The following is a 144,179-nucleotide window of genomic DNA, read 5'->3' on the forward strand; positions in this document are numbered from 1 at the left end:
GTGTTAGAATAAGTGTATCTACCGCCCTGCTTTTTAAAGGAGGGTGACACCCCTGACTTTCCGACTGTTAGGACAGGGTCTTCTCTCCTCCTTTCCTGGAATGTCTTTTTCCACCACAATGAGAAGAATTTCGCTCTAGGTGGGTGGCTGGGAGAATGGTATAGTCCTCTTTAGGAGTCGTTTCGTACCTTACCCATGGTGGAATGGCGTGGCACATCACTATGAATGATTCTCTCAGATGGGGGGCGGGACCCGATGACCTTCCTTTGAACTATAGGTATGGGTTGTCCTCAGTGATCCACTTATCCCCATGTGATTCTTTCGGAGAAGCGAGCGGGATCCAGGAAGGAGGACGGAGAAATTTCAGTGTGCCAGAAATGTAGAAATGATGCTCTTTTGTGGGGGGTGGGGTGGGGCTGGGAAGGTGATAGATGGCCTCACCTACATGCAGAATGTGAATGGAAGCAGGAACGCTGTCTTGAGCAAATGCCGTTTCCTTCTGCCCGTCTGAATGTGCAGATCAGTGTTTGTAGATCTTACCGTATTTCCCTCTGCAGGCAACTCAGAGGTCTCTTTCTGGACAAAAACATTTGTCTAGACTTAACATTATGATCGGCACCTGGGCGTACCGACTCCCTGGCCTAGTAGAAATGTCACAGTTTGTGGTGAGCACTCATGCCCACCCAGGTACTGTGTACAATCGTGCACGCCTGGCTGAGACAGAAGAGACTGGAGACTAGCCTTCGCTCAGAACCCGTTTTGCAACCCCTCTGTAGATACAGGAAGAGGAAGTGCCGCCATCTTGAAACTGGGAGCGCTGGGCTGCTCCAAGCTTGTGGCTGCCTGAGGACTCTCTCTCTCTTTGAAGAAACCGTTCCCTCTTGTTCGCCTCCTTCTAATAACTTTTCTCCACAAAGAGGGAAGCTCCCCCTCAGTTTATGAACACAGATGCAGTGAGCGAGAGACAAGGAAGGTTCCATCCTTGCAAATCTGCTCCCAGTGCAGTTGCAGGGCAAGCATTTCACTTCCAATAAATTGGCCTCTTTGCTGCCCACTCTCTGGGACTTTCCTTCTTGCCCTCATGCCCAGGGCCATCCTGGGTGCCAACCAGATATGGCCAGGCGCCCCAGCATCATGCCTCTGATGAACGGAGTGGGGATTATTTGAACTCTTAGCAAGACTCCGTTCCTTCTCCACCTGAGCTTTGGCACCCAATTTCATCCTTTATCATTGGCTGGTGGGCCTCTTTCTAGAAAGACAGCATATCTGAAACCAGACTCACACTGCCATTGGACAACATTGCCGTCCAATCATACTTGGTCTTAGAGGTTGTCTAGCTTTAAAAACATGCACATTTGGCAGGTGATGGGTGTCAATGACTGGCTGAAGAGTGGAAGACCAGAAGAATCAGAAGACACAAGTTTTACTGGTCAAACTGGAAACATGCTAGCCGGTTGGAAATGGCCATCTCAGCCCATCCCTATGCGCATCGCAAAGCTTCCTGCAGAAATCCCAGAAATTCCACGCTGTACAATTCTGTTTCAACCCACTATTTTGAATAGAGGCGGCCCTACCATTAGGCAGTATGAGGAGGCTGCCTCAGGCGGCAGTTGCTGATGGGCAGGGAGCAGTGTTGTAAGACAGGGCTGTGTTTGCTTTGGGACCTGCCCGGCTACCGTCAGGTGTGGTGTGGTGTGTGGGATGCTCTGGTATTACCAGTGTTGAAAGTACGACCCTCTCTAGGCAGATGGTTTCTTTCCAAGTGTCTTCTGCAACATGCCATCGATGCAACAGTACTCTATTGGTGGTAGGTTTATAATGGACGCACCATTCCGCAGTTGCTCTGCAACGCTTCCTCAATGTTGCTGCATTATTGCCACCTGGAGGGGAAATATAGCACAATGAAAGCAGGACAAAGACAAATAAAAAGTTACAGGATTTCAGCAGGAAGTTACGGGAGATGCACGAATGGGAAATGAAACAGTATGCCTGCTCCAAAGGTTTTGCAGGCACAAACAGTATTGAAATTTGGCTTGCATATAACAGCCCAGATACCATCCTGAGGACAAGCCATCATGAACGCACAATAAACAGGATTTCTGGAGGGGCCCTCATTTTCAACTACCAGCCTGGCCCATTTTTTTACATGGAATGTAGTCGTGCTGGTGGAAGGGAGCCATATTGCCCTTGCTTGTCCCAGACAGCAAAATACGTTGGGCCGGCCCTACCATTGGTTCATCTACTTATGAGAGCAATGGCCAGTGGGAGGCCTTTGGATGAGGGCGAGGAATCCTGCAGCCCATCAAATGGAGTTGGGATTCCAGCTCCCATCATCCTTGGCTGTTGGTGATGCTGACTTGGGCTGGAGGGGGTTGGAGTCCAGTGCAGCAAAAAAGAAAAGAAAAAGCTAATGCTATTCTAGGCTGCATCCACAGAAGTCTAGTGTCCCCAATAAAGGGAAGACATAGCCCTGCTCTATTCTGCCTTGGTCCCAGTTCTGGGCAGCACAATTTAAGAAGGATGTTGACAAGCTGGAAGGTGGGCAAAGGAGGGCAACCAAGATGATCAAGGGTCTGGAAACCAAGCCTTATGAGGAACAGTTGAAGGAGTTGGGTGTGTTTAGTCTGGAAAAGAGGAAGCGGAGAGAAGATATGATAGCCATCTTCAAATATCTTAAGGGCTGTCACATGGAAGATGGAGCAAGATTTAAGACTGGTGACTGGGAGTGGCTGCTGATACCATATAGCACCAGTCCTAAAGGATCTTCACTGGCTCCCGGTACGTTTCCGAGCACAATTCAAAGTGTTGGTGTTGACCTTTAAAGCCCTAAACGGCCTCAAAGGCCCAGTATACCTGAAGGAACGTCACTACCCCCATCGTCCAGCCCGGACACTGAGGTCCATTTCCAAGGGTTTTCTGGTGGTTCCCTCACTGCGAGAAATAAAGTTACAAGGAACCAGGCCTTCTCGGCAGTGGCGCCCTCCCTGTGGAACACCCTCCTGTCAGATGTCAGGGAGTTAAAGAATTACACAACTTTTAGAAAAGGCAGCCCTGTTTAGGGAAGTTTTGAATGTCTGGCATTTGATTTTATTTTTATATTTTGCTGGAAGCCGCCCAGAATGGCTGGGTGGGGTGGGGGGGACCCAGCCAGATGCACAGGGTATAAACAGTAAAACTATTATTATCATCATTATTTTTTCCTCTTGCTCTGGAGGGTTAGGACCTGAACCAATGGATTCAGGTTACAAGGAAAGAGATTCCGACTAAACATCAAAAAGAACTTTCTGACAATTAAGAGCTGTTTGACTGGGGACTCCCTCGGGGAGGCGGTGGACTCTCCTTCCTTGGAGGTTTTTAAGCAGAAGTTGCATGACCATCTATCACAGATGCTTTAGTTGAGAATCCTGCACTGCAGGGGGCTGGACTAGATGACCCTCGGGGTCCCTTCGAACTCTACAATTCTATGATTCTATGAGCACATACAGGGCCACAGGTTTCTTGACTTGGTGTGATTAGGTTTAGGGGTGGCTGTGCCCCTATAAGTGGGTCTAAGAAGAAGGGCCATAGCGCAGCGGTAGAACATCTGCTTTGCATGTAGAAGGTCTTGGGTCCAGTCTCCGGCATCTCTAGCTAGGGCTGGCAGAGCACAGTCTGAAATCCCGGAGAGCCGCTGCTGCCAGCCAGTGTAGACAGTACTGAACTTAATGGATCAATGGTCTGACTCAGTATAAGGTACCTTCCTATGTCCCTCTGGCACTTGCCTTGGTTACTAACTAAACAGTGCCACTTGACAGCGTAACACAGTGAAGAAAGAGGGAGGGGGGAAAGAGAGGGAGGTCTCTGCCTGCAAGGAGCTTCCAATCTGAATGTCAGCAGCAAAGAAGAGAATTTAAGGAGCAGAGGAAGCATTGTATCAGGGGTTTAAAAGCATTGCTTCATCTGGGGATGAGGGACTGAGCAACAATATTCTGGAAAGGGAGGGAACAGATGAAAGATTTTGCCCCTGCTCAGGTGAGTCTAGGAAGTGTAATCCAACCTCTGCTACTTTGATTGTTGAATTTATATTTTTACCTTGGCTCAGGCCGTCCACTTTCACCTGACCTAGGAAAGGGGGCAGAGCAGAAAAATGACCTGTTTTCACTATTCTGAACCCAGGGGGTTTAAAAGTAGCAGGGTGGGAGGGAGGGCAGAAGCAGGGAGAAACCATCAGTTGTATGGAGTACCATACCTTTCGAGTGCCCCGGAAAGAAACAGGTCATTCCATTTTTTCTCGCAAGATCTCGGCAGCCGTTTCAGGTGCTGTGCTCTGGGACTGCATTCTCTCCCTGAAAAGCCACTTTTTCAGGGCCGCGATCTCACCCTGCGCCCCCAAATGCACATTTTTGGGTGCCGTGTGAGATCTCGTCCCCCCCCCCAAAAAAACACTTTTTCAGGGTGAGAGCGAGGTGCAAGTCACATGTCCTGAAGGACACACGCCCCAGTTTTGCATTGGAATAAGTTGCAAAGTATTGAGTACTGCCCAGAGGTCGTTTTGTGAAAGCCCCCTTCACTGGCGGAGGAACGGGGGTGCAGAGGGAGCGGACCGCCCCCGGCACCACTATTCCGGTAGGGTGCCATCACGGTGGGGCCCACGGGCATACGCCACACACCTTACCCCATGCGCTGGGCGCCATGCCCCCACAGACGGAACGTCACGCCCCCAGAATGTGCGACACACCCCTGCAGGCAGTGCGCCATGCCCTCGTGGATGGCGTACTATGCCCCCGGGATGCGTGTCACACACCCCAGGGATGCCAGCCACGCCCATGCCTGCTCGCCGCCCCCGGTAGCGGAGCATGCGGCTTCGCCAACCGGCTTCCTTCAACCCCAGTCGGTGTGGCCAGGGGCGGTGGGTTTGAGCCCATCAACTTCTGAAAGGCCACAGATTAGCCATCCTGGGAGTACGAAGCTCCTGCTTGCCTCTAGATGTCGTGGGAGTTCTCAGGAGTCGATTGCTCCCCTTGCGGAAAAATTCACCTGGGACAAACGTCCCATTCGTCCAATAGCTGGGCCGATCCGAAGCGGGAAGTCACCAATTTCCCAAATCCTCTCTTTCCTGCCCACATCTTTGACATGACTCCAGCTCTTGGGGGGGGGGGGCCTTCCCTCCCTCGCTTTCCAAGCATGGGGTGGGGGGCTTTATGAACTTGACGCCGGGTGGGAGCCCTTCTTGCCCTAGAAGACGGGTGCACGCGTTTCGATTTTTAAAAAATAAAAAACCTTTACCAAATCCCCACCTGACTTTCGTAGCCCAAAGTATGGGTACAGTTTTCTAATGCATTTGTGGGAAACGGGGGGGAAGAGGGAGAAATGTTATTGCATTGGTGGGAGGGGAATAAAATGTGGTGTTTATATCTGGTTTTCTAACCACTTCTTCCCTTTCGGCATACGGCGGAAGATACTTTTCAGACTAAGAGACTTTGAAGTTTCTTTCTGCTTTGCAGTACTGGGGAGGCGGGGAATCTTAATTCAGCAGCCCTCACTTTTCTAGTTCGCTGGCTCCTACTTTTGCTCTTAACTTTTTAATTTTTTTAAACTCTGCATTGTACTCTCTCTCTCTCTCTCTCCTCTCTCCCTGTTGCCATAAGATATTGAATCTTGCCTGTTAATTCATTTTGCAAAGAAAAAAACACAAAATCAACAACCTTGTTTAGCAGAACTTGCATGACGCTCTCCAGAGACAAATGAACAATTTATGAATACATGTTATTTTGAAGGGGGGAAAACAGCGACACCTGGATCCTAATTGTGTGTGGTTATTTTCAAGACGTGTCTCTCTCTGACTTTTCAGATCTGGGTACCCCTGTTGGGTGGTGTCCTTTGGGGTCTATCGCAAGACTATTCGCACCAGACTTTGGGAAATGGGAACCCATTTATGCTAAATTGACACAAATAACTACCAACTGCTTAAAAAAAAAAGCTTACAGAAAGGAAGAAGCAACATAATTGTTAAGACCGACAGGGGGTGGAAAGGCAGATGGACTGCTGCTAGATCTGGAGGTTCCTCAGGCAAAACAGTGGAGGAATTTTGAGAGCGCTGAAAAGAGGATTTATTTTATTATTTCCTTCGTAAAATGTATAGACCGTTTGATTGTAAACAACAACACAACAACAAAAACACCCTCAGGGCTGTTTACAAAAAAAAAACCCAAACCAATGTAATCATTAGTAAAAAGAAAAGTTAAGAATAACTATTTTATTTTATTTTATTTTAAAACCCAATTAAAATCAATGATAAGATAGAAACCAGATTAAAACACATGCCAACATTCTACCTAGCTGGACAGGATTGACTAGACAATTTTTTTAAAAAAATCATTTATTTATATTATTATTATTATATTCTGACAAAGTAATAATCATAAATAAATAAGAATTAAAATGTGCACCCCTCCACCGAGAGCATTCCATTGCAGCTACCCAACCCCCCAAAATTTCAACACCTCTTGCGATGGTTTGACCCCTTTCCGTTTTAACAGTACAAATTCTACAAACACCCTCCATATCTCCTCAAAATCATTTCTCCTGCATATTCCCCGTCTCACCTTAATGGCACATGTCAGTTTATCATTAATAGTTAAATGCCACACCTTCTTAATGCCATTCTTCCATTTTATATTCCACTTCCAACTATCATAATTTGTGCAGCTGTCAATAAATTTGTGAGCAAGTCCTTCGTAGCCTGCGAACCTTCCACCCCATTTGTAAATTGATAATTATGATACCTCTGGACTTTTGGTCAGCTTTAACCCAGCGATTTCTGTTATCTCCTTAAACACCCTTTGCCAGAAAATATGTGCATTTTTACACACACCCCACACATGAAGACAAAAATGTTTTTAGCAGGTGCTGAAAGGAGTGCCTGCCTGGTGTCAATCGCCAGGGAGTTCCGAAGTGCAGGTGCTGCCATACCAAAAGATCAATTCCTTACACATGCAGAATGTGTATTATGAAGAGGGCCCCGTTCCACAGGTGGAAGTGGTTGGGTTGGCACACATTCGATAAGGTTTTGATAAGATGAAAACAATTCCACAGGGAGGGAGTTCTGCACCCCCTAAGTGTGGTGAGTTGGCACAGGGGGGTATCTCGGGCCTGGATCTCGGGCAGACCCGTGGCACACAATTCCTTATAACAGGGTGTGGAGAAAGCGAGCAGGGAGACGTTGTGAAACCTCTCTCCTCACAATAGAACCCAACAGGGGTCATCCAATGAAGCAAAAAAAAAAAAAAAGGACAGTCGAAAGGAAGTACTTCTTCACACAGTTAAAACTACAGAATTCGCCGCATAAAAAGGGGTTTGGGCAAATTCACGGAGGACGTTCAGCCTATCAATGGCTGCTAGTACTAATCTCCAGTTCCAAGGCAGGGAATGCCTCTAAATCAAGGTTTCTCAAACTTGGGTCTCCAGCTGTTTAGAGCAGGCATCCCCAACCTTTGGCCCTCCAGATGTTTTGGACTACAATTCCCATCATCCCTGACCACTAGTCCTGTTAGCTCATGGGAGTTAGATCATGGGAGTTGTAGGCCAAAACATCTGGAGGGCCGCAGGTTGGGGATGCCTGGTTTAGAGGCTACAAATCCCATCATCCCTAGCTAGCAAGACCAGTGGTCAGGGAAGATGGTAAATGTAGTCCGGCCGGAGACCCAAGTTTGGGAAACACTGATTGAAATACTACTGGAGAGCAAGATCACTCAGATCCTGCTTGTAGTCTTCCCAGGGGCTTCTGGTATGCGAACAGGATTCTGGGACAGATGAACATTTGGTCAGATGAAGCAGGTCTCTTCCTTGAGAGGAAGCTCCATAGCTCAATGGCAGAGCACCTGACTTAAATGCAAAAGGTCCCAGGTTCAATCCCCAGCATCTCCAGGTAGGGCCGGCAGAGAGCGCTCTCTGAAATCCTGGAGGAGCAGCTGCCAGCCAGTGTAGCCAGTACTGAGCTAGACGAAGCAATGATCCATATATAAGGCAACTTCTTAAGGGGGTACCGAGCCTATATATATATTTATTGGGTGCAGAGAGTCTTCAAAGAAAGAGTGTGGCATGCGAACACCTAGGTGGCGCAGTAGGGACGCGGGTGGCACTGTGGTCTAAACCATAGAGCCTAGGGCTTGCTGATCGGAAGGTCAGCGGTTTGAATCCCCACGACGGGGTGAGCTCCCGTTGCTCAGTCCCAGCTCCTGCCCACCGAGCAGTTCGAAAGCATGTCAAGTGCAAGTAGATAAATAGGAACTGCTCCGGCGGGAAGGTAAACGGTGTTTCCGTGTGCTGCTCTGGTTCGCCAGAAGCGGCTTAGTCATGCTGGCCACATGATCCGGAAGCTGTCTGCGGACAAACACTGGCTCCCTCGGCCTATAGAGTGAGATGACCACGCAACCCCAGAGTAGTTCGCGACCGGACCTACTGGTCAGGGCAACCTTTACCTGTAGGTTGTAGGCTGTTTCTCTACAAATGTATTTTATCCATAAAAAGGTAAAGGGACCCCTGACCATTAGGTCCAGTCGTGACCGACTCTGGGGTTGCGCGCTCATCTCGCATTATTGGCCGAGGGAGCCGGCGTATAGCTTCCAGGTCATGTGGCCAGCATGACAAAGCCGCTTCTGGCAAACCAGAGCAGCACATGGAAACGCCGTTTACCTTCCCGCTGTAGTGGTTCCTATTTATCTACTTGCACTTTGACATGCTTTCGAACTGCTAGGTTGGCAGGAGCTGGGACCAAGCAATGGGAGCTCACCCCGTCACAGGGATTCGAACCGCAGACCTTCTGATCAGCAAGCCCTAGGCTCAGTGGTTTAGCCCACCGCACCACCTGGGTCCCTATTTTATCCATAGAAATGTATTAATGGTTAAGAAAGCCTGCTCTTGCTACAGAGGCTTTGCTTTCCCGCAGTTAGCTGAGAACAAAACTGAATTGGAGTAGCCACACAAGCACTTAATTAATACAGCCTTGATAGTAACATTATTAATTAATAATGATAAATTTTATTTATACCCCGCCCTCCCCAGCCAAGACCAGGCTCAGGGTGGCTAACACTGGATATAAAACAATGGATTAAAATACAGCTTAAAAGCAAGATTAAATACAACAGTAAAATGCAGCCTCATTTCCATAGGAACTCAAATCAAAAACTGGGGAGGAGTAATGTCAAATCTTCACCAGGCCTACTATCCAGACTGGTCCTATGTGGGCCAGAAAAAGCCAGCGAAGTCCCCAAACAATTGCATTTATTTCCCACCTTTTCCTCCAAAGAGCTTGAGGTGGCATACACGAGTCTTCCCCTCCTCAATCCCCAACAAAAACCCTCCAAGGTAGGTCAGGCTGAGAGGCAGTGAGAGGAGAGAGGATTTGGACTCTAAGCACTGCACCATGCTGGCTCCCCCCTCCCGCCAAGCAATGGTTTTCCCCAAGGTCAAGAGCCTTCCCATGTTTACTCACGAGTAAGCCTCATTCAGCAAAAGGTCCCAACAAGGTTAATTAATTTACAAGTTTGCTGCTTCATGTTCAGCCTCCTATGCTCACTGCTGTTGGTTCTTGTTGATGGGGGATTAGTGATTAACAGCCTATTAACTGCTGCTTTCGCTGCCTCTATTAATTGCCTTGCTTAGTCTCTGTTCCCAGTTTTCTATGGTAGTATTTGTTTCCATTTTGAAAGAAAAATAGCCACATGTTGCTCTTTGAAAAATCAAAAGGGGGGGGGATGAGAGGAAACCTCTGCCCACGGGAACAGAAACTGACATTGTAGCAATTAAGAGATGCTACTTGAGAACAATGGAAGGTGCAGTCCTATCCATAATTGCACACTTGCCTGGAAGTCAATTCCATTGAACTCAATGGGACTCACTTATGAATTGATATGTATAGGATGGCTTTAGCAATAATCCTCCAGCCACATTCAGCAGGGATCTATGCAATAGGCTGAACCTGTAAACAGGCAAAGGAGCCCTTACAGAGGTTACTGGGCATGATTAGGCAGCAACTGCATTTTCTTGCTAGACGTTAAAGTGCTGCAATTGCATTTTACAACCAAAAAGGAGAAGCGATTGTGACTAATCGAGTCTGAAAAAATACAAAGGGGCAACACAGAAAACCAGTGGGCTTCAACAATTTGACAGTTACACGATCTTGCTAAACTATAAGGAGTGGGTAACAAAAAAACAACAACCCAATGAATTTGAATTCTGCAAATTAATAACAAATGATACCTGAAAGTCAAGGAAGACCAAACTCCACGATGAGTGGCAGCACTACGATGAGCCTGGCATGCAGAAAGTAAATTGGTGAAGAACATTCCAGAACCTTCCAGAATGAGGGGAGACTTTGTGTCAGAGGGTTGGCAGACCCTCTTGCGACACCGATCTCTGGGCAGTGGCGTAGCATGGGGTGGGCACAGGGGCGGTTGTCCTGGGCACAAATTTGTTAGGGTTGCAATACTTCAGCACGCAACGTAGCTGTGTGCTTCTGTCGCTGGGCTCCATTAAAAGCAGTTTCTCCATACAAACCAGGAAGTGACCTCTCCAGACAATGGAATGAATCTTCTTATCTCCGTGGCTGTAATCTCCTGGGTCATGCGGATGTTGTTAGGCAGTTGAATGACATGCATACTCTGTCCGTTTCCCTCCCTCCCCCCCTCCATATGGCCCTGGGTACTGGCAACCTACAATACACCACTGTTTCTGGGTAAAACAAATCTAGAAGTGGGGCATCCACTAAGAGGCCAACACCCCAAAATCTCCAGCTTTCCACCTGTTCTGTTTTCTCACCAGTGCAAGATGCTTACTCACCTTGCTGGACCAGACAAGAGGGCAAGGGGGCATGCCCATGGACCCTCCAAAACCTCGATCTGACCATCACACACACACACACACACCGCTTGCCTGTGTTGTGAGCCCTGCTTATTCCGAGTTTCACTAAGCAAATGGGATGCTAGCAAACTTGCAGGCCCCAGGACAGGTTGCAGCAATTTAGGAATCAACATAAAAAAACAGTTAAAATTGCAATCACGGGAAATGGATGGGCCCTGGAAAAAAACACAGCCAGCTTGTGCTGCAAATTTTGCACGGCATTTCTATGCCTGCAACCCAGAGTTCAACCTCAGAAAGGAATAAACAGGTGTGTTTGAAATGAACGTCGTGAGATAGATACCTTCCAGCCTGGCTGCTGTGCTCAATGTGTGTGACACCTGTCTCTTCCTCTGTTCCTATTCCTCATCTTCCGGGAAAACTGGTCCAGTTTTTAAAGTTGGAGGGGTCTTGGAATGGTGCAGACTACCAAATCCAGATATACTCAAACAGGAGAAAGTGGTGCTTTTGATTACATCAGCTAAGATCACAGCTACCAGGTGGCGCTATTGCTCTAAAGTTTGCACTGGTTTGTGAGATATAATCTCTCTCTCTCTCTCTCTCTCTCTCTCTCTCTCTCTCTCTCTCTCTCTCTCTCTCTCTCTCTCTCTCTCTCTCTCACACACACACACACACACACACACACACACAAACACGGTGGGGGAGAAATTTGATTCAATTCACATTTAAAGAAGGCCCCGTGCAGGGGTGCCAACTTGAATAAAATATTGGGATAGGCCAGGTAAGCCCCACCCCACAAAATCAACCACAAGACGCTGTGCACACACACCACTTCGAATGGCAATGTCCATTAACCTGGGGTGTTGGTGGTGGCCATCATCCCCCAGGCAGAAGAGGACTGGAGTTGTAGTCAAAAAATTCAGGAAGGTCTACCTGGACAGGCATAGGCAACCTTGGCTCTCCAGATGTTTTGGAACTACAACTCCCATGATCCCTGACCACTGGCCCTGTTAGCTAGGGATCATGGGAGTTGTAGTTCCACAACATCTGGAGAGCCAAGCTTGCCTATGCCTAGTCTACCAGGTGTGCAAAGGATGCCCTAGTCATCAGAATCAGCGGAGGAATATGGAACGAGCAAAGAGACTCTGGGGAACTGAACCAGGTTCACTATCCTGGGGAAGAAAGGTATTGCTGACGTTAAAAAGGACCTGCTCAGTGCAGATCAGAGCAGGTCGGCAAGTGGGGGCTGGCTGAGGGGAGGTGGAGGCTGGTGGGGCAGGGCCCCCCTCATTCTAATGGATCGTCGTGACAGATGCAAAGGTTAGGGCGGTCAAAATGATCAAGAGGTTGCCGAGTTTGGGACTTTTTATATTAGAGAACAGGAGAGCGAGAGGTGGCATGGAAGAAGTTTATAACTCCTCTCCCCAGGAGTAAGGGAGTCCTTACTTGGGTGACTTTAAACGAGAATTGGACAAATTCATGGAGCAGGAGAGGCCTATCGTTGGCCCCAGCAGAATGCACATTAAAGGCTGTGGTGCCTTCCCCAAGGGTCCTGATCCTTTAATAGCTAGATTCTCACACCTTGAACACTTCAGCTAAGTGGGAACAAAATAAAAAAATTCCTTCCAGTAGCACCTTAGAGACCAACTAAGTTTGTCACCTACCTGTAACTCAGCTAAGTGGGGTCGGTCTCTAACTAGGGGCAGTGGTTATTGTGGATTAATTGAAGGGGTGTGTTCCATGGTGAATGACGCCCATTTGGACTGGTGATGCTGGAGGTCAACAGCAGGTGGCAACGCAGCCAATGGCAGGCAAAGCCATGTACAGTGGTGCCTCGCTAGACGAATTTAATTCGTTCCACGGGTCTTTTCTTATAACGAAAAATTCATCTAGCGAATCCCATAGGAATGCATTGAATTTGTTTTGAATTTTTTTTTTTTTGCCCATAGGAACGCATTAATTGAATTTCAATGCATTCCTATGGGAAACCGCGATTCGCTAGACGAATTTTTCATAAAACGAATTCGTCTAGCGAGGCAACCTCCACTAGAAAAAACGTTTCGTTAAGCGGAAATTTCGTTAAGCAGGGCATTCGTTAAGCGAGGCACCACTGTAATGCTTTTTAGATTAGACTTTTTAGATTAGAGAACAGGCGAGCGAGAGGCGGCATGGAAGAAGTTTATAACTCCTCTCCCCAGGAGGCAGGGAGCCCTGACGTGGGTGGCTTTAAAAGAGAATTGGACAAATTCATGGAGAAGGAGAGGCCTATCATTGACCCCAGCAGAAGCCTGATCCCCCCACCCCCACCCTGCTGGGCCCTGATGGCTCTGACTCCACAGCCGGAGGCAGCAAAAATCCCCTCCCTTTCCACAAGAGGGGAGAGTTGCTCTCATGCTCGAATCCTTCTTGTGGGTTTCCTACAGAAATCCGGTTGGCCAGTGTGAGAACAGGATGCTGGACAAGACGGACCTTTGGCCTGATCCACTGGGATCTTCTTATGGTCTTTAGGTCTTTAGGCAGGTGCAGTTTGCCCCGCAGTGGTGAGTAGCGGGTTGCCCACTTTTGACAGCTCCCCCCCCCCAATTTCTGCACATCAGATTTCTGTTAATGGCACAGGAACTGCCTGGGTGGGTTTTGTCTGACCCGTTGGCAATATTAGGAGAGGAGGTAAAGGTAAAGGACCCCTGGACAGTTACATCCAGTCAAAGGTGACTGTGAGGTTGTGGCGCTCATCTCCCTTTCAGGCCAAGGGAGACAGCGTTTGTCCACAGGCAGCTTTCTGGGTCATGTAGCCAGCAGGACTAAACTGCTTCTGGTGCAACGGAACACCGTGACGGAAACCAGAGCGCACAGAAACATCGTTTACCTTCCCACCGCAATGGTACCTATTTATCTGCTTGCACTGGCGTGCTTTCGAACTGCTAGGTTGGCAGGAGCTGGGACAGAGCAACAAGAGCTCACTCCATCATGGGGATTCAAACCGCCGACCTTCCGATCAGCAAGCCCAAGAGGTTCAATGGTTTAGACCAGGGGTCGGCAACGTGCGGCCCATGGGCCGGATGCAGCCCACGAAGACTGTTTTACTGGCCCACAAGCTGCCCCTGAACTGAGCCACCCGCTCGGCAAGTCCCCCGCATGCTGCGCTAAGCTGAGCGGCGCCAGAAATTACGTCTGCACACCTGTAGATACTGGAAATCGCATCTGCGCATGTCCAGACGCTGAAAATTGCACCGCGGACATGCGCAGACGCAATTTCTGGCGTCAAGCTGCGCCAGTCCAGCCCACGGACAATCTCTGTGGGAGTGATCCGGCCCATGGCCGGTAAACCTTGCCGACCCCTGGTTTAGACTGCAGCGCCACCCGCGTCCCTACCTAGGAGAGGAAAGGATTTTCTGACACCATAATTGCTTCTTCTGCCCGACGTGATGAGTACAGAACCCCTGGTTTGCACCTTTTGATAATTTCCATGTTTGATCTTCATGGAACGACCCCATTGAGTATTATGAGAGAGAGAGAGAACAATCTTCATTTGGCCTTCACTTATGGCTGCCTTGATCTAAACAGCACCCTTGTATCAGATAAAGTGCTATGTATCCACTCACCCACTTTCCTTCTTTGCATTCATTGCAGGCTCCCTCCCCCCTGCCCCCCCTCCAGCCGTCCATGAAACACACACAAACATTGATATCAAAGTCTATTCATCATTTTGTCTAAGAACTTCCCATTTCTTTTTAATTTAATTTTGTGTTCTTGAAAAATGTGGCGCAATCAAGTTGGGTATTCCATCTAATCGAGGTGGCATAACTATTTCGCCTTCCCTCCCGTCCAAGTTCTAGATAAAGAATGGATCTGCGGCTTGATAGATTTGAAAAGAGGATATTTATGACTTCTCGGCGATTAGACGTGATTTCAACCAAGGCGGGAGGAATGTTGTTGCAAAGGTGGACATTGCCTGGTTTTTCCTGTTTTGTGTTTTTATCCACGAGGCGAGACGGCCGTAAGGGTGGTAGCTATGTTTTTCCCCCTCCCCCTTCTCTGCCCCTGATCCTGTGGCATTAAGAGATGCAGAAAGCAAAGCAGACTGTCTCCTGCTTGGCATAAAGTGATTTCATTCCTCTGTGTTCAGGTGCTATCAAATTTGGCTCCTCTCAGTTCCTCACCTTCCTGGTCTTCAGTATTTCGATCATCACTTTGCAATATTGGTTTTTCGAAGTCCTTGTGAAAATTCACCAGCATTTTAGTTTGAATTCTCTCTCCTCCTCCTCCACCCCCCTCTTTCTATAATATATATTTTCCTCTTCCCTCCTTTTCCCTTTTCCCTTGTGTGTTGTGTGCTTTTCAGACTGTAAGCCTGCCTTATTTTGATTGCATGTAAGATACTCCGGGAGCCTTTTTCGGCTGGAGAACTGGGCGCCAAATGCTCTAAATTAAGAAACAAGCATACATACAATTGTTTGTGCAGTTTTGCCTAACGTATGCCTTTCCCTGCCAAAGCAATCTCTCTTGGTGCAATGCGTTTATATATGCTATTTTCATGAACGAATCCATTCATATGCACGCTTTATTTTATTTTATTCGTACAAATATTTATTTACTGCTGTGCCATGTGTGCTTGTGTGTAAATATCTAATTAGTTTACAGCAATAAAACATATGATAAAAAATATACTTTAACAGTTTAAAAAACAGACATCAATTAAGCATTCTGGAAGGCTATGATCTTAGTTGCCAGAATAGAAAAGTTTTCAGCAAGTGTTTAAAAGTCAGCACAGAAGGAGCCTGCTGGGTTTCTCTAGGGGCTGGGAGTTGCACAGCACTGGGCTGGCGACACTAAAAGTCTTGGTTTCTTAAAGTTGCCAAACAAGCCTCACCTATTCGGAGAACAACCAGCGACGCTCCTGCAGGTGATCTGTTTGTCCAGCCTATGCACTTCTTGTACACACGACTTTGCATTGTAAAATTCAGGGGGGAAAGTGCACATTTTCAAGGATGTGCAGCTCACACTCGTTTTGAAAGTGCATGTTTGGTCTGCTCACCTTAGAATGTGGACGGAATTTGAACAGAAGACCCTGGGCGGCGGCGGGTGGGGGGGAGGTGGCAACCTTGTGATAGCATGAGATTTACCTCCGAAACTGAAGAGGCAGTGTTGTCTAGTGGGTAGGGGTTCCTTCTCTGTCCAGAGTGAATGATTTCACAATTATTGGTCTGGGGGGGCACTGAGACTCCCCACTTTCCCCTTTGGTCCTGCTTCTCCTGGGGTTTTAATAGCAGCCTGCATGACACATCATTTTGGAAGTTTAAAACACTCAAAACATTCCCCATGGTTCTATCTCCATGCCAGGGGGGAAAAAAACCTTTGCTGCTCTTCTGCATATCAGCTTGCTGTTAAAGGTGGAAGAGTGAGGGCAGTTAAAAAAAAAGTTAGCAACCTAAACTCTAAGGATAAGGGTAGAAGTCCATTTTTGTTTGCATTTTGTGAGCAACATAAAATTTGCGCTTCTCAAACCAGTACGGAAACTGAAAAGAAGCCAACCTTTGAACTTCTCTGAATATTTGCAATGCGGTTCTCAACTAAACCATGGTTACAAAACTGCATACGTTCGCCGAATGTGTACCTAGAGGAGGAAATCTTCGTGAGGACGGCGTGCAGAAATGCATTGTATTACGATTTATACAAGGCAGAGAGCCAAATTAATAATTAATAATAATTTAACGGAAGAATTAAACATCTCTAAAGGAACAAGGCAGGGGTGTCCTTTATCACCCCTGTTATTTATCTTGGTTCTGGAAGTCCTATTGGACAGGATTAGGAACAACAAAGAGATAAAGGGGATAAGAGTTGGTCGTAGGGAATATAAACAGAAGGCCTTTGCCGACGACTTGGTCCTAACATTGGAAGATCCAGATACGAGTCTAGAGGAATTACTGAAAGAAATGAACAAATTTGGAACTCTAGCAGGATTCAGGCTGAACAAGAAAAAGACCAAAATGATTATTAAAAATATGACAAAAAAGGAAAGGGAAGAGCTTCAGGAGAAATACGGGATTGAAATGGTAAAGAGGGTAAAGTATCTTGGAATTTGGCTGTCAGAAAGGAATATAAACTTATATAATGATAACTATATCAAAACCTGGAACGATATAAGAAAAGACCTAGAAACATGGAAAAAACTATATCTTTCACTGTGGGGGAGGATAGCCACAGTGAAAATGAATATACTTCCTAGACTCTTATTTTTGTTCCAAATGATACCAGTACTAAAAGGTGTTGGTATATTTGAGGAGTGGAGGAAGGTAATCTCGAGATATATATGGCAGAGAAAAACACCACGGATCAGGTTTAAGATACTAACTGACAAAAAGGAAAGAGGGGGCTTTGCGTTGCCAGACCTCAAATTGTATTATGAGGCCTCCTGTATGGTATGGCTAAAAGAGTGGATCTCGCTAAAAGACCCGGACCTTCTAAAAGACCCGGACCTTAAATCTTGAAGGATTTAACAATAGATTCACCTGGCATAGTTATCTGTGGCAAGACAAAGTTAAATCACACAGAGGCTTCCTATCCCATGTGATTAGGAAACCACTGTACGAAGTGTGGACCAGAAATAAAAGTATACTTGAAAGAAAAACTCCAAGGTGGTTGTCACCAACAGAAGTTTTGACCATAAAAAAACTAATATGGAATTGAATTGGCTAACTTATGAGGATATCCTTGTCGAATCGGAAGAGGGGTGGAAGATTAAAACATATGAGCAATTGAAAGAGAGGGGAATAGGCTGGCTCCAATATTATCAAATTCAGGACATGTTCAAAAAAGATAATAAAAATCACGGATTCGAGACCAACAAATCTAAATTCCAATTGGAAATTGTGGAAGGTAAAGACAAACTATTAACAAAGATGTACGACCTCCTGTTGGAATGGAACACAAAGGACGAAATCACCAAAGAATGTATGATTAAATGGGCAATAGACTTGGGCCATGATATTAATATCGATCAATGGCAAAATCTATGGAAACATCAGATTAAATTTACGGCCTGTACCCTTCTAAAAGAAAACATCATGAAAATGATGTTTAGATGGCATTTAACGCCTGTTAAATTAGCCAAAATTAATAAATCCAACAACAAAAAATGTTGGAAGTGTAATGCTAAAGAGGGGGACTACTACCATCAATGGTGGCTTTGCGAAAAGGTTAAAGTTTATTGGGAGCAAATATATAATGAATTGAAAAGAGTATTAAGATATACTTTCCCAAAAAGAGCGGAGGAAATGTTACTAGGGATATTGAGCAGGAATATAAAAAAAGAGGATCATAAACTCTTCATGTATGCTACCACCGCCGAGAGAGTTATCTTGGCCCAGAGGTGGAGAACGACTGAAATACCAACTATAGAGGACTGGAGAGAAAAAATGCTAGAATATCTGCAATTGGCGAGGCTGATGGGAAGAATAAGGGATCAAAAGGAGCAAAAGTTCCAAAAGGAATGGGAAAAATTTATAGAGTACTTGAAGGAGCATGGTAAGACATGAAACGCCGGTAGGCTAACATTACAAAATGCAACAGCTGTAAAGTAACCTAAGTCAAAAATTTTATGTTTAATTTGTAAGATAATTTGTGACGGGTTTAATTTTAGGGAGCGCAAAACTGATTAAATGAAAGAATAAGTCTGAAAGAGAGAGAGGTGGAAGTCGATCACAAGAGGAGCAGAAGGAAAACATTTATAGAAACAAGAAAGGGAACAGAAACAAATAAGTCACAAGATGAAGTTGATAAATTGTAGCAATTCTCAGTTTAGCCAAAAAACACGATAAGACATATTTTGGAATTTGTATACTTTTTATTTAACTTTTTTTTTGTATTGAAATGTTACTTTCCGATTTCTGATGATGTATGCAAAGATAAAACAATAAAAATGATTATCAAAAAAAAGAAAAGAAATGCATTGTATTAAAGGAAACAGCGCTTGCAGAGATGGCTGGGTACAAAACAATTAGTGTTTCTTATGAGAGAAAGTCAGGGACCCAGGTGGCGCTGTGGTTAAACCACTGAGCCTAGGGCTTGCCGATCAGAAGGTCGGCAGTTCGAATCCCTGTAACGGGGTGAGCTCCCGTTGCTTGGTCCCAGCTCCTGCCAACCTAGCAGTTCGAAAGCACGTCAAAATGCAAGTAGATAAATAGGAACCGCTACAGCGGGAAGGTAAACGGCGTTTCCATGTGCTGCTCTGGTTTGCCAGAAGCGGCTTTGTCATGCTGGCCACATGACCTGGAAGCTATACGCCGGCTCCCTCGGCCAATAATGCGAGATGAGCGCGCAACCCCAGAGTCGGTCACGACTGGACCTAATGGTCAGGGGTCCCTATGAGAGAAAGTCATGTTAAAACGCTGGCGAATTTTCACGAGGATTTTCAACATGCACGCACGCTGCAAATGGTTGCAGAAACCCAGGGAACTAAATTAAAGATTTGGGGGGAATGAGAAACCAGCAGGACTGAAATGGGCTGAGACCATCCATCCTCACCTAACACTAATTCCTCCGCTCGTATGTCCCAGTGTCTTCCAGGTGGCGCTTGGTGCAACCCTGGTTTATTTCTGAAAGCCCAACTGCTCCCCTTTTTTGCTTATTGTTGCTTCCGCCTGCCCTTGCTTACAGTTCGGTTAACTGTTGGGTGATGGGATGCTCCAGCAATTGGCAGCGACTTCTATGCCTGGAGTCCAGAGCTGGGATTTTGAGTTGGGTGCCCATGCCCCCCTTTTTATCTAGACACAAAACTCCCCATGAGTTTAGCCCCTTTGCGCCCCCCCCCGCCCAGTTCACCCCTCCTCCTCCTGCTCCGGGGTCCTCTCTGTTTTGCTTCCTATTGTCTCCCTGGGATTTGTTTTTGCCTGGGGGGCCCCTCTGAGCTCCGATGCCTCCAGCCTCATTCAGCTCGCCCTGCGCCATTGTTCCCAGCCTGACAGGTGTATAATTGGATGATTAATGTGGCTTCATTAGCCTGTGATTGAACCAGAGATGGCCACGCATGGCGTTTAAGCCTTCCCAGGGACCATGGCGGGGAGAGCAGAGGCAGAGATCAGGGAGCGCAAGGGGTTGCGCTACACCCATCTGTTTAAACCTTTTGTCATTGCGGCAACGGAAACCTTCCCAAGCCGATGTTGCAAAACGCGGCACGCTCTGGTCATCCTTGCCCAGGGTGCGAGGTTTGAGCAACGATCAAATGGTCCTGGGATGTGGCTTTGGCCTCGAGGGGCATGAAAATTAACAAGGTTGCCAACTGCTCTGTGGGGGGAAACAAGCCCCACTCGCCCCTGGGCCTTTTCCAGCAGCTCGGAAGGAAGAAGAGCCCCGCATTGGATCAAATCAGAGGGCCACTGAGTCCGTGGCTCGTCTGCTTTGCATGCAGAAAGTCCCAGGTTCAAATCCTAGGATCTCCAGGTACATCTGGGGAGACCCTTGCCTGAAAGCCCAGAGAGCTACTGCCGGACAGTGTTGGCAATGCTAAGCTAGGCAGGCCTAGGTACAAGGCCTGTGTTCCTGTATCACACTGTGGGCAACCAGATGCCCTCAGGAGACCCAGAAGCAGGGCATGGGGGCAACACCCCCTACTTCCCCACAAGTGGCATCTTGATTCTTGATCCAGATGTGGCCAACTAGCTACCAACAGGTGAAGCCTTTCACAGCATATCTAGAGGATGCGCTGCTCTGAAAAGCACAGGAGCCAATTAAAAAAGAAGTTGGCAGCCTCATCAGATGAAAAAGCATCAGGGCAACCCGGATCATGTTCAGCATATGCTCAGTGCGTCATATGCATGTCACTCAATGCACCAAACTGGCTCTCAGTGTTGGCTGGGGAACCCATGAAAAGAATTTTTCAGCTTTATAAGTAACAATCTTCCTAGATCCAATGTGTGTGTTCACGCTTGTCTTTTTTCTCTCTGGCGCTCTGTTCTTTTTCCGACTCCTTCAACACCCTGATTTCTCCCCTTGGTCATTCTTTTTCTCCCCCCACCCATCTTTCAGCCTCCTCCCTTCCCCTTCCCCACAGTCTCCCCCCTCTCTGCTCAGCTGCTCCAACGCCAATCTGGAAAAGCACATAGAGTGGTAAGAGGAAGTAGGAAAGAATGTCTCTCTTCCAACTTCCTCCTTCAGCTCTATGTACTCTTCAGGGGAGGAAGGTAACTGTCCTCAGGATAAAGGGGGCAGGAGCAGAGAGGATCGGTAGGTGCCTGGGGGTGTTCACAAGGCTGCCAGGGCACCCACAAGCACTGTGTTGGCAACCCTACATCTACAAGCATGTACTTCAGTATACCTGAAGAAGCGTCTCCACCCCCATCGTTCTGTCCGGGCACTGAGGTCCAGTGCCGAGGGCCTTCTGGCGGTTCCCGCACTGCAAGAAGCAAAGCTACAGGGAACCAGGCAGAGGGCCTTCTCGGTAGTGGCGCCTGGCCCTGTGGAACGCCCTTCCATCAGAGGTCAAGGAGATAAACAACTACCTGACATTTAGAAGACATCTGAAGGCAGCCCTGTTCAGGGAAGTTTTTAATGTGTGACACTTTAATGTATTTTAAATCTTTGTTGGAAGCCACCCAGAGTGGCTGGAGAAACCCAGCCAGATGGGCGGGGTACAAATAATAAATTATTATTATTATTATTATTATTATTATTATTATTATTATTTTCCAGGTAGCAGCTTCTGCTGCTTTCTCCACAAGCTGACGCCAAACAGGGGTGCAAAACCGCACCCGTTCCTGACTCCCGGAGCTGCCTGTTGTCCCCAGAGAACCCCCAAAAGCATCTATACCCACTGCCAAGACCCATAAAGGAAAAGGTCACAGCTGTACTACACGTTTAAAGCCATATGATACCCCTGGGAATAGTGGCTTGTTAAGGGATCTGAGAGTTGTTAGGAGTTCCCCTGCTCCTCTCACAGAGCTACGAATCCCAGAGTGGGATCACAACCAATCCTTCTTCTGGGAATTGTAGTTCCCTGACGGGGCTAAGGGTCTTCTAAGAGCTCTCGGCACAAGCTCCAGTTCCCACAATGCTTTGGGAGAAGCCACAGCTGTTTGAAGTGGCATCCTAGTGCTTTGGAATGCAAGGTGCGGATGCGGCCACAAGCAAAACAAATGGGGTGATGGCGGTTAGCCTCTCCCTCGGCGCAACGAAAAAGGGGGATGGATCTAAGCCCATGAGCTGGGAGTGTTCCCAGAAAGCCCCAGCTGATTCCTGCCACTTCCTCCTCTTCCACAGACTCATTGCTGCCATACTGATGGTTCCATGATCGCTCTAACTCAGAGGTCGGCAACCTAAGGCCCATGGCCAGTAGTGGCCCACAGGGCTCATCTTATCGGCCCATGGTGACCCCTGCCATGCCCAGCGCGACACAGGAACCGACTATTATTATTATTATTATTAGTTATTATTATAGGACATCCCTCTTTTCATCCAATAAATGTTAGAGGGTATGCTCCTGGGAGATGGTAGACCCCCCAAAAACCCAGGTACCCTGTGGCCTATTGCAGGGAGGGGATGGACAGACCCCCCTGTGCCCACATGGAAGTAATTTCTCCTCTGTATAGGACTTGGACCACAGACTAGGTGCTCTTTCGGGTGAGGCAAATGTAGGCCGGAGCTTGTGGAAATGAACCATGGGTCTCTTTCCCCAGCCTCTTCTTTAAAAAAGCTCTTATATGGAACCACTGATAGCATAACCCTTGGCCACATTTGGCAAGCCGAAAGAACGGGGGTCCCCACTCCTTATTCCCCACCCGCGCCGTTCCACTAGCAAGCAACAACAGTGCTTAAAAACCAGTGGCTCAGAAACACGCGCTCAGTCCGGCTCGCTCCCCCCTTGCTGCCCCCCTCTCCTCCCCCCGCCCTGTTCCCCAGAGATTGCCGGCTTGACTGGCGAGCATCGCCCGGTGATAAATGACTTTATTATGATTCTTATTTCCCCAGCTCCCACCCCTTCCTATTTTTTCTCCTGGAAAGCCAGGGTCCTCGACACCTAATTCTACCTCTTTGGCACGGCCCATCCATCATTCCTCCCCCCTCTCTCCCCCCCCCACAACCACGGCAGCATCAAACCTCTCAGTGACATTACCCACCAATTGGCGTGCCTGCTGGCATGAATCACGCTGCCAGAGACGGGATGCAGATACCCCGTAAATTAGCATGGCCTAGATCGGAACCCGGCCCCCTTGTTTGCTGTTAATCTGTCCGTGGCAAAAAACTGGAAATGGTTGGCTGTGTGTGTGTGTGTGTGTGTGTGTGTGTGTGTGTGTGTGTGTGAAAGAGGGTGTATATGTGCCTGTAATCTTCACGGAAATGAGAAAGGGGTAAGATTATGGTTTCCGAAAGCCTGGAGGATAGGCATGGGCAGAAAGAGGGGGAGACGTGTCCAGTTCGATTTGCCTTTAATTGAGCTTCTACCCCTAATTCACCTTTCCAGAAACAATATGCAAACCAAAACCCAGCTCTCGTTCGAAATTCGCTTTTCGCCGATTGCAGTTTGCAAGAATGTCTGTGTTCGGCAAAATCGCTTGCAGAAATGTGTGTATCAGGAGAAAGCAACGCTGAGGTGCTGGTGAATTTTCGCCATGGCTTCCTTTAAAAAAAAAAAAAGATGCACCCTGGTGTGGAAATTTGATGAGCTGAAGTTGAGACTGGAGAAAACGAGATAGGGAGGGGGAAGAAAGCTGAAAGATTCATCCGTCCTGAATCTCTGGGTGCATCTCTAGGTGATTTGCCACAGGTCAGCCCATATTTCGGATTCCCCATTGTCTAGCAACAGCAACGACCAAAAAAGCTGTCCGCTCAGACACCTCTAAATTAAGTTACCGCGGGCTGGGTGGGGGGGAGAGATGCCTTGAGGTGTGTTGGGGGGGGGAAGTGGGTTGGGTGTGAAGGAACTTGCCCGCTTGATTCTGCTCCTGATCACAAACCACCCCCATGCATGACAGACGCTCAAAAGCACCCTTTCCCCTAATTGTTGGCGTATGTCAGCCTGCCTGAGCCACTGAAAAGCAGATCACACAAACCTGAAGCCTGCTCACTCTTGACATAGGAAAACAACAGACGTTCCACATTGTGCACAGCTCTCGGCGCACATCTGTACAGCACAGGGTGATCTCGATTTAAGAACAAAACGAACGGTCCGTCCAGCTCAGTGTTCTGCTTCTTATCAGCTCTGAGCCAGGTGGCTCCAGGAGGCGGCCTCACCCTGTTTCTTGTCTCCAGCATGCAGGGTAGACTGCTTTGGTACAGGGAAGCTCCACTCAGCTATCATGGCTGTTAACGGACCACTCCTCTCCCACCAGTGTGTCTGTGTGGTGTGGTGTGGTGTGGTGTAGTGGTTAAGAGTGGTAGACTCATAATCTGGGGAACTGGGTCCGCATCCCCGCTCCTCCACATGCAGCTGCTGGGTGAACTTGGGCTAGTCACACTTCTCTGAAGTCTCTCAGCCTCACTCACCTCACAGAGTGTTTGTTGTGGGGGAGGAAGGGAAAGGAGAATGTTAGCTGCTTTGAGACTCCTTAGGGTAGTGATAAAGCGGGATATCAAATCCAAACTCTTCTTCTTCTGTCGATGGCGGAGCCAGCCGGACACCCTCCTCTTCTTCTTCTTCTTCTTCTTCTTCTTCTTCTTCTTCTTCTTCTTCTTCTTCTTCTTCTTCTTCTTCTTCTTCTTCTTCTTCTTCTTCTTCTTCTTCTTCTTCTTCTTCTTCTTCTTCTGTCCAAACCAGATCTTTAAGGAGCTGTCCATAGACCCAGGGGCCCACATGCCAGCAGTGGTGAGAGGCAAAGGGCGGGGGGGGGCAGAGCAAATGATGTGACTCTTACCCCACTGCCTTGTGGGACATCTCTGGGAGAAGAATAGGCTCGGGGGTAAACCCTACACAAATCCAGAGCGGAGTCCCTAAGGCAGTTGGGTGGCGCCTTGTACGCCTCCTTCCGGCAACTCCTGTAGCCAAGCTGGTGCCAAATGTATCGCTCCGCTTTCCTTTCGACCATCTCAGCCGGGCTGTGAAGAGTCTTTGTCTGGGCAGCCCAGGATCTCCACACACACTGGCTAGACTTGCACCCCGGGGAGGTCACTTTTAGGCTGCTAATGCAGCAAAAAAACAATGCAGAAGAAGGCAGGAGCTAAGAGTTAGCATCTCAACCTGATGGGTGTAAGGTAGAGCATTCTATACTGTGTGTCGTGACAGCTGCAGTGTGTAGATGTGATGTGCGAACAGGGCTGGAAAGGGGTTGGTTCAACCTCCGGTTTGCTAGTAAAACTGAATTACTGTGTCACGAAATGTTGCATGTATAAAAAGTGTGTCACTGACATGACAAGTTTGGAAAGCTCTGGCGTGAGGTATGGCTATTACAGGTTGCCTTAATTAGCCCCACCATGTGGGACAGATCCTGAAGCTGAGGCTCCAATACTTTGGCCACCTCATGAGAAGAGAAGACTCCCTTGAAAAGACCCTGATGTTGGGAAAGATTGAGGGCACAAGGAGAAGGGGATGACAGAGGACAAGATGGTTGGACAGTGTTCTTGAAGCTACCAATAGGAGTTTGACCAAACTGCGGGAGGCAGTGGAAGACAGGAGTGCCTGGCGTGCTATGGTCCATGGGGTCACGAAGAGTCGGACACGACTAAACGACTAAACAACAACAACATGTGGGAATCTCTTGCAGATGACTGCAGCACTTGGAGACAGTCAGGTTGTGCATCCATAGTGGTGACCAGAGGAGGAAGGACCACTGGGAGGAGGGCAGAGAAAAGAAATGCTGTGGTGCATCAGCAACAGCACAACCGGACTCCTTCCTCTGCCCCAGCTGCAACAAAACATGTCTCTCTTGTATTGGCCTCTACAGCCACAGCAGTTGCTGTATCTCTTCACCCCCAGCAGCACACTCCCCCATTGGCTCCCGAGACAGACAGATGCCAGCGACAACAACTTGTGTACAGAGGGACACATTCCAGCTATGCAAATGCCACATCTAAGAACCCACATCTCTCCGTTCTGCATCCATCTCAGTTCAAGGACACATTCCTGCTAAGCAAAAAGGCTCAATGATGCAAAGCAAGGCTGCTGGAGGGTGTCGTGTGGGGAGCGTCTCGAGGGGCCGGATGGAAAGGTCTCGAGGGCCACATTTAACCCCTTGGCCAAACCACCCCAGAACCCATGGCCTTTGGGCACATTCCTGCCGTCAATTCCGAAAGCGCACTTCCCTTTTTTCAGACTTGCACTTATTTATGCAAACCCAAGTTCTCGTATCCCGAGAGAAGCAAGCAAGCTGGGTGTGTGTACTGGGTGTGTGGGGAGATAATAATCTCTCTCCGCACATTGTGCCATTTTGTAAATCTTTCTCTAAACAAAAGCACCGCGTCTTTTAGGTTTGGCCTTTCCATCTGGAAAAAGAGGGGAAACCGAGGTATTAATATCCCAGGACAAAGGTCAAGCTGGCCAGCCCTGATGGATCTTAGATCTGCTCTCCGTCTTCCAGCTTGCTTTAATCCCCCTCCAGACCACCGGACCATCCATCAGGTTGTCCACCGGCAGGCCCGGCGAGGCCCATTATCCCCTTTCCCTAATCAAGAGGTTGTCGCACAGTGAGATATTGCCGCCAGCTTTCTCCCCATCACCTCAGCCGCATCAATTCTCCTTGGCGCACTGGCATCAGGTGAGGTGGTGCCGTGTTGCGACCTCTGTGTGGAAAAGGGGCTTGCACCTTTCAAATTCGGCATTGTCAGGGTTTGGGCTGCTGCAGCCAAGAGGGTTTTCTCTAGACCTTTTGCAACCCGGGGGCCACATCTCCACCTGGACAGTCTTCCAGGGGCCACACCAGTGATGGGAAGGGCGAAGAGCGAAGTGGGAGGAGCAATTAATTTCATTTTACCTTTGTGCAGTAGGCTAGTTTCTTCACGCACATGCAGGAGAGATAAGGTTTCCTTAGACATGAAATTGAGATTGATCCGGCAAGAATCAATATTTTGAGCGTTAATTGACCCTGTATAGGAAGGCACTGTCCAGCTCAGACAAATATTGGAGGTGTAACACAGAAAATGCCACGTTGAGGCATACAAGGTGGGCTTTTTGGTCCGAAGTTGTTATCCACATCAATTTTGTATTGGCAGTATCCCTGATATTTGCAGGTGTTTGTGTACTTTCAAATTATATTCCTGTGGCATGGCGATTAATGGCAGGATGGCAAAAGTGGATTTTGCAAGCACATATGGTTGCTAAGAGACTTCTACTTCGAGCCTGGAAGGATAAATACCCACTGTCTACTATGCAACGGTCTGAGGACCTCTCTGCCCTGACAACATTTAAAAAATATTTTATATGGAAATCAATTTCATGTGGACATTTTGAACATCTGGAGGGCTTATATTAATTTTAAGATGCATATTCTGATGATGACTGTTAGTCATATTCATATATTATTCCTTTTCCTTTATTTTATTTTATTTTAGTGTCTCTTTAATTCCCCCTTCCTTTCCTTTGTTAAATTTGCAAATAAAACATTAATACCGGTAAACACCCACACACCCCTCTCTGTTGTCTGTCCAGACAAGCAGGAGAGATGGTCAGAATTCAAGGACAAATTTCAGCTGAGTTTGGGGTGCAAAGTGGGGCAATTGAAGGGTGTGGCCTGTGAAGAAGGGGTGTGGCCAGCAGAGGGTTCATCGAAGGATGCACTCCTAGGTCCGAGATTACCCAGCCTCACTATAGACTTATTTAGTAAAAATAGTTCTGGGCTGTGCTTTTTCGGAATGGGAAGGGGATGAGGTGTCACATGACTGAATGCAAACCTTTCCCCAAAATCCCTGCACCTAGGTAGCTAGGACGTTGAGGACAAGCCTAGGTTGTAGACCCCTTCTCCCTGACAGGCTAGCGTTCCAGGGGCGGGGATGTTTTTCAAAGTCCACATGGCCAATTGTGAATCAAGGCCACGTTCAGGGTGGCTATAAAACTAACTATCAAATATAATCAATTCCAGGAAAAAAATATAGACTAATAAAAACTCGGAACAAAAACAACAGATAAACTACAGTCATACCTCGGTTTAAGTACGCTTTGGTTTGAGTACAGTGGTACCTCGACTTACGAATGTTTCGAGTTACGAACGGAGTTCCATCCGCCATTTTGGATGCGGTTTAGATAGGATTTTTTCGACTTATGATTTTTCAAAAAAAAAATTCCCCATTGGCTTTGACATACGAATTTTTCAACTTACGAAGGTCCGTTCGGAACGAATTAAATTCGTAAGTCGAGGTACCACTGTACTTTCAGTTTAAGTACTCCGCGGACCTGTCTGGAACGTATTAATCCACTTTCCATTACTTTCAATGGGAAAGTTTGCTTCAGGTTAAGTAAGCTTCAGGTTAAGTACGGATTTCCAGAGGCAATTACACTCATACTTTGGGTTAAGTACGCTTCAGGTTGAGTACTCCGTGGACCTGTCTGGAACAGATTATTTAATCCACTTTCCATTACTTTCAATGGGAAAGTTCGCTTCAGGTTAAGTATGCTTCAGGTTAAGTAAAGACTTCCGGAACCAATTGTTTACTTAAACCGAGGTACCACTGTAGAGTTATTCAATAAAACAGATTGTCTGTCCAGTAAACCAGCTTTTGTTAACCTGGTGCCCTCTAGTTGTTTTGAACATCTCCCATCTGCAGCTGAGGCGATGGGAATTATAGTTCAAAACAACCGGAGGAAACCAGTTTGGTGACATATTTTGTGGTTTCTTGTTTTTGTTGTCATCCTATGTACAAAAAATTATGGCTATTCATGAGGCTGTGTGCCTTGAATTTTTGTAGTGCTGGCAAGCGCTGGATCTATTATTTTTGCTGCGCTTTTTACCACTGTAATCCTAAATTGGATGGTGGCCATGGGCAAGCATGTAAAATCGTGCAAATTCAAGAGGATCCATTTCAGTTTTGTGTGGATCTGACTTTCCGCCCAACCCTGTGGAAAGAAAGACAATGCGTGCTTTTTCTGTCTGTGATTGGGAGGGAGCGGGGAAGTGACTGACCAGGGGAAGGTGGGGAGAAAAGCACCCTCATTGGTGGGGCCTATGACACCCCCTTAAAATTCTAGATGTCCCAGCAGTCGTCCAACATAGGAATCAAAAGATCAGGTTGAGGTATGAAATGGCTGGGCTGGAACCAACTAACGGGACACAACACAGCTTGATTCTATTTGGTCTGAACATAGACAGCAGTTTCTGGTCTTACTTCCACCATGTCAAACAACAACTCCCAGGATCCTTTGGAGGAAACCATGACAGTTAAATTTGTATAAAATTGGCATTGGCATCGGTTTATAGGTTGGAGATGGCACAAGACTCATCCAGACCTTTCAGAGAACTCTAATTTTCAGTTTTCCTAGGAGGATAAAATCATAGAATTGTAGAGTTGGAAGGAACAAGAGAGGGTCACCTTGTCCAACCGCCTGCAATGCAGGAATCTTTTGCCCAATGTGGGGCTTGACCCCAATGCCCGGAGATTCAGATGAGTCCAAACAGTTAATCTGGATTAAAAATCTATTTGTGTAGACACACCCTTAGACATTAGCACATTCAGGATCCTTAAATTCAGCCCGCCCAGAAATGGCAGCTTTAAGGATTATTCCTCCCCCCGCCCCATCCCACCAGCCATTTCTTATAAAGCAAGGAGGAGGCGAACGTCATTTTTTTCTCGGTAACTCAGAACAGCAACAAACCAACCCGGGCGAGAACAAACGACACCAGGCCACAGATGTAATTCGTTTTGGGTTTTTTTTCTTTTCTCTTTTTCTTGAATTATTTCTCAGTTTTAAAAAATAAACAAAACAAACGAAAAAAGCACGTTAAAAACAAGAACCCTAGAAAAAAGGAAAAGGAAAATAAAATGTACAATTTAATTTACTTCCCCATTCTGAGCATCGACACCAATAATTAATTAATAATTAAAACATCCAGAAGGAAGGAAGGTGGGGGAGGGGAAAGAAAGAAAGAAGAAAAAGGAAAGGTTTTGGAAAACGAAACAAAACCAACCCTCCTTGGAACATTCTCTTGTTTGGAAAAGAAGTCCGTGAAGAGACCACCGTGTCTGAAGCGTTGGCGGGGGGCAAGGGGGCGTGAGGTATGCGCATGGCAAGAAAAATGATGGATAAGACCCCCAAGCAATGAAAAAGTTAATACCTCGGCCTTCCCCCCTCTCCGCATCTTTGTTGAAAGACGGATGGCGTTCTCCACCTCTCCCTTGTTCTTTCTTGTTCTTTCTTTAAACGCCGGGAATGGGGGACCTCTTTCCATCAAAGTCCAGCTTGGTCTGGCTCCTCAACCCCGGCAGACGCGGGGCCCGCAGGATAATTTGGAGCCTTGTCATTTTGGCTACAGGTTGTCGGAATGGTCCTTCTTTATTTGGCAAAAGGAGTGAGGGAGAGAAGGAACTGGCGGAAGGGCAGGAAGAAGGAGGGCGGGGAGGGGGCGCTGTCCGTGTTTGGCCCGTCCCAAGTGGGGGTTTGGGTGTGCTGGGGGTGTTTCGCTTCCTCTGGTCGGGTGTTGCCGTGCGGACAGTGGCCGTGCATCGTGGCTGGAGGGGGAGAGGGAGAACGGTCTGTGGCACATTCTCACGGAGCGCAGGGGAAGCCAGGAGTTGCGGGCCTCAGTAGGTCCTGATGTGCCGGGAGTCTGGTGCCCGTAAAACCTGCTAGGGTTCATGTTGCCCAGCACATAGCCTAGTCTGGAAACCTGAAAGAGCCAAAGAAGGAGCAGACATTGAATGCCAGCCATGCTTTCGTCCCTCATCCGCCTGTACTTCAAATCTTCTTTTTCAATTTGTTGTCGTATTTCTATCTGAAGAGCCCCAGGTTACGTACACAGTTCTTCCCCTCTGCCTCTTGCCCACACAACAACCCGTGTGTGGTAGGGGAGGCTAGGAGATAGGGCCAAATGGGGATTTGAACCCTGGTATAAAGGTAAAGGACCCCTGGATGGTTAAGTCCAGTCAAAGGCGGCTATGGGGTGTGCCACTCATATTGCTTTCAGGATGATGGAGCCGGCATTTGTCCACAGACAGCTTTCCGGGTCATGTGGCCAGCATGACTAAACCACTTCTGGCGCAATGGAACACTGTGACAGAAACCAGAGTGCACAGAAACACTGTTTACCTTCCCACCGCAGCGGTACTTATATTATCTACTTGCACTGACATGCTTTTGAACTGCTAGGTTGGCAGGAGCCGGGACAGAGCAACGAGAGCTCACCCCGTCGCAGGGATTCAAACTGCCGACCTTCTGATTGGCAGGCCTAAGAGGCTCAGTGGTTTAGACCACAGCGCCAGCCGCGCCCCTTTTGAACCCCGGATTACCCAATTGGGAGACTAAACGTGTATTTAGGGCAGCAGCCAAGCAGACACTCTTCTCTTCTTATCCCTTAGGTAAAGGTAAAGGGACCCCTGACCATTAGGTCCAGTCGTGACCGACTCTGGGGTTGCGCGCTCATCTCGCATTATTGGCCGAGGGAGCCGGCGTACAGCTTCCAGGTCATGTGGCCAGCATGACAAAGCTGCTTCTGGCAAACCAGAGCAGCACATGGAAACACCGTTTACCTTCCCGCTGTAGCGGTTCCTATTTATCTACTTGCATTTTGACGTGCTTTCGAACTGCTAGGTTGGCAGGAGCTGGGACCAAGCAAGACACTCTTCTCTTCTTATCCCTTATCCCCACCTAAACCAGGAGCCGCCCTATTAAGGTAGATCAAAACCAGGCATCCCCAAACTTTGGCCCTCCAGATGTTTTGGACTACAATTCCCATCTTCCCCAGCCACTGGTCCTGTTAGCTAGGGATCATGGGAGTTGTAGGCCAAAACATCTGGAGGGCCACAGTTTGGGGATGCCTGATCAAAACAATGCAAAGAAACCAGATCCTTTCACGTTTTGCAATAAATTTGTTTTCTCACTATTTAAAAATGGTTTAGTATGGTTTTTATTTTACTTAGTGGGGGAGGGCATCATAATTTTTCCAGTGCTTAGGGCCTCTAAAGTAGAGCTGCATATGTCCAGGATTTCCTGAACATATCAGAAATAGTGTTTCTGCAGAATTTCTGGAAATTGGGAAATTGGGCAAACCTGGGCTTATGGCAGTGTAGATTTTATGCCAAATTTCCTTTAAAATAGCTCCCAAACTGTTGTTGTTGTTGGTCTTTTTTTTGGGGGGGGGAGCTCAACAACTTAGCCCCCTCCAAAAAAACCCAACAACTTTTGTGTCCTGATTTTCACTTTTTGAAATATGGCTCTGAACCCTGGTCTCCCCGGTCCTAGTCTGACACTCTGGCCACTATACCATGTTGAATGAGTGACCCAGACTCTGCCCAGAGAACCAGTTCTATGCTCACAAGGAACTCCCATTATGCTGCTTGCAGGCAGAGAAACGGGGGCAACAATTTCATAGGATTTCTCCAGGGAAAGAGAACTTCTCCAACAGTTTTCTGGGTGGCTTGGTGGGGAGCTCAGTATCAGCAGCGGCTGCAGCAGCCCACCTTTGTTTGTTTCTGCTAAATTGTTTGGCTTTCGTTTGTTTGCTCCTTTTTGTTTCACTGTAGAAATCGGAGTTCTTGGTGAAGTCCAGAAATAAACAGTAAATTGCCAGAACTCGGACCAGGAGGAAGATGAATTTCAAGTAAGTCTTCAAAAGGTTTTATTTATGTAATGATGAATTCAAATAGGAATCAATTCCAGTATGATAGTGAGGCAAATAAAAATAAATTCCAGTGAAAAAATCCCAGGACAAGGCCCTGTTTCGACAATTCTTCATCAGCTGGAATGTTGAAAAATGGAACATTAGAAATAAATCTTAGAGTAATTATCCTTATAACAAAAATATGTTTGGATTTCTAAACACAAAGTTTTATCGTTTGTAAAAGACAGAGATAACTATGTTTAAATGAACATTGAAGGTATATCTAAGAATAACTATCCTTACACCACTGGAATTTATTTTTATTTGCCTCACTATCATACTGGAATTGATTCCTTTTTGTTTCACAGCAGCTGTGTGGGCACCCTTGCATTTTGCACACACACTCCAAATACCCCTTTGCACCATTCCAGGGTATTGGGGGGAGCGGGAATTGCAGCTGCCACAACAACAACAACAACAACATCAACAACATCAAAACAACAACAGAATAATTTAAAATGGTGGATACTGTTTAGAGAAATTTAGCAGAGAGGAGAGAGAAAAGGATCTCGTGTGTGTGTGTGGAATGTCTCCCGCAAAGTATCAGCTCAGCACTATTGGCTGAAGTCCCGCCCCCCTCCCTGCCCCACAAATGGACCAGCCAGATGCTTCAGGGGCATCTCCCAAAATGCCCCAATCACAAAGCCTCAGTGCAGACCCAGGGCACCATGGGAAATTCCCAGCAGTGGTTTGAAGCAGGGCCGGCCCACCCCATGAGGCAAGGTGAGGTAACCACCTGGGGTGGGGTGGGAGGATCCACGGGGACAGCAGACCCCGATGTAGATCTTTATTCCCCCCTTGTTCCTGTTATCGATCTTCACTCATGCCCTTCTAACCTGGTGGGGCCTAGGCACCTTTTTGTGGTTTGCCTTAGGTGCCAAAATGTCTTGGGCCATTCAACGGGGGGCAGGGGCATACCCAGGATCAAAAGGGGGGCAAGAGAGGGGAAGAGAGAGGGAAGGAGGGAGGGAGGGGAAGGAAGGAAGGAAGGAAGGAAGGGGTGAGAGAGAGAGAAGGGAGGGAGGGAGAAAAAGGAAGAAAGAAAGAGGGGGGAAGGAAGAATGGAAGGAAGGATGGAGCTCCCGTCTGCCCCCCCCCCAGCTCAGGCTGCTTCTCCCCCCCCCATGTTCCTGTCGCTGGCTGCAGCCGTGGAGAGGGCGGAAACATCCCACAGCGACTTTTCCCCATCAGTTTTCGGAGGGAAAAAGTGTGGGGTATGGTCCGTAAAATATGGTAAAAAATTTTTGCTTCTGGGGGGGCAGCTGCCCCCCTGCCCCTCGCTGGGTACGCCCATGATAGGGGGGGACCCGGAGCTGGCGCCCGTGTGAGTGGGTCCTGTCAGCTGCTCAAGGGTGCGAGCACGGATGCCACACTTGGCTTCAACGAGCGCCCGTCATGCTGCTTCTGTTTCCTGGAGAAAGAGGCCAGATGAACCCACCAGCTACCGCAAAGTCCCATGAGATACTCACTTCCCCATCTCGTGTTGTCAGCGGGTTCAGGGCTTTACATGTAGTGCCATTGACCCTCCATGCCCATTGCCATCCCCATTGGTCCTGTAAACGGAGGACAAGACAGAGTTTGTAAGTCTCCCAGCACCCCACTTCTATTTCACACAGGGTTGTAGCCAACTAAGTTTGTAGCCAGCTTAGGAGACCCATTGAAATAACAGGCTTAAATTAGGCTGGGTTCACATAGCGGTTTAGAACTGTTCCCTAACTGTTGATTGCCAAGTTGTATTTGAGCTTTTCACACAATGTCAAAGCCGCTGCCAGAAATATAGCAGAATATATTGCAATTTAGCTCCTCTTTTTCTTGTTATTTGCAAACAGAAACGAGTGCTAAACTTGGGCTACAGTCCGCCACGTTTCCGGAAGTGTCTTTTATGTCATGGCAACACTCAAATATAATGCAGAAATTCACAGCTGGGGAAACACCGGGGGGAAACGGAATAAACTACTGTGTGAATGCATTACTTAAAATGCATTTCTTTCAAGCACTATACTTTGAGTAGAACTTGCACTGGAGACAACCCATTTATCAGGGCTCAGGGTGAACGAATCTGTCCCTTTTGGTTTCCCTCCGTTTCTCATTTTCCAGCCTTAAGCTCAGTTCTCCACATTTCTGTTAACGGTTTGCAAACCATTATTATTTCTAAAGTCCTCACATAAATTTGTCAGCATTTTAGCACAATTGCCTCCAAATGTGCACATGTTTGTAGGCAATGTTGCCTGGAACGCACACTTTTGCAAGCAATATACTGTAATACACTTCAAATGTTGTCTTTATCCGCTGCAACGAATTTTTCTCCACACTTTCCCTGAATGCACACATTCTTTGGTTGGAGAAGTGCGTGCGTCACAATATCCAGAGAAGAGTGAATTTCAAAGAATGCCTGCAATTCGGTTTGCCATATTGTTTCAGAAAGTGTGACTGACATAGGCCCACATTAAAAATCTGAACCGAACCGGACCTCAGGCGTTGGAATCAGAGTCTGCTATAGTACTGAGAGGTCCCTCGGCTAAGTCTGGTGGCAGAGGTAAGCAATGGGCAGATCTGTCCATTTCAGTTTCTCCAGTCTTCAGTTAAGCACTACCCTTTTCCACATCTGTTTGTGGGATTTTTTAAAAAAAAGTCCTCTTGGAAACTTGCCAGCCTTTTAGCGCTGAGAAACTGAGCACATAGATGGGAAGCTGAGAAACCAAAATCGACAGATCTGCCAATCCCTCTGATCTCCTAATCCCACTGTGCCCTCTCAGCCTCTCTACTTCCCTTGCTGCCTTGAGTTCAGTCTCCACTTACCTGGGGGGCGGATCGTCATATGCTGCTGCCCATCCATGACGTAGCCTCCCATTGGCTGCCCATCAGGGCTGTATGGTGCCCCTTGACCTGCTTGGAAGAAAGGAACATCATCTCAAAAACTTGCTTGCTTTCATGACCCACTGAGGATTTGTGTGAAAATCCGTTGGGAACTTTCTTAGAAGCTGACGCAAGGCACTGCACATTCTAGATGCCATTAATAAATTCCATACCAACTGCAAGGTCCTCCCTATTTCATCTTTTAGGTATAACAAGGTTTTTAGTTTAGGGTTTCTAGGTATCTGATAATCCTGTCAACTGCTGATTCATTGCTGTAATATTCCAGAGCGGGCTAATGTAAGGGAAGGCCCAAAATCCATCGGGCAGAAGATCAGGTTGATAAAGGCTTATATATTAGTCCCAGATAGAGCAGAGAGGGTGTCATGGGACTGGTTTGAAGTGGTAGGAGGAACCAGCTGGGGAACCCCCATGGGAAGAAGGCTCAGAGCCAGGGGATTGGTGGTGGGACATTGATGAGTGGTCGGAGGGAGAAGACTGTGAAGAGGAGGTTCGGAAGCTGAAGAGGCAACAGGGCTTAGTGAGCAGGGAGAGTCTGTGGCAGAGAGAAGTCCAGAATCAGAGACAGAAGCTGAAGCTGAAGCAAGCGAGTGGGAGGTGGGAGGCAAAGAGGCAGAGATGAGTCTGGCGAGGAGTTCCTCTTCAGCCGCTACTGGCTTAATCCCATTGGCCCCCCTTCCCGATCTCAAGGCATCAGAGGGGAGAGATCCGCTGTTTTAAAATCCTAAGCATACGGAGATCCAGCAATAATAAAAGTTAAAACTATTGTCCTTTTTTCCCCCAAATTCACGTTGTCCAGAATAAATAAGAGCTGCGTCACAGGCAGTTCACTCTTATGGGCTAATATCGGGCAGATCAAACTAAAACAGTTTCAGAATCACAGCAGGTCCGTTCCCCCAGCAGGGTAACAAAGTGCCTTTATGCAGGCTTCAAAGTAACTCTAAACAAAGACAGTCTGTTGCCTCGCTAACATAGCAGAGGTCTTCAGCATACCTTACTCAGCAGATAGTTTCAGTTTCCGACTCCATTCCTGCGATTCGCTACTGCGCCATTATCCACACCGCTGCTGGGACGGACTCCCTGTTTACGCCCTCAGCCATCCAAATTCGCCAAATTGCATCTCAATCTTCATTCTCTTTTATAATCCACGAATTATTTATTTTTGGAAGCTCACCGCTTTGCACTGGAAGCCAGAGACTGCGCTTGATGAGGCTAGTGGTCTTCTCCCCTTCGCGCCCGCAGCTCGATCCCTTCCCCAGTTCCCACGCTAATAGCGTCGAAATTTTGGGGTGCAGGAGAGCACGCTGGGCGCCGCTGGGTGCCACGACCCTCAGGGTAACCCCCCCTGAGGTTTTGGAGGTCCGCAGAGCCTTTGCAGGACCTCCGTGCGCCCCAAAAAGCTCGGGATTCCCCGAGAGGCTATCCCGCGCTTCCAACGAGTGTCCGCGGTGAACCGGAAGTCCGTTATTTTACCGTTTGACTTGGTCTCCTGATCTTCCCAGCAGGATCCAGGCTCTATCTGCATTGAGCTTTTTATATGGAAATTAGCATTACCCCTAAAAATTCTTGGATTAGGCCCTAGAAGAGGCTGAAGAGTCGCGGGACTTGGCTTTCTTTTTGTTGTTATTATTTTTAGGTACCGTGGTGGATTAAGCCAGCAAGTGGCTGAAGAGGAATCGAAACTAACTTTAGAACAATAGACTAAACTGCTATCATTGACTGATTAAACAGTGGAAAAGTACTGAGAAAAGGGAGGGGGAGCAGAAATTGGTGCCATCTGGTGGGGGAAATATAATACTGCATGTTGTTTTGAATTTGAGAGTTAAAACCTTAGAGCTCCGCCTAGAGGCCACTTGGGTATTGCAATTAAAATTTTTATTTTGAATTGAGAGCGCCCCCTAGAGGGTAAGATTAAAATTACAGGTATAAATTAAAGTTAAAGATGGCAGGAAAGGATGTAAAAGATGGGAAAAAAGGAACGGCTACACCGTCTGATAGGAGAGGTTCAAAACAGGAAGAAGTCAAAGACCTTGACGTTTTATGGCATAAAATCAAAGAAGAATTAAGACAAAATGAACAACGTATGGAGAAAAAATTAGGGGAAATGCAAGAAACATTAGATAAAAAATTTGAAAAAGTAGAAGGAGCAGTGGGGGAACTCACAACAAAAATAAAAGATTTATCGGTGAGATCTAAAGTAACAGAAGAAGCGGTGAAGAAAAATCAGAAAGAAATAAAGGAAGTAAAGAAAGATTCAGATAAGGTTAAAGAAAAAATGGATAAATTAGATGTGGCACATGAACAAATGTTGGATAATCTTGCGATGATGGAGATGAAGCAAAAACAATTGAATCTGAAATTTAGGGGGATTCCAGAAGAACAAGGGGAAGATATAAAGGCCAAAATCACCGCAGAATTGGCGAAATGGATGGAAAAGACGGATGAGGAAGTGAGTAGCTCCATTGTTACTGCATTTAGAATAAGAGTTAAATCAGCAAAAGCCAAGGCAAGGAGAGCCCCAGGAGACTGTCTGGTTATTTTCAACTCCATGGATTTGAAAAATGAAATATTGAGATTGAGTTTCACAAATAAATTGATTATAGGAGGAAGACCTATAATCATTTTTAAAGAGGTCCCAGGAAGGTTCTTACGCAAGAGGGATGCTTATAAATCGATGGTGTCATTGCTGAAGAAAAATGGGGTACAGCACAAATGGGAATATCCAGAAGGAATCATGTTTTATTACAAGGATAAAAAACACATCTTGACAAGTATGCCCGACATCGGGAAATTTCTGAGGAAGTACCAGAAGTTCCTTGGAACGTTGGAACCTAGCCTGGCATACTTAGCAGAAACAGCGGAAGATGAAGAGGAAGAACCTAAGCCGAGAAGAAAAAAGAAAAAGAAGGATGAAGAAGAGGAAGAAAAAGAAAAAGAAGAAGAAGAATCAGGAGACGACAGAAAATCGGAGGAGGAGGAAGAAGAGGAAGATAAAAATAGTAGTATAACTCCCATCCAAGACTAAAACAAAATTTGAAGAGATTTAAAGATGGCATTGAAGGTGCTATCATGGAATGTGAATGGATTGAATGATAAAAAGAAAAGAAATAAAATTGAATATGTTTTGAGGAAGAAAAAATTAGATGTAATTTGTTTGCAAGAAACACATGTAGCAAAGAAACATAGACATATTTTGATCAACAAAGGATTGGGAAAAGAATTTATCAATTCGGTGGTTAATAAAAAAAGAGGAGTAGTCTTGTATATAAAGGAGAAATTGGACCCGAAATTGATCTCGAGAGACGAAGAGGGAAGAGTAATCGTTGTACAGATAACATTTCAAGGAGAAAAAATGATTTTAGCTGGAATCTATGCACCAAATGAAAATAAGGCAGAATTTTTTAAGACGTTAGAGGAAAGACTGATAGGACACATGGACCAAAAGATCATCTTGATGGGAGATTTCAACGGAGTGGCGGTTCCGGATTTGGATAGAACAAGAAAGAGAAAACATGATGGAAAATTACCAAAATCCTTCTTTAATTTAGTGGAAAACCTGGGACTTGTGGATATCTGGAGAGCAAAACACCCGACGGTGAAACAATTCACATTCTTCTCTGAACCAAATCAAAGTTCAGGAAGAATTGATCATATGTGGATATCCAAAGAACTAGTACCCAGGACAATACGTACAGAAATTACGCCACGAACGTTGTCAGATCACAATTCAATATTTATGGAGATGAAAGGAAGAGAGCAAAATTCTTTCAGATGGAGAATGAATGAAGAACTGCTGGAAAATAAGGAAATAGCCGAAAAGGCCAAAGAAATTTTGAGGGACTATTTCCATTGGAATTTATATAAAGAAACAGGACTTGACATTGTATGGGATGCAAGCAAAGCGGTAATGAGAGGCTTTCTAATACAGAAAAATAGCTTTTTGAAGAAAAAACAGGAAAAGAAAAAGGAAGAAATCCTGAAATACCTCATGGAAAATGAGAAGAAGTTGATCGACAAACCAGACGATCATCAAATTAAGAATAATATTAAGATGCTACAGACGCAATTTTCCATGTTGGTAAATCAGGAGATAGAATGGAAGATAAAACAGATGAGACAAAAAAATTTTGAATCAGCAAACAAAACGGGGAAGTTATTGGCTTGGCAATTGAGGAAAAGACAAAACCAAAATACAATAAATAAAATTAAAATTCAAGATGATTTGATGGAAGAACCAAAGGAAATTAGAAAAGCTTTCCAAAAATATTATAAAAATTTGTATAGCAAAGAGAAAGAAGATGTTATAAAAATAAAAGAGTATTTGGAAAAATATAAATTAAAGCAGATCTCAGAGAGTGAAAAAAATAAATTAAATGCCTCCATCTCCGCCCAAGAAATTCAAAATGCAATAAAGAAGATGAAGATGGGGAAGTCACCAGGACCAGATGGACTTTCAGCGAAATATTATAAAGTATTGAATGAACAACTGGCACCTGTCTTGGGGGAATTAATGAATAGCATACTTAAAGGAGGGAAGATCCCAGATACTTGGAAAGAAGCGTACATAACATTGATACCGAAGCCAGGTTCAGATGGTATGGAAGTAAGGAATTATAGACCAATTTCGTTATTGAATAACGACTACAAGCTCTTTGCAGATATAATGGCTACAAGATTGAAAGAGATATTGAAAAGTTGGATTCATAAAGATCAAGCAGGCTTTCTACCTGGTCGGCAATTAAAGGATAATGTAAGACACATTATAGATGTGATAGAATATTTAGAAACCAGAATAGATAAACCTGCGGCGTTAATGTTTATTGATGCAGAGAAAGCTTTTGATAATATATCTTGGCAGTTTATGAAGATGAACCTGGAGCAGATGAAAATAGAGGGATCTTTCCTGAAAGGAATAGAAGCGATATACTCGGAACAAAGAGCTAAGTTGATAATAAACAATGTTTTAACAGACTACTTTGAGATTACGAAAGGGACAAGACAAGGATGCCCGTTATCACCGTTATTGTTCATTATGGTCTTGGAAGTGTTATTAAATAGAATTAGAGAATCTGAAAAAATAAAAGGAATAAAAATAGGTGCAAGAGAATTCAAGCTAAAAGCATTTGCGGATGATTTGGTATTGACCTTAGAAAACCCCAAAGAAAGCGTTGCAGAAGTATTAGAAGTAATAGAGGAATTTGGACGCTTGGCTGGTTTTAAATTAAATAAACAAAAAACGAAGATGATAATAAAAAATTTAGAGAAAGAGGAAAAAGAAGATTTGCAACAAAGATACGGTATTGCAATTGCAAAAAAAGTAAAATATTTAGGAATATGGATGACAGCAAAGAATATAAATTTATATAATGATAATTATGAACCAACGTGGAAAGAAATAAAGAAGGATTTAGAAATATGGAACAGGCTGAAGTTGTCGTTCCTAGGCAGAATTGCGGCAATAAAGATGAATGTGCTTCCCAAAATGTTATTCTTATTTCAAACGATACCTATTATAAAGGGGACAGGGCAATTCAAAGAGTGGCAAAAAGAACTGCAAAGATTTGTCTGGCAGGGGAAAAAACCAAGAATAAAATATAAAATTTTGATCGACAAGAAAGAAAGAGGTGGATTTTCCTTGCCGGACTTGAAAATGTATTTTGAAGCGTCCTGTCTATGCTGGATAAAAGATTGGATAACATTGGAAAACACAGACTTGTTAGATTTAGAAGGATTCAACAACAGAGCCGGTTGGCATGCATATTTGTGGTACGACAAGAAAAAAGCGCATAAAGGATTTACGAACCACGTGATAAGAAGATCATTATTTGAAGTCTGGGAAAGAAATAAAATGCTGTTAGAAACCAAGACCCCATGGTGGATTTCACCAATGGATGTATTTATTGTGAAAAAGGTGAATATGGAAGGAGAGAGGTTAACATATGAAAAAATTCTAAGAAAATCAGAACAAGGATGGAAATTGAAAACATATGAAGAAATCAAAGATTCATTAACCAGTTGGCTGCAATACCATCAAATAAATGATATATTTGTTAAAGATAAAAAGATTGGCTTTGAGGACAAGAAGTCCAAATTTCATATAGAATTGCTAGAAGGCAAAACAAAATTATTGTCTAGAATGTATGATTTGTTGTTAGATTGGGATACAAAAGATGAATTGACAAAAGAGGCCATGATTAAATGGGCAAAAGATTTTGGGCACAACATAGACTATGATTGTTGGTTGAAGCTGTGGAATCAATCGATGAAATTCACTGCATGTACCGCACTGAAAGAGAATATGTGGAAAATGATATATAGATGGTATTTAACTCCAGTAAAATTATCTAAAATGTATAGAATGAATGACAGATTGTGCTGGAAATGTAAGGAGAGGGATGGAGACTTTTATCATATGTGGTGGAAGTGCGATAAAGTTAAAGAATTTTGGGATATGATATATAATGAACTGAAGAAAATCTTTAAATATACTTTTCCAAAAAAACCCGAATTATTTCTGTTAGGAATTATAGGTCAAGAAATCAAAAGAGAGGACAATGTATTATTTTTATATGCAACAACAGCGGCCAGGACTTTACTAGCCCAAAAATGGAAGACACAGGACCTACCGACGATCGGAGAGTGGCAGACAAAAATGATGGACTATGCAGAATTAGCGAGACTCACTAGCGGGATCCGGAACCAGGGGGAAGCAAGGTTCCTAAAAGACTGGAGTAAATATGTGGATTATATGGAAAAAAACTGTAGAAGTTTAAAAACTCTTGCAGGGTTGAAGTAAATCCTGTGAATTGAATGTGAAGGGAAAAATTTAAGAAACTGCGAGACAAGCTTTGATTAGAAAACCTTATGAGGGGAGGGAGGGAAGTCATAGTAAAAGGTATGTAGAGGTGTTATGTTATAATTTGAATGTTTAAAAATGTAATAATTGGAAAATCTAATAAAATGTTATGGAAAAAAAAAAAAAAAAAAAGAGATGAGTCTGGCTGGTAAAGAGTCACTGTGGTCTCCCCCTCCTGTTGTGATAAGCTTCCCCCCCCCCGACTCCTGGAATCAGAAGAGGCATGAAAGGGGCGGAAGAGAGGTTGGCTGCAAGCAAGCACAGTCTCAGATTGCTTGGAAAAAGCCCTGGAGAGGAGGTGATTTAGAAGGCTGTTGGGAGACGGGGACGTTCAATCTTGGCAGCTGATTTTCATGGAGTAAGACCACTGGGAATGAACTCCAACTTTGTACTGTGTGATTACTGACTGGCTTCCTCCTGTGACAGAGGGAGAACCTGCAGCTGCCCAGATGTTGCTGCACCACAGCTCCCATCATCCTTAACCTCTGGCGTTGCTAGCTGGGACTGATGGGAACAGTAGTTCGAAACATCTGGAGGGCCCCATGTTGGAGGAGGTTGAGTTAAGAGAGTGCAGCCCCAGCATCCTGGATCACACAACCCAACAACCAAAAAACCCCACTTCCCCTCTCCCAGATGGAACCCCATACCTGTGCGATTTGATTGATCGATCATTGGTTGAACTATGCGCCGCCTGGCATTAATAAACCTGCAGGAGACAGAAGAAGCAGTGGAGGAGTCAGGCACCAACTGATAATAGGGTCAAAGTTTGGTTTGGGATTATGCTGCCCCTCTCCAAAACGCCGCTTGCTTATTTATTATTTTTTTATTGTAATATAGAGTTTATTGTATTGTATTACAAAGTTAATTTGAATGTTCAAGTTCCAGCGGGAACGTCTATCATTTGCTGGTTCGGGGTTCAGGATTTGGATCCTCTGCCGGATTGGTTTCTGCGGGAGGGAATCCGTGCCCTTGGTTCCCGCCAAAATGTATCTTTTCCCTGCTAGTCCTCTGTTATTTTATTTTTTAAATTTAAAAATCTTCATTTCAATTTCTTAAAAGCAATAACAAAACATGTAAAATCTTATCAAATAACTTGAGCCAATATTATAAACAAGAAAATAATCAAAATCATAATTTACAAATAAAAAGGGGGGAAGGAAAAAAAGAGAGAGAACAAATAATAATAATAATTAAAAAATTGACTCCCTACTGCTTATACACCGCTTCCCTTTTGATTAACTTTCACTTATCTTACATTATCTGGGTTGTCATATATCTTACATTATCAGAATTGTTATATACATATAGTTGTTATATACATACATGAATTCTTTAACTGTCTTGCATATCTTTCAGTTCAAACAGATCACAGAGTGGAAATATGTTGAGGATTATTTGATTAAAGAAAATATTAATACTGAACTGGTGAACGCCGCTTGCTTATTGCCAGCCCCACACCGGGTCTCAGAGCCACACTAAGAGCTTAGGGAGTTGCATTGTACAGAGTCAGGCTCTTGGTCCTTCTGGCTCAGTACTGTCTATGTGCTGGTCTTCAGCTGGTGAGTCAGGACCTGCTAGTGGGTCACGGCCTGATCCAAGGTGGGCCGCAGCAGGAGCGTTACCACCATGCAAATGGAGGGCACCTGGTTGGGGAAGTCTGATCAACACCAATTGGAAGTGCCACTCTGGGGTTTCAGATAAGGGAACCCTAGTTTGCGGTGTCAAAAACTGAACTCGAGGCTATCTGCATTCAAAGCAAGTGCTCTCCCTCTGAGCCACAGTCCTGCTGCAATAATCATACCAGCACTCTGCAGCCAGCAGGGACAGTCGGAGAACTTTGGCCACTGGTTTGCAAAGCATGGAGGGAATGGCAACCCCTAAAGTCTGGTTCCCAAAATCAGGCTCCCCCTGTAGTCAGAAATTCTGTTTAGCCAAATGATGCTCTGGAACAGCAGTTTCCCCAAACAAATTGGGAGAAATTAAAATAAATAAATAATAATAATAATATAATCTTTATAGCCAATTACATGTCAATGATTTTAAATTAGACTGAAAAACAAGCAGGGTAAGCATGAGTGCAAGACTGCCTTCCTTCCTGGCCAAAGGTCCACCTTCCCCAACGTTTTGGTCCGGCCACATGACTCAGGAAAGTCCACATGCAAGGGATGAAACGATGGGCTCTCTCCCCTGTTATCTGGCCCTATCGCCCGAGATTCAAGCTGATAGATGATATATCCTCTATGGCAGGCATAGGCAACCTTGGCTCTCCAGATATTTTGAAACTACAACTCCCATGATCCCTAGCTAACAGGGCCAGTGGTCAGGGATCATGGGAGTTGTAGTTCCAAAACATCTGGAGAGCCAAGGTTGCCTATGCCTGCTCTATGGGTATATCTAACTGAGTTGCTGAGTCTAGTGGCCAGCTCCCCTTTCTGTGGCACTGACTTCCATGTGCTAAATTAATCATCGTATTAAAAAACACTTGACCCTCCTGTCGTTGGGTGAGCCTAAGTTTGAGCTGCTAGGAATCACAAGTGGAGAGAGAGCGCTGTTCCACTTAGGTCCTCTTTGATTCCCATTGAAGCATCTAAGCGGCCACAGTGAGAAGAGGATGTTGAACTAGATGGGCCATTGGCCTGATCCAGGAAGCCCTCCTTCTGTCCTTAAAATGGCTTAGCAACATATTTTCAAACAGATTATTAATTAATTTAAAGCCTCTATCGTGTGCACCCCCTGCTTCATTTAAACACACACACACAGCTAAAAAGTCACCATTGCGTAAACCCAAAGGGCTGCATCCAGTGTGGGTCCTACTCAAAGTAGACCCATTGAAATTACTGATCATTGGCTGCAACCCAAATCAATGAAGAGAACCTCCGGACTGAGCGAAGACATGGATCTAAAGGAGCTAAGCGTTGAGATCCTTACCAGTTATTGACTTGCAATATGGTCAATCCCGTGTCCTGAGCTAGCTGCTTCTTCTGTTCTTCTGAGGGATAGGGGTGCTGTTCAGGGGAAAAGAAGAGAAGTTGGAGAGGGTGTCAGTGAAGCTGGCCCGATATTATCTGAAGGGTTTTGCAGAAGGTTTCTTAAACCAGATTTGAGCTTGGCCCCCGTACATAGCGACCATCCCATGTTAGCATCACAACCTTGTGCGTTGGTTAGGGAGAGAGAATTGATGGGGGGGAGTAGGGGGGCTCTAATGATGTGCCCTATGGTCTCCCAGGAATAGAGTGAGTACTGCAAAGTTTATGAGGATGTAACAAATCCTGGCCCCCAGCATAATTCGAGCACTGAACTATCCAGAGTGCTTTATAGACATGTGGGGATTTGAGTCCAGATGGTACAAGCAAAACTGTCCTAGAATTGTAGCACTGGAGGGTCACCTAGCCCAACCCCCTGCAATGCAGGAATCTTTTGCCCCACATGGGGTTAGAACTGGCGACCCTGAGATTAAGAGCCTCCTGCTCCACCAACTGAGCCATCAGCCAACTGTTCTGCACTAAGTTGGTTCTCTTTCCTGTGCCTTTGTAGTTCCACAACAACAGGCAGAAGCTCAACAGGCAAAGCTTCCCCTATCACTGCGATGCTTGGCATGGAACAGCTTCCCTGTTGATGTTCTTGCCTGTCCCCATAGCTGTTCAAGGCGCAGGGGCCCTGCCAGAAAATGACAAATCCTTTGACAGATCTAAGTACCCAAATGCCACAGCTATGGAAACGTTTGCAGATCCCTGATGGCAGTTCTCTGACTTTTCGTTTCAGGAGCAGAAAGCCTCTATGTCTATGGTCTTGCTCTGGTTCCACCTTCTACTCACTTCAACCCACAGGTGCCAATTTGCACAACTGCCTTCTGGGAACTTTTTTTGACCATTTTATGTCTTCTCTGGATAAGAACACCTGGCTGAAGAATTCCTTTTGTCCTCTCCTCTCTTGTCAACAGTGCAGCTTCCTCCCAGATCTGCCCCCACTTGCTCCAGCACGGGAGAGGAAACGGGGGGGGGGGATCCAATTGGAAGAACAATTGTGCACCCCATCAGGAAAGAAGAGCCAACTTCCCCCCGCCAGTGTCAGCTCCAGTTTTTTGGGGGAAGGGCATGGGCAAGACCCCACTTCCTCAGGGAGCCAACTTACTCACTGCAGCAGATTTTGCTCACTCTTGCCAGTGGGGTCTGATAATATGCAACCCATCAATTCAGAGGGATGTTTGGTCTTTCCAAATCTTGATGTTAGCCCAGCATCTTCCCCCCTCAAGCATCTTCCACAAATCAGGCATCCACATGATGCTCAGGTGAGAACATGTGGTTTATCTGCTTTATATAAACTTTCTGCTTTTATAGCTCACCTTTCCTCCAAGGAGCTCAAGGCGCCATACATAACTTTTGCCCTCTTTGTATCATCCTCACAACAACCCTGTGGGGGAGGTGAAGCTGAGAGACAGTGACCAGCCCAAGGCTTTACCCAACGAGCTTCCTGGCTGAGTGGAGATTTGAACCCTGGTCTCCCGGGTCCTGGTCCAACACCCTAACCCAGGCATCCCCAAACTGTGGTCCTCCAGATGTTTTGGCCTACAACTCCCCTGATCCCTAGCTAACAGGACCAGTGGTCGGGGAAGATGGGAATTGTAGTCCAAAACATCTGGAGGGCCGAAGTTTGGGGGTGCCTGAGCTAGATGATACTCAGGGTCCCTCCCAACTCTATTTCTGATTTCTCTATTTCTAATTTCCTTTGCAATTCTTCAGCCTTTGATGTGGACCAGAGCCTTTTGGCCAAAGATTTCGCTAGGGTTGCCATACATCTGGAATTCCCTGGACATAGCTGGTATTTGGCCCTTGTAAACAGCGTCCAGGTGGAAATCTCTGAAGTGTCTGGGGAAATCCGGACATATGGCAGCCTATGAGGGAAGTGTAGATTTTGGCGAATTTCATTAAAAATAGCTCTTTTTAAAAAAGATTTTGCAAAAAGAAGCAGCAGCTCCTGGCCACATGCATTCCCTTCTCTCTGCTAAACCGTGGCCCAATTTATATGATCAGCAGAAATCTAGTGGCAAAGCTTTTTTGTGGACCATACCACTTGAGGCTACAGGGGTGAGGGGTGATGTGGAGTATTTGAATACTGGGCCACAGGTAAAATTCCACGCGGGCCTGGGCCCTAGCCACTGCCTAAGGATGCCAGGTGCTAAGGCCAGCCCTGTCTGCAGAGTTTTTTTAAAAAAAAAGTGGGGGAGGAATGTACCAGGGGAATGTGAAACGGAGTCCTTCTTGAAGAGCTGGATTTCTACATGCAGGGAGATATACTGCCTCTCTCTCCCCAACCCCCAGGTGTGAAGTATCCACACAAACATGCAACCCCACCAGCACCCTCAAGAAGAGGCCCAGGGAAAAAGCCCTGCTTCTCAATTCTGCCAGCCCCGCACCAACTGAAGGTCACAATCTTTGCTTTCTTTTCAGGCTCCTTTCTTCGGCCCCAATCTCTTCGCCTTATGTTCCTAACAAATATGGGAACAGATCCCAGGAGGGCTTTGGGGAGCACCTTCCTTTTCCATGCCTGTCACAAAACCACGTCCCTTTCTTTCCCCCAATTCCCAAGCAGATGTTCCAAGACACCAAGTTCCCCTGTACCCGGTATCGGGGGACCTGGCAACTGTCCACCCCCCCCATCCTGCCCTCCGCCTGCTCTGGCCTTTTAGCTGTCACTCCAAATGATGGATGAGTTGGGTCCTTGCCCACGAGTCACAACCGGGCCTCCGTAGGGGCCCCGACTCTGACAGCCCGGTGACAGATGAGCAAAGGTCAGCCAGGTCACACGCAGAGTGGGGCAATTGCTGTGGAGGCAACTCTGAAGCCTCTCTCAGGTTTTGAACACAAGGTCACCACCTGCCTTTGGGGCTTTCTTCTGGAGCATCGTGGAGATCAGAACTTCCACAGATGCTCCCAGTTTCCCCTACTTACCAGGACAGGATGGACTGTCTGATAATTCACTGTTACTACTTTGCATTTTTTTAAAAAAAGCTTGGGGGTATCCTGATGCATAATTAAATGTACAGTATCTTCCTTGTGGGGGGACTCTTGAATGTAAAAGGGGGAGATGGAATTCAACTTTAAAATGTACATAGTTTCCCCCCCCCCAATATCTATGGTTTCTCCCAAAAAGGGAGACTAGGAAATATAGGTGTTCAGAGTTTCCCTAGGCTCCCGTTCACACAACTGTAGTTCCCAGGGATCCCTGTGAAGAGGAAATAGCTTCTACAGCAGTTCAAGCCTTCAGTGTCCTATTAAGGACAGATGACAGTCTTTCCTATCACAGCACATAAAGAAATCACTATCATCCTTGTTCACTCTGCACTAAGGACCGTGATCCTGTTCCCACTGCCATATAACCTTTCGGGAAGCGGTTGAGACAATGTAACCCAGTAGATCGGGGACAGCCCTAGGGATGTTGCGGACTACAATTCCCACCATTCTTGGCTAACAGCTGTACTGGCTGGGGCTGATGGGAGTTGCTGTCCAAAGCAGCGGAGAGGCACCAGGTTGGCAAAAGTTTCTATAACCAAGAGGGTTGTTATTTTTGAAGTTCCCTGTATCCCATCACACTTCTATATGGAAGTTTCATTATCAGCACCTGAAGTCAGGATGGGGGAAGTAGGCTTAGCTCCCAATCCGCATGAACTCACCATATATTCTCCCACATGAGTTGACAGGGCCTTTTCCCAGCATGGATGGCCCCATATCTGTGGAACTCTCTCCCTAGGGAGATTTGCATGCCCCCTACTTTGCTGGGCCCTGAAAATCCAGCACGGGGGAAACCTATGACCCTTCAGGTGTCGTTGGACTCCAACTCCCATCAGCCCTTGCCAGCACAGCCAATGGTCATGTATGATGGGATCGGTAATCCAACATCCTCTTGAAAGGCTAAAGCTTTTCTCATGAAAATCTCTTTTTTGTTTTTTAATTTAAAGCTGCTGTTCAAAACATGGCACCAACTATTGCCCCAATTTCAATTCGCTCACTCCCTAGCCCATTTGAGCCAGGCCGGGCCCAGCTTAGTCATAGCTGCTTAGCCTTGGAAGCCCCCTCCCACCTCACTCCCTGCCAATGCGTTCAGGGTAATTGGCTAGAATTGATTACCCTTCACCAGCCTCTAATAGCTTTATAGCTCCTTCAATTAGCCACTAATTGGCCAGTGCTCATTAACTCGCCTTTGTTTAACTAACCAGGGAGAGGCCCTGCCTAATTGCCTGGCAGCTTGGTGGCGAGCGAGGAGGGGAAGGGAAGGGAGCCTGGGTGGCGGGCATGGAAAGATGCCCACTGCTAGCAAGCCGCCCGCTTGCCAGTTCAAAGGGGGCCGCAAGCAGGGAGGCAGAAAATGGTAGAAAATGGCGCACGGGAAGAAATGAACAGCACCATGGCCTAAGAAGGGACCTTGAAACATTTTCCTTTATTAAGGCCAGCTTTGGGCCCATTCTAACAATGGATGGTTCGCATGCCTTATTGTTGAAGAAAACCCCTGGTTCAAGCACGTTGGCGTGAGGGATGGGCTCGCACTGCAGGGTTGCCCCAGAATTAATAGAGCTGCCTCTGCTGTTCCATACCCTCCAACATTTCTCCGATGAATATCGGGGACATCCTAAGCAAAAATGGGACGTTCTGGGATCAAATCAGAAACCGGGAAGGCTTCTGTGAATGCCGGGGCTGTCCCTGGAAAACAGGGACACTTGGAGGGTCTGCTGTTCAACTTGACCATTCAAAAACCCTCGCGGAGTTTGTCTTTCTAAAGTTTGCAGTGGAACGTCCGGAACAACCAGATTTAACCATCTCTACGTTAACTCTTGAACTATCCCCTGCCCAAAATCTTCAGGAAGGGGAAGGAGAGGTAGACACAGGTGATTGCAGGAGGTTCCTTTTATTTGCAGCCAGAGATGTTGGGGACTCAGCACGCTTCCTTCATCCCCAGATGCAAACTAGTTTGAGACTTGCGGCACAGGGGCCTCAATACACTCCCCATTCTCCAACTTCACTAGAAACAGTGTCTCAGCCCTCTTAATGCCAGCTAGGCATTTAAGTGGGGCCACTTTATTCAAGAGGGAACTGCCCAGTCTGAGCCTCCCTATCTTGGAAATTTGCAATGCCCCTGGTTGGAATTAATTTTTCCCACAGACCAAGAGAAATGAACCTCAGGCCTAGCGGTGGCACGAATGTGGCCCTCCAAGCCTTGCTATCCGGACCTCAGGACTCTGCAGGCCACGCCTCCTGCCCAAGCCCTGCCCCTCAAGGGCCTCGTATCCTCTCAAAGCACTTTGGTCTGTCTGGAGGGTTTCTTTGCACTGTGAAAATGCCTAGTGCTTGTTTGGTATGGTGTGAGCACGTAGAAGCATCTGCAGACACCCCCCCCCCCAAGTGCCCCTATTTTCCAGGAATGTCCCTTACTTAGAGAAGCCCTCCCAGTTTCTGTTTTGACCCCAGAATGTCCCGCTTTTCCTTAGGATGCCCCTATTTTCATTGGAGTTATCAAACCATCTGAAGGCAATCCTGTACAGGGAAGTTTTGTTTTTTTTAATGTTCAATGTTTTGTTATGTTTTTATATACAGTGGTGCCTCGACTTAGGAAGACGATCCGTTCCGCGGCCTTCTTCGTAAGTCGAAGTCTTCGGTTGTCGAAGCGCCGCTTCTGCGCAGGCGCCGACCGTGCGTGCCGCTTTGCGCAGGCGCAGAACGCGCACGCAGGGCGTGCGTGGCGAAAAGACTTCCGGGGTTGTCGACTTCGGAAGTCGAAACCTCCGGAAGTCGAATCGTTCGGTTGTCGAGGTACCACTGTATGTTGGAAGCTGAACTGCCTTGAGTGGCTGGGGAAACCCAATAAGATGTGTGGGGTAGAAATAGTAAAATTAGCATTGTGGATTGGGACGTCCCTATTTTCATTGGAGAAATATAGGAGGGGATACATCTGACTTGTGCGTGGTTGTTGGGATGTAGTCTGCCATGCAAAGGTAACAGTTGCATCCTCTGCTCAGCCCACACTTTGCCTCTATCCACCATTGACTTGTGGTCTTCAGAAAGCTGCCTATGGGGAAATCCACCCCATGGGATGGAAGGAAGAGGTCCCCCACACTTGCCACAGCGACTCCACTTCTCCTGTTAAAGGAAGAGGAGGTGGGGATCTTCTGGAGACGCCCATGCTACAAATCTCAAGCAAGTTTGAAGCCAGGGTCAAATTGTCATGGCCTCCAGCAGTTGTTCAACAAATGCCTTCCCACTCTACCGGTATACCTGAAGGAGCGTCTCCACCCTCATCGTTCAGCCCGGACACTGAGGTCCAGTGCTGAGGGCCTTCTGGCAGTTCCCTTGTTGCGAGAAGTGAAGCTACAGGGAACCAGGCAGAGGGCCTTCTCGATGGTGGCACCCACCCTGTGGAACACCCTCCCATCTGATGTCAAGGACAGTAGTACCTCATGTTGCGTACAGGATCCATTCCCGAGCCCCGTACGCAACACGAGCAGTATGCAAAATGAAGGGCCGCGTCTGCGCATGTGTGCGGCGCGATTCTGCACATGCACATGTTGTCATTTGTCGCGTCTGCACATGCGCAAACCGCCGAACCTGGAAGTAACCCGTTCCAGTACTTCTGGATTTGGCGCGTACGTATCCCGTGTCGTACGCAAACTGCAGCATTCGTAACAAGAGGTATGACTGTATCTGACTTTTAGAAGACATCTGAAGGCAGCCCTGTTTAGGGAAGTTTTTAATGTTTGATGTTTTATCGTGTTTTTAATATTCTGTTGGGAGCTGCCCAGAGTGGCTAGGGAAACCCAGCCAGATGGGTGGGGTAATAATAATAATAATAATAATAATAATAATAATAATAATAATAATACCAGGCCACTGCCCTGTGAAAAGCATCCTGATGATATAGATATTGATCCTGATGATATACAATATTGTTTGTACCTTGATACTGTATATTGTGGTGTGTTTGTTTGTTTGTGTGTGTATGTGTTTAAATGTAGTTCAATCTCACTTGTGTAAGCCAACTTGGAAGGGTTTGTATCCTGAGGGGCAGGATATGAATAACTGCAATAAATAAATAAATGCTCTCGTGATAAAAACCATTTAGAATATGAGCTCAACCCAGCCCTAGGAGGTGGAGGAGAAACAGCTAACCACTGGGGAGACAGAGGTAGCAGCAACCACCACAGAGCCTCTGCTTCTCCACTCCAAATTCTTGTGTTAAGATCACCTAGGTCTTTGCTGCTGCTCACCAAAAAGGCAAGGGGAGAAGTGATCAGGTAGAGAGGGTGTTGCGAAAAACAGAAGCCTCGTGCTAGGACCTTTCTGTTAAATGCTCCTTGCTGCTTCACAAAACAAGAGTCTGTGATCCCTTGAGCCAATGGAAGGGTTTGAAACTGGGTTAATTTGGGAGAGGGGGGGAACTGTGGCCGTCCACATCTTTGTTGGGCTACGACTCCCATCATTTGTGACTGTTGGCCATGCTGGCTGGGGCTGATGGGAGTTGGGGTCCATTTGGAGGGTCACAGGTTCCCCAGTCCTAGTTTTAGAGACAGAATATGCTGTTTTTGCGTATCTGATCTGTTCTGTACTCCAGGAAACTCCCATCAACCCTTGTTCGAATTGTCCCGTCCCCCCCCATTCCCAATTCTTCCCTGCGTAGCTGAGAATGGGATACAGGGACCCTTGTTTTTGAAGAGGTCCCGGGGTTCAAGTCCCAGCACTCTCATTTAAAACTAGGAATGACCCCCTGGCACAAAATACTGGGGACTCGGCCAGTAGGGGCACTGCTGAGCCAGATGGACCAGTGGTTTGATTCAGTATGATGATCCTGGCGCCTTCCCATCTCTCCCACCCTTTCCCCCACAAAGATCCAGGTTCTTACCGACAAGTGTTGGAATAGCCACGCACGCATAATGTTTGTGGCCACTTTGGGGAAGATCCCTCTTTTCTTGTTCCGTTTTTTGTCTCGGTCTAAGTCGTCATCATCTCCCGTGCTGGGGGAGGCCACACTGTTGTCTAGACAGTCCCCTGCGAGGAAAAAGAAGCAGAAATGGAGAGAGAAAACTCTTTGAAAAAGATGGTCGGAGAAAGAGGCCCACGATGTGTGGGAGTAAATCTGCTGTGGTTCAGTTAGAAAGAGGTTTTGGAGTCATACTATATGTGGTCACTAGGGGGAGACACAGTATCAAGCGTCAAACGTCAGTGGCCCTCTAGAGGCTGGTAGTGGAATTTCACCCTTGGGAGGACTGTTGTAAACTGAAATCAGGGTCTTTAAGAATAGTGAGCTGCTAGGTAGTTTTCCCTTCTCCCCCTACTCACTTTGACCCGCTCACACGCATAGCTGGCTGAACATTACAGACCCAGCTGCTGCATCACAGCTGTAAGAGCAGGAAGGAGGTTATGCATATGAATTGCTTTGATGGATCCATATGGTTTAGAATACTGCTACACAAAGCAACCAGACAGACACGATCGGGCATTCATGAACAGAATATAAAGGTAATATATGTCCTATATTTGTCCCTGCATCTGGCATGGAGGTTCTTTTGGGATATCTTGGCATACAGCCCTTGATTTCTAAACTAGCAGCTAAAAGCAAACTGTGCCGGAAACACATCTGAACTAGCCCTGTGGGGACTGTGTTATTGGGGGGCATTCATAGCCGTCGTGGCTGGTAGCCATTGATCACTTATCCCCTGTGAATTCATCTAATCCCCTTTTGAAGCCATCCATGTTGGTGACCACCCCAGCCGCTTGCAGCAGCGAGTTCCATAGTTTAACTGTGCGAAGGACTACTCTCTTTTGTTTGCAGTGTAGCAGGTGCTCCTCGGATCTGGCCACCATAGAGGACCAGCTAAGCCTGTCCATTAGGCAGGCATTAGCGGTCATGGTAGAGAACGTGTCTTGCATGCAAAAAGTGGCTGTTTCCACCTGTAGCATCTCTAGATGGTTCAACACTGGTCTGGAGAGGCCTCATCAGTCAGAGCAAACAGCAGTGAGTTAAGAGGGATAAAGCAGGCGGACGATCCGTCAATTTAAGATGGGCTGCCTGTGTCCTTGAGGCAGAGCTGGCTGTCACAGGGTGATCAGTCAGGGCTAGTAACACGTCCACTGGATCAACACAAAAGGAGAGAGAAATGGCGTACGCGATCAAGGGTCTAGAAGGCTAGCCTTATGGGGAACGGTTGAAGGAGCTGGGTATGTTTAGCCTCAAAAAGAGGAGGAGATATGGTAGCCATCTTCCAATAGCTAAAGGCTATCACATGGAAGATTCCAACTAAACACCAAGAAGTACAGTGGGGCCTCGATTTACGAATTTAATCCATTCCAAAGGCACACTCATAGGTCGAAAACTTTGTAAGTCGAGTTTCCCATAGGAAAAGCGCTTTCCCATAGGAATGCATTGGAAATGGGAAAATTCGCAAGTCGAGGAAACTGCATCTAAAAACTCGTAAGTCGAGGAAACCGCATCTAGCTGCGAATGGGTTTTCCGTTCGGATGTCGGAAAAATCGTAAGCACGCGGCCACTTTTTCCGCTCATAAGTCGAAAACGTCAGATGTCAAGGAGCTCATAAGTCGAGGTCCCACTGTACCTTCTGACCTCTCTTGGGAGGCTGTGGATTCTCCTTCCTTGGAGGTTTTTAAGCAGAGGTTGGATGGCCATCTTTCACGGATGCTTTAGCCAAGATTCCTGCATTGCAGGGGGTTGGACTGGATGACCCTTGGGGTTCCCTTCCAACTCTACGATTCTATACTTGGCCACAGGCATCTCCTCTGCTCGCAAGTAGACAAGACAGGGAAGGGAACCTAAGGCTCCTCCAGACATTGTTGGACTCCCAACTGCTCTAGCCAGCATGGCTAGTGGTTAGCGATATTGGGAGCCTGTGATCCAGCAATACCTGGGAGGCCAAAGGTTGGCCATCAGATGCCACAGGGAGGCACCAGATGCTCAGATAATGACCCACTCCAGATATCAGATAATTAACCAGCCTCAGAGGTGGCTAACCTGTGGCCTTGCAGATGCTGTTGTATCTCTCATCACCCCCGACCATTAGCCATGCTGGCTGGGAGATGGAATCCAGCAACGCCACTCTTGCAGTGCTGGGATGGGATATTTGAGTTGGCTACTGTGGTGGTTGGATTCCCCACCCCTGATTGTTTTATTTTATTCTATACTTTTTATGCTGTAACCCTGCCCTGGGATTTATCTTAGTGGAAAGAAAATTATGACGAATCGCCCTAAATCAGGCATCCCCAAACTTCGGCCCTCCAGATGTTTTGGACTACAATTCCCATCTTCCCTGACCACTGGTCCTGTTAGCTAGGGATCATGGGAGTTGTAGGCCAAAACATCTGGAGGGCCGCAGTTTGGGGATGCCTGCCCTAAATCAACAGCAAACATATTGGGGGAGGCACACCCCCCAGTGGAATGGGGAACAGCATACCTTTATTTGGGGGCAGAGGGGAGGGGGTGCCTTGTGTATTTCTTTCTTATGAACTGCGCGCAATTCTCTGTATATCTGTTTGTTTGTTTGTTTGTTTGTTTGATTAATTCATAGAATTCATATCCCGTTTGATTGAAAAGCCCCAAAACTCTCAAAGCAGTTTACAAGAAGAATAAATAAATGAAATTATTAAAGCCGGTGTTTTAAATAAATAGATAAATCAACAATAAGCTAAAAAACTAGATAAAAACACATGGCAACGTCCTACATATTTGTTTTATAATGTATGCTGTAAGGCATGTTATAACTTATGCTTACGTTTTTAAATAGGCTTGGAGACCTTTCTGTATAACATAACAAGTTTTAATATCATGCTTTTAATCTTTAAGAAATTAGTATATTCTAATATTTCTGTTGGAAGCCACCCAGAGTGGCTGGGGAAACCCAGCCAGATGGGTGGGGTATAAATAAATTATTATTATTATTATTATTATTATTATTATTTGGAGGCAGAGGACTTGGAAGCCCCACCCATTTTAAATCTCACCTCACTGAGTAGGCTTAGGCAAGGCACACTCTCTCTCTCTCTCTCTCTCTCTCTCTGGGATTACTAAGGAAGAACATGATGTGCTGTCTTTATTTGAAATACATCCCATAACTCAGTGGCAGACTTTGGGCTCTGAAATTTCAGTGGTGCTAAAATTCGGTGACCCCCCTGCCTCTCGCGCTCCGTTCTACAGCATTGTTTCGGCGGCACCCAATCGCACTTCCCTAAAACCGCCTATGCATAACCACAAAAGGTCCTGAAGATGAGGCAGTGTTGTGCAGTGGTTGGAGTGTTGGTTTAGGACCAGGAAGAACCAGGCAGAAGGGCCCTGCTCAGCCTTGATGTTGACTGAGTGAACATCAGTGTTCATCAGGCCAGTGGTTCTCAAAGGGTGTGGTGTGCCACACTCGTGTGGCAGGAGAGGGTGGCAAGTGTGGCAGGAAAGTTCAAGGACCATCAAAGAAACACTTAAACATTTCAGTGTAGTATAGAGGGGGGGGGGAATTATTTGCAGAATATGGATAGATGTGTTTTCAAAATGAGATCAAGACTGCGCATCAAGCACAACCTTGGGGAAAGCTGGAGAAAACTCATTTATAATTATATATTGGCAATGATTTGTGCTATTATGTAGCTGCATTTATACTTTTTGGGTGCCCCGTGATCATATTATAAAGTAGTTGTGTTCTGTGTTATAAATCAAGTGCGAGTAGGAGCTATTCCCTTTCGTTTTCCAATGTCATCAATAAGAAATTCTGTGTGGAGCGAGCCTTTCTTCTTCTTCTTCTGAAAACATGGCCCAGATAAAGAAGTTTGAGAAGCACTGCCTTAGGCCAACCAGTCACATTCTCAGCCTAGCCTAGCCTAGCCTACCTTACAGGGTGGCTGTTGTCAGGATTTTTTAAAAAAGGAAGGACAACCCTGTACGGCCACCTTGAGCTCTTTGGGGCGAAAGCCGAGATTTAAAAGCTAATAAAATAAGGTTTCTTATCCCACACAGTAGCATCCTTCCACTTACAAGGAAAAACCCCATTGACTTCTGCCCGTTTTGAGTCAACCTCCTCAGCTGAGGACAGAACTTCCTCCCTCCTATCAATGCCCAAGAAAAGGGGGGGGGGCTGCACTGTGGAACCCCCTGCTATCACACGCTCACCGCCTCCCTTTGCACACAAGCCTCGCCTAACAAACATAAAATCCCGTCTCTTTTCCCCCCACACCCGCCCAATCCTAGCCCAATGGAACAGCTGTCATGCTTTTATATCCTCCGGCTAAAAGGCAGCTTAAAAGCCCTGCCTGGAGGGGGACGTAAATTATGCATCAGAGAAAGCGCTGCTGTCGGGGGCTTCCAGCAGCCATCACCCGTGTCCCCACTTGATCACCAGCCCCACCCTGCTTCCCTCCCCTCTCCCACTTCCCCACCACCACACACACAAAATGCAAAAGTAAAATCCATTGCCCTCTGTTTCCAGTACTCTGCTTGCAGAGGGGTGCACAAGGACAATTCTTTGCCAAAGAACAAAACCAGAAGGGCGAGGTGCAGATGCAGCCGGAAGGTCGGGCTTTTCCAGGCAAGCCAAAAGGCCAAGATTAAAGAAAAGAAAAGAAAAAAAAGGCTGCAGCAACGTCACTGCAGTGAGATGTGCACAATGGCAACAGAGCCTCACCAAAAGAAATTTTGGCGAAGTGAGCACTGTCACCATTTTTTTATTATTATTATTTTGCAGAGCCCAGGATTCGAGACTTTGATAAGGTCAGGCAGTACCCTTCTACACCTTTCTTGTCTGCTTACCACATTATAGGTGGATTTATGGTTTATGACTAGACCAGGCAGAGCAGGCTGGGGGGGAAACAGTGTGCTTCAAGGAGGCTCTCACTTCTGTGTTCTGCCACAGAACAGACAGTGCACACTCTTCCTAAATGAAGAAACACAATATCTGAACCTAGAAAAAAACAAGCTTTTATACTGTATTCCGGGTGCTTATTTGATTAATTGTCTGTCTTTTATCTAATTAAGTTGAAATAAATGTGCACATTACCAAAAATAGATCCCATTTTGAAATGATTTGCTATTTAATAAATGAAAGCTCCTCCTCCTTGTTTCAGGAAAGAGAAGGCTTTGATATTTCTACTTTGCCATTCCCCGTTGTTAGTCACATATGGGAACTAGTTTCAAAACATAAACAAGCAGGTGTCTTAACGTCCTAACCCAGAATTAAAATGTGCCTTTACTCTTTTGCTTAGCCAGCACTAATCAAATTACAAAATGATTTTGTTGACTAACCTATTAGTGAAAGGTTGCAGTCCTAAGATAAAAATGCAGCTCTCTCATGTGTCCTCAATGCAGTATTCCCCCATTTCACAGACAGGGAAAACCGAGGCTTAGAAATGGCAGCTTTCCAGTGGAACCAGAGGTAGGACTTTAGCCCAGGCCTTCCCAGATGATCCAGAGTTTTCTTATCCACAAATACAAATGAGCAAAGTACCCTTTAGCACTGGCATCCCCAAACTGCGGCCCTCCAGATGTTTTGGCCTTACAACTCCCATGATCCCTAGCTAACAGGACCAGTGGTCAGGGATGATGGGAATTGTAGTCCAAAACATCTGGAGGGCCAAAGTTTGGGGGTGCCTGCTTTAGCACCACAGGGGCACAGATCCCAGCCTAAGCTAGTTGTGTAAACACATTATTATTATTATTATTATTATTATTATTATTATTATTATTATTATTATTATTGGAATAAAGGAGCCTGATCTCAGAGGAAAATCCCTCTAATTTCTCCCCTCATTCCTAATTTACATGTTGTTGTTGTTGTTGTTTAGTCATTTAGTCTTGTCCGACTCTTCGTGACCCCATGGACCATAGCACGCCAGGCACTCCTGTCTTCCACTGCCTCCCACAGTTTGGTCAGACTCTTGTTGGTGGCTTCGAAAACACTGTCCAACCATCCCGTCCTCTGTCATCCCCTTCTCCTTGTGCCCTCAATCTTTCCCAACATCAGGGTCTTTCCCAGGGAGTCTTCTCTTCTCATGAGGTGGCCAAAGTATTGGAGCCTCAGCTTCAGGATCTGTCCTTCCAGTGAGCACTCAGGGCTGATTTCCTTAAGAATGGATAGGTTTGATCTTCTTGCAGTCCATGGGACTCTCAAGAGTCTCCTCCAGCACCATAATTCAAAAGCATCAATTCTTTGGCGATCAGCCTTCTTTATGGTCCAGCTCTCACTTCCATACATCACTACTGGGAAAACCAATTTACATACCCTTTGAAGGACTAATTTACATACCCTCCAACATTTCTCTGACGAAAATAGGGACGTCCCATTCCATAATGACAATTTTACTATTTATACCCCACACATCTGACTGGGTTGCCCCAGCCGCTCTGGGCAGCTTTCAACAGGCATAAAAACATTTTTTTAAAAAAATAAATAAACAAAAAACCCTTCCCTGTACAGGATAACTCCATACCCTCCAACATTTCTCCATTGAAAATAGGGGAATCCTAAGGAAAAGCAGGACATTCCGGGATCAAATCAGAAACCAGGATGGCTTCTCTAAATCAGGGGAAATAGGGACACTTGGAGGGTCTGAATTTATTATCCCACTCTAAGAGTTGGCACCTGGAAGCCACTAGGCCATGGGTAGGCCAACTCAGGCCCAGGGGCCGGATCTGGCTCAATCGCCTTCTAAATCCGGCCCGCAGACGGTCCGGGAATCAGCGTGTTCTTACATGAGAAGAATGTGCCCTTTTATTTAAAATGCATCTCTGGGTTATTTGTGGGGCATAGGAATTGGTTCATCCCCTGCCCCCAAAATATAGTCTGCCCCCCCCCACAAGGTCTGAGGGACAGTGGACCGGACCCCTGCTGAAAAAGTTTGCTGACCCCTGCACTAGGCCCAAACCAACCCCACTGAGAGATGCTACCTGATCTCACATCTGTTGCCAACCTGGACACAAGAGTCTGGTTTGGAGAAGGGTAAAACCCAGGTCCCAGGGCCAGCCCAATATACCTGAGGCGGACCCCAAAATGCTGCCCCCCTCCCCGTCAAGGAAGAAGGGGGCAGGGAAGCTCTGCATCAGGAACAAGAAGAAAGATTGACACCAGAATCTGCTGCTCCAGTGGACCTGCCGCCTGAGGCAGTTGCCTCAGCTTGCCTCATGGGTGGGGCAGCCCAGACTGGCGTAACTCTCATCCCCTTTCTCACAGTTGTCCTTCAGAAAGTTAGTTTATCTGTCAAGATGCCAATCCTTTGCAATTCAGTGGAGTGCAGAAATTGACTAGACCAGATTTTGAGGCGCTTCTGGTCCAGTCAATTTGACTCCGGCCCTCTTCCTTTTCATGGTATATACATTGGCACGAGCACATACATGGATGCTCGGGTCATATTTGCACACACAATGCAATCAAGGCTGCACCGCTAGTACAAACTTACCTGGGGTTAAGTCCCATTGAATCCAGAGGAACATACCGTACTTCGGAGCTGCAAAACGGTTCCTAAATTTACCAAGCCTTTTATCCAGTACTCAGTAGCGCAATGTGCTTCAAATGTGCTTTAGAGGTGTACACAGTAAAGAGTTGGGTTAATGCACGGGAACGTTTTAGTGCTAAGTGCCCTGAGAGAGAAGCAGGGAAGCGAAGCTCACCTAGGGTGAGAGACTAGGAGAGGGAAGGAAAGCCCTCAGGTGAAGAGCTGGGAAACTCTGTCATTTTTCTATAGGTAGCCAGGATCAAGAGCTACCTTTGACAGAAGATTCTGCATCTGTGGGCTGCCTTTATAGTTTAGATACCCTGCTGCTGATTTTCTCTTCTATTTATGCTGTTGCTTTTATGAGAATTCGCGTTTCATTATGCATTCCTTAAAATGATTGCATTTGTATAATTATTTTGAGTTAGATGTTACATAGATGTTATGTTGTGAAATTTGTCTTGCATGCTGCAAGCCGCTCTGCAGTTTTCTGGCGAAAGGTGGCATATTATCATTATTATTACCTAACCCATTGCTACTTAAGCTGGGGCTGGTGTGTGTGTGTGTGTGTCTTTTGTTGCATGCATCTGTCCCCTGTAACTTCCCCAATCCACGGGCAGCCAGGGAAGCCGACTGACCCAGAGAAGGAATGGAATGTCGGGCAAAAATGTCGGCTTGATCAGCCGCTGGTGGGCAGCAAGAAACACCCAGCCCTCCCCCCTGCATTTCGCTTTGCAAAAAGCAAGCTGCCCCTCCCCTTCCCGTTTAGGCGCCGACCCCTTGACCCTTGGAACGTCACCATTCTGCTTGGAATGAGAGGAAAGGGGACACACACACACACACACACACACACACACACACACACACACGGGGCCGGCTTCTTTCTGTTCCTGCCATGAGTAACCAGGCCTGTCTCTGGAGGCCTGCAGACAGGTTTATGGATGTCGAGTCTCCAACCAAGCTGTGCTCAAAGTAGACCCATTGCAATGAATGGCCCAAGCCAGTGGTTCCCAACAGGTGGTCCGGGGACCCCCAGGGGTCCGCGAGCTATGCCAGAGGGGTCCGCAAGATGCTATTAGAATAAAAAATATATTAAATATATTTCGTATGATAACAGATTTTTTGTTTTGGCCGCTTCCTGCATGAGCAGAGTCTAGCGCAAAACTAGAATTAGATAGAGGCAGTAGTTCTGCTGTATGCCGTTAGGTGACGCTTTACAAACACTACTGATTTGCAAAGAGGCAGCGCGCGCATTCTACTAACGCTCACCTCCCCAAGATGCTTTGCGCGCGTCGGCTTCATTTGTGCGCTACTGCGCAGGTACCCTGTCTTCTCCATTCCCCTCCCTCCTCCCTGGCGCGCGCTGCCTCTTTGCAAAACAGTAGTGTTCGTAAACAAAGCGTTGTTTTTCGCGGAAGCTACAGTTCGCGTAGTTAAAAATGGACCGTTGGTTAAAAAGTGGTTCGTTAAAACGACAAAGGCCTACAGATGAAGAGGAAGAACTGTAAAAAACGTATAAATATAAAATATAAAAAGACTCTTAATTTGGCTCTCACTTTTTAATTTTAGGATTAGGAATTAATGGGGGTCCTTGTCACAATAGCGGCTCGATGAGGGGTCCTCGAGAAAATTTTGTTGGGAACCCCTGGCCCAAGCTCAGACTTGTTCATTTCAGTGGGTCTGCTCTGGGCAGGACTAACATTGGGGACAAGCCAATGCTTAGTGGTTAGAAGAGCAGGGTGGGGAACTGGGCCAAAAAAGAAGTGGGTTTCAGCTGGTGATGGTCTCTTGATGGGTGGGGCCTTCAAAGCTCTAGGCGAACCCCCATCCCCACTTCGGAACTCCCTGCCTATTGATCTCAAGCAGGGACCTTCACCAAAACCTTTGCAGCACCTGCTGAAAACATTTTTTTTTCTTTCGGCAAGCCTATCTAGGTACGAAGAATGCTGATGGGTGTTTTAATCTGGTTTTTAAAAAATAAAAATTAAATGGTTGTTTTGAACTTTCCCTGCCTGGAACAACTGATATAGCCACAGAAGGAGAGAGGTTGGGTAGACAGGGGTCAGCAAACTTTTTCAGCAGGGGGCTGGTCCACTGTCCCTCAGACCTTGTGGAGGGCCAGACTATATTTTTGGGCTGAGGGGAATGAACAAATTCCTAAGCCCCACAAATAACCCAGAGATACATTTTAAATAAAAGCACACATTCTACTCATGTCAAAACACCAGGCAGGCCCCACAAATAACCCAGAGATTGGTTTTAAATAAAAGGACACATTCTACTCATGTAAAAACACGCTGATTCCTGGACCATCCGTGGGCCGGATTTAGAAGGCGATTGGGCCTACCCATGGGGTAGAGCTTAATTCACACTCACCAGCACCATATTTGCTCCCAAGCTCTCCAAGCGGTCAAAGGAAGGCAAACCCTCCAGGCCGGAAGCATCTCAAAAACTGGCCCAGCCAATTTTACCACTCCTTGCTGATTTGCAAGGGATTAGCAACTGGGCTGATGGCTAACTTTCCTGAAGGGCACTGTGTGAAAGGAAGTGAGGGGGTAGTGGACGGAAATGTTAACCCTTCGTCCCTTAAAAGCCCTGCACGCCAGGTCTCCTAACACGGACGCATCCTTTTACCGCCCACATTGGTGAGAGGAGTGGGCCCAGCAGGCAAGGACCAGGATGGAGGCAAGAAGAAGACAGGACATTTTGGGGGGGGAGGGGGACGGGAAGTCAGCAGGCTAAATCTTCCTCCTTCCCCTAGGAGGCCTCGCTCACCCCATCGCCTCTAAAAAACCTGGATGCTGTTTCTCGATTTTTCCCAGGGCAGTCCACCCCTCCTCCCACGCTGGTCCTCCTTTCTCATCTCTCCCTCGCCTGCTCCCCCCTCACAAACCCCCCCATTGGAGGCTGACTTCTGCGCTTTGCAAGGTCGGAGGAGGAGGTTCCATGGGGCGGCTTGCAGCTCCGCCGCAGTGACTCCCAGGGCGACCCCCAGCTTTGAGGGCTGCCAGCACACACACGGCCCTCCTCTTTCCTCCTGCCTTTGCTTCCCCTTTCTTCAGTTCGATGCCCCCATTCTCAGGGTATTTGCTCAACAGATGGCGACTGCTGGAATGCAGAGGCCCGTGTGTGTGTGTGTGTGTGTGTGTGTGTGTGTGTGTGTGTGTAAACACTCACACTCTAATTAGCATAACTGCGATCCCCGGCTTTCTGCAGCACACGCTCACAGGTGTTGTAGGTGGGCACTCACGGCCTCTCCGCACATGCGCAGGGATTGCAAAACACAGATGGGAGGCCACGATGCATCTCCTTCCTGGCTTAAGGCACGGGGAGGGAAAGCAGAGCGTTGGCACGGCGGGGGGGGGGGCTGGATGAGAGAAGGCCCGGAACACTTAACACAAGCCAGTTTGTATCCCCCCCAAAAAATAAATAAAACACCCCACCTTAGGACAGGTTTGACTATATTGACCATAATTTCTTGCAATGGAGAAATCTGGTTTCACACATTTTTGTTCATAAGCCTGTTCTGTTTTTACAGTTGCCTCTGGGGTGTTGTTTTTAAAAAAATAAAAATCAGCGTGAAAATTCATCCTTAAATACTTGTTTTCAATTACTTATTCAAATACAGTGGTGCCTCACTTAACAAATGCCCTGCTTAACGAAATTTCCGCTTAACGAAATGATTTTTTGAGCGGAGGTTGCCTCGCTAGACAAATTCGTTTTATGAAAAATTTGTCTAGCGAATCGCGGTTTCCCATAGGAATGCATTGAAATTCAATTAATGAGTTCCTATGGGCAAAAAAAAATTCAAAAAAAATTCAATGCATTCCTATGGGATTCGCTAGACGAATTTTTCGTTATAAGAAAAGACCCGTGGAACGAATTAAATTCGTCTAGCGAGGCACCACTGTACTTGCTCTATCGCAAAACGAGCATTTCTGAGCACACCTCATCTGAAGGCCTGCCCTTCGAAATCCATTTTATTCTAAATGAGACAGTTCTTTCATACATCGCAAAATTCAAAGGACTGTGGAATCCAAAGAATAATTGCGTCCTGATCCATACGTTGGCCGATAAGACACAGATTACATCGTAAATTCACAGAACTCATAATCCTGAGGCACTGCTGATCATTTCTGCGCTAAGTTTGGGTGACCTTGGCTCCAGGAGTCTGGCACCCTGAGCGAGGCCAACATTTGCTGCCCGCAAATGGATCTTCTCAATTCTGAACCCCGTTGGCTCAGTGCCCTGTGCGGGGAAACAAACCACAGTGCTCTAAATCCAGCACTGCTTGGCACAGTTTAAGGGTATGCAGGTAAGCTGGGGTATGTTAAGAACCCAAAGGTATATCCCCCCCACACACCTTGTCTCTGGTGGAGACCACTATGCAAAGCCTGGTTTCACAGATGTGCCCCATCTTCTCATTTTCTGAGAGCCTTTGATCCTACAACTGGGGTCCCCAAAAGAAGTGGATGTAACTGGATGTGCTCACATTCCCCCCCTTTGCTCAGCCTTCCCTCTGCCCTCCTCTCCAACCTTTACTGACTTTCCCACATAATACACTGCTTAAATTCAGATGGAAAGCTCTGTAAGGCCCTCTTTGGCCATAGCTCTGCAAGCCGCTGAATACATTGTAGAAAAACAAGACAAGTAAGTCTAGACTCGACTGGCCCTCCTCACTTCATTAGAACCAGCATCTTAGTCCCAGAAGCATCTCATCGCTGGGTGAAAGTTTGCAGCTGCAACGTACAAATTACTCCAGTCTGTCATGGCTCTTGTGCCAAGGGACCGTGATTTTACAGAGGGACCCTCCCTCCATAGCCAGCTCCATGCAGCTCTCCAGTACAAATCCTGACTCAGTTATAATCTTACGAGGGGGCCTCAGCCGAGCCACCATTTTCTTTGCCTCAGCCTCCGTCCCTCATTATTATTACTTTGCAAGACGAGTCTCATAAATAATGGCCTGACACACAGGGCTGTGGCATAGATGGCTGAGTTAATATGAAAGCTGAAATTAGGAAGGGGAGCACTGTCTGCAAAGAAGCCTGCTACGAAAAGCATTGCTGGCTTCACAGATTTTGGAGAGGAGGGCTCAAAAGAGAAGAGAGTGCTCAAAAGAGAAGAGAGAATTCATATAGTTGGCACGCGTCATTCACAGTGAGGGCAATGTGATTCAGGAAGCATTCCCCTCACTCAGGACTGACTTTGCTTGCCTTGGTTAAGTCATTCTGCAATGCCACTCTTCCCGGACTGAAGGCAAATTAATTAAGCTGGATCTGATGGGAGTTATAGTCCAAAACATCTGGAAGACCCCAGGCTGAGCAAGGCTGCAATATTTAAATGCTAAGAACAACTATCATGATTATGGTGATCGTAACTGACTTTTTCAACTCAGTTTCTTAACTCTCGTTGCCGTGCAACAATTTTATTGTCAGGTTACCTGGTTCATTGTACCTTGTTTTTCGAACGTCTCCGTTGATGAACATTTTTGAACTCCGTAAACCCAGAAATAAATGCTTCGGTTTTCAAACTCGCCTCAGAAGTCGCACATGCCACCCAGCTTCCGCATTGAGCTTTCTGTATCGAGTCTTCCGTACTGAGTTTTTGGTTTTCAAACATTTCAGAACTCGGTCTTCCGGAATGGATAACGTTCGAAAACCGAGGTACCGCTGTATTTTGTTATACGTGGACCACTGCTAGTTATTTTTCTTGAGCTTCCCTATTTTGTTGACCCGTGTCAAATATTTTTAGTTGAGATGGATGTCTTTTCTTTTTCTACACTTGTTCTCTTAAATTATTTCTTCACTGTATTAGCGCTTTTGGTCAAAGACATCACTTTTCACACTTCCTTTAGATACTTAATTCCGCCTAAAGAGCTCTCTCTGCAATGCTCTCCTTGCCTTGTGCCCACACAAAAAATCCAGGACCACGGAAGCAGAGCCTTTCTCCTCCCTCCAGCATCCGCTAAACCTACCTTGTTCGCTGGAGTTATCACCGCTCTGCGATGCGATCCCACCACTGGAAGGTCCCGGCGTTCCCGAGTGCGTGGATCCCGTCTCATCGTGGTCCCGGATCCAAGAGTTGTTCTGCAGGCGAAGAGAGCACACATGGCAAGGCTAGCTGTGTGAGTGGGCACCAGGATATTACCCAGAACCACATTTCCCTTTCATCCCCAACCCAGGAAGAATGGTTATCAGCAGAAGGGTAGATTAGATATAGAGCCCTTCACCTGTCACCTGCAAGGCAATTCTTATTCCTGAGTGCCGTGAATGGCTTGGAAGAGAAGCTTTGCAAGAACTGAGCTGATCCTTGAAAGTGCTCGGCTGTCCCAAATGCCACGCAACCAGAGTCAAATCTATATTGTATTCTTAATTAAACTAATTAGCTAACTAAATCGCCTCCCTCGCCCATACCTCAGGGCAAGGTACAAAATGCAAGGAACGTGGCGTGGAAAACCAGTTAAACACGACACAGAAAATAAGAGCAGGTGAATGTAAAGGCAGTACAAAATAGACGCCCGTCAGCTAACAAAAACTTATAGACGGCCCATGTACATTCTGCAAACCAATTAGAACACCTTGCAATTAATTCTTTATTGACCTCGAAGCATCCCTCATCCCTGAGCATATGAGGAGGAGGAGAAAAATAGTTCTCTGGGAAAGTTTCTCTCTCTCCACCACTCCTGTTCCCCAGTCACTTTGGGTGCTCAGTATGGAAAGTTCCCCATGATGGGAACTGTAGTCCAATGATTTGGAGGGCACCAGACTGCCTGCACCCCCTTAAAAGTCCTCCCAATATCCCTGCAAGGTAGGCCGGTATTATTAGTACCCCATGCGTGTTTGTAAACAGGGACCATTGGAAGGCAAATTCTTCCCTACCCTGGCCCTGCGCCAACAGGAAGAAACAAACAGACAAAATAAAGCTCAGTTGATTAGAGCATGGTGCTGATAACGCCAAGGTTGCAAGTTTGATCCCCGTAAGGGACAGCTGCGTGCTCCTGCATTGCAGGGGGTTGGACTAGATGATCCTCAGGGTTCCTTCCAACTCTACGATTCTATGAAATTTGTTTTTCCTGGCAAGGGTATTCGGCAAGGGTGGCAGCTTTGCCGGTTCGACTTCCGCCTGTCCAGAGGCTGCTGCCAGCTCAGGGAATCCTTGCCATGGGGGAAAGGGGGGCAATTCCCTTATCCGCAGCTCCCAGTTCCTTCTCCCATGCAAGCCTTTCCACCCCTCCCCATAAATCCTTTAAGGAGGGGGCCAGGATTTAGCAGGGATTTCCACAACGCCTCCGCTGGGGCTGTAATTATTTTGACCCCCCCTTCCTTTCCTTCCCTTGCCCAATTGAACAGAGTTCAAAGGGGGACACCGGGCCTCTCGCACAGCTACCGAAGGGGCTCGGATAGACTTGCCGGGGGACTAAAACAAAGCCCTGGGTCCCCCGCGCCCCCACCCTGCCCTCTCATGCCCTGCCTGATTAACCTGGCAGAGCTGATCACAGGAGCCCCACAAGCGAGAGGCCTAGGGGGTTCAGGGGGTTAAGGAGCTGCGGATTTCGAAAGCGAACCTAACACTTGTAGACCACAATAAACGGGAAGGGAGGGGTCAGGGGGTCGCTGTTTCAAACTCTAGGAAGCGAAGGTAGCAACACTAGCGGTTAATTAAGTGCAGGCCCAGGAGCTTCTGCCCAAAGCGGATTTCACGAGAGCCGCTTAAGAGTCAAGTCCAGGGCTGAGATTTGGCTCCCCAGCCAAAGAACGGAGACTTAAGGGGCATAAGCAGAGAGAAGCATGTTAACGGGGGTGGGATTTGAATGTTTAATAATTATTATTTGGGATTTGGGATATTAACATTCCCCACGCCCAATCATGAAACCGACGGCCGCAGCAAAAGCCGCTACCTTTTTTTTCTATTTATTAAAAATCGCACTTCCCTACAAGAAGATAGTACACACGGAAGAAAAACACAGTGCTGCAATAAGAATGTCAAACGAAGAATCTCAGGTTCGAAAGGCATGTCTGAATAGTACCGTTATTAGAAGGCATTAAAAAATGGGTAGGGAATGGCTCCTGCCAAACTTCTATTGGCAAGGAGTTCCGCAGGGCTGCCCCAGTCAAGGCTTGGCCCCGGGTAAAAGCCAGGCAAAAGTTACACGGCATGTAGGCTCACCCAAAGTGCACTTCTTACCTGCCCTTCATAGGAAGGCCCCACTGCAGGTGTAAAAAAATGCAATATTAATATTAGCCCTAGCAATTTACAATTGGGAGGACCGAGGTTGGTCAAAATATCAGTGTCAAAGGGTAAAAATGGGAAATTCAGATGACTTGTTTTAAAAAAATAAAAATAAGGGGGAGGTTAGGCACATATTGAAAGCCCTGGAGCACAATAGCTAATCAGAACCTCCATGTAGAGACGCAGTGTACCTGTGATAAAGCAGGGCGTGGGGTGAAAAAACAGGGGCAGGCCACCAGGCCTTGCTTACAGGCTCCCTTAGGCAGTCTGTCGCTGGTGATGGGAGAAGACAGGGCTCCATCCGACAGCGCTTTCTTTCCCCTTCATGTTCAGCGTGGAAGGGGAGATGAACGGCTAAGAAAGGAGTCGGTCCTCAGATGCCGGGCTGCGGATGTTGCTAGAATGAGCCTCCTCCTCCTCCCCTCCATATCCCTGCGCCAACAACCCCCCCCAAAAAAACCCTCCACTCTGCGAAGCTTCCAGCCCGATAGCCCCGGGGCACATTAAAAATGCAAGGAAGTTGCTATAGGCAAATGAATGTGTTGACTGCATTAGCGGGGCTTGGGAAAAAATGAAAAAGTTGCCAGGGCGGGGAGGGGAGAGATCAGGGGCAGTGCAAGAGGCGACCACGTCTCCTTCATTACCAGCTAACTGTCAGGGGTAATTATTTTCCAAATGTCCGACCCTTTTCTTTCAAGCTCATGAATGTTGCAAGAAGAGCTGGGTTGCCCCCTCCCCCCCTTCCCTTACAGGGGAAGGGGTGAGAGTGACCATACGGGCTGGGAGAGAAGGGGTTATATTTATTTTACACCATTATTAATCACTCTTCCCCCCCCTCCAATTAAGGTAGACCAAAAAGAGTGGAAAGTGGCTCGAGAGATAAGGTTGGCTTTGTATGATGCAAACACACCACTCCTTTCTCCCCCTTGCCACTGCCGATCAAAAGGCTTTTTGAAGCAAACAGAAGCCTGCTAAACCTGTTGGGGGGCGGGACAAGGGGTACCGGGGGCGGGGGGGGGAGATCCCAAAGTCAGCTATATTTCAAAATGCTTTATGTGAGAAGTAGGGTAGCCCGAGGATATCCAATGTTATTTCTGCGCCTCGGTCCGCCTCGACAAAAAGTATCATCGCATGGCAAAACGCTACTTGAAGGCAAAAGATTCGCACCCTTGGAACTCCAGCTAGGACTGGGGAAAGCCTCTGTTCCTAAACATTGGGGAGTCATTGGTGGAGACCATTGGTGTCATTCTGTATGGCCTGATTTCAAGGGCCCTCTCTCTGCGAGTGGTCACTTCAGATCTGTGGCAAAAGTGAGCTCTTCCCTAGTCTGGCACCCTGTTGGGCGGAGAGGAAAACATTTGCTTTGGCCCCACCTATAAGAATAATAATTCTATTATTTATCTGCCTCTCATCTGACTAGGGACCCAGGTGGCGCTGTGGTTAAACCACTGAGCCTAGGGCTTGCTGATCAGAAGGTCGGCGGTTCGAATCCCTGTGACGGGGTGAGCTCCCGTTGCTTGGTCCCAGCTCCTGCCAACCTAGCAGTTCGAAAGCACATCAAGTGCAAGTAGATAAATAGATACCACTACAAGTGGGAAGGTAAACGGCGTTTCCATGTGCTGCTCTGCTTTGCCAGAAGCGGCTTTGTCATGCTGGCCACATGACCTGGAAGCTATACGCCGGCTCCCTCAGCCAATAATGCGAGATGAGCGTGCAACCCCAGAGTCAGTCACGACTGGACCTAATGGTCAGGGGTCCCTTTACCTTTACCAGAATAATAATTTTATTATTTATCTGCCTCTCATCTGACTAGGTTGCCCCAGCCACTCTAGGCAGCTTCCAACAAAATATAAAAAACACAACCAAACATCAAACCTTAAAAACTTCCCTAAACAGGGCTGCCTTCAGATGTCAAGTCAGATAGTTGTTTATTTCCTTGACATCTGGTGGGAGGGCGTTCCACAGGGTGGGCGCCATTACCGAGAAGGCCCTCTGCCTGGTTCCCTGTAGCTTCACTTCTCGCAGGGAGGGAACCGGCAGAAGGCCCTCGGAGCTGGACCTCAGTGTCCGGGCAGAACAATGGGGATAGAGACGCTCCTTCAGGTATACAGTCAAACCTCAGCTGTCAAACGTAATCCGTTCCGGAAGACCGTTGGCCAACCAAGGCGTGGCTTCTGATTGGTTGCAAGAGTTTCTTGCACTCAAGCAGAAGCCATATCAGATGTTCGGGTTCTGAAAAATGTTCAAAAACCGGGGCATTTACTTCTGGGTTTTTGGCGTTCAGGAGCCGAAATGTTCGAAAACGGAGCCGTTCGAGAACCGAGGTTTGACTGTACTGGGCAGAGGCCATTTAGGGATTTTAAGATCACCACCAAGCCTTTGAGTTGTGCTCAGAAACATACTGGGAGACAATGTAAATCATTTAGGACCAGTGTTATATGGCCCCGGCAGCTGCTCCCAGTCACCAGCTATATTCTGGATTAGTTGTAGTTTCTTACAAAAGCAGAATGTGTATTAGATAGTACCTGTAACAGACTGAAGTAGTAGATTGGGCATATTAGCCAAGTAAGAGTCTCTCAGCAGAGAAAGCAGGTTAGGCTATGATCTCCACACTTTTACGCACAAAATAGGGAGCTGGAGCAGCAGGCCCTGGATAAGAGCAGGATTTAAGACTAGAAGGGACTCTTCTGAAGTCAATATGTTTGGAAGAAACAGCTGTATAAGAAATATCTGGGGTTATCATTTCCTAAACCGAAGAGGGTGGGATCACATCATTGCAGCAGCAAATGTTATGTCCCCGATACAACAACTGGGTTCTGAAAAGTTGCCATTAACTCTCAGGGGGGAAAAGGGGAGCACTGTGAGGCCAGACAAGACTTCTTATAACTCTTGCCCAGCATAAAGAAAGCTGACCCAAGCTAGTTGGTCAGAAATGGTTAGAAAACACAAGGTCACATGATGGATTACTTATTTATTAAAGTGATTGTTTCAACCTCCCCTTTTCAGGGATGGAAAGAACAGAATTCCAGCATGTCGAGAGAGCAGAGAAAACGGCAAACACGGGCTTAAAATTTCATCACAAAAAGGCAGCGCAGCTAATGGTAATAAATAACTAATTATAAAAGGTTGTTTCCACAGGAGGAAAAGAGCTATGTCCCATTGTAAAAAAAAAAGGGGGGGTGGTAAATAAAGAATGTAGCATTAAGCCAGATCACTATCCTCTTTAACTGGCACAGGCACAACAACTCTAGGATTCCAAATTGCAATGTGAAATAACGATCTGGAAAATTTGCTGTTACCACAATTGCATATTGGCTATTGGGAAAATAGGAATTTGCTGTATTGCAAGTCCAACCATTGGTCCACGTAGCACATTACTGTCTACACTGGCTAGTGGTGCCTTTCCATGGTTCCAGATAAGGGTCCATCTTTTGGGATGTAATCCACTGGGAGCAGTCAAATACAACATTCCTTGTTTTCCTAGAGTGGACTTGCAAGGGGATGTTTGGTCCAGCCAGTTGAAACTTCCTGTTCCTCCTGGGCTGCAGCATCCTTCCTTTTGCATGTGATAGAAGGTGGGCATGATCTAACCTGTCCAGGTAACAAAAGGACGAGTCACGCAGCACACCTCTCTCTTTTTCACTTCCTTCTTTGTTTGACCAGCTTCTAGCTAGGACTCCTCTGCTAGCTCCCAGTTAGCAGAAGCACTGGGATCATTCCTCCATATGAGGTAGATCTACTACTTTTATAGACTTTGAATAAGATTGTGGTGTCTTTATTCTTTTAAGAGGGATTCAAGGGAACTTACCAGGAACGTACAATTCAATCTGAGACAGATTGAATTGTATAATAGTGAGAGGCTCACACGAGCCTGCAACCAGCTATGTGCTTTGCATGTAAAATGGGGGAATGTAAGCTCTGCTAAGTAAAGGAACTTGCTAGCACAAGTTAGGAAGGATATTAATAAACAATATATGCTCTCTTGCCATCCTGAACATTCCCACACCTCTCAGTCCTACCTGAAGATGCTAGAGATTGAACCTTCAGCCCTTTAACCCATGAGCTATTGCAGATAAGCATCCCAAACTCATGAATGATGCTTTGCATCAAGGGAGCGCTGTGCATGGAAATGCCACTGGGAGATCCTTACACCACACCACTTTTCCTATAAAACATTTTGCAATATAGCTGACTTAGGGATGCCGCCGATCACCAGCGCAACATTCAGACACCAGCGCAACATTCAGACACGCACCTGAGAATCTACATTTACAAATTTCCATGTCGGCAGAAAACTCCTTGAAAACTTTAAGAAAACTTTTTCTTAAAGTCAAATTATGATTGCAGCAGGCAAACGGTTCGGCTGCAGCCAGGGCCTTGTTACCCAAAGCTCATGCCCCGCACATGTGTCCTACCTGATCAGAGAGGCTGGCGCAGGAGCCGCCAAAATCTTCAAGGTCGGATTTTGAGCCCCCGTCTCTGTCGTCGATGACCAAGTCGATGGGCATCTTCCCCTTGAGGCAAGTGATGTAGCGGTGGCAGAAATTGTCACAGAGGTCATGTACCTGCCCAAAAGAAAGACAAAAGTGAAAATGTCGGAGTGGCTGGTTTAAAAGCCAGGAATTTCCAGCTGGTAAGTATTCTTCTACCTGAACATTCAGAACTGTTCCTGCATTTGTATTTTGTTGAATGCACCATGCATTTTGAGGTGAAGAGCACACAAACTTTTTTCCCCTACTGACCTCATGCCCTGACCCACGAGGCATTGTCCCAGACCTAACAAAACTCAACAGGAACCACCACACTAGTCTAGGTGTTCAAGGTGTTGGGTGCAACCCCCCAGGCTTCCCCATTTGGCCTGCCAGACCATTTAAGCCACCAGCTCTACACAAAGAACTACAGAAGAAGGGCAGTATACAAATTTAATAATAATAATAATAATAATAATAATAATAATAATAATAATAATAATAATGGTTTGCAGCTGATTGTCGGGTCTTGACGAAGCCCCCTTGCAAGTGCTCTGGCAAAATCCTTTTAAAGCAACTCTAAAAAGAGATTAGGCAATTTCACAGGAGGGAAAGTCTCTTAATATCTCTAAGGCAAGCTAACTAAGCAGAAACTCCATGTTCAGAGGTAGTGTACCTGAGAACATCAAATGCTGAGGGATCAATGGTAGGGAAGGCGCCTGCCTTTGTTGTCTGCCCACAAGCATCCCAGAGGCTTCTGGACAGCCATAGGATGCTGGAGCAGGTGGCCTGATCCGGCAGCAGAGCCATTCTTACACCTTTGTGTTTCATCTGCACAAGCAACTTCCCCAATTTAAAATAAAAGGGTCATAGGCTTTAGCCACGCTCGTGCCATACATTGAAAGCGTGTGGCTTCCGGCAAAGAATGCTGGGAGCTATAGTTTCTTGAGGGTGCTGGGACACAGTGGATCAATGAGGGGCAAACAACAATTCCCAGGATTCTTTGGGGGAAGCTATGTGCTTCACAAGTACGGTGTGGATGCGAGCTTGTTTGTCCACAGTTTTATTTGTAAGCTGGGCTGGGTCAAGACATTGCAATGCTCAAGGCAGAGGCACCTCACTCCCATTCCTGAAAACACATCTCCTGCTCGCCATCATGGAGCACGTTTCCTATTAGACTGTGGTCCCCATGGATCACACCTGTCTGCCTCCTACTCTGCCACCCAGAATGGCTTGCAAAATCGGTGGCCTCACTTTGCATCAGGAATAGGGGCAGTTGCCGCTGCCTCCACCTCCCCATGGGAGAGCATTCAAATATGCAACCCTCTACCCCACCAGCAGCCTGGAATGGAACAGTCCAGGCTTGAGCATTTGATTCTGCTCACTGTGTCAACCAACCCTAAGCAACCAGGAGTTCTGGAAGAAACCAAGAACTCAGGGAAGGGGGGAGGGGGCAAGATATACAATGCTCATGGACTTATTCCTTTCTAATCATGGCATAACAGATAAGGTCCTTTCCTACATCAGTAACTGGGTTCAAGAGCAGGAATCAGAGAGTATGTTTATATGCCCAGGATTTCCCTGCTTCATAAGAAAAGCCCCCATTTTACATATTTTTAAGTCCTCTGATTTTCTGTTTTATTCGCTTTTCTGTGCTTTTATATTGCTGTTTTATCAGGCTCTGTTTTTGTTCCTGTTTATATATATATGTGGGTTTTGTAAAGTTTAGTCTTATTATTTCATTATCATTTCATTTGCTTAAACAGTATATTGTTCGTTTTTTTAGACTTAGAGATTCTTGAAATACTAATCGGTTTATGAATGCTTTAACATGAATAAATAAATGCCCCATTGCCCTTTTCAGAGCTCCTCTTGAAGCACCAGGCTCTAGAAACTTGGCAGGGCTTTTGTTTTTAATAAACAGACCGCCAGCCAGGGCTTATTCTGAACGTACAAGAAGCCAGCACCTTGCTGAAACTAAGCGGGTCTGGATCTGGTAACTGCCTAGTGAATTTTTGGAACCCCCTTAATGTTAGCATGCCAGAGATCTAAGAGACTTCAGTGGTGGCTGAATGGGGCTGCCGCTTCCCCTTTTCGCCTCCCCACAGCCTTTTCTCTGACCCAGCAGAGCACCACCAACCCCCATCTCCCTCTTCTGAACTCAGAAACACCCCTTTCCCCAGGACAAAGAATTAAACCCCAGCTTCTAGAGTCCGCTGCTTCCCAGCAGGTGCCCTCTGCGTGAATCAAAGGGTTAATTACATTAACAAGGGATTTATCAGGTTACAAACACTGAGTTTTATTGTGTGGCTAACGAGCTCATTACCCTAGCAAAGAGCGTGCCTTTATTTCCACACACACACACACACACACACACAAACACACAAAACCCTATGCCCCACCTGTAGAGGCAACCAGTGGGGTTTTCACATGTGGGTTTGGGCTGGTTAAAGGGGGGTAGACTTGAAATAACCTTTCTCCGAACCACCCACTCTTTCCCAGGGCCCACCAAATAACTCAAAGAGCCTCGAAAGCTGGAGTGTCAGGGAGGAGACATCTCCCTGATATGTTAGATTTCTAGGTGAAAGGATTGTTCAATTTTTGTAAAGATAAACATTCAGGTTTCACATAGAAGGTGATCACGTCAGGGAGAAGGGTTATAGTCTAGTCCGTCCGTCCCCGACTTGCTAGCTTTCTGCGGCCACATTTATTTATTATCTATTCATTTCGTTCATGGAATTTCTATCCTGAGCTTCCTCCCAGAGGAGCCCAGAGCAGCGAGCATCAAAACGTTAAAATGGTGCAATAAAAATAAAGCATTTAGAACATCTTAAAAAATAAAAAATAAAAAAAGCAACAAACCACCCTCAGGTATTGATTTCATGGTTGCTACGGCCAGTGTCTATCAGCCATCAGCTGCTTGGGCAAACAGGAATATTTATAACTTTCTCAACAGTGAGGGAGACAGATGCACCTCTCCTGGGAAGGTGTTCCACACCTGGAAACCATCACCGAAAAGGCCCTGTCAAGTCACAGCACAATCTGGTTATGTTCGTTCTGCCCACACTCCTGCTAGCGCTGGAGAGACACAAGCCACGAACCCTATCTTAGCATCACATCCAAATCAGGGATTGTGGTTTGTTTCCCTTCCAAGGAACTCCGATCTGTAGCCAAGGTTTGTCCTTGGCTTACTGGCCGTGGTTTGTTAGAGCAAAACAAACAACGGTCCCCAGTTTGGACGTGACCCTAAGCCAAGAAGCATGGCCTGTCTCTTGCAGGAAAGACCCAAAAGCTTGCTTCCAATTTTAGTCCTGCTCAGAGTAGGCCCACTGAAATGAATAGGCACAGCTAACTTCAGTCAAATAATCTTACTTGCTCTTCTCTTACACTTGCTGATGATACAAAGGATGAAAGTCTAACTGGGCTGACACACCAGTACAAACAGCCTGTGATCTTAAGTACTGTGACATCAACCACCCATAGCCAAATTTCTGATTGTAGGAGGCCCAAGACCAGGCACCCCCAAACTGCGGCCTTCCAGATGTTTTGGCCTACAACTCCCATGATTCCTAGGTAACAAGACCAGTGGTTGGGGAAGATGGGAATTGTAGTCCAAAACATCTGGAGGGCCGAAGTTTGGGGATGCCTGTCCAAGACACTGGTCCAAGGTATCGCTCAGATGGAGCGGTTGCTAGGCAACAACCTCCGATGAACCCAGCTTCTTCTGAACTTAAACGCATAAGCAACAATACACTTATTTCTGGGCCAGACCTCGCCAGGATATATTATTTAGACAGGCTATGCCAACCTGGCGCACTCTAGCTGTAGTCCAACATATTTACAGGGCACCATGTTGGCGAAGGCCGCTTTTAGGCTGAGCCAAAGGTGATGGGAGAGGCAGCAGCGGGCAGAAGGAATGCTCTGCCTCAGCTTCCAAGTGTGATCTCGTTGGATGCCTTTCTGCAGCTTCGCCTTCAGTTACGTTTGCCTAGAACAATTGAAGCTGTCAACGTGGAGCTAGAAACCTTGAGATCCAAGCAAAAGGAGAGCTGCGAAGGAGCAGAGCTGCATGGCAAAGTGCCTCGTGGCGACCTAGCCAGCCAACCAGCTCCTCTCAGCTCAGCTGCAGCACCGGGGCCCTGTGATGAGGTTTGCTAAACCAGAGCCACTAACCTGAAGTGGCTTCCATTGACAAGGCCATAGTGGCTTTGCTAAATATAAAATAGAAATAAAATAGAAAAATTCCTTCCAGTAGCACCGTAGAGACCAATTAAGTTCGTCATTGGTGTGAGCTTTCGTGTGCATGCACACTTCTTCAGATACACTGAAACAGAAGTCACCAGACCCTTATATAGAGTGGGAGGGTGAGGAGGGGAATTACTAAGAAGGGTGGTGGGAATGGGTAATGGGCTGATAGGTGTGACTTCTGTTTCAGTGTATCTGTGTATTCTTCAGTGTATCTGAAGAAGTGTGCATGCACACGAAAGCTCATACCACTGACAAACTTAGTTGGTCTCTAAGGTGCTACTGGAAGGAATTTTTCTATTTTATTTTTATTTTGTTTCGACGGCAGACCAACACAGCTACCTACCTGTTGCTAAATATAGTGGATCGATAGCTCAGATCTAAAGTCTCACAACCTGTCCTTGGTGTATATGCCTAGCTCAGAAACGGGTGGCTGTGGGATGAAAACCTGAGCATTGTGGTGGCCAGGAGATTTGTGGATCGAGCCACAAAACCTACAAGATATATACAGTGGTGCCTCGCAAGATGAATTTAATTCGTTCCGCGAGTCAATTCGTTTTGCGAAAAATTCATCTTGCGAATCGCAGTTTCCCATAGAAATGCATTGAAATTTCTTTTTTTGCCCATAGGAACGCATTCATTACATTTCAATGCATTCCTAAGGGAAACCGCGATTCGCAAGACAAATTTTTCGCAAAACGAATTCGTCTTGCGAGTCACCATCAGATTGCAAGACGCATTCGTCTTGCAGGGCATTCATCTTGCGAAGTACCACTGTATATAAATAAACACAGAGACATATCATTTCTGTATTATTTAGCCATCCCTCTCGGGATCAGTATTAATGGGTGGGGGGCATCACTAGATTAGCATTTATCTGAAAATCTATGAGTTCTGGTGCCGTAAAAGCATAATGGAGAACTGGACTCTGAGTCTATTTTTAAAACTTCTCCCCCTCTCACTCCCATATGAAGAAATACTTCAAAATTGGAGACAGCTGTTGCTGCCGCTAGTGAGAAAGGGAAATTATTTGCAAACTTTTTTTCTTTTTCTTTTTGCTGGAGGATAACTTGGATTTTGATAAAAAAAAATTTTTTAAAAGAATCCTATACTTTGAGATAGTGGGATTTTTCACCCTTTCAAATTTCCCAGGGACCACCTCAGGCTTTACTTTGAGCTATATGAAAACTAGTTTTGCAGAAGCACAGAAGAAATATGTGAGATGTTGCATTACGAGGCTGAGAATTCTGCTGTGGAGAATCTCAACTTTCCCCCCCACCATCAACTTCCCTTTTATAAAGACAAGTTTCTGTCCCTCATGATAAGCCTGGAGGTGTGTGGGGAATGCCTGAAGTCTCAGGTACTGGGAGGTGGGCCTAAGTAACGTTTTCTAAGGGTTTGGGGCAGGATATCAGCAGGGAAGACATACTGACCACAACTTGACTTCTCAGCAAACTTGATTTGGCCCAACATTTGGTTTCAGCAGTTATTGTAGGAAAGCACAGCTCTCTTCCAATCAGGGATGCCTCTAATAAAGCAGGGATCAATTATGTCCTTCTGCCTCATTTCTAAATTGCTAAGTCTGGAGGTTTGGGGGTTTTTTTGAGGGGCGAGTGTAGGGTTTGCAGGTGGGAAAAGGATAAAAGAAATTGCAAAGCAAACATCTGTACCTTTTCTAATTCCAGAAGGTGGAATCTCAGAACTTGAATAGCTTGGATCATCTGCAATTATAAAGAGAGAGAAAGTACTGTAAGTAGTTGCTAAAGATTGGTGACTGTATTACTTTTCTTAGACTGTGATACTGTTGCTGTTTTAGCCTGCCGTTTTCCCTGACACGACTCGAGGAGGCTTACAGACAAAATCAAGAACTGCTAAAAACATAGAATAATCCATCATTAAAAAGCAATTAAACATTGATAGAATTAAAACTATATGCATATATAAAATCTGTTTATAAATACACCAATAATTACAATGAAAACAGCATGGCACCAGCCTGTTAACTAAAAGCAGTCAATTCCCAAAAGCTTGTTGGAGCAAAAAGGTCTTCACCTGCCAACAGAACGACAACAAGGAGGGAGCCAGGCTAGCTTCTCTAGGGAGAGAGCTCCAAAGTCTGGGAGCAGCCACTGAGGAGGCCCTGTTCCATGTCCCCACCAAGCCTTCCTGTGAGGATGGCGGGATGTAGAGAAAGGCCTCCCCTGAAGATCCCAGGCAAGTTAATATAAGAGAATACGGTCTTTCAGAGAGCTTGGGCCTACATGGTGTGGGGCTTTATAGATCATAACCAGCACTTTGAACTGTGCTCTGCTCCTCCACATGCAGCTGCTGGGTGACCTTGGGCTAGTCACACTTCTTTGAAGTCTCTCAGCCCCACTCACCTCACAGAGTGTTTGCTGTGGGGGAGGAAGGGAAAGGAGAATGTTAGCTGTTTTGAGACTCCTTAGGGTAGTGATAAAGCGGGGTATCAAATCCAAACACTTCTTCTTCTTCTTCTTCTTCTTCTTCTTCTTCTTCTTCTTCTTCTTCTTCTTCTTCTTCTTCTTCTTCTTCTTCTTCTTCTGCCTGGAAACAGACCGGTAGCTGGTGGAGCTGTTCCAGCACGGGAGTCATCTGCTCCCTCTAACCGGCCCTGGTCAACAAATCTGGCTGCAGTTCTTTGAGCCGGTTGAGGTTTCGGAGCATTTTCCAAAGGCAGCCCCATATAGAGCATGTTACAGTCATTCCAATGGGATGTAACTTAGGCCTGTGTCACTGCGGCCAAATCAGATACACTAAACCCTCAACTTTGGTGTATTTAACTTGTGCACACAGGGCTGTCTTAAGCATATGCGGCACTGGGGTGCAAAGATCTGCCCAGCACCTCCCCCCCCGGGTTGCCCAGTCCCAGGTGCGCAGGAGGGCGGAGCTGCCCGCCCGCCTCAGCGTCTCACTGGCTCCATTGCTCCTGAACTCACAGTGCAGAGCCGCCCACAGCAGAAGAGCCCACCGCGGCACTCCGGCCGACGGGCGGGATCTTCCCCGGACTCAACTCTTGGGCCCCTGGACTCTCGGCCTGGTGCCCCCGAGAGCCCAGCGCCCGGGTGCCTCACACCCCTAGCGCCTATGGGTAAGGCGGCCCTGTGTGCACATTCAGCTTTATGCGCCTGGCAAAAAATATTTTAAAATTAGAAAGCGGGTGGGCATCCATGAGAAAACGCTTTGGCAATCCCACCCGCCATTGCACCCAATGTGCTCTGACCATGCACAATTTTGACTTTAGGCATGATCCCCGGAACACAACGCCCATGTAAGTTGTGGGTTTACTGTATCTCAAGGAAGGGGTGCAGCCGGTGTACGAGCTTATTATTATGGACATATAGTGCACAGAGTGAAGATCCTAGCTTACTTCTGAAGAAAACATGCATGGACTGAGGCAAAAAACTTCTTAAATCCATGTTCGGAGTTAACCCATGTAAAAGGCACTATAGTCAATCCTTTGGAAAGCGTCACCCGTCTCATCTGCTGTGGCAAACAAACACATTCTTCCGGGAACCTGGGTAGAGTGAGCAGGACGGCCACGTTTGTGACGCCAGAAAGGAGGAGATGCGCCCCAAAAAAGCGGGAGGCGGAAATAAATTGCACAAATGTCAATTGATATGCAGATACCTATTTGTGAGTAATAACTATAATGTTGTGGTTAGAATAGTGGGTGAGGACCTGGAAGACCAGGGTTCAAATCCCTGCTCAGCCGTGAAATTCACTGGGTGGCCTTGGGCCAGTCACTGCCTCTCATCCTAACCTACCTCACAGGGCTGTTGAGAGGATAAAATGAGGAGGAAGAGAACCACATACGCCACCTTGAGCTCTTTGGTGGAAACCTGGGCTAGAAATGAAATGAAAACATCTCAGCAGAGTGAGGAAGACTGTAACCAGGGGAGCTGTGGGCCTGCTCACCTGTTGCCCAGGTGTAGCTAACTGTTGACGAGCAGCTTCAAGGCCTCTTCCTTCTTAGAGTTATCTGTCTCTAAACTGGGCCTGGACCAGACAGCCTTTCAAATAGAGACTCTCCTTTGTAAAGGAGGATAAAGCCATCAACGGCTACTGTACTTGCCAGAAAGCAATTCTTCTGAATCCCAGTCGCTGGGAGCCGCAGGAGGGGAGATGGCTCTTGTGATTGGGTCCTCCTTGCACAGGTATCTGGGTGACCACAGTAAGACCAAGACACCGGACTGGATGGGATCCCTTTGGCCTGATCCAGCACCAGGCTCTCCTGTAGGACACGTGGCTACCCTAGTTAAGGCTGAGAGGCGGCGGCTTGCCTAAGACTTCCTAGCAGACCGATGGCTGCAGCAACTGTAGAGCCAGGGATTTTATTTGCTCAGTTTTGCTAAGCAACTGGCCTCTGCATCACGCTCAACGGAAAGGACCCAAGTTGTGTCCAATTGGCTAGCAGGCAGTGAGGATCACTGGTGGACTCATTGGCAGGCCAGGTATTCAGAATCCAGATTTGGCTCTGCTGGCTGCCATTTACGGCCCACTTGTGTAAAGGAATGATAGGTAAAGGGTAAAGGGACCCCTGACCATTAGGTCCAGTCATGACCGACTCTGGGGTTGCGCGCTCATCTCACATTATTGGCCGAGGGAGCCGGCGTATAGCTTCCAGGTCATGTGGCCAGCATGACAAAGCCGCTTCTGGCAAACCAGAGCAGCACATGGAAACGCCGTTTACCTTCCCGCTGTAGCGGTTCCTATTTATCTACTTGCATTTTGACGTGCTTTCGAACTGCTAGGTTGGCAGGAGCTGGGACCGAGCAACGGGAGCTCACCCCGTCACAGGGATTCGAACCGCCGACCTTCTGATCGGCAAGCCCTAGGCTCAGTGGTTTAACCACAGCGCCACCTGGGTCCCAGGTGTGTGTCTAAGATGGAATGATGGTGTGTGTCTAAGATGGGCGTACGCCCTTCATGTGTTGCGGGACTACAACTCCCATTATCCTTGACCATGGTGGGTGAGGCTGCCGGGAGCTGGCATGCAACAACATCTGGATGGCACACGCATATTAATTGATTTATTAATTGATTCATCGGCTTTTCCTCCAAGGAGCTCTCCCCCTCCTTGTTTAATCCCCACAACAATCTTGTGAGGTGGGATAAGGCTGAGAGGCAGTGACTCACCCAAGGTCACCCAATGACCTTCATGGACAAGTGAGGCCTTGAACCTTGGTCTTCCAGATCGTGGACCAATACTCTAGCCACTACGCTCCACTTTTTCTGAATGGAGGGGAGTGGGGGGTGATTACTAAAATGTGAGAAAATACTTTGTGGTCCTATGCCGAGTAGGCAAGGCTGGCAGACGGACAGGGGAAATGCAGTTTAAAAACTTAAAACAAGACGAGAAAAAAAAGCATCCTTACCAAGTTATCCAGCTCAGGATTGGAAGAAAATAAAGGTTTTTCTGTCCTAACCTAAAAAATGGGCATTTTGGGATGGGAAGGGGGAACAGAAGAAAAACAGAAGGAGCGTTAGTACAGAGGGAGAAAACACGATAGAGAGAAATGTAAGGAATCGATGCGCATCACTGAAAAATCTGTTTCTCTCATTTCCCAGAAACTGTAAAGAAACAGCAAAAAAATGTGACTCTCGTCCCCTGAGAGCAGCAGCTGGCAGGAGAACGTATATTTCACTTTCAAAAGTTTGCAACCTCGCTCTCTCCAACCCCCCCCCCAATCCTGGGAACCCCACCCCAGGAGCCCCCTGTGCTTTGAAAATTCCTCAACATTTCCCCTCCCTGTATCAAAATGCAAAAGTTTAGTTTCCCCCTCCACATGTCTCATTTAAGAAACGAAAAAGACGAGAGAGAGAAATCCCGGCAGTAAATAGTTTCAAGGCACTAAACAGAACCAGGCGCCTGGCCTCATCCTCTCCGTTCTGGGATAGGGCTCTGCCAACTTGGAGAATCAAAAATTCTGGTTCTGGTACCGGGGGGGGGGTGGCCTTTAAGAGGAGATCCAGAGGGAGCTGCGATGGAGTGGTGTGTGTGTGTGTGTGTAGTCCATTTTGGGCAGATCTGGGGTTGGAGCACAGGGCAAAAGTTGTTTACTCACCTAAGGAGAAGTTTGCCTTGCTGGTGCCTTCCAGATGTGTTTGGACTACAAATCCCATCAGACCCAGTCATTCCCAGACATCTGGGGGGCATCAGCTTGGCAAAGGCTGATCTTGGGAGTACAGTTATTTTACTTTACTTTATTTTATTTTAATGGTGAGTGAGGAGGACTCCTCCATTTCCCCTTGTGTTGTGCTGGCAACTGGCTGAAAAGATACAAGGCGGGGGAAAGCTAAATCCCAGTAAAAGGAATTTCCTAATTCCCAGCTGTATCTCAAGGACAAACAGCACATTGCTAACACATATAACAATGCCTTATGCCTTTAAAAAAAGGGGGGGTTGGAACTGAGAAAGACCAGTTTCTTAACCATTTCTCGGCTCACCATTTCTCTGCATCAGTTTGCTCTCTGCACCGCCCCACCACCAATATCCCCAAAGGCTTTTCTCCCCATTGGGGGCACTTCCAGACTGTCAGGTGGGACTCCATCACACAGTGGCAAATACGGGTTGCACAGTTTATTTTATTTCAACTGGCTCCGTATGCTGCTTAACACCATAAAACTACACAGTTAAAGTTCGTTAGTATCACTCGTGCGATAAACTCGCTTGTTTTTAAGAGCTTCTGGACACCCTGTTTATCAAGCATTTGTTCCGATTTGCTTGCAGGGGAGGTTAGGTGACGTTAACATAGAGAGTTGGAAGGGACCCCGAGAATCATCTAGTCCAGCCCCCTGCAATGCAGGAATCTCAACCATAGCATCCGTGACAGATGGCCATCCAACCTCTGCTTTAAAACCTCCAAGGAAAGAGAGTCCACATCCTCCTGAGGGAGACCGTTCCACTGTCCAAGAGCTCTTACTGTCAGAAAGTATTTTCTGATGTTGAGCCGGAATCTCCTTTCTTGCAACTTGAATCCCACTGTTTCCAGTGACTGCTTACTGAGCTTATTCCTTGCACTAGAAAGTCTGATTGGGGACTGATTGTGCCAAATCAGCTCTGATTGTGCCTCCTGAGCTTGCCACCATGTGGTGGAAGCCTACCTATAATGAAAGCAACACTACAGAAGCACCCTTGGCAGGGGAGATGTACTGGAAAGGGGTTGAACCCAACCAGTGCCGGATTTACGTATAAGCTAAGCAAGCTATAGCTTAGGGCCCCACTCTCTTGGGGGCCCCCCAAAAATTAAAGGAATAAAACCTGGTTGTACATTTCCAAAATATAAGATAAAAAAACAACTAAAATGAAACCTACGTACAGCAACAGTGTTTTGTGTTTGGTAGGCTCCTATGATGTAAGTAATGGGGCCCCAATCATTTTAAGTTAGAGCTTAATATAGTGACAGTCATACCTCGGTTTGCAACCGCCGCCGGTCCCGGAAGTGTTTACATCCGGGTTCCGTGGCGCGCAGATGCGCAGAAGCGATCTGCGCAGTGTGCACATGCGCAGAAGCGCTCTATTGGCACTTCACACACACACACACAGAAGAGCCCCTCGGTTTACGACGAACTCTGAGAGCGACGGGCTCCCTGGAACGAATTGCGATCACAAACCAAGGTATGACTGGAATTATTTCACTATTAATATATTTCTTCTTAATTGTATTTCACTATTAATATACTTCTTCTTAATTGTATTTCAGTTCAACAATTACTTTTGATAAAATACATACTGTATCTTGTTATGTGCAAATGGCTTTAGATACCTATTAGGTCCATATGGTATCATATATTCAACACACAAAAACAGCGGCAATTTGTTGTTGACATAGGACAGTTGGACATATAAAGGGCCCCATTACTTTCAGTAGTTTAGGGCCTCATCAAGCCTAAATCCGGCCCTGAACGCAATGTTGCTTAAGTTCCCCACAAACTTATTAGAGCGAATGCTCAGTGTAAAGGATGTCTGGAAGCAGCAAGAATTTCAAACATCAATGTTTTGAACCAAGAAGGACAGGAGCTGCTTAGGGGCAGGGATTTGGAGCAGAGTACTGGTAATTGCAATAAAGGAGGGAAAGGGTTAAGCTCCCCTTTCCTTCTCCCCATGCTATTTCTCCACTCTGTATTCTCTACTCCTGAGACAGCTTTTCCTTTTTAAGTGTAGAGACCTTGTGACAGACTTTAGGATTGTACAACCTACTTTACTCCCCCCACCCCACCCCACCCAAAAAACACACACACTTTTTTGTTCCATCCTAGGCAATTCATTTGATCCATCTTGGCTTTGAGCTTGCCTTCCAATGAAATGAGGGAGAAATTGACCTCCATTGATTCATCATATTGGTTAACTGAGCAATCATTCCAACAGTGGACTTTTAATCAAAGGGGTCCCCGTCTAAAAACCTTGCATGTTGGTGTTGACCTTTAAAGCCCTAAACGGCCTTGGCCCAGTATACCTGAAGGAGCGTCTCCACCCCCATCGTTCTGCCCAGACACTGAGGTCCAGCATCGAGGGCCTTCTGGCGGTTCCCTCGCTGCAAGAAGTGAAGTTACAGGGAACCAGGCAGAGGGCCTTCTTGGTAGTGGCACCCACCCTGTGGAACGCCCTCCCATCAGATGTCAAAGAGATAAATAACTACCTGACATTTAGAAGACATCTGAAGGCAGCCCTGTTCAGGGAAGTTTTTAAAGTGTGACATTTTAATGTATTTTAAATCTTTGTTGGAAGCTGCCCAGAGTGGCTGGGGAAACCCAGCCAGATGGGCGGGGTACAAATAATATATTATTATTATTATTATTATTATTATTATTATTATTATTATTGGAACCTACCAATGCTACGAGCTTTGCGAGAGTTTCACCCTCTTCTGCCCGGTTGCCAGAATGGAAAAGATATAAAGGCAGTAGGACGATAAAAACGTGGGATTAAAAGAATATAAATGTCCCTAATTTCCATACAATTAAAAAACTACAGAGGATTTTTTTTAAGGTCAGGGACTATGCATGTCCCTGGAGGTTGGGCAATTGCTTTTCATCGAGAAACAGCAGGTAAGGAAACCCCACCAACGGGGATCAGGACTGTAACATGGGTGTGTGTAACCCTTTTCTCCTGCACCATGGTCCAAATGAAAATCCCCTCTTACCTTAAGCCATGGAGCTAAGCAAAAGGCCAGCATGACTTTCTGCACTGCATGGGAAATCTGCATCCAGCGGAAGGTGCTCTGCCTCTCAACGCTGTAAACCAACCTTGAAGGCTGAACCTTCCTCAACCTTCCCTTCCCTCTAGCAGTGGGATTACAACTCCCATCAAACTTGACCGCTGACCATGCTGGCTTGCTAAAAATAAAAACCTCCTCCTTGTTTAGGCAAGTCTACCCAGACATGTGATTTTATTATGCATATTTATTTTTTAAACCATTGGTTTTCTCTGCAATTTGGTAATTTTTCTCCTGCTTCCTGTTTTGAAAGCTTGTTTTTCCTTAATGAACATTTTACACCGTTTTGTGCAAACAGCTTTGAGCCAAGTACCCTGTTTCTCATATTTTAAGACATACCCATAAAATAAGCCATAGCAGAATTTTTAAGCATTCAAGGAATATAAGCCATACCCCGAAAATAAGACATAGTGATAGGCACAGCAGCAATGCCGGCCGCAGCAGGAGGAGGAGGAAAAAAATAAGACATCCCTTGAAAATAAGCCATAGTGTGTTTTTTTGAGGAAAAAATAAATATAAGACATGTCTTATAATATGAGAAACACGGTATATAACTCTTTGTTAAATGAAATAAAAATAAGGAATGGCTAACAAATTTATGAGCTTTCACGGGCCAGAATCCAGTTTGTTGGATGCATGAAGTCTCGAAATTTTGCTGTGATAAAGAAGTCGTTTTGAAGGGGCCACAGGGCTCCTCTCCACTGCCTCTGGCGAGTTAAGACCTGCCTTCGGACACCCAAGTCAGGAATCTTTTTCTAGAACCTGGCTCTTAATTATTAATATTTTTTTTTATAAAGGCTACAAATACATGTTGTTGTTTAGTCGTTTAGTCATGTCCGACTCTTCGTGACCCCATGGACCAGAGCACGCCATGCACTCCTGTCTTCCACTGCCTCCCGCAGTTTAGTCAAACTCATGTTGGTAGCTTCGAGGACACTGTCCAACCATCTCGTCCTCTGTCGTCCCCTTCTCCTTGTGCCCTCCATCTTTCCCAACATCAGGGTCTTTTCCAGGGACATTTTTCCCCAGGGACAAATACATACAAGTAGGCAATTTGGCTAAGGAACATTTTTAAGGAGTGGTTACTTAGAGAAGATTTATTTGCATGGCTAGCCTCTACTTTCCTACTGCCAAGCAGGGGCGTAGCCAGGATCAAAATTAGGGGGGGCAAGGGGCAAGGGGCGGGGCCAAGGCACAGGAGGGGAGGGACCACAGTGGGGCAAGGAAAGCCATGGTTGTTCAGGGGCGAGGGGGCACCAGGAGCAGCCCGAAATTGGGCTGTTCTGACCCCGTCCTCCCCCTCCTCGACCGGCAGGGGCGAGGGGGCGCCAGGAACAGCCCGAAATCGGGCTGTTCCGATCCCCTCCTCACCCTCCGCGATCGCTTTGGCTGGCTTTCCCTCCACCCGCCCCACAGCCAGCGAGAAGGGAGACGTCCTCTAGCCAGCTGGCTGTGGGGCGGGCAGAGGGAAAGCCTGCCAAACGCTTTGCACAGCTCTGGGGCTTTCCCTCCACCCGCCCCACAGCCAGCCAGGGAGAAGGGAGACGGCACCGGGCAGTGGGGCAGGCTGGTAAAGCGGCCCTGCTTCTAGGGGGGGCAACTGCCCCCTCCTGCCCCCTCTGCCTACGCCCATGCTGCCAAGCATTCCCCAGCTCTGCTCACCCTCAAGCCCCTCTCATTCTCCAGAAACCAACCTGTTTGGCAAAGACGGCGATGTCTTCGTTGAAGGAATCCGACGAGCAGACGTCTCCTCCCGGATACGAACCAGAAGTGTCCCTGGGAGAACAGGTTGCCAGCTCACATTTTTCAAAGACCAGGGCCAGCAGCGGGAATAAGGGATGCCTGTTACACAAGAGGAGATGTTTAGGGCCTAGCAGAGTGGGAGATCCAAAGAGACCAGCCAACATTTCAGCTCGGAACAAAAACTGGACCACGCTGGGTTTGGAAAAGAGTTGGAGGCTCGGAGCATAAGCTCTTCTTACAGAGTTGTGTGCTTCCCCCTCATTTCCTGACTTGCCACGCTGCCAGCATGAAGTGAGGCAAAAGGGCCCTTGGTGTTCGAGACCATTTGAAAGGAAAAAACAAATTACTGTACATTAAAATTCATGGAAAATTGGGGGGGAAGTTGCATTGGTTCTCAGTATTTACTTTCCTCGGCCAGGCAGCGGTGGTAATGCTGCCCAAGGGTCATAGCGTTGTCTCCAACCAAGTTCTACTCAGAGTAGACTTATTGAAAATAATGGGCCTTAGTCTTGCTGCCCAATTTCAGTGGGTTATTCTGAATAAAACTTGACATTGGATACGACCCATAACATGAAAACCCATATTGCTGCTCTCTTAATACCCTCACCATTGATTTATTAACTGCCTTCTAAACCACCATCTCCAGGCATATAAGACAAAAACCAAAAAACAACAATAACAACAACAATTTTATTATTTACACTCTGCCCATATATTTAACGCAAGACTAAAATCCTAACAAGTGGACATTTATGGTAAAGACCCATTTGCCCATCCAGCAAAGCCTGTTGAAACAAAAACGTCTTGGAGAGACGGTTGGAAACAAACAAAAAATCATCTGCATATGCCCTGAGACCCACTTTCCCCCCATCTCAACTTCACATATGGGCCCCAGGACCAAGCTTTGGCTGTGAGAGGCTCTGTAGACGGCTCTTGTTCAGTCGAAGACACATGGAAACCCAGTAAACTATAATCATGAATCATGTCTCATCATTCAACCCAGACACTGAGGTCCAGTGCTGAGGGCCTTCTGGCGGTTCCTTCACTCCGAGAAGCCAAGTTACAGGGAACCAGGCAGAGGGCCTTCTCGGTAGTGGCACCCGCCCTGTGGAACGCCCTCCCACCAGATGTCAAAGAGAGAGAAAACTACATGACTTTTAGAAGACATCTGAAGGCAGCCCTGTTTAGGGAAGCATTTAATGTTTAATAGATTATTGTATTTTAATATTCTGTTGGAAGCCGCCCAGAGTGGCTAGGGAAACCCAGCCAGATGGGCGGGGTATAAATATTATTATAATTAATAATAATAATAATAATAATAATAATAATAATTATCTGCTCTTGCCATCCCCAGACCCTGCATTGGCCCACCAGCGCTGGAGACCTCTAAACCGGGTTTGTGAACTGACAAACTCCATCAAACCGTCTCTCTCCCGCGCACAGTGCGAAGGCTTCAGAAGTCCTGTCTGGGACACGGCGTATGACATGGTATGTTCACACCTCAAAGTCACCACAGTGTGGCATTGTCAAGATATCAACCTCCATGTGTTAAGGAAACTCCCCACCCAGTAAATAAAAACAGCAAGGGCCTTTTGTAAAAAAACAAAACCCAATTCCACAATACTTAAAATCCATGCAAAAATTGTGATTTAGAATCTTGGTCTACGTGCCAAGTAACGTTCTGGTAGAAGAGCAAATTCTGAAAAAACAAGAGAGAAGTCGTTCAAAGGAGGGGGGGGGAGGCAGTATGTGGATCTAAGAAACTGTTTCTGCTAGGATCACAGTTATTTCAAAGAGCTCATTTGGGGGTACGGTGGGGAGCTCACTTCCGTCCTGATCTGTGATTTATGTCTTATGAGCAATGTCAGCTGCAAACCAGTAAATGCCATCCCTCGGCTGCTTCCCCCCCCCCACACACACACACTTCCCCCCTAGATTTGGATGGATAGAGTGTTCCCAGCCATACATCATACAAGTTCACGCACCATATGTTACACAAATATTTGTAGCTGAGGCCCAGCACGGTGTAGCTGTTAAGTGAGTGTCTCCACGGAACTTTAGATCTCCTACGTAAAACAAAACAAATCCCCCGCTGCCCCCCAAGAAAGATGGGAAGGCAAAATCCTGCAACATTTCAGCTTCTCTCTCCCTCTCTGCCCCACTGCAAATTCCAAGGGGGGTGGGGGTGGAATTGCAAATTAAAACCATTGCCAGCTGTAAGTAGGGATCTGGGGGTAGGGTGTTGCAGGGCTGGGCATGGCGGAGGGCGGGTGCAAATAACTTTTATGTCTCGTAGGGTGGAAAAAAATATACTTGCTCTAAGACGGCTGGAAAGCTTCAAACCGAACAGCGCAAGTCGAAGGCGAAAGGAAGGGAAATCCATCATGTTCCTCTGAGGCCAGTTGCTCCCCCCACCCCACCCCACCCCCCCAGTGACGCTTTTAAACCAGTTTCTGCATTTCCCTACCTTGCTGCGAAGGGGGAAGAGCACTTTTGATTCAGAACCAGATTCTACAGTGATTTCTATCCTGGGCTAGAACTGGCGAGGGTGCAGAATGCACGCCAAAGGGCACTTAGCCTTTTTCGTGAAAATGAGGACCTGTTGCTAGGAATCACAAGTGCTGTGAGTGCTCTTGTGTTCAGATTGTGGGGCTTCCCATTGGGGCATCTGGTTGTATGAACAGGATGCTGGGCTAGCCAGACCTCTGGCCTACAAGGTTCTCCTGGTGTTATTGTGCTGTCTTCAGAATCCGATTCCCAAATACTCTGGCTGATAACCCACAGCTAGGAAGAGGAACACTGGTTTTATTTGGGGGTGGGGTGGGGGCTCGATCTGAGCTTTCCATACAAAAAGTGCAAGAATTCGGTTCTCAGTGTCCTTCCCCTTAAGCTTTTCTTCTTAAAATGTAATTTTCTTTACACTTGGAAAGAGATATTTATATAATTATTCAACACAGCAAATATTTAACCATTCGCTATACAGTATATAACAAAAACCCAACCATGCAGAAATATTACATTTCCCAATAATCGGGTTGCTGAGAAGCTGAAGAGGGTGGGGGATCTGAATTGCTTTTATTTCAATGGGCACAGGGAGCGGGGGTTTAGAAAGGGGTAATTCTTCTCTTCCAGCAGCCTTTCCGCCTCAAAAACAAACATACACCTTTCTATTCCTAATGACAGAGCTGTCAATTGTCCGGGGTGTAGGAGCGAAAAGACCGCAGCCCTGATACGCCAGCCCATAAATCTCCCTGCGGGGGCAAAGATGTTAGCTGTGAGAAATTTGGTCATGAGAAGAAATCTTCAGACGCTCCCCCTACCCCAAATCCTAAACACAGATGAGGTCCCATTGAAATCAGTGGGACTTACATCTATATAAACATGCATGGGATGAGAATGCCCTAAGGAAAACATTGTGCATTGTATTTTAACTTTTTTTAAAAAAAAAAAAGCAGCGTGAATAGAATAAACTTATGCCCCATACAGGGAGCTGGGATTGGCTGAAGATCCGCAATGGCTTTGCCCCCAGCCTGGTGGAACACTCTATCGCAGGAGACCAGGGCCCTGTGGGACTTGACATCTTCATCTACCAATATGGATAGCTGGCCCTGATGAATACTTGAGGTTCCCGACCCCTATGGTTGTAAGTCGTAGGCAGTCATTTAATTTTATCCTGATTCTAATTTTTAAGCTGTATTTTAATCAATTGTTTGATTGTGTTTTAATGTATTTGATATTTAATGTTAGCCGCCGTGAGCCTGGCCTTGGCCGGGGAGGGCGGGGTATAAATAAAAATTTACTTACTTAATTACTTACTTACATTTGGTAGCAAACCCCAAATTTACACCAGTGCGGTGTGAGCAAAACAATTGAGTTATCACCAAGTTCAGTCCTGTGCCTTTTAAAGAAGGGTCCTGCAGCCCAGTCCTAACCCACATTGACTGGGGATTTACTCAAGTCCCATTGAACTCTTCAAGACTTACTTCTGAGTAAATGTACCGAGGTTGCTGTCATTGCCATTAGTCAGAACTAAAGCTGAAGTCACGGTTTAGGGCTGCAACCCAGTGGCACAGCATTTGCCTTCCTTGCGGGAATTTCCAGGTTTGATCCTGGGATGAATCTCTCTTCAGATAAGGCTAGGAAGGATCTCTGCCTGGAACCCCAGACCTGAAGAGCAGCTGCCAATCCGGGAAGACAATACCAGGTGAGACAGACCAGTGGTCTTAACCCAATAGAAGGCAGCTTCCTAAGCCCTACACACTGTAACTGGGAAGTATGTTCCATTGAAATGAGCTGGACGTTGATTGCACTGCACATTTTGATGGATTGTGTCCATTATATGGAAGTTATGTGGCACTGGGTTGTATGCAGCTAAGAGTTACGAAGTCCCATTGAAACCAATGGACCAAACTTAGTTTGAACGAGTCTGCTCTGAATGGGACTAGCATGAGATGCCACCCATGGATGCAAATGGAACTCGCTTCCAAGTAAGGCAGGTGAGGTCCCTAGGGCGCAGTCCAAAGCCACATGATGGCACAACCTTGCTGGAGCTTAAGCAGGCCAATGTCTGGTCAACACCTAGGCAGCAGGTCACCTGAGAACTGTACAGACTTCCACCATAGGGGGGAAACACTCAACACGGTCTCACAAATCGGCACCTTTCAGCTACATCTTGTCCCCAGGTTCAGAAATAGACTGCGCCTTCCCACCGTCGCCTAGCTTCTTCCCGTTGCCTCTCTTGAGACTCCCATTTGAGATTTGCCTCCTCCCTCCTAATCCCTAGAGGTCAAAGCATGCGGCAATACACCCAAGCTTGGAGTCCTCTAGATGTTCTGGACTCCAGCTCCCATCACTGATAGGACTGGGAGTCTAAAACATCTGAAGGGCCCCAGCTTGGACTAGGCTGATCCACTCTTTTTACTCACAGAAGAGCCGGTGGAAGAGGGATTCCAGATGAGCAACGGCATTAAGTCTGTAGCTCACAAGGAGGAGCAGAAAGAGCACCTTTGCAACTGGAAGCTGGCATAAAAAAGTACTCAGAGAAGGCTTATCTAGCCACCCAGCCCATCTAAGCGGCTCCTCGGGCCGGCAATGTTGCTATGGGCTCTGAGGTTGCGTTCATAACCAGCATGCCAGCTTCCCAGAGGAATCTGGCCACTGTGCAACAGGATGCTGGACTAGCTGGGCCTTTTGCCTGGTCCAGCAGGCCGACCTCACATTCTTATGTTCTTACAAGGACCCTGTTTGCGATCCAAGATATAGGCACCTCTGCAATATCACAGGGACCTGGCTGGGGTGTGCTCTGCCAATCACACAGGGAGCATGTACAGTGTTTCCTGCACGAGCTGGAGGCAGGGCATTTGTGGTGGCTTCTCCCACACGGCCACTGCGCATGGAAAACCGGGAAGCACACAGAAGCATCTACCTCATCTCTATGGGGTGGCCGTGATGGTTGCACTGACAACCTAGAAGAGTGGTTTATGGTCACCCAAGCTGCTTGTGGGACATAGCCTGATAACCCAACAGGAAGCAACCAAAAAGCCAGAGCTTAATGGAGCTTCCTTCTTCAGTGGCAGTATATCCCAGAAAACACTGCTGGCAAACAGACAATTGGGGAGGACAATTAATTTCATGGCCTGCTTGTGGGCCTTAAAGGTTCTCAGACCTGGGTAACCGCCTTAAGCCAAGCATACATTTGGCGACCCATTTCTCTATAATTATTATTATTATTATTATCTCTTTGGTAGCAGTGCTGCTGTTGCAACCCATCTTAGATCAGGCCTTGACCAGCCTTGACCATATAGTGAAAACATATATGAAATGGATGGAAATGAAATATAAAGTAGATTTAGATTGGGATATGCAGGAAAATAGAGTAAATATAAAGAACTGCAGAAAGAGGGGGAGTCAATATGATATGTAAAGATGATTCTGTTTGAAATGTTAGTTTGTCATAAATGTAAGTAAATAAATAAATGACCAGGCCTTGACCAAATAGTGAGCCCTGACCAACCAGCCGAATGCCAGTGATCTAGACTTGCCGCTGTCGGAAACAGGGCACTGGGCAAAGCGGACTTTTTGACTGATTGAGCAGGGTTTGTGCTCTAATGCCAAACTAACTCTAGTCTCAGGCAAAGTGCTCCAAGAAGCACATCCCAGAATCAGGTTTTGAGTAAACTCGCTTCAAAAAAAAGTAACAAGGAAAAAACGAAAACATCTACTAAACTTTTTTTTAAACTCTCATTTGGATTTTTCCTTCTTGGGTGCTCAAATAAATCCAGATCCATTGAGGATGTGGATCTGGGTGTGCCATATCCATGCCCACTTCTCCTCTCCTCACAAAATCATGCGTGCACCTACACACACACACACACACACACACACACTTACTTCACCTCTGCTCTGAAAAAAAAAACTGCAGCACAAACCCTGATCTGGAGCTCCCCACCTGTTCGCTGGGACCGATCCAGCGCAAAGAGCAACAAAAGGCACTTTGTAAAACGCTGCATGCTAAGACACACACCCCGCAGTGAAAAATAATTTTTATGCCCGTTTTATTAAATGCCTTTTTCAACTGGGGTGGTGGAGGTGGTGTGTAGCAACCCCTTTGTGGGGAATTCTACAAGGATCGTCATGTGGGATGAAACGAAAAGACCCTTTAACCCAAGGTCCCCTTTCCTGCCCAGCCTTACACCTCTGGGAAGCTCATAACTTAGAACGGGGCTTGCGAATCTCCGTCTTAGGATCCAGTTCACGCGGGATCCATGAATTTGTCCACGCTGCTCCATGAATTTGTCACACACCCACACCCCGAAAAAGATTCCTCCTCCTTCCGTTCAAAAGCTCCTGCCGCAAATCCTAGTCTCACACCTCGCAAACCTGCTCTGAGAAGTCCGCTGTTAGTCCCGTTTTACAGATGGGGGAACTGAGGCTGGAGTTGGGGGGGCGAGGGAAGAGAAGAGAGCGAAGGGACTGTTCTCCCCTGGGACACAGCCGCCTCCCAGCCTTGCCATTCCTTTGCTGATGCCCCAAATCTGAGTCAACTGCCTCTTCTCAAGCCTGGGAAGGAAGGGGCCACCTCTGCAAGGAGGGTCTGATCCTTGGGCTGATTCACACGGAAGCGCTGTTGTTTTCAATCACTCTATATATTTTTTAATCCTCTCCACCACCCTTTCAGCTGAGCTGCGCACTTTGGAGTCTCTTTCTGCTCGCTTCTCAACCACAGGATGATAATAGCAGCAAATGATGATGGTGATGATAATAATAATAATAATAATAATAATTAATAAGGAGGAGGAGGGGCTGAGGCTCAGTGGCAGAGCATCTGCTTTTCATGCACCCCGGCATCTCCACTTGGGGTGCGGGTTTGAATCATCCCCTGCCTGAAACCCTGAGAATCACTGCCGCTGCCAGCCAGAGCGGGCAAGGCAGAGCCAAATGGGGCCTGACTCAGGATAAAGCACCTTCCAGTGTCCCTTTGCCCCCCCCAATCCCGCCTCCCCGGCGTCCTCTGCTTTTGCCAACCTGCCGCCCTCCGGCTTTCCACAGCTGGCCGAGGCTCAGTAGATGCGCATCTGTTTCGCATTGAGGAAGGTCCCTGGTTCGGTTCTCCATGGCATCGCCAGGTAGGGCCGGGGAAAACCCCGTCTGAAACCTCGGAGAGCCAGGTTTCCGAGCTAGCTGGACCCAATGGACTTGGAATAAGGCATCTTCCTCATGTTCTGTCATCTGCTGTTCCGAGGTCTTAGTGAAATCCTGAGATTTCAATAGTACAGTATGACCTCCGTTGCTTTCCCGCTTCTTATTTCTTGCGATCGTCGGAGGGTTCGCCCCTATCCCTCTAGCAGGAAACAAAAAGCCTTCAGAAGGGTGTGTGTGTGTGTGTGTGTGTGTGTGTGTGGTTTCTATACGGTAGGATTGGTGGAAACTAAAAAAAAGAGGCCCGGAAATCCCGAGAGCATTTCATCTGCTATGGAAATCCTGAGACGGGCAGCCAAAAAGAGGAACGGACCTTTTGGAAAGGAGGAGAGACACCCACCTAAGATTGGGAATCATAAGCGCACAGGAGGAAGGAAAATCTAGCTAGCCAGCAACAGGAGACGCGAATCCTATCATTCCTTGGCATGAAGAAACATGCGGAATGGATAGCGCGAGAGAAAAAGATATACAACCCACTGGATCGTCAGATCCTTTTCGCCCCACGGAGAAAAGCGCGAGGATAAACTGAAGTCTTAGAAACCGCAGACGCCTAAATAAATCTCGAGGCGTGCAGATGTTCTAGAAATCCCATGCGGAACCCAAGCAGAAAATGCCCCTTGTAAATCAACTCTGTCTGGTTGGAGTCACCAAACAAACCGATTACGGAGAGGACAGTTAATTCAGGCTGCGGTCCTCGGCAGACTTACCCGGGAGTAAGGAAAATACTAGCAGCACATAGGAAAATACTAACGAATAAACACCCAGAGGATCCGGCTGCAAAGGATAAGGTGTGCACGAGACTGGGGTGGGTGGGGGTGGAGTGGGGGACCCCACTATTTACGCTCCCTGGGGAAAGCAAGACGGGGAGACCCGCAGGGAAGTCAAGTCCCACCGAATCGATCAATTAAGCAAACACGATAATAACCCTCTTTCCTGGGGGAAGGGGGAGAAGCCTGAGGACAGATCTACCGGAAGGGAACATCTTCGATCCGCTAAGAGTTTGTGTGTGAGAGAGCGAGATCCAGCTGAATTTAGAGAAATATCCCGGTTGGAATATATCAGATTTGCGGTCGGATCGTCTGCACGTCTAACTGGGAAGCAGCCCCTTTGGCTTCAGAGAGGTTTCCTTCCAAGTGAGCGCGCATTGGGGGCGGGGGGGGGGCGGGCGGGTTGCGACTTTGCAGCACGATTCCTCGGGAGTAAGTCCCCCGTGCAAGCAGGAGCAGGCTCCGCCTGGTTCACCCCGAAGTAAGCGAACAAGCAGCGGGGGTGCAGCCGCTGCAAAAGAAGTTTTGAGTCTTGCTGCGGCCCGTTTCCTTTGGTGGGAAGCCCCCTAGAGCACAGAGGCATATACTCCCGAGGAGGCAGGCTTCGGATCAGGGCGCAGATGTTTCCACCACCCTTCTACTCCCTTTCTCCAATATCCAAAGAGGATTTGGAGAAGAGGAGGGGGACCGATCCCCGATGCCAAAGAGTTGCGCGCACAAGTTTTCAAGGCGAGTTGGGCTCATCACCCGAACCTCTGCCAACCCCCCTCCCCCCTCCCGCCGTCCTTTCTCGAGGGACTGAGCGGGAGCCGGACTCACCCATAAATCTCATCCTTCTCTCTCTTCAAGGCGTCGTTGGTGCCCAGCCCCGGGGGCAAGCCGGGCCGGTGGTTCACTCCGGCGGATCCGTAAGGGCCCCCCTGGTTCAGAGCGTGGTGTTGCAGACCCCGGCCCGTGTGTGGGTCTCCGAAGCCCGGCAGAGAGACCCCGTCCATTCCGGCGTAATGTACCAAGTCATCGTACTGGAGGTAAAGAAGACCCAGGTGCGAAAACGGGCCGAAGTGGGGGGCGAAGAGAGACAGACAGAAAGAAAGAGAAAGTTTAGACATCCGATCTAGACGCATTTAGCCAATTTCGCATCCCCAAAGGGCGAATAAATGGCCCACAGCCAGACACCAGGGAAACCCGTATATAAGCACTCCTAAAAAGTCGCATTGGTGTGTGTGATACAAAGAAAGATGCCTTTCAAATTACCGACTTTTAAAAAGCAAATTTTGGGAAGGTTTTCATCTCAGAGAGGAACTTGGGGCGAAGTATTGAGGGGGGGAGCACAAATATATAGACACAACCCTTAGTTATTATCTAAATCTCCCCGCGTCCTGATCTTTTCCCACCGACATCACGACTTTCCCGAGTTTTCCACTTGGGTCGAACATTTGCTAGTTTTGTTTGTCGTTCTTCTGCACCCCCCTCAAAATAAATAAAAATTAAAATAAAGCTTAGCAGCAGCATCCATACACCAACGACCAGCTTTGCCCTTAATCCTCCACTCAGGAGACCACCGGCCATTTCTTTCCAGCCGCCTCTCACAACAGCCCCCAAACTTTCGCCATCTCTCGCCACAAATGTCTCCTCTTTTGTGCCTTCGGCCACTTAAGTCAATTTCACGCCAGCGCTCGTCAATTTCACGAAGCCGGTCTTGTTAATTTCAGCCTCCGTCTCCAAGGCCTGCGCGCAGCGTCGCACTCCCAAGTACTGGGCGCCGTAGTCTTTTTTTCCCCCATAGAAAACACAGCCCCTAGAAGACCCCCACCAGCCCCCCCCCAAAAAAGTTACTTGCAAATCAGGTGGGAAAGCTGCTAATTTCGCTTGCAGTTTGATACACCCTCAAACTGCAAAACACCTTGGGGGGGATCTAGCTTCCTTAAACCCCAATTGCTTTTGTTTTTGCTAGTGGACCGGAGGCTGCATCGCTTCTTTGCAAACTTTAAAAGAAGTGAGAAAGCATTTTTCCTGGCCGGGGAGGCACTGAACTTTGGAGAGATCAAACTCACGCACGCACACAATCACACTTCTGTCCTGGGACTGAATTATCCAAGAAGGAAACTATTATTATTATTATTATTATTATTATTATTATTATTATTATTATTATTATCTTTCAACACTGGGAATCTGCCTGTTTTCCACGCTTCCTGCAAGGGTGCTTTCAAATAAGCTTGGATTTAATTCCTGAATGAACTGTCCCCGTCCCCCCGTTACTCGCAGGTCATCTTCATCCTTTCCCGGACTAGTTGTCACCCTAAGAAAAAATCAACACCTACATTTTTTTGCCCCAATGATCTCTCTCTCGCTCGCTTTTTTCCTCCTTAAAGGGAGTACAGTCAACCCCTTTATAACTCATTAAACCCCGCCAGGCACTTTTCGAAACTTCAATGTTCTTTTTAAATAGAACAAAAACATTCTCTTCTTCTCACATCTCCCGTCCCCCTTTCGTGGGGAGGGGGTAGCAAAAAAAAAAGAAAAAGTGTGAAATTTTTTCACCCTGCCAACTATTCTCATTTAAATCATGCCGTATCTCAGGATCTTATGGGCCGTTTGACGTTATTTCTTTCTCTCTCTCTCTCGTTTCGCAAAACCTCGCTTGAAACTCCACAGACCTCTCTTTCAACTGGTGCAAAATACACAATATCAAATAATTAAATGAATGAATGCCTTTTAAATGCCCCACATATGCTCTGGGTATGGGACTTTTGAATGAACAACAACAACAACAACAGTAATTTAAATTGTTCAGGTGTAGGTGATGGCACAAATGCTGGCTGCAAAACAATAATTGAGCACACTCATATTTTGAATTATCTTATCAGAGTTTCTCCTAGGTGTAAGTATGTGAAAGATTTCCAACACACCCACGCCCTTCCGCTTTTGCCTAGAGAAACAGTTGATTTCTAAAGTTTGAAAACTTAGTCAGAATGGACAGGAATTTTAAAATAAAGCGGCAGAGATTCTTTTTGAATTAAAAAATGTTGGTGCGAGCTGCAATGGAGAAGTTGGGTGGGTGGTGGGTGGGGGGAAATTGAGAGACTTTTTTGCAGAAGGAAGTAGCTCGTTCTGTCTCTGTTGCAAGGAATTGTAGTTCCCCTCCAGATCCAAATGCAATGGATGAATTTCAAAATAGTGGGGAGGGGGTGGGTACTGAAGCATTTCCCCCCCCATACAAAATAAACGGTGGCGGTTTGGGAATTAGAGTCCCATGAAAAGTTTCCTGAATTTCTTACAACCGGCCACATTGAAGACACATTAACCTCAGCCTTTCAGACCAGTCAGATCTTTTCTGCCGCTCCACGGAGGGGGGTCAGAGGAGAAAAAGGAGTCGAAAAACTTCAGAAAGGCATCGCAAAATGCCACAAAGCAGCCCCATTGAGGCTTTCAAATGAGCAACGTGGAATCAAAGCAAAAAGGCTAGACGGAGAAAGTCAAGAAATAGTTTGCCCTGCATGAGAGAGGTTTTGTCCCGGGCTGCTTTTTTTGGTTTTGTTCTTAAATAGCCTATACCCAATGCATCTATTTTGCTGAAATTTGCTATAGAGACGCTTCAAAACACCGGTCAATATTTAGTCGGATGTTGTTGTTTTTTAAAGCCATATCTCTTAAACCACAGTTAACCCGAGAATGAGGCGTGCCTCTATTTATATTGACTAAGGGTGACAGCTAATTTACTGGAAATGAACATGTTTTTAAATATATATATATATTTCAAAAGTGGCATTCCACTCTCTTTTCTTTTTTCCCCATCCAAAAATTTCCATTTGACACTTGCCAATCAAACCCCGGGGTGGGCGGAGGGAGGGAAGAGACAAATATTTACAAATAAGAAGTTGAGATGGGAAGTGTTGAAGGAGGGAGGGATGGAGGCTGTTTTAAAGGCAGCAGGCAGGTTCAAGCCCTGTCTGAGTTTATAGCTGTGAGTTCTAGAGTTAACTAACTTCACAAACCACAAAGTTATTTTTCTTCTCCGAAAGAGCAGGCAATAAGAAAACTATCTATCTATAAACAACGCACACAAACATGCAGACCTATCATTCCTTTTTTTGACGTGTTGAGTTTTTGTCGTGTGCTTTTAAGAGTCTAGGCCAGAAGATAGACATCTTTCAGAACAGATTTCGCATGCGACGCAAACAACACCGAGTTCTATCCCAAAAACATATCATCATCATCATCATCACCACCATCATCATCCTCGCCATCACTTACCCTTTGTGCCATCAGACGCTCGGAAGTTTGTTCTCTCGGGCTTTCTTTCCGTCTTGCTTCTCCCCCTTGGGGGGAGGCGGCTCTGAGGGGGCCAGAGAAACTTCAGTCCTTTTCAAAGAGGAGACCTTTCATTTTGGCCCCCTCTCTGACCCCATCGCTCCAAGAAGATCAACCAAGTGAGAGATGGAAACTGTTTCAAACAGTTTGGCTTTTGTTGCCTTGGGTAGGGGTTTTTGTTTTGTTTTGTTTTGGTGGGGGAGGAAACAACCTATTTTCCTTTAAGGGACGGCCGGTTTCTCTGTGGATCGCTCAGCAGCAAGAATAATTTTTTGAAAATAGCCCCCCAAAAAAGAGAGAGGGGAAAAAAAGCTAACCTTTTACACACACACACGTACAGATATAGAAAACAAACCTAAACCAGCTTGCTAGTGAAATGCCGGGGTGACAGATATGCGTGGATGTGTTTGCATGGGGGGGGGAGGCTAGAGTTCCTTATTTCCTTGCTTGTGGGTATCTTCTTTCTCCCAAGTAGACCCTTTCTTCTGCCTTTTGGCTGTCGTAGCTGCCCATCAAGTGCTGAGAGGTGTCAGACTTCAAGTGACTGATGGTCCTTGTAGGGGAAAAAAAATATCAACAACCCGGTGGTAGTTTGAAATTGGAAGGGGGGGAGGAGAGAGGGAGAGAGAAAGAGAGAGAGAAGGGGTGTGTGTGATGATCAAACACCGCCACCCCTTCTCCAAAACACTCCTTTCTCTCTCCCCCCGGTCTTTTCTTTTTTCTTCCTCCCCTCTCCTTCTCCTTCTCCCCTCCTTTAAAAGATGGACATCGACTCTCTCTTCTCTCTCTCTCTCCCCCCCCCGCTCCTTTCTCCTCCCTCTCCCCTTTTAAATGGTTGTGGCTTCAATCCTATCAAAGCAAGAAGCCAGGAATGAAAAGGAAAACCGGGTGGGGGGGGGGTGGAGAGAGAGAGACAGAGAGAGAAGAAGAAGAAACAGAGGAGGAGGAGGAGAGTGGGTGCAAGAAGGGAGGTGTGGGGGGGCTCAGAGGTTCCAAAAAGCCCCCCCACCCAGCATCTCCACCAAGGAGGATTCAGCTCCCACAACACACCCCGGCCCCCTCTGCTCAGCAAACAGAGAAGCTGGGGCGGGGAGGGGGGGACACACAGAGAGAAAATATGGGCTTGTCAGTTTCCCCTCCTCTTAAAGCAGCAGTGGATCTGGCGAGGAGGGAAACGAGAGGATGAAATTGACGAGGCGCCCTCTCGCTCTCTCTTCTGGCTGGGAGTTTGGATTCTAAAGAAAAAAACGATGGCTATTTTTATATATCTATCTATCTATAGATATATCTCTTTTTTTAAAAAAAATCAATCAAATAGGTTGCCTGCGGTTTCCTTTCGTTGCCTGTCTCTGCTTCTTTGGAGGCTGTTTTGCTTCCTTCTCTGTATATGTGGAAAGAAGAGGAGGAGGAGGGGAGAGAGAGAGAGAAAGAAAGAGAGAGAGAAAGAAAGATGCTCTCTCTCAGTGCGCTCTGGTTCTCTCCCTCTCTCTCTTAGCTTCACAGCCCTGAGCTATGAACACATCCGGAAGTAGAAGGGTTTTTTCTTTAACTCGTTCTCTGCCTGCCTCGCTCGCCTCCTCCTCCTCCGATGGGAAAGAGACCAGAGCGGAGGTTATCAGCTGAGCGAGGGGTCCTTCTGGCGGACGAGACAGGCGGCAGGGAGACTCACCCTGCCCGCCCTAGCACCGCCAGGAGCCGGCCAGCCTCCTTCCCCTGGGCTGGCCCCAGTTGTTCCCCGCGATCTCCCTCTCTTCTCTTGGACTTTAGAGGCAGCCGCTGCCCAGAGTTTTTAGCCCAGGCACCTATTTCTGAGGTTGCTGCTAAAATAAAATAAAATAAAATAAAATATTCAGCCCTGGTAGATCAGGGTTGTCACCTTGTTGTGTAAGTGTGTGGGGGGGGGTGTTCTCCCCCCTCTTTAAAAAAACTGGCATTCAGGATTTTAGCAGGTAAAGGCTTTCCCTGGCATGGAGATGCATAGATCTTGTTATGCTTTGCAGTGCCACTCAAAACACCTGGCAACCTGAGCCCTAGACAAGGTAGCAGGTCTTGCTGGGTCAGCACTGAGCCACAGCCAACAGAACCAGGCAGGTGCCTGTCGGGGGGAGCCACTAAAGTAGACACACCCATGACACCAAGGAGCAACCCAGAGATCCGGATTAACATCCAGCAGGGAGAGAGGTCTAGCTCAAGGGTAGGCAACCTAAGGCCCGTGGGCCGGATGCGGCCCAATCGCCTTCTAAATCCGTCCCGCGGACGGTGCGGGAATCAGCATGTTTTTACATGAGTAGAATGTGTCCTTTTCTTTAAAATGCATCTCTGGGTTATTTGTGGGGCCTGCCTGGTGTTTTTACACGGGTAGAATGTGTGCTTTTATTTAAAATGCAACCCTGGGTTATTTGTGGGGCACAGGAATTTGTTCATATTTTTTTAAAAAAAAAATATAGTCTGGCCCACCACATGGTCTGAGGGATGGTGGACCGGCCCGTGGCTGAAAAAGGTAGTTGACCCCTGGTCTAGCTCCTGATCCTAACAGCAGGACCCAACTCCTATAGGCCTGGTGATGTTGTTCCCTGAAACCATAGACTATGTACTTCCCCAAACTTAACTGTGGTTATTTAATTAATATTGCTTGATCATTGCACATGATCCTTTGCAGATGGGACAGGGTATAAATAAATAAATTATTATTATTATTATTATTATTATTATTATTATTATTTAAGCCCAATCATCCACAGTGTCATCTAGGGGAGTAATTGTCTCAGCAAGTAGAACCGTTTTGTATTTTTATGTTGTAAACCACCCAGTGATCTTCAGATTAAGGGTGGGCATACATATATTTAAATCAACCTCACAATCATCATCATCATCAAATTCACAATTTTATTGTAGGAAGAGTTTTCTCTGGTTAACCCAAACTTAATCAGATGTATAAAGTGGACAGTGAAGAAGTTGGGGCATACAGTGAAGAAGTTGGTGGCTTAGGAAGGGTTTTCAAAGTGAAATTAAAATATGCATAAACACTTTCTGAAATCAAAGATACTGCACACAAGAAGCAAACAAGATCCGAACATGAAGGATCTTCAAGTCCTGCCACAGAATCAGGCACATTAAACTATGCGGAGGGAAGTGAAGTGTGCCCCTTTGAAGCTTAATTCTTGACACTGTGTTTGAGGTGTGTGTACCTTGGAAAGAGAGCATCAATGTGCATACAAAGCGTAACAAAAGAGGCCTCTGCCCCAGGAGTTTAGAATCTAAAATTTGACCTGGGGAAACAACGGAGGAGTAGGCAGAAAATGGAAGGGAGACCTGTAGATAGGAGCCTATGAACTGAAAACACAAGCATTATATGTACCTTTTTTATCCTCTGATGAAAAACAAAGAAAAGAAAATGTAAGCAAGAGAAAATGAGGGGGGATAATTACAAATGTTAATAATAATAATAATAATAATAATAATAATAATAATAACTAATTTATACCCTGCCAATCTGGCTGGGTTTCCCCAGCCACTCTGGGCTGCTTCCAACAAAAGTATTAAAATACATTAATCTATTAAACATTAAAAGCTTCCCTAAACAATGTAACATAATGATCTGCACAACACATTATGTATTTTATTGACTCATTTTTTAAAATAAATAAGTAAATAAAAACAATAAATACGGACACAGAGCCCAGCCCTCAAGGAGCCTCCACTCTAAATATGCAGATTTTCACATGTTCTTTGGGTTGCTTAAAAAAAATCTTTCATATGGATAGGGCCAGTGCTTTCTTTTAAAGAAAAATTGGTGCTGGTACTCACCATGAAGCTGTTACATAAAGTGCCACACTTTTAACCTTGGAGGAGGGGGGAAGTGGCCAGTACTGCATACCCTTGACCACCCCCAGAAGAAGAAAAAACTGGATAGGGCACTTCTATGTTTTTGTTTTAGATTTATTAAGTTATCTTAGAAATAGCAGTCAAGTATATGAATATGGAGGAAAGGATGGAGCCAGTTTACTAATTTTCTTCGCAGAAAGCAGTACCAAGAAACATCCACCAGTCACTTCTCTGAGAAATTGCCACCTACGTTTGCTTTGAATTAAAACAGGTTTTGCTTTTTGCTTTTCCCCTCCCCCTATTCTTTTTGGCCCCTTTTCTCTGACACGGATGAGGGAGAGATAAGTGTCTGTCAAGGCAAAATTGGCCTTGGCTTGACGTGCTGATTACCCAAGATTGGTAGTTTCAGATTTGAGGAGTATCCATGATGGATAACAGTAATCACTGCTTGGGTCTTTAGCAGGGATGGACAAATTTGCCCGTTTTGGTTTCTCTCAGATTCTCATTGCTCTAATCTTAAATTCAGTTCTCCACATTGCAGCATTGGTTTGCAATTTTGAAAAGAATCCTCATGAAAATTTGTAAGCATTTTAGTGCTTATTTCTCTCCATTTACACTCTTTGTACAGTATTTGCAATTTTTCCTGACGCACATTTCTCCAAGAGATTTCCTTTAATATAATGCATTGTTCCATGCTATTACTGACGTATGCTTTTCGATGCACACTTCCTCATATCTGAAGAAGTGTGCATGCACACGAAAGCTTATACCAAGAACAAACTTAGTTGGCCTCTAAGGTGCTACTGGACAATTTATTTATTTAAGATATTTGGACTTCCCCTTAAATTTTTCACATTTTGCACGATTTTTGCAGGCAGGACTCGGTTGGAGAACTGCATTGCAAAATTCAGAGAAGCACAAATTTCAAAGGATGGTTTTGGTTTGCATATTGTTTCAGGAAGTCCAAACATAAGAACACTGGAAGAGCCTGCTGAATCAAGCCAGTGGCACAACTAGTCTAACATTATTCCATCCCAGAAGCCAACTAGATGCCTGTGGGAAGAATCCATAAGCAGGACCCGAGCAGAAGAGCACTCTCCCCTCTTGCAGTTTCCAGCAGGAACATTACTGCCTCCAAACATGAAATAGGTTGTTGTTGTTTCGTCGTTTAGTCGTGTCCGACTCTTCGTGACCCCATGGACCAGAGCACGCCAGGCACTCCTGTCTTCCACTGCCTCCCGCAGTTTGGTCAAACTCATGTTGGTAGCTTCGAGAACACTGTCCAAACATCTCGTCCTCTGTTGTCCCCTTCTCCTTGTGCCCTCCATCTTTCCCAACATCAGGGTCTTTGCCAGGGAGTTTTCTCTTCTCATGAGGTGGCCAAAGTATTGGAGCCTCAGCTTCAGGATCTGTCCTTCCAGTGAGCACTCAGGGCTGATTTCCTTCAGAATGGATAGGTTTGATCTTCTTGCAGTCCATGGGACTCTCAAGAGTCTCCTCCAGCACCAGAATTCAAAAGCATCAATTATTTGGCGATCGGCCTTCTTTATGGTCCAGCTCTCATTTCCATACATCACTACTGGGAAACCCATAGCTTTCACTATACGGACCTTTGTTGGCAAGGTGATGTCTCTGCTTTTTAAGATGCTGTCTAGGTTTGTCATTGCTTTTCTCCCAAGAAGCAGGCGCCTTTTAATTTCGTGACTGCTGTCACCATCTGCAGTGATCAAGGAGCCCAGAAAAGTAAAATCTCTCACTGAAATAGGTAGCTTCACATTAAAATGCACACGGAACCAAATTCCTCCTCTAACCCTTCTTTTTAGAAAGTCTGGATGGATAGTAGAATTGGGCCCTGGAGTTTTATTCTACAAGGGTTAATTCACTCTCACATAACTTGGTCACTCCACACATGAGTAAATGTGTGGACTGCGGTGCACTGAAAAGCATGGAGCTTGAACTGAAACTAGATGATGAGAGTAAAAACCCACATCATTCTGCAGACACATTTGTGTGATAATGTGTAGTACCTTCTCTGTATCTAATCTGCTTCATCCTCTCTTTCTCTCTGACATACACGCACCCAGAGCTCAGATTTAATACACCAGATTGTATTCTCAGAGTTGACCCGTTAAAATTAGTTGGCACGGCTATCTTAAGGTCATTTGCTTCAATGGGTCTGTTCTGATACAACTCGTAGATGCTGTTCTACATGTCTACACAAAACTCATTTGCACAATCTAACAGTTGGCTAGTATCCCCCCCACCCCGGCTTTCCTTATTGAACCCTTCCTTGAGCTCTTCCGCTCCTAGGAATTTTGCAACAGCTTGTTCTTTTCTTTCCATTTTTTTAAATAAACAAAAACTCCTGAGCAATTGGAATGTTCGTGAACATTCCGTCACCCATCAGCAGCTAAAACCAGATATCTATACAGTCTCTCTGTGTGTGTGTATGTATGTCATAGCTGCCAAGTACCCCGTTTCCCTCGGGAAACACCTGTGTTTTCTTACCGTTTCCCGCAGGTGTCCCAAATGGCAAAATACCCCGTATTCCCCCGGATTACGGAGCTCCTGCCGATGGCCATGTTCATCGGGTGCCGCGCCAGCACCGGAAGTCGCTTCTACGCACTTCCGGACATGCGTAGAAGCGACTTCTGGCACTGCGGACATTTTGGAAATAGGCAGAGCAGTGCCAGAAGTCGCTTCTACGCACTTCCGGACATGCGTAGAAGCGACTTCCGATGCCGCTGTGTGTATAGACAAAGTGTATTGCACTCTCGTAGCCAATTGCTATGGGGATTTTAAAGGCCACAGCTTATATTTACTTCATGTATTGGTCATGTTTGTCTGATTTGGAGAGGCATTCCCCACCCCCTGCAAATCTGCACATTCTGTGATTTCAAAATCACAGTTGTCTCTCTACCTAAAAGAGTATGCAAATAACGGTAGAAATATGAATAAGTTCTTGTTGTGTGGAACTGTATGTAGTTTGTTAAGCTTGGGCATAGCCAGGAATTTTGTTGGAGGGGCAGGCCTTTTATTGGGGGGGGGCAAAACCTCAGTTTGCTATGTCTTTTTATTGATATGGGCGGGGCAGCTGCCCCTCCCTGCCTCCCCCCTTGGCTACGCCCATGTTTTAAGGGTGTTTGGAACTATAGCTCCCTGAGAAGGCAAACTTCCATTCCCACGATTCAGTCTGACTCAGTCTGACCCCGGTGTTACCCTCCCCTAAGATTTTATCCTACAGATATTTAAATGAGGTTCCATTTGTAGATTCCTAATTTTAAAATGGAATTTTAACATTGTATTTAATCTGCATTTTAATTGAATTGTTTCTTTTATGTTTGCTTTGATATTCTTGTTGTTAGCCGCCCTGAGCCCGGTCTTGACTGGGAAGGGCGGGGTACAAATAAAATTATTATTATTATTATTATTATTATTATTATTATTATTATTATTATTAATCGAGGGCAGCCTTGTGCTCCAAATGTGTGGTGTGGATGGTTCCCTCCAAACTCTACAGTTCCTCATGCTTTCGGGAGTGGTGGTTGCCCATAATGATGGCATTCTCTGTGCCAGGCCCAAAGTTGCAGAATTCCCTCCCCACAGAGGTGTGTCCAGAAAGGGCGGGCTTTTGTTTTTCAAATTTCAGCAGTACCTTGCGCGAGGTCAACATTTGGTGCCCTCCCCCAGCTCTTCCCTGCTACGTCATAGTGGTGACGCCCTGTGGCATCCCTTAGGCCTGGCACCCAGGGTGGCGAAACTGGTTGCGCTGCCCTCAATCGGCTTCTGTGTCCAGCACCTTCATTGTGTGGCTTTCAGGGCTACGCTGAACACCCAACCACTTCACTCTGGCCTTTGACACTTGAGATGTATATTCTTAAGCCCCACCATATTCCTGAGATGGCTATTGGTTCTAAATTGTTTTTAACGTTGCGCTTTAGATTGTTGTACCCTGTCCTGGGACCTAAGGGTTAAGGGTGGGTCGTGCATTTAAAGAAGAGGCAGTTGGAAGAAGACACAGTGGTACCTCTACTTACGAATTTAATGTGTTCCGAACGCATATTCGTAAGTCGAAAAAAAATTGTAAGTCGATTCCCATAGGAATGCATTGGGAGAAAAAAATTGTAAGTAGAAGCAACCCTATCTAAAAATTCGTAAGTAGAAAAAATCCTATCTAAACCGCATCCAAGATGGCGGACGGAGCTCCGTTCGTAAGTAGAAACATTCGTAAGCAGAGTTATTCGTAAGTAGAGGTACCACTGTACCTGTTTCTACGTCTTCTACGACTGTCTTTGAAAGTCGAGGTTGCTCTTCTGAACACAGGTCGATGAGAACTAGGTTATACTCAGAGTAGACCCACCGAAATCAATGCACCTAATTAAATTCAACTTCGTTGTTCTGCATGGGGCAATGACAATAAAGATTATCGAAATGCTAAAATAATGTTTAATAAGTTTTCTCTGAGGACTAGCATTGGATACAGCCCCCATGACTAGTAAACGCTGACAAGTGAGAGCTGCAACAAAGTGTTGTGGTATAGAGTGCTCCTGCTCAGGGTTCCACCCAGTCACCGCTTCTTCATGGATACCACTTCTCTCTACTCCCTGGTTTACCAACTTTTATTTCTCTCCCAGTCAAAACCCCAGCCTTCTGTGACCACTGAGCACACTCAGTCCTCAGTGGGATATGCTTTTGCCTCCCTCTTACATTTCTCCCCCCAATATTTTTATCCTGATGTCACCAATCCTTAGGGGGCTCCCGTGAGCATGCTTATACTTAGCTCTTATACTTAGTGCCTTGATGCTGCTGTTTCACCTACACGAAGATCCCTGCTTGGAGAAACGAGTTTGCTATTAATATATGCGATCAATGTCTCCACTTACGTACCGTATTTTGCTAATCCTTTTTTTAAAAAAATAAAAAGGAGTCATTGATGCCTCACGGCACCCTAAGGCCATGCAATCAATCAATCAATCAATCAATCAATTAATCAAAATGTTTATAAGATTTACATCCTACCATTCCACTAAAAGAGTGGATCCAAAGGTGGCTTTTTGGTTAGGGAAAGCCTTTTATATACAGGTGAAACTCGAAAAATTAGAATATCATCCAAAAGTGCATTTATTTCAGTAATGCAACTTATTATTATTATTATTTTAATTTTATTTTTTACAAATGCTTTCTTTTGGAAATTCCACAGTAAGAAAACAAATAGTTACAATAATACAAAAATAAACATCACTATTACATTTCATTAATTACATTCCATTTATAATTGACCCGCCTAATGACAAATAATTACAATTGCAACAAATAAAGGCTTGACATATCTTGCTTTGCATGTCATGCATCTCTCCCATACAGTATACTGGTTTCACCTTTTAAGTTGCATTACTGAAATAAATGCACTTTTCAACAATATTCTAATTTTCCAAGTTTCACCTGTATAACCTTTAGGAGACACCTGAAGGCAGCCCTGGAGAAGGAAGCTTTTTAAGGTTTAATGTTTTACTATGCTTTTATATACGCTGGAAGCTGCCCAGAGTGGCTGGGGCAACCCAGTCAGATGGGTGGGGTACAAATAAGTTTGTTGTTGTTGTTGTTGTTGTCTGCTTGCAAAGCACCACTTTTGACTTGGCCAAAGATCACCGCCTTGCATGAGAAAAACAACCTACAATTAATGGCAACTGGTGGCTGTTGTGGCTGCAAAGCAGAACCAACTAATTCTAGTTTTGTCCCCATCCTCCTCTTTGCTTACATCTACGAGGGCAGTTCTGAGACTAAGAAGAGGGAAGACGGCAACCAGTAATACCCCCCTGGTTTTACGTACAAATGAAATGGTTTTAAGTACAAAGGCAAGCAAAGTACAAAGGTGGGGGCTGGCTGAGGCTGGAGGGGCAGTGCTCCCATTTGTTCCAGAAAAAGTCTTCTATTTGTGCAAGCTTCTGCAGAAGACCTTTTCATGGCTCACTAGCATTCCTATCCCCTTCCTCATGTAAAGTATTTATCATGAGCTCATTAATCTCTCCTTACCTCCAACATTGTGGGGCAGGCAGCCTTCCAGCGGAGCAGTGGTGGGAAACCTCTCCCCCCCCCGATGTTGCTGAACTACAACTCCCATCATCCCTGGCCATTGATCATCCTCACTGGGGCTGATGGGAGTTGCAGTTCAGCAGTATCTGGAAGGTCAAAGGTTCCCCATTCCTGCACCAGAGCTTGCGGGATCTTTGCATCACAACCAGTTAGATCCTATACAGTTGTAGCTTGGTTCTTGAATGGAATCCGTTCTGGAAATCCATTCGACTTCCGAAAACATTTAAAAACCAAGGCGCACCTTCCGATTGGCTGCAGCAGCTTCCTGCACTCAATCGGAAGCCGCATCAGCCGTGCCAGACGTTCAGCTTCCAAAAAAACGTTCACAAACCGAAACACTCACTTTGAGGAGTTCGGGAGCCAAACGTTTGAGTCGCAAGGCGTTCGAGAACCAAGGTACGACTGTATAAGACAAAAAAATCACCATGCACACCCCATTTAGAAGAGCACTGCGATTATGATGGGTAAAATTCAAACAGCCTTCCCTGGTAATTAAAGCCTTTGGTGTATAAGAGATCACAACATGTGTATTCAAGAAGGTTGAAGATGGCCATCATTGGGGAGGAAAATCCACAGCTGGGGCCACAACTGAAAGTCCCACGCCAACTCAGCTAACTTCAGAAGAGGGAGCACCTCAAACTACAGCTCAGCTGATGGTCTCAGCAAACAGGCCTGCTTATGTGCCCCTGTGGCGAAATGCATAGGAACGATGGATGGAAACTGCCTCATATTGGGTCAGGTCATTGGCCCACCTAGCCAGGGCTGTCCCTTCTGTTAGCAGGAGGGAGTCAGTGGCAGATGCTATAGTGGGCAGGAAGCGGAGGCGAGGTGTGTGCCCTGCAGCCTGCCATGCGCTCCCTAAGCTAGTTGCTGCCTTCTGGTGTGGTGGTGGACACAGCCGCCTTGCCTATGTTGACATAAGATTCAGCTACCCATCTAGCCAGCTTGGATACTGTGGGATATTTAAAGTGCAGTGGAACCAACAATTCAAGTTTTGCTAGACAGATACATGATAGGAGGGGAAGTTCACGAGAGTTTTCCTGCATCTGAAGAAGTGTGCATGCACACGAAAGCTCATACCAATGACAAACTTAGTTGGTCTCTAAGGTGCCACTGAAATGATTTTTTAAAATTTTGTTTCGACTATGGCAGACCAACACGACTACCTACCTGTAACAAGAGTTTTCCTGTTAAGTTACTAGAGAGAACTCTGTGAGAGACACTCCCACCGTGCCCTGACAGTGGGAGCACATAGCTAAATATTGTCCTACCTGCCCGGGCAAACTCTCTTCCTCTTTCCATCCGAAAACATCTGCTAAGCCTGAGGTCCATGCTCAGTCTACATCTTAAGCTAGACTTAAGTATGTCTTTGTAACTCAGTTACCAGTTTAAGCCTGTCTGAACAACGCTGCTGTATCTGTTACGCTTCAGCAAGTATTCCTAGCGAGTAAATGTCATTTTCATGTTTTACAAGACTGTGCGATTATTGTTTTAAGGGGAAGAAAGGGGGGAAATACCAGGAGAATCCAGTCTGCCTTAAAGCATTCAGGATTAGTTAAATGGCTAAAACTAGCCTTACTAAGATTTCCTTTAAGCTGCAAAGGGATGCCACTCTGTTGAATTCACAAATGTGAGGGAGGGAGGAAAATTTGTAATAAATACAGTGTTATCTTTCTAGAAAAAGAGGTACCAGAACTCACAATGAACACCTCCCTTGTTCTCTTATAAAGGCAATGGTGGCCACCTGAGAGCTGCCAGAACTGAGTTCCGGCAAGTTCTGGCTGAATAAATATACCCTCTCCTAGCATCTATTCACATCCCAACATATACAGGAAAAGGAGGAGAGTGCCACCTTGTTCTTCTGGGAGCAAAATGCTCAGTCAGCAGAGCACGAGACTCTTAATCTCAGGGTTGTAGGTTCGAGCCCCACATTGCGCAAAAAATTCCTGCGTTGCAAGAGCTTGGACTAGATGACCCTCGTGGTCCCTTCCAACTCTACAGTTGTATGATTCTAGGAATGGCCTTTCATCCGGTTCAGTGCTGAGTCCATCTAGCCCAGTATTGTCTCCACTGACTGGCAGCAGCTCTCCAGAGTTTCGCATGGGAGACCTTCGCAGTCCTGCTTGGAGAGGCCAGGAATTAAAACCTGGGACTTTCTGCTCAACCACTGAGCCCCCCCCCCAGTGGCACGACCCCTTTCTGTATTTCTATAGCAACGGGTCCCTCTTGCCAGACAGAAGGCAAAGAGTTCTGATTGTATGGGCAGAAAGGAAGGGCGAGGCAGATGCAGAAAGTGGCGTCAGGTTTACAAAGGACCAGGGATGGCACAAGAATGCAGAGGGAGGGGTTCGAGCTCAGTGGAAGAGCATTTGCTTTGCTTGCAGAAGGTCCCAGTCTGAGGTAGAGCTGAGAAGGACTCAAACCCTGGAGAACCACTGCCAATGATTCTTCAACATCAACTTTGTTGAACTGGTCATGTTGTGCAGATGCCTGATGATCGTCTTCCAAAGCAACTACAGGTACTCTCTTCTGAACTTTAAAATGGGAAGCGTAATGCTGGTGGTCAACAAAAGAGGTTTAAAGACTCTCCCAAGGCAAATCTTTAAAAAAAGTAGTACAGGTGAAACTCAGAAAATTAGAATATCGTCGAAAAGTGCATTTATTTCAGTAATGCAACTTAAAAGGTGAAACCAATATATGAGATAGATGCATGCCTTTGAAAGCAAGATATGTCAAGCCTTTATTTGTTGTAATTATTTGTCGTTAGGCGGCTCAATTATAAATGGAATGTAATTAATGAAATGTAATAGTGATGTTTATTTTTGTTTATTTTTGTATTATTGTAACTATTTGCTTTATTACCGGTACTGTGGAATTTCCAAAAGAAAACATTTGTAAAAATTAAAGGAAAAATAAAATATGGTGCATTACTGAAATAAATGCACTTTTGGACAATATTCTAATTTTTCGAGTTTCACCTGTATAAACACCGACAACTGGGAAACACTGGCCTGTGAGCGCTCCAGTTGGAGAACAGCCTTTACCAAAGGTATCATGGGCTTTGAAGATGCTCAAACTCAGGACGCAAGGGAGAAACATGCTAAGAGGAAGGCACGCTTGGCAAATCCACACCGTGATCAACTCCCACCCGGAAACCAATGTCCCCACTGTGGTAGGACATGGGGATCCAGAATCTGCCTCCACAGTCACTGTTCAGACCGTGTTCATGGAAGACAATCTTACTTGGCTACGAGGGCTCACAGAAGAAGAAGAAGAAGAAGAAGAAGAAGAAGAAGAAGAAGAAGAAGAAGAAGAAGAAGAAGAAGAAGAAGAAGAAGAAGAAGAAGAAGAAGAGGAGGAAGAGGAAGAAGAAGAGATGATATTACTAGTGAGTCAAGTCCTGTAAAGAGGAAGGAAAAGAAGTGGGGACGAGAAAGGAGACGTTTGAAAGTCAGTGGAAGAATTTACAATACAGGGAGCCCGGCTAAAACAGAATAGAAGCGTGTACCTGATCATGATGACAAGCAGCTGAGATCATGTGAGCTGAAGGAAAGAGATCTGAGGGACACAAGATGAAGAATGGACAGGAGCAGGGAGAGCAGGAGGCGAGGGGGTGTAATAAGCAAGAGCTTTCGTTGCATCCAAAGAGAGAAAAGGGCAAATTTTATAGACACGACAAAGGTAAGTTTTATCTTGGAATGCCAGCAAAAAGAGTCGGCGGCTTTTTGGAGGTAATATGGTGGGCAGGCTTTGTCTCTGTTTTAGGCCAGCTTAGCAGCCAAGGCTTCCCCCTCAAAGCATCCTGGGAACTGCAGTTTGCCGAGGGCACTGAGCATCCTCTGACAGAGACCCTGAGTCTCCCATCACAGAGAATTGCAAAGGACTGCAAAGGATTAGCCAAGAATGACTGTCAACCCATATCCTATCCTATCCTATCCTATCCTATCCTATCCTATCCTATCCTATCCTATCCTATCCTATTCTATTCTATTTCATTCCATTCCATTCCATTCTAAATGCATCATTGAATATTACTTTATTTGATATAGGTTGTTTATTTTATAGCCAGATTTTGATAATGACTTATTTGAATTGCATCAGATCGCTGTAGGGTGATCTCTGGTGTATATTTTGTTGCATCCCTGCCTTGTATACTACCTTGTGTATAGCAATATAGAAAGGTGGTGTACAAATGAAAAGTGCAGTGAAATTTGAAGGCTAGGGATGGTCCAATCCAGGCACATCCAAAGTCCATTTTGGGGGTTTAATCTGGCCCGTCGGTGGGTTTAATCCAGCCCCTGCGGCAGTTTATTTCCTGGGGTAAAATCCTAAAAAAAAACCTCAACAACTTGAACCCGGAAAAAAGTTCAACAACTTTGGTTGGCGCTTTGGTCGGACCTCACGGCCCTTTGCTTTATCAAATCCAGCCCTCTTTGAAAAAAGTTTGGACACTGCCATCTGTCCATTTTCGGTTTCTCTCCCTTTAATTTTTCAAAGTTTATGTTCATTTCTTCTTGTTTCCTCAGCAATTTGCGATCATTACTATTTTTTTTTTTTAATCCTCATGAAAATCTGTCAGCTTTTTAGTGTGAATTTCTCTGCCGGTTTGACTAATATACACACACTTTACACGCTGCTTTGACTCACACAACAAATGTTTGAATTCTATTTTCACCAGTACATGCACCCCTAGTAGTTCATGCATTTCTGTACATGATGGCTAAACAACCGCAACGCAAAATTTGGAGATGTGCACAATTCAAAAGACAGGTTATGTTTCTGTTTGCAAATTGTTCCAGGAAATGTGTGCTGGGTAGCTTCTCATTAAAAGGCAAACAAAAAACAAACATCTCCCCTGCCCCATTCTAAGGGTGCCATGAAAATAGAGCCTTTAGAGAGTCTAAATGGACTGGAGCTTATCCCAGCGACCAAGCTGGAGCAAAGTCAATAGGGGAACAGACTCCATAGCAGGGAAGAACAGGGAAAACTCTTAAACTGCACATCTCTCTCTTCAGGAGTGGCTTTTAATTGGCACTTTGTTACATAAGGCTTCATTAGGGGGGAAAGCCACTGAAGGTAATTTGTCACTAATTGCTCAATTATCTTCCCTGAGAGGAGGCTTAAGAAGAAAGCACTCGAAGAAGTGCTCTCTCTTTTTTGGTGCAAACTTTAAGGTGAAAATATTATTAGTTGGGGAGCGGGCTGCGGTGGGGGGGGGGGCAGCCAGGCAACTCAAGTCAAATATCCATGTCTGTTCGTTCGACAAGAAGTTGAAAAATCTTGTGAGATGGAGCTCAAACCCTTTTGTGGGTTGGCAGCAATCAAGAGTTGAGAAACAGGGGGGGGGGGCTGGGTTTGGGTGGGTCCGGATTTTCCTGGACATTACTGAGATTTCAAAGGCGGAACTGACATCTGGGGGGAATTTCTGAAAGGTCAACAACTTTGGAGTTTTCCTTAAAAAAGCTCAATAATTTTGGGGTCTTTCGGGGTGTCCTGATTTTTACTTTTTGAAATATGGCAGTTTTGAGGGTTACCAGGCTTTTTTTTTTTTGCCAATCTTTAACTGCAGCCCACTGTGCAGAAAGGTAGCAGGCAAATCTTTGGCCTCGCTTTATCTGCTTGCCAGGAAAAGCTCTTTTGGACTACTTTTAAGTTTATTTATTTTCTCCGTGGTGGAACTCAAGGGTGCATTCCCACTTCCCATCCATTCCCGGCACTGGTCAGATCCAGGCTTGCTTAGCATCCGCAATGCAGAAATTCAGTTAGGAGGCTGGAAGCCAGGTCTTTTCTTTCTGTCCCTGCAATCCAGGGTTCAGGCAGGCAGGTAACTTGGAACTCTACATTGCCTGAATTTGAATCTCAAGGCTGGTTACAGGTCAAGACAGGAAGGGGTGGGCCTTCACACACACACACACACTTAAAAACAACAACACAACAACTCCAATATTTTAGCACAATGACAAAGCGTAGAATAGAATCCTGGAGTCTTGCACCCTGATCTACCCATCTACCTTATGTGATCCCAGTTTCAGAAAGCAAGAAACAGAACTTAGAAATGAATTTCTAAAGAGGGAGGGATGCCGTAAGACTTTTTAACTCCCCCAAAGCCTCGTGTTCTTGTGCTCCAGTGAGACTCCAGATTCAGACCCAGTCTTTGCCACGTCACCGAAAACAAGCCTCCATCCCTCCCCCCCTCCCCTCTCCGCCCCCCACCCCGTGCCAGGCTGTGAGCAGACGGCTGTTAGGTTCTCCCTACAAAAATGATTAATGATCGTCCCTTGCACCCCTCACCCCTGTTGCTATGTAAGAGCGTTTGAATCTTCCCCTCTCCCCTGCTGCAGCCATGCCAGCTGTTGGGATCACATCTGGACTGAAGAAGGAAAGGGGAGGGGTGATGATTGCAGGGGAAACTATGAAAACACCCAGAAGAGCAGTGATGGGATCGGAGGAAGTCACCGATTCTCATTTTGGAGATATACGGTGTGTGTGTGTGCGCAGCATGGTTTCTGAGCAAGATCATCCAGTCTTTTGCTTCCAAGAGTCTGATCCTATCTCTTGCCCTAGAACATCCTTGCATTTAAGCACCAGCCTGGAAGCCCCAGGTGCCAAGGAATTGCTCACAGGTGGATGAGAGTGGGCTGACAAAGGAAGGGCAGAGGGCTCCATCCTGCCTCTGCGCTCAGCAGGGAAATTATGTACAGGGCACGGGAGGGAGGGAAACCCCCCTACTCTGTGCTCAGCAAAGCAAAGCTCCAGACTGCAAAAGGGAAGGAAGGGGGGAGAAGGCTGCTACAGGAGCCATAGAGCAATCCCCCCTCTTTGACCGCCCCCACCCAGCATTTTTGTGGACCTATTTGCAAGGTTGTTCTAGCACAGGCATCCCCAAACTCGGCCCTCCAGCTGTTTTGGGACTACAATTCCCATCATCCCTAACCACTGGTCCTGTTCGCTAGCGATGATGGGAGTTGTAGTCCCAAAACAGTTTGGGGGTGCCTGTTCTAGCACCTGGCCTTCCAGGGTAGACTGCCTTTGCACCTGGAGGTTCTATTTATTATGATGGTTTCTGATAGGTTTGTCATCCTTTCCTACAAAGTTACCTAGTCTGTCACTATCATGATTAAAGCTAAGCCGGTAGACCAGGCTCCCTCCAGATGTTTTTGGCCTACAACTCCCATGATCCCTAGCTAGCAGGACCAGTGGTCAGGGATGCTGGGAACTGTAGTCTCAAAACATCTGGAGGGCTGAGATTGAGGAAGCCTGTGGTAGACACTGCCTCACCTTATGGCACTGAGTTCCATAAGTTACATTAAATAGGGTGTCAGTAAGGATTTCATAGATTTCTAGAGTAGGAATCTAGGAATCTAGGAATAAATACAGGATTTTTATTATCATCATCGTTATCATTATTAAGTTTGACCTTCCAATCCCTTCCGGTAGTATGAAAGAATTTTACCTCTTTCTATATCTTCCGTAACATTACAAAACTCCATCAAAGCCTTCGCCAACTTGGTGTGCCCTCCAGAAATTTGGGCTGAAAGCCCCATTGGCCCCAACTAGCATGGCTGGTGGGCCAGGGCTGATGGGAGTTGTAGTCCAAAACATCTGGAGGGTGCATAGGCAGTTCGTAAGCAAGTATGGAGCCAATTGTAGCTCAGTGGAGGAGCATCTAATCTCCTTTGCCAGGACTGGGAGACAACTCTGTCTGAAACCAGGGAGCGCTGCCCGTTAGTGTAAACCAGGCATCCCCAAACTGCGGCCCTCCAGATGTTTTGGCCTACAAATCCCATGATCCCTAGCTAACAGGACCAGTGGTTGGGGAAGATGGGAATTGTAGTCCAAAACATCTAAAGGGCCGAAGTTTGGGGATGCCTGGTGTAAAACAGTGCTGAGCTCGATGGGCCAATGGCCTCCCTTCATACCTTGGCAGCTTCTGATGCACCTATGAAATTCACTGGGTGTCCTTTGGAGTCAATCTCACTCTCCTTCAGCCTGAGCTACCCAACAGGCTTCCTACCAGGGGAAAACAGGAGATAGGGAACTCTGCGGGTTGCTCTGAGCTTCTTGGCTCTTTACAAATCCAGAACACAGTTTCACCAACACGCCAGCATGTTAGAACAGTCTGCACCTTGGACGTCTTAAGGCCTCCAGGATCGCGGCATAATTTAATCCTCCGTCACCATTCTTTTTAAGCCTTTCATATTGTTTCAGATTTCAAGTAATGCATGCTTGTAATTCCGCCCCCCCCTTTTATCTTCCCTCTTTCTTTCTCTCCCCCACTAACGCCCCCTCCCCAAAGCCATCCCGAGCTGCCCAGTGCTCAGATACTTTATCATAAATTACAGGCGTGCTAGTCCATAAAATCAACAGGACCTGGAGTGTTTATGTTGCTGCGTTAAACCAGCCCCTCCATTATAGACAAGAAAACACGCCAGGAATGCCGCCTTTGAAATGCCCCACCACGTAAAATATATTTATTGCATGGCAGCTGTGAATTTAAAGGTGCAGTACTCACATTTATGACCTCTCGTTACATACAATTTTCAGTTAAAAGAAATCTTTTCTCTGCTCCCCCCACCCTCTCTTTCTGCCCATTCAATAATTCATTCTCAGGCTGAAAGCAAGGGGGCAAAGGCATCTCCTCCCCCCCCACCCTTTTCCTGCCTTGGGAATCACTTTTCTGTCCAGATAAATTAATAAAAGGGAGAACACTGTGGTGTGGCTGTAGTTGTTTTTAAAGGGGGGGGTGTTTCATCATTCCCTTGCAACTTTTTACAGGGCTACCTAATTGGGACAACATGATTAAAAATACTAAAAAAGGTGCTTAAAAATAAGTGAGCAAGCATTGTATATTAATAAGTCGGGAAATTAGCAAGCGGGGTGGGGAGGAGAGAAAAGATAAATAGGGCTTGTCAAGCCTTTTTAACTGGCTTGGCTCCTATATTCGAACCGCCGTCTAATAATATGCAGAGATTTAAGAGGCAAACATTTAAAGACTTGGGGATGATGAACTGGGTTTGGGCATCATGATAAACCATGGTTTACTGTGATAGGAACAAGCCCCATCAAGCACCGGGCTTTTATGCCTGCCTCTGCTGTGGCTGCAAGGAGGCTTTTGGAAGGTTTTGTTTCCATTTTAATTAACCTCAGCTTGCTGGGTTATCCAGATCCAAGAAACTGTGATTACTGTTAACTATGGTTTGCTGAAACAAGTCAAACCATAGGTTATGAAACTGGCTTGTTTCAACAAACTAAAGTAAGGGTTCACCAGAGGTGGCCCAATATATTTTTCTGCCAGAAGCAAAGGGGAAGATGGTGTTCTCTTCCATTTCCACTGTCTTAACTGGCACTTGAATTTTCCTTCAACACTGACCATGGGATAATTTTTTGCTCTGCACTTGTGGGAAGATATTAGGCCACGTGGAATGCTCTCCATCATAGAATCATAGAGTTGGAAGAGACCACAAGGGCCATCCAGTCCAACCCCCTGCCAAGCAGGAAACACCATCAAAGCATTCCTGACAGATGGTTGTCAAGCCTCTGCTTAAAGACCTCCAAAGAAGGAGACTCCACCACACTCCTTGGCAGCAAATTCCACTGTCGAACAGCTCTTACTGTCAAGAAGTTCTTCCTAATGTTTAGGTGGAACCTCCTTCCCCAACCACCACCCCAACTCTGTTGCCTAAGGCAGCCACCTCATTCTGCCTAATGATAAGACCAGCCTAGAGATTCACCAGAGTTTAGGATCTGGACATAATACAGTGGTACCTCGAGTTACAAACGCCTCAGGTGACAAGCGCTTCAGGTTACAAACTCCGCTAACCTGGGAGAGTTACCTCGGGTTGAGAACTTTGCCCCAGGATGAGAACGGCAGCAAGAGGCCCCATTAGCGAAAGCACGCCTCTAGCTAAGAACAGTTTCAGGTTAAGAACGGAACTCTGGAACGAATGAAGTTCGAAGAGGTACCACTGTACTAAACTTAGGGCAGGAGCCCGGCAGGAGGTTAAGTTTCTTTCTGTCCAAATGCAGCCAAGGTGAAGGGACAAGCTTCACTCACTCAATTTCTGTGACTCAGGCTGATGATGATCATAGCACAGGAGCAGAGTTCATGCGAAAAAGGTGACACCATGATGAAGACATGATACATTATATTTGATTAAGGCTGCAGCATTCCTTCAATTAGTCAGTCAGATTGATGGTTTTGAAACTGCTCGATGGATTAGAAAGGTGCCACAAGTAATCGGGCAGCCAATTTTATGAACGATTAAGGGATTCAGATGGTGGATGAAATTCCACGTGTGGCGTGGTGCATCTCCAGCTCAGTTCCATAAAGCTGATGGAAAGCTTCTTGCGAGGAACAGCTCTTGATGAGGCATGTTGGAGCTGCGTCTGGCATAAGGGGAGCTGGTGGAAAGTGGAGATCCCACTCCTGTGGAGGACAGAAGCCCCTGTCACTCATGTGAGGACCTCTCTGGATGCAAACCATTGTTTACAAGACAAGTCCTTACAATATCCATGTGTGGCTGGGGCCGCCTAACAAGACGTATTCTCATTTTGTATTTTTCTGTTATGAACCGCCCTGCGATCTTCAGAGGAAGGGCAGTATACTACTACTACTACTACTACTAATAATAATAATAATAATAATAATTCCTTCTCATCCTCTCCCAAAGCCTCTTCTTAGAGGGCAGCTTCTGCAACAAATAATCCTGCAGCCCACTGTATATGCAGGTACGGCTGATATATCTTTAATCAGGCAACAGACTTATCTATATAGGAAAAGGAACTTCTGGAGACAGGAACAGGTTTAAAGACTCTAATGTTACATTCCAGGAATTATCTTTATTAAATCAATAGAAGGATTTTGTGTGTGTGTGTGTGTTTTTTGCTTTTTTTTTAAAAAAAGGGAAAGATAATATGCAATTCTGTGTGGCGTTTCTTCCGTATTTTAGCCCATCACCCCCGTTTCCAGTTATATCTGGAATTGTCCAACATTCCCCCCATATCATAAACTTTACAAAAAATGGAAATTGTGGTAATAAACCTTTGCCAAAGCAGCTCTGCGAGGCTGTTAGAGATTAAAGGTTTCTGTAGCTGAACAACCTCCGCACTTTTAACTGATTCATCAACTAATTTGCCAGTTCAAATAAATGTTACATTATCTTCATACAGGTAATCATCTAGTGATAATTTATATTTCAACACGTTGGGGTTCTTTTTTCATTGGTCGATTTAAGTCATAGGTAGGCAACCTAAGGCCCGGGGGCCAGATCCGGCCCAAAGATAGTCTGGCCCACCACAAGGTGTGAGGGACTGTGGACTGGCCCCCGGCTGAAAAAGTTCGCTGACCCCTGATTTAAGTGATCGGGGGGCATCTCTGGTTTGTTTGGGGAAATGGTCTTGAAGGGAGAAAAAATAATGTCCCCCTTTTGGGAAGGCAGGCCATTCAAATCCTTATGGGAATCTCTTGTGTTTTATTTGCAAGGAAAACACCAATTAGGTGCTGAGACCTTGAACCTGGCTCTGTTTTATGCAAGCAAAACCAATGTATCCTAGTCAGCCATTGTTTTCAGGGTGGCAATATCATGGCAGCTGATTGCTTCTGAGACCTGTGCTGCCCACTCATTAACTAGTTTTAGCCAATTAATTATCAGCCTAAATGAATTGATCTTAGATTATGCTGAAAATAAATATGCGTATTCCACCTCAGTATAGGCACCTTTCTGACAATATTGCCAGCAGTGTGAAAATCTAACCTGTATTCTCGGTAGCAAAACCTACCCATTCCTCTCCAAGAGGGAAGGTTGCCGTTCAAATATTTGTTTTCATTCCCTACTGTGGCAATGCACCAGAACGAAATAAATAAAAATAAGCATGTGTCCCCTTAATAAGTTTTGTGGACAAACTCCTCCAGCTTGTTTCGCTCTTTGAAATGGATAAATTTGTTAGGGCTGCCATACGTCTGGGTTTTTCCGGACATTAAGGCGAAATTGACATACGGGGAGGAATTCCAAAGGCTGCTGGAAGTGCGAAAAGTTGGAATCGCAAGTGGGGAAAGTGCTTTAGGAAGACCCCACAGATTAAATGATATATAATGAGTCGAAAAAAATTGTTTAAAATAACCTTTTCATACCCCCCCCCCCGAAGCCTTCCTTTCAGGGGTGTAGCGAGGCGCAGCGACACCCGGGGCGGCAAATTGCCATGCCAATGGGGGGCGTGGCATCGCTACGTAGAGGGGGATTGCACCCCCCCCACAACTTCTAAACGGAGCGTCCAGGCTCAGGCGCCGATTGCGGGGCGGGGCCCCGAGTGCCACCCCCCCTTCTAGCAGGCCGCGCCGGCGCAGCTGCAGCTTTTTTTTTGTTTTTTGTTTCCCGAGGCTGCCGTGCAGAAGTGAGGGGTGGGGGCGCGGTCCCGAGTGACACCCCCTCCAGGGCGGTGCCCGGGGTGGACCACCCCCCGCCCCCACTTGTTCCGCTCCTGCTTCCTTTAAACCAGGGGTCAGCAAACTTTTTCAGCAGGGGGCCGGTTCACTGTCCCTCAGACTTTGTGGGGGGCCGGACTGTATTTTGAAGAAAAAAAAGAACAAATTCCTATGCCCCACAAATAACCCAGAGATGCATTTTAAATAAAAGCACACCTTCTAGCCATGTAAAAACACGCTGATTCCCGGATTTAGAAGGCGATTGGGCCTTAGTCTGCCTACCCGTGCTTTAAGGCAGGGGTCAGCAACCTTTTTCAGCCATGGGCTGTTCCACCGTCCCTCAGACCTTGTGGGGGGGGGGGCGGACTATATTTTTCTGGGGGGGGGGAATGAACGAATTCCTATGCCCCAAAATTAACCCAGAGGTGCATTTGAAATAAAAGCACACATTCTACTCATGTAAAAACACGCTGACTCCCGGACCGTCCACGGCAATTGGGCCAGACCCGGCCCCTGGGCCTTAGGTTGCCTACCCCTGCTTTAAGGAATACAAGGTGCCAAAATCCCAAGGGAGCAGAAAAGCCTATTTATGTAAGCGACCACGGCTGTGCGGATGTTACTGGAAATAAGATAAAGTCCCTACCGGTGAAGAATGGCAGATCAAGTTGGTGGATTATGCCGAAATGACTAAAATGACCTGAAGAATCAGAAATCAGGAAGACCAATGATTTGAATAAGGAATGGGGAAAATTTATAATTCATCTTAAAGACCACTGTAAACTGTTAAAATCATTAGTAGGATTGAAATAATACTTGTAGTTTAATGGTGAATTTTTTGACACAATGGAGAGGTAAAAGTTTTGGATTATTCTAAAAGATGCAGGAGGGAATAATTAACAATAGGGCCCACAAAGGGGCGGGGGGAAATACAGGAGATTCTATGGAATCTTGTTTCTATGTTGTATGTTGGATATGTGACTGAAAAACCAAATAAATAAATTTATATATAAAAAAAGGAAAAACCCCAAAGTTGTTGAGCTATATCTTTAGACCAGGCATCCCCAGACTTCGGCCCTCTAGATGTTTTGGAGTACAATTCCCATCATCCCTGACCACTGGTCCTGTTAGCTAGGGATCATGGGAGTTGTAGGCCAAAACATCTGGACGGTCCGCAGTTTGGGGATGCCTGCTTTAGACAAACCCCAAAGTTGTTGAGCTCCTTTATAAAAAAATAAATAAATGCAAAAACGCCAAAAGATAAAGAACCAGGAAATTCCGAATGTACGGCAACCCTAGGACCGGATGACATCAGGACTTTCCCCAGTTGCGATTGCCAGCAACTGGTATTCAGAGGGAGGAGTTTGCTAATTTGAGTATTTATTTTGCTCTATACTATATCCTCAGAGTCTACACAGATGTGTCTGCCCGTGGCCTTGTAAATGCAACTCTCCCACACTGCAAATGAGGACAATGTCCCACCTAAACCAAATCTGCTGCAGCGAACTTGATGGAGACTGCAGCTCTTTTGGAAGGTGGGGAGAGGGTGTAATATTGCTTAAATCAATTTTCCCCTTTGAGTGCCATGAAAGGGAGAGGGGGAAGAGAAGAAACTCAAGAGTACTGGAAATTAAGCCCCCCCCCCCCACCTCCCACCCCTTGTCCCAGCTCAACATCTTTCTTAAAGTAAATCTCTAGAGGAAGGTCTTTTGAGTATTTTAAGGATTGGATTCCAAAAAAAAGAGAGGAGAAGACGAAGAAGAAAAGTCAGCCTTGGTATTGGATAATAAAAGTTCAAAGGCTCCTGTCTTTAGTATGGTAAATAGATCATGCAGAAGAGAGCAGAGTGATAATCGCCCTTCCTTGGAGAACAAGGCAGTTTGGGGGAGAAAAGGGGGCGGGGGAGAGGACTGGGGTGGAATTTCACCATCAAACATGTTCCCATCGTGATATCTCTCTGACCCCAGCTCCTCTTTCTTCCTCTTCCTGTTCGTAAGCGCATTTCCTTTGAAGTAAGCCCCACTGATTTTCAATTATCATTTAATTACTTATATAGTGCCACCGCCCACCCTCCATGGGACTGACATTGGCAGAGAAAGGGCAGGTCTCTGCTCCAAGGAGCCTACAATATTAATCCTGGCAAGTTTAAGAAAAAGGGGATGGGAAGGAGGAAGGGAGAGGAGAGCAGAGGAGAGGAGAGGCAAACTAAGGATGGAAATGGGCAGATGGAATCACCGGCTGGGTCACCCCCACACCATACATTTAAAGCCTGTTTAAAAAGCATGGCTTCCCCGCAAAGACTCCTGGGGACTGTAGTTTGTGAGGGGTGCTGGGAATGCTCTGTGAGGGGCAAACTACATTTCCCAGGATTCTTTGTGGGGGGGCATGTGTTTTAAATGTATGGTGTGGATATAGTTGTGGTCAAGGGTTAATGGGTTAAGCCAGGCATAGGCAAACTCGGCCCTCCAGATGTTTGGGACTACAACTCCCATCATCCCTGACCACTGGTTCTGTTAGCTAGGGATGATGGGAGTTGTAGTCCCAAAACATCTGGAGGGCCAAGTTTGCCTATGCCTGGTTAAGCTAAGGATGGAGAGCCTGCAGGATATTATTGAGCTACAATAGGCCATGTTCTCTGGAGTTCATGGGAGATAGATTCTAGCAGCATCTAGAGCCCCACAGATTTCCCCATCCCTAGCTTTAGACACACAGCACCTGGAAGAGGTTACTTTTGAGGAACTACTTTCAGGGCTCTGGCAAGTGCCAAAGGGCAGGATGCAAATTAAACAGGAAATATTTAAACACTTAAAATATTTGAAGGGAGAGAGAGAGATGGCACTGTGTAGGTGTTCTGGGGGAGCCATAGATTCATAGAAAAGAATCGCAGAATTGTAGAGTTGGAAGGGGCCATGAGGGTCATCTAGCCCAACCCCTGCAAGGCAGGAATCTTTCACCCAATGCGGAGCTCAAACCCACGCCCCCAAGATTAAGAGTCTCACGCTCCAGCAACTTAGCTGTCCCTACTTGATTGTAGGAAAACCTCTCAGCAATTTGCAAAAATAGAAACTGAAATCAACAACAGCTAAGAAGAAATAATACACCTGCAATGTTTACATTTCTAGATAAAGGTAAAGGACCCCTGACAGTTAAGTCCAGTTGCGAACGACTCTGGGGTTGCAGTGTTCATCTCGTTTTACTGGCCGAGGGAGCTGACGTTTGTCTGCAGACAGTTTTTCCGGGTTATGTGGCCAGCATGACTAAGCAGCACATGGAAACGCCGTTTACCTTTCTACCAGAGTGGTACCTACTTATCTATTTGCACTTTTTGGGGTGCTTTCGAACTGCTAGGTTGTCAGGAGCAGGGACCGAGCAATGGGAGCTCACCCTGTCACGGGGATTTGAACCGCCGACCTTCCGATCGGCAAGCCCTAGGCTCAGTGATTTAGACCACAGCGCCACCCTCATGTCTAGATAAAAGGTAAAGGGACCCCTGACCATTAGGTCCAGTCGTGACCGACTCTGGGGTTGCGCGCTCATCTCGCATGATTGGCCGAGGGAGCCGGCGTATAGCTTCCAGGTCATGTGGCCAGCATGACAAAGCCGCTTCTGGCAAACCAGAGCAGCACATGGAAACGCCGTTTACCTTCCCACTGTAGCGGTTCCTATTTATCTACTTGCATTTTGACGTGCTTTCGAACTGCTAGGTTGGCAGGAGCTGGGACCAAGCAACGGGAGCTCACCCCGTCACAGGGATTCGAACCGCCGACCTTCTGATCAGCAAGCCCTAGGCTCAGTGGTTTAACCACAGCGCCACCTGGGTCCATGTCTAGATAGGCTTGGCTAAATGGATATGTTTGAATCATAGAGTTGGAAGGGACCCCAAGGGACATCTGGCCAGAAAGAGAATGTCCCACTGTAGGGACCCCATGGCTCTCCAGACATTTCTTGCCTACAAGCTGGGGCTGATGTGAATTTAGAGTCCATCAGCAGCATCTACAGTGCCACAGACTCCCTATTCCTGACCCAGGTGTTCTGGGGCATCCAGGACTGAGAGGAAGCAAGGGAGAAAGAGCAGAAACCTTTGAAGGAGCTGGAGATCTGGGAATCCTATGGGAGCAGATGCTGTAGGACTCCAACTCCCATCAGCCCCTGCCAGCATGACCACTGGTCAGCGAGGATGAGAGTTGTAGTCCAACAACCTCTGGAGGGCACCAGGTTGGCTGCTGCTGCTGCTCTTCTGCAAGTAAACGAAGCAGTCATTGCCAGAGGAGATGTACACACCCACATCCCACAAAGCCATTTAGCTTTTTGTTGTTGTTGTTGTTGTTGTTGTCGACCGACAGAACTAATAAAGGAGATTCTTCTTCACTAACTCAGCTATCAGGAAAAGGACTTGCCTCCTACTAAAAGATTGCTCATCTAGTGACGAAGATAAAGCAAGATCCTAATGTCTCAGAGTCAGCGATTGTCGTCATCCTGAGCACCAGCAACTATTACCGTGGTTCTCCAAAAATAAGACACCGTCTTATATTTATTTTAACTAAAAACACACACACACTATGGCTTATTTTCAGGGGATGTCTTTTTTATAGTTTTATTAAGTTTTTTTTAATTAAGTAAAAGGTTAAACTGCCTATCACTATGGCTTATTTTCGGGGTATGGCTTATATTCCTTGAATGCGTAAAAACCCCGCTATGGCTTATTTTATGGCTACGTCTTATTTTCGGAGAAACAGGGTAATAGGGAGCCAAATTTGAATTTGCAGTTAAGCGTTTCCATTTATTCATTGTGCCAACTCAACCACGAAAGCTCGCAATTTGCAGCTATACCAATGGACTTTGGGGCAGACATTCTTTCCTCCACTTCTCAGTTGAGTGAGAAGGGGAACCCTCAAATATCTGTGGAGGGGCCCAAAGTTTGCCTGGCATACACCATAGCACAGTGAGAGCTCGTATTCGTATTGATTTGTTTGCCGAAGGCTTACGGGACAGAGGAATGTCCAGTCATTATTGAGCATTTGTTCAGATTTTGGGTGGGGGAACAGTTTGACAATGACCATTGTGCCTGGGGTGACAGAGCACTTTCATCCACAATAATTGCCCAAACCCAAATTTCTGGCGTGCACTTCAATCCTTTCTGCAGAATACTGGCAATTTGGAGTCAACCTGGCCCTTCGGTGTAGTAGTACTGTAAATTCCGAAGCACAAGCATTATTTGTGACAATCCTTACAGCCACACACACCCTTCTATGTAAGTCTATGCAACAAAAATGAATTGTTGACCAATGCAGATGTTAAAGCTTCGATACCAAGCCAGCTTTATCTCGCCCCAGCCCGCACTTTGCTTAACATGCAGCCTGATGGAGAGTTATGGTGAAGTCAAAAATTCGCTCACTGTTTTATGACATTTGAGCACTTCTAGGCAGCAGTGACCTGAGGATTCAACCTGATTTGTTTGCAGGGAGAAACGAGGGTGCTGGACATTTCATAAGCATTCGTTCAGATTAGCTTGCTGGCAAGCAGGTTGTTTTGTGCTTCTTCTTCTTGTTGTTGTTGTTGTTGTTGTTGTTGTTGTTGTTGAGTCATTTAGCCATTGTCTGACTCTTCGTGACCCCATGGACCAGAGCACGCCAGGCATTCCTGTCTTCCACTGCCTCCCGCAATTTGGTCAGACTCATGTTGGTAGCTTCAAGAACACTGTCCAACCATCTCTTCCTCTGTCATCCCCTTCTCCTTGTGCCCTCCATCTTTCCCAGCATCAGGGTCTTTTCCAGGGAGTTTTCTCTTCTCATGAGGTGGCCAAAGTATTGGAGCCTCAGCTTCAGGATCTGTCCTTCCAGTGTGTTGTGCAGTCAGCTATAATTGCTGGAATGGGATTGAGTCCCACCAAAAATGGCGATAGTCTGGAAGCCCCCATAGACCATTGGCTCATCTGGCTCAGTATTGGGGCAGGGGGGGTATAGAATGTCTGCTTGGCATGCAGGTTCAATCCCCAGCATCTCTGGGTGGGGCTGGGAGAGACTCCTGGTCTGAAATCCCAGAGAGCTGCTGCCAGCCAGGGCAGGCGATAATGAGCCAGATGGACCATTATCTGGCTCAGTCTAAGGCAGCTTTTGATGATGATGATAAAAACAAAAACAATGATACCACATATTCAAGGAAGTGGTGAACACTACCATCTAAAGAAAGCCACCCTCTCCCCCCCCAAAAAAAAGAAACTCCAAACCATTAAGCCCAGAGTCTAAAATTATTTAACCAAACCACCAGCAGCTGGGAATCATCCATTGCCCCAAACCCAGGACACACAACACCCGGATAGCTCAGCTGCCTAGAGCATTGTGCTGAAAATGCCAAGGCTGCAGGTTCAATCTTCATATGGGACAGCTGCATATCCCTGCATTGCAAGGGGTTGGACTAGATGATCCTCGGGGTCCCTTCCAACTCTAAAATTCTATGATTCCAAGCTCCTGCATCTGTAAGGCAGTTGGGTGGGGGTTAGTCAGCAGGCTGTGCAAGTTTGTCCTTCCATCTTCTCACTGAAATATTCCAGAGAAGCTTCCTAGGAATGCGTGAAAACCACCACCTTGCTCAAAGATTTTAGCATCAGATCTGGAGTCAAATCTCACTCTTTAGCTTTGGTGGGAGAGAAAAAAAGAAAGAATGAATGAAATTAGGGGCAGGGGAATGTGTTTTATATTCTTTTTGAAAACAGTTATTTAATTCTTCAACGCGCTGAGGTTTTAAACCACAAGGAACATGAAAATGGAGAACAGGCCTATCTCCCCCTTTTTTTTTAAAAAAAAAATCTTTTTTAAGATGCATTTTTCTCTCACAATGGTGTGAGCAGTTGGGAGGGAATGTTACAGAATTCTTAAGGAAAGGGCCTGGGATATCGGCAGTATTTCATGTAGACTCTTTGGGGGGAAAGGAGGGGAACCTATACGCAGCAGGAAAGGAGTTTTTAATTTTCAAACACCAGGGGTGGCACACAGAGATATTTCCCCCATTCTGTTATTTCCTAGGGATTCCGATCCGCTCACATTTCTGTCATTCGAGACCCTGAGAGCTTAAAATTCATCTTTCTCTCAACGAGTTTGCACTCTTAAACTGAACTTGCCGAAAAAACTTTAATCAAGAGTTTACATCCTCAGTGCCATAACAGCCAAAATCCTTCCAATGGTACAATGGACTGCTCTCCGCCCCAAGGAGCATCCAGTAGCTGTGTGCTACCTCCAGTCTATGGGCCAAAGCCAAACACAGGGGATACAAGTTGGCTTGCAAGGCCATTTTCCCCAAACCACATTAACCCACCCATCAGCCGATGTCACTCATGAGCACTCTAGGCTACTCCTAGATCAGAATGTCCTTTTCCACATTCACAGGATCTGGGCAGGCTGAAATTTCCCCTGTTCTTGGGACTACATCCCATAGCCTCTTTATCTCTAAGAGTAGATCCATCCAAGTCCATTGGATTTCTCCAGAGTAAACGGGTTGAGGACAACAACTTCACCCAAAAGCATTTAATTTGGATCAGCTCCTTCATCGGTTTTGATCAGGTGAACTTAGGTTCAAGGGGAGACATTTCCCTCAAAGGTCAAGCTTTCGGAAGAACCCATACAAAAGAAAAGACTGTTAGTTCAGCTGCTTGGCAGAGTGAGCAGGGTCTCCCTCTCCCTCTTTCTCCCTCTCTCTCACACACACTTTCAGGTTCTCTCCATTTCACAATCCCTTTGGCAAGCCCTCCAACCCCCCCCCTCCTTTGTGTCAATTGTTGGGGAGCTTAGCCAAGTGGCTTTGTTGTCCGAAGAAAGGGACAGATGGAGGGTGACCTCTGTTTTCTTAACTTTGTTTTTCTGTTTATGGGACATGCACTTTTTTCTTTCCAGGTTGGAGTGGGGGTGGGGGGTGGGGTCAGTCTGTAGCCAGATCCTATCAGAGCCCTCTTGAAAAATCAAAATATAAAATTGTCCAAATTGACCTCAAAATATAAAATTGTCCAGTAGCACCTTAGAGACCAGCTAAGTTTGTTCTTGGTATAAGCTTTCACGTGCATGCACACTTCTTCAGATACACAAAGACCTGTCGGAATACCTCCCTACAAAGAAGGCCACAGCCTGCGAGCCAAAAACACATCAGAACATCTTTCGCCAACCTGGTGCCCTCCAGATTTTTTGGACTACAACTCGCCCCAGCCTGCCCCAAGCATCTGGTGGGCAGCAGGCTAGCCGAGGTTTCTCTTTTGTAATGAAGGTAATTCAATGAGTTCTGGGTGGGTCAAGACCACCCAGTAAGATGGACTCCTTACAGTCTCATCCTGGACACAATATCTCTTTGCCACAGGTAGTAAAGTTTAAATGTCCTGCAGCTAGAAGTTTGGCACACTTCTCTCTCCTCTCAGTATCCCAAACTAATGTGTAATACAAGATCTCTCCTGAACACCAAGATATTGGAATGAAATTTGGTACTCATGTTCAGGACATTATTCTACATTTGAAGTACAAATACTGTCACAATCTCTCCACCTTTTTCTTTTTTAAGGTCCAGGGCTAGGCAGCAAGTTTGGGAAGGGTGTTAATGTGTTGAAGTTCAATGATTCTATGACCTTTGCCTCCTTTGTACAGAATATACAGACTAATCTTTTTAGGATCTTCAACAGGCTTCTGATGCGATGGAAGATAAGGCTATCAGTAATAACTAGTCATGATGGCTACGTTCTACTTCCACTGCTGGAGACAGGATGCCTATGAATGGAAGTTACTGGGAATCCCAAATGGGAAGAGCGCAGTTGCTCTCAAGTCTTGCTTGCAGGGTAGGCCACTATCAAAACAGGATGGTGGACTAGGCCAGATCCAGCAAACAGGCTGTTCTGTTCTTAAAGCAATCATAGACTGCCTAAGGGGAATTACAAAATACAGTATAGAAATTGAGCAACGTGAGTGGTTTAAAAATAATAACAATAGAGTGCTCCAATAAAGCTATCACTTTAAAGATCACCTTGGGGTATAGTGAAGTTTCTCAAACCCCAGATAAGAACATGCAACACTGACTCCACCTTTACATTTCATATTCATATTTCATTAAATAGTTTTCAGTGGGGGGGGGGGATGTGTTGGAAACCACAGAAGGGGAGAGGCCTCTTGTGTTCAGGTGGGTTTTCCACAAGCATCTGGGTGGGCACTTTGAGAACAGGATTGCTGGACTCATTGGGGTACTAGCCAGATCCAGCAGGCTCTTCTCATGTTTTTATGTCCATCTCTTCAAGTGTGGAAGGACAATCCCATCTACTTCTCCCCACAGCGCCAAGAGGCATATGTCAAGGGGTGCACTGACTAGTAGACTGCACTTGGGCAAAAAAACATGAAGGGAACAAATACAGGATGGGAGACACCTGGCTTGAGAGCAGTACATGTGAAAAGGATCTAGGAGTCTTGGTAGACCACAAACTTGACATGAGTCAACAGTGTGATGCAGCAGCTAAAAAAGCCAATGCAATTCTGGGCTGCATCAATAGATCAAGGGAAGTAATAGTACAGTACCACTGTATTCTGCTCTGGTCAGACCCCACCTGGAGTACTGTGTCCAGTTTTGGGCACCACAGTTCAAGAAGGATACTGACAAGCTGGAACGTGTCCAGAGGAGGGCAACCAAAATGGTCAAAGGCCTGGAAACGATGCCTTATGAGGAACGGCTTAGGGAGCTGGGTATGTTTAGCCTGGAGAAGAGAAGGTTAAGGGGTGATATGATAGCCATGTTCAAATATATAAAATGATGTCATATAGAGGAAGGTGAAAGGTTGTTTTCTGCTGCTCCAGAGAAGCGGACACGGAGCAATGGATTCAAACTACAAGAAAGAAGATTCTACCTAAACATTAGGAAGAACTTCCTGACAGTAAGAGCTGTTCGGCAGTGGAATTTGCTGCCAAGGAGTGTGGTGGAGTCTCCTTCTTTGGGGGTCTTTAAGCAGAGGCTTGACAGGCATATGTCAAGAATGCTTTGATGGTGTTTCCTGCTTGGCAGGGGGTTGGACTGGATGGCCCTTGTGGTCTCTTCCAACTCTATGACTCTGATTCTATGGTTCAAGTCCCTGTCCTGGGTCCTCCAAACACAGCTTGCAATGTCACCCCCATTTCACAGCCATCGTTTCTGCCCCAGCCGCAGAAGGGCTTGGGCTCAGGTGGGAACTGTCTCCCCTAGAAGACAGATGGAGCTCTGCCACACCTCTACGTTCTCAAGTGCACCTTTGCTTCAGAAAAGAAAAGCTTGTTTGTTCTTAAGCAGATCCTTCATACGCAGACTGTAAGTCACATCACATGGTTTCATTGCAAAATGTGTTCGAGAGCTGCGTGCAGAAAGGGAGAAGCTGGGTTGTGTCTCTGTGTTTATAAATCACCAGTGGAAAAACTAACAGGCATGCAGAAGAGAAAAATAAGAAAGACATAACTGAAAAATGCTGGACCACAGGAACATGAATAAAATCCAGTTCGTGTTTTATGGATTGCCATCCCAACTGTGTGATCCCTGCCAATGATTGATGGCTGGGTTCTGAGAGGCCTGTAACTCATAGCCTCTGGCCTGTGGAACCTAGTTCCTGCTTGTGGTGGCAAACTCTGCACATGCTCAGAGCCCCTCTGTCCCTTGTTATTACTTGGGCTGTGAGCCTTAATCGGTTTAATGGGCAGACGAATCAGCTCAGGCTTCAGTTAAATCAATTGGTGGGGGCCGGTTTTAATTAATTTTAATTAATTCATTAAAACTGTAATTCATCAGTGGGGCTGCGAATCAAAAGAGCAACCTCATTTGGTGAAGCTATTCTGGTCTTCCTAAATTACAGCAAAAGGGGGAGAAAAGCTAAATGTGGAAGATTTTGTTTACGGAACTTCAGAGTTATCTCACATTTCCATCAATAGCCCAAAGAGGTGTCTGTATTTTTGGGGGGGGGGCATATGCATATGGTATATATTTAAATGCAAAGCAATAAAGACAGATGATTAATTAACACAAAGCATTCAATCAGTCAACAGTGCTAATTATTATTACTCTAGCTGAAAAAGAAAGAGATCAGTTGGGGGGAGGGAAATTGATTTTTTTTAAAAAAAAAAATGAGGCAGAGCTATTTCTCTCACAGACCTTTACATAGGAAAATAATAATACTAATACTAATACTAATAATTTATTTATACCCCGCCCATCTGGCCAGGTTCCCCCAGCCACTCTTGGCGGCTTCCAACAAAACACAAAAATACAGAAATCCATCAAACATTAAAAGCTTCCCTAAACAGGGCTGCCTTAAGATGCCTTCTAAAGGTCTGGTATTTGTTGTTCTCTTTGACCTCTGGTGGGAGGGCATTCCACAGGGTGGGTGCCACTACCGAGAAGGCCCTCTGCCTGGTTCCCTGTAACTTAGCTTCTCGTAGCGAGGGAACCGCCAGAAGGCCCTTGGCGCTGGACCTCAGTGTCTGGGCAGAGCGATGGAGGTGAGACGCTCCTTCAGGTATACTGGACCAAGGCCATTTAGGGCTTTAAAGGTCAGCACCAACACTTTGAATTGTGCTCGGAAACGTACTGGGAGCCAATGTAGGTCTTTCAGGGCCGGTGTTATGTGGTTTCGGCGGCCGCTCCCAGTCACCAATCTAGCTGCCGCATTCTGGGTTAGCTGTAGTTTCCAGGTCACCTTCAAAGGTAGCCCCACATAGAGCGCATTGCAGTAGTCCAAGCGGGAGATAACTAGAGCATGCACCACTCTGGCGAGACAGTCCGCGGGCAGGTAGGGTCTCAGCCTGCGTACCAGATGGAGCTGATAAACAGCTGCCCTGGACACAGAATTGACCTGCGCCTCCATGGACAGCTGTGAGTCCAAAATGACTCCCAGGCTGCGCACCTGGTCCTTCAGGGGCACAGTTACCCCATAATAATAATAATAATAATAATAATAATAATAATAATAATACATGCTGTAATCATGTATTATTTCACCAGATCAGAGGTCTTTTGTTTACAATATGGCTCCGTATGAACCAGAATCTTTTCTCTCTGTGTGCCTCCCGCTCTGAAGTTCTAAGTTTCAAAGAGGTAGGAGTGGAAACGGGTAGTGTTTCCACATGCACACCAAGAGAGAGAAACCAAGATACTAAATCAACAGCATTGTGCCAAATGGGCCCCATACGGCCTCATTCACACATCAGGACCCCTTTGTTCACAGGGTGTCGGCTCTTTAACACCCCTGTGCTAAAGACTTTGCCCTCCACCTGTGGCAAGTGGTCCAGGATGCTCCCACTGAAGGGGTCTTTCTCACACCTGGGCTTAAGAAGGCCTGCCAGAGCCCGAGGCCTCCTCAGGAATATCCCCGGCCAGGCCCCTTCTTTTACTTAGCAGGAGCATAGCAAGAGAAAAGATGCGAGCAGGATCCTGCCCTGTTGCACGGGTGTGCGTGACACACTGAAAGTTTTTAAGTGCAGAAAAGCATTTATTTTATTTATCTGAGGTTACATTGCTAATCACTACACCTCTCTTCTTAAACAAAGCTTGAACAAGGCAGTGACACACGTGTCATGTATTTATTTATTTTATCAGAGGGCGGTTTTTTTAAAATAAATTAAATTAAATACCAGAATTCATTCCTATGATTGCTAGGTACACATCATGTCAGGGCCAAAACACTCTAATCCAGGCATCCCCAAACTGCGGCCTACAACTCCCATGATCCCTAGCTAACAGGACCAGTGGTCGGGGAAGATGGGAATTGTAGTCCAAAACATCTGGAGGGCCGAAGTTTGGGGATGCCTGCTCTAACCACTACACCACACTGACTATATGGAACGTTCTTGAGGTTCACCTGCCCAGAAGCACTCACCTGCAGAATGCATTTAGCGTGCCTGTTTCTGAGGCTACTAGCCCTAGGAGGGGAAGCTTCAGAAGGAAACAACTCCCTGTTGACCATAGCTGTCAAATTCTCCCTTTTTTAAAGGGAATTTCCCTTATGCTGAATAGGCTTCCTCGCGAGAAAAGGGAAAACTTGACAGCTATGCTGTTGACATACCTGGATTTTGCTATCCCCAGAATACAGGCTGACCAACACTGTGCCCCAGCAGCCTTCTGGCCTTCACAATCCAGCCCGTGGACGGTCCGGGAATCGGCGTGTTTTTACATGAGTAGAATGTGTCCTTTTTATTTAAAATGCATCTCTGGGTTAATTTTGGGGCATAGGAATTCAAAAAAATATAGTCTGGCCCACCACATGGTCTGAGGGACAGTGGACCGGCCCACGGCTGAAAAAGGTTGCTGACCCCTGGGATGGAGGGATGGGGGTGAAATTTAAAGATGGAGCCAGCTAATTTGCACTTTCCAAGTCAATAAACAAAGCGAAACACCAGCTTGCTTTGAAATTTGCGCTGCTCCAAATTTCGCAATGCAGCTCTCTAACCGACCTGTGCAAAATTGCAAATACTGCCCTAGGGCAAACTGTACATAGAAATGCATGCATTCATGGAAAAAACTGCATTCTTTTAGGGGAAATTGCTTTGCAAAAATGTGTGCAGAGGGCAAAACTGCATACAAGCGCATGTATATTAGGATAAATTTGCCGGCAAATTTTAATGAGGACTTTAAAAATAAAATTGCAAACTGGACATGTGGAGAACTGAATGTGGAGAAATTGAAATTGACAGATCTGCCCATTGACTGAGAAACAACTGGGTGCTTTGCATTTAAGTTATTCAGATATTTTGAGGCTGCAATCCTATACACACTTCCCTGGGAATAAGTCTCACTGCGCCCAATGGGACTTACTTCTGAATAGACATTTGTAGGATTGCACCATTGAGTAACAGTGCAATCTGACTAATACATGTTCAGATGTGAACTCTGTTTGGTTCAGTACATTCGAGTCGATTTTATGTCCTTAAAGCAATTCGCAAAAGCAAAACTAACATGTGGCACAGTCTGTAAAAGGAAAAAAACCCAAAAAGCATATAGAACCTCCATATGCAGGGCTTACCTACCTTTGAATAAAAAAGAAGCTCATGTGCATTAATTTATAACCCACTTGTGAGCTTCTCAGAGGAACCTGGGCTGACCACAAGGTGCTGGGAAGGAAGAACATTTTGCCTAACCCAGCAGGACTCTTTCATGTGTTCTTATGCGCAAGGGTTTCAACCCAAGACTGTGTTGCAATGCAGATTCCCTCCCCCACTTTCCCCTCTTTGCTGCTGCACAGTTATTTTCTCCACCCTGAGCCCCCCCCTCCCCACCACCCGCCCCTCCTTGCTCTTTTCCAAGTCAGGGGAGAAATTTCCAGCTAATGTAGAGATAATTACCGCCTCTCAGCCAGGCCAAGGCAATTAGTGGAGAGATTTGGGGGCCTCGTTTGTTCAAAGATAAAATGCGTTAACACTCAATTAATTCCTTCAGATCCGGGGCTGATAAGGCGATGGGAAGTTACAGGCTGGCAATTAAACAAACAAGTCCATGTTCTTTGAATTTCGGTGGGGGGGGGAGCTGGGAAGGGGGGGCAGGAATCTGAGAGAGGGAGAGGGAGAGAAAGAGAATATTCATACGCACACACATGCGCGTGCGCGCGCACACACGGATAGTGATAGAGGGAACGAATAGGAGAAAGAAGGAAGGAAGATATCATGACTAACAGCCGTTGACAGATGTGTGAGTAGCAGCCACTGTCACATCATGTTGCAGGGAATTCCACAAGCTAATTGTGGGTCATATGTAGAGCTGGCCCTACCATCTGGTAGAGTGAGGTGACCTCCTCAGGCAGCTGATGCTGGAAGGTAGAGAATGGGCTCAATGTGTGGGGTGGGGGTGGGGAACTTGTCAATCTGCCCTGCGCCCCCTAAGCTGGACGGCACCTGTGCTGAAATAAGGTTCAACTTCTAGTACGATCAACTTGTGGAATGGCAGAGGCAAGGCACCCATCATCTTGGCGTTTTTTTTTTTTTTTTTGCCTCAGCAAAAATGCCTTGCGCCTCTTAATAAGGCAGGAAATAATAATAATAATAATAATAATAATAATAATAATAATAATAATAATATTTATACCCCGCCCACTCTGGGCGGCTTCCAACGGAATATTAAAATACAATAGTCCGTCAAACATTAAAAGCTCCCCCTAAACAGGGCTGCCTTCAGATGTCTTCTAAAAGTCTAGTAGTGGTTTTTCTCTTTGACATCTGGGGGGAGGGCTTATTTGGGAAACGCAGAAGGTGCTGGGATACAGCGCTGGTATGCCTACTTGCCCATTGGCAAATGGGGGCGCACAGGTTTGCATAACATTTGCATGCACTGATTTACACGTATTGGGGCAAATATAGAAGCAACTAGTATAACTTTAGCAGAGATCGCAATTCAGAAGAAACGTAATGCAATTTAAGATGAAAGGGGGGCAACTTCAAGCCCCACATCCCTCTAAGTGTTATTGGACCAACAGGAAGACCTTCATTTAGAGGGCGACTTTGCTGAACTGGACCTCCCTCTGCTACACAGGCCGTCCCTCGCTGCTGCTTAGGTACAGAGCCCATTGCTTTCTGGATGCTCCCAATGACATTTCTGCTCTAAACAGCCAATCTGGCTGCACTGGCGCTTGGGCCAGCCCTGGAAATTAGCCCTGGGGGTGGTTTTGGAGGGCTCCCCCCAATTACAAAGACATAAAGGGCTTTGTTTTAAGATGCTACTACCTTGCAGAAGGATGTGAGCGTTTCCCCCCCTCAAGTGGCCTCTCCGTAGCAAGAGAGAGGAACAAGCAAAGGCAGGCGGGAGGAAGAGAATGGAGAATACGATAAATAAATCACAGCTAAATGTCAACACAGCGAAGACGCAGAAGGCAAGGAGAGAATGCAGAGCGGAAGGTGGAGGAGAGAGGAAACTCGCGAGGTCTGCCCAAGGAGGCTGAGAGCCACAGGTCTGGAGAAGGCCAGGCCAGGCAGCATGGAAATGAACCGTCCAGGAGTTGGCTACACTTTTGTGCAAGGCTGGTGTGAAACACTGAAGAATCACCTGTGTTCAGAAATCAATAAATATTGTAAACCCAGATGTCTCCTCCACCGTACGTCTCTTTACCCTGTTTATCCTATTTTAAGACGTAGTCATAAAATAAGCCATAGCAGGATTTTTAAGCATTCAAGGAATATAAGCCATACCCCGAAAATAAGACATACAGTAGTGATAGGCTCAGCAGCAATGCCGGCTGTGGCAGGAGGAGGAGGAAAAATATAAGACATCCCCTCAAAATAAGCCATAGGTGCTTTATTCTGTTTCGTTGGGGTGGGGGTGGGGAATAAAGTTGCAGTTTATTAATTGTGGCCTTTGGAAATTGCCCTAAGCCCAGTCTAAAACTAACAGATGTCTCCAATATGATAATTGAAAGGAAGGTATCCTCTGAAAATATTTTGAATCTTGCCTAGTACCAGAGATAAGGAGCGCGGGAAAACACTTTGGGCCCTTGACTTTAAGTCCAAAAATGGCACGCAAGAAAGCCACGAAGACAACCCCCTCCCAAGGCGTTCTCCAGTGGCGAGCCTGATTGAAATGAGTGGGAGCCCATTTGTTTCAATGAGGCTTGCACAGGAATGTGTGCCGTTCTGCAGATCCTATCCATTTCGCTCATGCACTTGAAACGCACGGCAAGTGTTTGTTTCAGAATGCGTTGCAACAAAGGGAGAAAGCCAAAATTCTTCATGCCAACGTTGAGGCAGAGTTCAGCAAGTTGATTAGTGAGAAGGACCCTGTGTGATTCCTCCCCCTTGAAAAGGGAGGGGGAAAGCAATATCAACCCACACAATGGGATAGGCAAATGATATTTTTAACCCCCTAGCAGCAAAACCCAATCCATTTATTTTGCTTGGCTGCTATGACTGGAGTGTTCGTTTTACCGCCTTCTACGTTTTCTCCGACGCACTGTTAAATATTTATCAGACCCGTTTATTTAGGAAGACAATTAGTGTCAGGGTTCCTTTAGGAAAATAAACTCTTGCAAAGATGGATAGAACTGCAGAGGGAGAGAGAGAGAGAATGAGAAAGGGTGGTGGCGAAGAGATGGAAAAGGGCAGAGCTAAACGCATACAAAGGATCTTCAGTCGTACAAAATGATTTTTATTGCTGTAGGGGGGAAATTGCAGCAATTCTCCTCCCCATTTGCAATATTTCTTTCTCTCTCTCCCCCCCCCTTTCCTTCGTTCTTTCAAAGGAAGGAAAAAGAAAAGAGTTTGTTGGCTCAGTTTTGGAAGGGGAGTCGAGAGGTATGATGCGCAAAGGTCTGCTGGGATAAATGAAATGCCCAGCGAATCATTCAGATCAGATCCCAGTCTCGCAAAGCAGTGCAGGGCTGGCAGGGTGGCGTGAGGCAGCGCCCCCTTTAAAAATGTGCCTGGGGCCATCGCCTTGGCAGCCCCTCCATGGCACGCCCCGTAAAGCAGTGGTTCTCAAAGGGTTTGTTGTGCCACCCTGGTGCAGCAGGAGAAGGATGGCAAGTGTGGTGGTATATTCAAGGACAATCAAAGAAACATTTAAACCAGGGGTCAGCAAACTTTTTCAGCAGGGGGCCGGTCCACTGTCCCTCAGACCTTGTGGAGGGCCAGACTATATTTTTTTTGGGGGGGTGAGCGAATTCCTGTGCCCCACAAATAACCCAGAGATGCATTTAAATAAAAACACACATTCTACTCATGTAGATTCCTGGACCATCCGCGGGCCGGATTTAGAAGGCGATTGGGCTGGATCCTGCCCCCGGGCCTTAGTTTGCCTACCCATGATTTAAACATTTCAGTGTAGTATATAGTATAGTATCAAAATAATTGTTGTATACTTTCTGGAAGTCCCGTGATCATATTATAAAGTTGTTGTGTTCTGTTACAAATCAAGCACAGCTAGGAGTTGTTTCTTTTTTGTTTTCCAATGTATTCCTTATCAATAAAAAAAATTGGTGTGACGCAAGGAAATTTTTATTCTGAAAGCGTGGCCCATCCAAGTTGGTGGCTGTTGCTACATCTTGCGAGAACTAATTCCACAGATGAAAGGCTGTAGCCGAACATGTTTGAGATGGAACCCCTTATTCAGAGGTTAACCATAACAAAAATCCGTATTCATAGTGATTTGGCCAGGAGGAGCCTATTCAGAACAGGTCCACACAGAAATGCACCATTCTACAAACACAAATATATGAATTACATTATTACAAATTGAATCACTCATATCCTATTGAATACAATTTGTAAAAAAAACACATTTTAAAGAATAGTTAAAGTAATAATGAGATGAACATGATTTAGTATTTCCTTACTCATTTAAGACAAGATTTCTTGTTACAGAGAATGTGGGAAGAGAATATGAGAAAATGGCACAGCAGTGTCAAGTCCTGGCTTCCCCCTCTGGCATCTATTGCTTGCCTTACCCTGAGAAGGAAATGTGGGCTTCCCAGGAGCCCAAAATATCAGCATAAAGGCAAGTGTGTGTGCCGCAACACTGTATGATCCCCTGCTCTCCACTCACCTCCCGTCATACATCCTCTGTCAGGAGTAGGAAGTGCTGCCACTTCTCTGCACGAGGTTTGATGGACCCGTTCAGTTAACATCAATGTAGAGACGTTTCAGAATTATCACCCTCAGAGGAGGCTGTCTGCTGTATCTCTGTGTGATTCCCTGTTCTTGGCATGCTCCTTTTCAATTACCCTCTGCTGGAAGCAGTTGATTCTGTGGCACCGCTGGGTGTTATTGAAGCAACTGTTATCATTTGCAGTGCAGAGACACAACAAATTCACTCCCTCTCACACAGGATTGCCTGTTGCCTCCCAGAATTAGTCACCACTAAACCACTGAGCCTAGGGCTTGCTGATCAGAAGGTCGGCGGTTCGAATCCCTGTGACGGGGTGAGCTCCCGTTGCTTGGTCCCAGCTCCTGCCAACCTAGCAGTTCGAAAGCACGTCAAAATGCAAGTAGATAAATAGGAACCGCTACAGCGGGAAGGTAAACGGCGTTTCCATGTGCTGCTCTGGTTTGCCAGAAGTGGCTTTGTCATGCTGGCCACATGACCTGGAAGCTATACGCCGGCTCCCTCGGCCAATAATGCGAGATGAGCGCGCAACCCCAGAGTCAGTCACGACTGGACCTAATGGTCAGGGGTCCCTTTACCTTTTTATGGCCTTGCCTCCTTCCACTTGCATCCATAGCAGTGACTCACGCAGGCTCCTCTGAATGCAAGCAATCCTTCAACTAAAATAGTGGGCCTTTTTTCATGCTGAATGCATCAGTCATGCCTCTGATTTTAATGGAGGAAAAAGTGCACTTTGGAGGTAAACTGCTTTGTGGGTATATGGGTGCCCACATGGGGGCACGCGTGCACACATCACACACACACACAGAGAGAGAGACAGAGAGAGAGAGTTTTCAGATGAATGATAGATTTCTTACCACCTGAGTTACATCATCCATACACGTTAATTCCAGGCCTTTTCTGTTTTACATTATCTCTCCCTGCTCCTGCTTTCTTTCCTTTCTTTTTTTTTCCAAAACTTTTCTCCTTTCTCAGAAATGCAAGGGATGCTTTGGACAAGAAATGCTTGGTGTTTTAAACCCATATTTTCTCCATTTTGGACTTGGTGCCCCACCATTTCCCCAAATCCAGGTGCCCTTTGACCCCAGCAGGGGGGAGGGTTCTGTTTTGTGATCCTTGGACATCATCTGAAGGCAAAACCACGGGAAGTCTGGTTTCTGTACATTTCAACAAAAGGACAAAAACGCCCCCAGCTGTGTCGAATTTATCACTCGCTCCCTAATTGATAATAGGGTGGATGGAGTGTTGGAAGTAGCAGATTTTTCTCTCTCTCCCCATATGCCAAGAGGCTCTGCCAAAAGGGGGAAAAGGAGGGGCAGGGAGCTGAAGTCAGAACGCAGGAGGAACGCAATGAAAAGCCGAACCCACAGCGGTGACCGGAGGGTGGGCCGGTTTAATCCCAGGGCACCTCCAGTTTTGCCAACATGTTAAACAAAATAGCCTTTGAAATGTGCAGGAGAACAAGAGGGAGGGCGGAGCAGGGGGTAGGTGTTAAAAGATTCTCGGGCAAACTGCATTCTCAAGAGCAAAAATTCCTCGCTTTCCACCCCCCACCCTATTTCTCCCTTGATCCCGGAGTGTGAGATTCTTAGAGCTCATCTGTACACCTTGTAGACCCAGATAATTAATGCCCCCCACCTCCCCCGAGCCTTCACTGTATTCTGGACTCTACTATTTCAGGCTGCACGTGGGAATTATTATTTTTTTACTCTCCATCCTTCCTCCCAAAGGAGGGCGGGTAAGCGTGTCAATAATATAAGCCGCCCCTTTTTAAAGCTTTCTAAAAGCACATTCTAAGAACATTCAACCCATGGCTCCTGGGTTGCCAGAAACAGAAT

The 144,179-nt window shown here is 46.3% G+C and overlaps 1 protein-coding gene across 5 annotated transcripts; it reads right to left on the bottom strand.

Annotated features, from left to right (window-relative positions):
* Nucleotides 1–28,773: 28,773 nt before the first annotated feature.
* On the bottom strand, nucleotides 28,774–102,938 carry MEIS3 (Meis homeobox 3). Of its 5 annotated transcripts, none has more exons than XM_060275534.1 (13): nucleotides 98,658–98,860; nucleotides 97,959–98,161; nucleotides 88,626–88,773; nucleotides 83,092–83,142; nucleotides 79,366–79,416; nucleotides 73,397–73,546; nucleotides 66,727–66,838; nucleotides 53,179–53,324; nucleotides 45,223–45,299; nucleotides 42,942–43,000; nucleotides 35,364–35,453; nucleotides 34,034–34,117; nucleotides 28,776–30,575 (listed from the first exon to the last, which is right to left on the bottom strand). In XM_060275534.1, exons 1-12 carry the CDS (start codon nucleotides 98,706–98,708, stop codon nucleotides 34,068–34,070), a joined length of 1,188 nt encoding a protein of 395 aa, XP_060131517.1. In that variant the 5' UTR covers nucleotides 98,709–98,860; the 3' UTR covers nucleotides 28,776–30,575; nucleotides 34,034–34,067. The 5 variants fall into 5 exon arrangements, with proteins under 5 accessions (XP_060131521.1, XP_060131517.1, XP_060131518.1 ...); XM_060275535.1 differs by having other exon boundaries at nucleotides 35,364–35,450; nucleotides 98,658–98,859; XM_060275536.1 differs by lacking the exon at nucleotides 98,658–98,860 and adding an exon at nucleotides 101,397–102,938 and having other exon boundaries at nucleotides 28,778–30,575.
* Between the last annotated feature and the right edge of the window lie 41,241 nt (nucleotides 102,939–144,179).

Source organism: Zootoca vivipara, chromosome 6, assembly GCF_963506605.1.
Source record: "Zootoca vivipara chromosome 6, rZooViv1.1, whole genome shotgun sequence".
NCBI lineage: Eukaryota > Metazoa > Chordata > Lepidosauria > Squamata > Lacertidae > Zootoca > Zootoca vivipara.

Bases quoted from the DNA above. Each gene is read 5' to 3' on its own strand.
- MEIS3 (XM_060275534.1), bottom strand. From the start codon at position 98,708: ATGGCCGGTGGTCTCCTGAGTGGAGGATTAAGGGCAAAGCTGGTCGTT. The intron at 79,417-83,091 runs GTAAGGATGCTT...TTATAATTGCAG, and splicing joins ATCCTGAGCTGGATAACTTG to ATGATCCAAGCTATTCAAGT. The intron at 73,547-79,365 runs GTACAGATGTTT...TCTTTTGGGCAG, and splicing joins ACCTTCTGGAATTAGAAAAG to GTACATGACCTCTGTGACAA.